This window comes from Tinamus guttatus, unplaced genomic scaffold (genome assembly GCF_059628265.1).
Source record: "Tinamus guttatus ecotype Peru unplaced genomic scaffold, ASM5962826v1 Tinamus_guttatus_pri_ptg000010l, whole genome shotgun sequence".
NCBI classification, from domain to species: domain Eukaryota; kingdom Metazoa; phylum Chordata; class Aves; order Tinamiformes; family Tinamidae; genus Tinamus; species Tinamus guttatus.
The window spans coordinates 4,856,615-4,990,491 of record NW_028288544.1 but is presented as its reverse complement, the minus strand read 5'-3'; the positions used below and the strand labels follow the sequence as shown (position 1 = coordinate 4,990,491).

General features: G+C 41.1%; 3 protein-coding genes across 10 annotated transcripts; 2 read left to right on the top strand and 1 right to left on the bottom strand.

Annotated features, from left to right (window-relative positions):
• The first annotated feature begins 27,837 nt into the window (after positions 1-27,837).
• Positions 27,838-86,074, top strand: FAM184A (family with sequence similarity 184 member A). 8 transcript variants are annotated; one of them, XM_088522590.1, is made up of 19 exons: positions 27,838-28,008; positions 41,239-42,093; positions 43,004-43,139; positions 45,255-45,436; positions 46,146-46,343; positions 49,188-49,310; positions 50,869-51,030; positions 53,396-53,521; positions 53,716-53,862; positions 63,280-63,321; positions 68,344-68,556; positions 69,542-69,695; positions 72,462-72,589; positions 75,561-75,745; positions 76,219-76,365; positions 79,025-79,142; positions 79,866-79,970; positions 83,831-84,030; positions 85,670-86,074. In XM_088522590.1, the coding sequence occupies exons 1-19, from the start codon at positions 27,838-27,840 to the stop codon at positions 85,749-85,751; spliced, it is 3,474 nt and encodes a 1,157-aa protein (XP_088378716.1). In that variant the 3' UTR covers positions 85,752-86,074. The 8 variants fall into 8 exon arrangements, with proteins under 8 accessions (XP_088378716.1, XP_088378725.1, XP_088378730.1 ...); XM_088522611.1 differs by having other exon boundaries at positions 27,911-28,008; positions 53,396-53,517; positions 53,712-53,862; XM_088522599.1 differs by lacking the exon at positions 63,280-63,321.
• Positions 86,075-93,555: 7,481 nt separating this feature from the next.
• On the top strand, positions 93,556-132,369 carry MCM9 (minichromosome maintenance 9 homologous recombination repair factor). The gene is made up of 12 exons (XM_088522579.1): positions 93,556-93,871; positions 96,783-97,099; positions 98,717-98,798; positions 99,829-100,029; positions 101,832-101,957; positions 102,812-102,931; positions 118,828-119,002; positions 121,279-121,481; positions 122,412-122,615; positions 123,749-123,831; positions 128,278-128,423; positions 130,608-132,369. Exons 1-12 carry the CDS (start codon positions 93,556-93,558, stop codon positions 132,154-132,156), a joined length of 3,522 nt encoding a protein of 1,173 aa, XP_088378705.1. The 3' UTR covers positions 132,157-132,369.
• On the bottom strand, positions 109,822-117,105 carry ASF1A (anti-silencing function 1A histone chaperone). Its single transcript, XM_088522567.1, has 4 exons — positions 116,883-117,105; positions 114,010-114,125; positions 110,724-110,900; positions 109,822-110,226 (listed from the first exon to the last, which is right to left on the bottom strand). Exons 1-4 carry the CDS (start codon positions 116,989-116,991, stop codon positions 110,014-110,016), a joined length of 615 nt encoding a protein of 204 aa, XP_088378693.1. The 5' UTR covers positions 116,992-117,105; the 3' UTR covers positions 109,822-110,013.
• Positions 132,370-133,877: the final 1,508 nt, after the last annotated feature.

Genomic DNA, 133,877 nt, shown 5'->3' with positions numbered 1-133,877 from the left:
TTCATGTTAGATCTTTTCAGGTGCAGAGACTACTAGCTCGTAAGTGTGTTACACTGAAGTAGTTAGTTCTACCACCTGTAGAAGCTCTTGGTTTTTTTTTTGCAGATGGTAATTTTTTTCCATAACACCTCAGTAAAGTTGTTTGACTAAATTTATTTGAAAAAATAGTAAATCTTATTAAAATTACTTAGAGAAAACTCTTGTTATTCTGTTCTATGCCAGTCTGATACACTCAGATTTTAATTCCTTCTTGTTGTGTACTAGGATCCACTGCATATGCCAAAACCGAATGCCAAGAACCATTGTGGCAGTATTGGAAGAGTTCATTTACATCTAAGGCTGTTCTTCTCCTCCATCCCTCCTCAGTGATGCAACAAGAAGATGGTCTTGTTCATAAAATGCAGGGCTTAACTCCTGCTCCCAGATGACACAAGCTCTGCATGAAAGTTGGGAGGTTTATGAAAATTTCATGCTCAAAATTTAAGCAAGGTGGTTTGTGTCATGAGTATTTATACACTGGAAATGGAACAAACTGACCTTAAAATTGACTGAACAAAGGAATGATAAGTTTTCCTACCTGGATTAGCCATGAACTTTACAGAAGGAACAATATTATGGAGCACTTTGGGGTCCTCCATTCAGGCAGAATAAGAATTTGTCACTCAGAATAAAATTGTATTAATTAAAGCAAGCCTGATATGTTACTTGTATGAGATTTGAAAGTCCTTGAAGATACTGGGATGAAAGGCTCACGATACAAACTAGGATCAATTTGCAAGCTTCTCTTTCAACTGCAGATGGCAGCAAACCACCAAATATATCTGTGAAGTCACTCAGGCAATATTTGACCCATATACAAACAAGAGCATATATTACCCTTTTAGAAATATACAAATCTGTATTAAAAAAAAAAGACTAAATCTCCTAAATTATAGAGTCATATAGAGTAATATAGAAAGTAATACAAAAACATGCAGGATAGATTTTTTAGAAATATCCAGCTGCCAGTGGATGATGAGAGATGACAGCTCCCCCAGTATAAGTGCCAATCACTTGCAGAAAAAAGCCCAGAATAAATGACAGTGAGCACTGCCTTTAGTTCTGCCTGCCTGTAGCAGTCCCTGCAGTTCTGCAGTTAGTAGCGTGAGAAAGAAAGTCTCAGAAACAGGACACTTCCATGTCCTTGCCTAAGAAAATTCATTCAAAACAATCAGGGGACACCCACTAGGGACATTATTATTGAGACAGCTAACCGTAAAAATGGAGCCAGAAAAGTTTCCAGGCAGAAAAGTTTCCTAAGCACCTACAGCCTGGCACATGCCCAATACAGAGGGTGGTGCAGTGAAAGAGGAGGCATGGAAATGAAAAGAGCAAAAACTAGAAAGGTTGTCCCCACCTGCCTTCACAGGGGAAGCAGATGATGTGACAGAGTGCATGAACCCTGGACTTACCATTAAAATGCTGAATCTGGAGAATACTACAAGAAGCACTGACAGGATGTTGAAAACCATGTGGGAGAATGGTTTTCTGCATGTATCTGAGACCAATAGCTTAGGGGATACATGAGTAAAAGGCAAATTTGACGAAAAGGAAAAGCTCCACTGTAGGATACAGTGTAAATGGTGCTTTTCTAGACTGTCTTTTCAGGAATCCTGCAGTTGTTTACAGGCCTTGGGCTATGGGGACAAGCTGGTCTCCTGGGTTAAACATCTGGCTTTTTATTCCTGTACTTTTCTGAAACAATTTGCAGTAGCAAAAATCTGACATACAGTAAAGCCACAAGATTTTATATGGTGTAGTTGAGCAGATCAAGCCCCATACATACAACTTGTGAATAGAAACAGAAAATACTATTTTTAAAGAGGCAGTCATGATATCCAAATGAAGCTCTTAAATGCAAGTGAAAGCTTTTGCCTGTCCCAGACACAAATAGATTTGGGACAAGGCAACACTTGACCATCCCTGACACGCAGAAGACCTCACAATCTGGGAACTTTCATTCTGTGCAGCCTCACAGCTCCCGTGAGATAGTTGCAAATGTGACAAAGAGGAGCTAATATTATATATGTATTAATAATGACACATCCCTTTGCAGCCTTACAGATGTTTTGTTTTATGTTCATCTAAGTGTCTTACAGAGAAAAAGAGCTGGGATTTACACAGTAGTCACAAGAAGAGCACTAGAAATTAAATCATGTACATAGAATATTTTATTTATCATCTTTTCTCAACCTCTATTTCCAATATGTCTTGTGCCTCCCAGATGAGACTATACTGGAATTAACGTTAGATATTGCTGTGTAGTTACATGCTACTAGAGACTTTGCAAAAAAGAACCAAAAAATTACTGTTATCCATATAAAATTTGGCCTTTGGGGAATTAAGAGTCTGTACATTCTCACTGCCTTTTATCTGCACCTATGACTGTAAGAAGAAAAATAACAACGGAAACAAAAAAACAAAAGATAACTTTTGCATATCCTACGTTATGATTAGCATCTATCCATTCCAATTTCCTCTAACAGTTACATAGTGCCCTGCTAGAAAGCATGATATCTAAAGGCTGGCAACAAGTGGCTGGAATCTCATGGAAGAAAATGAATTTATAACAGTTTGAAAGAATTACACTTTTGATAAAGTGGACTTAATCTCTTACTGTACTTGGTAAGGTCTGCAAAAGCAGCAGTCATGATTAGCAGACATAATTAGCAGGCAACCGACGCAACTAGTTACTGCAAGATGAAAAACTCTTTTCAGATCTTGCAGGAGGCAAGGCTGGCTCATCTCAGTAGCTTCATTTCTGCAAATACACATGCCAAGTGCAACAGGGAAATAGCACAGGCAGATGCAGACATACCTATGAAGGGGCACTATATAACATGCATATTATGGGGATACAAAAACACTTCAGGAATACTAAGCATTGGGCATCAATATTGTCTGCTGAACTTTCCTCCTGTCAGTCCACTTTTTATTTCAAATATGAAGAAAAGAAACAGGAGTGTTTAAATGAAACTCTGCTTTGGCCAGGAAAACAATCTCGCTTCCATTTTTATTTCCCAAAATGAAAGGAAAACACACTGGTAGAAACTCAGTCTCTTTAGGTGTTGCTGCCTCCTGAAGAAGTTCTCTGCTTTGCATCGGTTCCTCATCACTGCGCGAGCAGCGTACGGAGCTTCTGGTGAGGATGGGGCCCAGCAGGATCTGACACTCATCATCCCTCCAGCCTGGCTCGAGCCAGGGCTCTCCCAAGAGCAAACACAACATTTCCTGCTGCTTCTGTAACACAAGAAGGCTGAAGGCCAGAGCAGTCCTGTTGGGCCCGACTGGGCTGTAGGCGGCTGCTCTCCTGCGAGGGCCCCTCCGTCAGAGGCTGTGACTCGTGACTCGTCCCGCGCCCTGGCCCTGCCTCCTTTCGCCCCTGACAAGAGCCCCTGCTCCCGGCTCAGCCCTCATCGTGTCCAGGGCTGTCACGGACCCGTTACCAGCCGCAGCTCTGCCCACACGGCCAGGCCCTGTGCGGTGGCGCCCGCTGCTGAGGGCACAGCTGGCACTGGCAGTCCCCCAGCTCCTGGCTCATCCTCCTTAGGGAGCAGCTGCCTTTTGCTGCTCAGTGACATGAAAAAGAAAGCAGGAAAACTGTTCATATTTGATTATGGAAAACTAATAGTGTTGCTTGCTTATGACCTCTAGGATGAAAGGCAAGCAGAGCTTACCCCTCACCTTCAAGTGGCAAGAGAGAGGCAGGAAAGACTTCTAGGGAAGGGCAGCAAGGAGGTCTGAATTCTCACTGGCATCGTTGTGCATAACCTAGCCTCAGTCGTCACTGCTGGAGATTGGCACTTTTTAGGAATAACCCCATCGGCATCTTGAATAACGTAAAGACTCACTAGGGAAACCTTTATTTTATTTACATATGCACGGGTAGGGATCAACTGCGGAAAAGGGATCAACGCCTGGGCTGTTACACTCACGGCATGGTGCTGGGAGACTCCAGCTTCTTCGGGATCATTAACGCAGTCGTCTGTACACCGACCTTGCCTTTATGTACTGCAAGAAACAGGCTTGAGCTTATCCAGTGACACCCAAGACTTCCGGGATAGAAAAATGCACATTGTATCACAATGAGTGCTGGTAAATCTTCAGACACGCCACACACTTACCATCTACTGTGGCCATAAGTTTTTATCTTCCCTTCTTTCCCATGGTACGTGCTTTAGGAGCAACGACCTTTTCCACGTCTCTAAATACTGCCTTCAAACTGCTGGGGGCCAGTGCATAAAACAATGTGGCTCCTTGGATGTAAGACTCTTCCAGAGGGGATTTATTAGGATGATGCATTTTGCATTTTGAAAAGTAAATCTAAAATTCTGCTTAGAATGCCTTCCCCTAAATGGAATTAGGTAAGCTAATAATAATACAAAGAATAATGTAACCCAAATGCACGACAGAATATTCCCTGGGAAAACGAAACCAAATCTGAATAAAATATGCATTAAAACTGAGCAGAGCTGATGCGAGGTTTTCTGCTGCCCTAGGCAGACAAAAATTGCTGTCCTCTCTCTTTATCAGTACTTGCTCTCTTCCAAATTTTTCCACCCTGCCCAGTGCAGCTGCCACCTCTTGGGCTCTGACAGATGTCCCCTGGCAAATCTGCAGCGAGATTTAAATCTTCAGATGTTTGCGCTGTCCCTGTGCCAGGGTTAGTGCTGCTGGAGGAGCAGCGGAAGAAGGGAAAGGGTGTCCGTCTCCACCGCCCTGACCCACGGTCTCGCGTACCAGGGCAAGCCAAAGCAGCGCGTAACCACGCAGACTGCAGCCAGCACCAAAGAAAACCAGCTTCTGGGTATATAAAATAGCGTTCCAGGTACAAATTTACAGATTCAGAATGATTTTTTTTAAAGTTGATTCAGACTTCGGAAACAAGTCCCTCACAAAACACCTCACTGCTTCCTTCTGGGGCCTTCAGAGCCCTCACAGGCAGCAGCTCCTCGCTGCAGCCCGAACCCACGGGCACCGCGCAGGTAACGGCAACAGCAGCAGGAGGCTGCACGCGCCTTCCCCGGGCGACGCGCAGGCTTTGAAAAAACCCATGCGGACATCTCCACGGCTGGTGATTCCAGTATTACTTTTTATTCTACATACATAGCCAAAAAACCATACAAACCACATGTATGGTTTACATAACCATAACCATACAAAGCCAAATGTAGATTTTATCTTACAGTATTCTCATAATCAACATAATGCTTTTATTATTGCTGCTACATAGAATCATAGAATGCTTAGGGTTGGAAGGGACCTCTAGAGATCATCTAGTCCAACCCCCCTGCATACGCAGGGACACCTAAAGCACGTGGCACAGGACTGCATCCAAGCGGGTTTTGAAGATCTCCAGAGAAGGAGACTCCACAACCTCTCTGGGCAGCCTGTTCCAGTGCTCTGTCACCCTCACTGTTAAGAAATTTTTCCTTAAGTTCCTATGGAATTTTTGATGTTTCAGTTTCCGGCCATTTCCTCTAGTCCTATCAGTGGCCACCACTGAAAAGAGACCATGACCGTCCTCTGCACTCCCTCCCTTGAGGTATTTATATACACTGATTAGATCCCCTCTCAGCCTTCTCTTCTCCAGGCTGAACAGGCCCAGCTCCCTCAGCCTCTCCTCATAGGGCAGATGTTCCAGGCCCCTGATCATCCTTGTAGCCCTGCACTGGACTCTCTCCAGCAGCTCCACATCCCTCTTGTACTGTGGAGCCCAGAACTGGACACAGTACTCCAGATGCGGCCTCACCAGGGCTGAGTAGAGGGGCAGGATCACCTCCCTCGACCTGCTGGAGACGCTCTTCTTAATGCACCCCAGGATCCCATTGGCCTTCTTGGCCACGAGGGCACACTGCTGCCTCATGGTCAACTTGTCGTCCACCATGACACCCAGGTCTTTCTCTGCAGAGCTGCTCTCCACAAGGTCGGTCCCCAGCCTGTACTGGTGTCTGGGGTTATTCCTCCCCAGGTGTAGGACCTTGCACTTGGCCTTGTTGAATTGCATGAGGTTTTTCACCGCCCAGTTGTCCAGTCTGTCCAGGTCCCTCTGGATGGCAGCACAGCCCTCTGGGGTATCAGCTACTCCTCCCAGTTTGGTATCATCAGCAAACTTGCTGAGGGAGCACTCTGTGCCTTCATCCAGGTCATTGATGAATAAATTGAACAGGACTGGACCAAGGACTGACCCCTGGGGGACCCCACTAGCCACAGGCCTCCAACTAGACTCTGCACCGCTGATCACCACTCTCTGAGCCCTGCCATCCAGCCAGTTCCTAATCCATCTCACTGTGCACTCATCTATCCCACACTTCCGGAGCTTGCCCAGGAGGATGTTGTGAGGGACGGTGTCAAAAGCCTTGGTGAAGTCGAGATAGACGACATCCACCGCTCTCCCCTCGTCTATCCAGCCGGTCATTTCATCATAGAAGGCTATCAGGTTAGTCAGGCAAGATTTTCCCTTGGTGAATCCATGCTGACTACTCTTGAGCACCTTCTTGTCCTCCATGTGCCTGGAGACAACAGCCAGTATGAGCCGTTCCATCACTTTTCCGGGGACGGAGGTGAGGCTGACTGGCCTGTAGTTGCCTGGGTCCTCCTTCTTGCCTTTTTTGAAGACTGGCGTGACATTGGCCTTCTTCCAGTCTTCCGGCACCTCCCCCGTTCTCCAGGATCTTTCAAAGATGATGGAGAGCGGCTTAGCTATGGCATCTGCCAGCTCCCGCAGCACTCTGGGGTGCATCCCATCAGGGCCCATGGATTTGTGGGTATCGAGGTTCCTTAGGTGCTCTCTGACCCAATCTTCCTCTACCCAGGGCAAGTCTTCCTCTCCACCCGCTTCTTCTCTTGCCTCTAGGGCCTGGGGCTCTAAAGGGCTGCCCTTGGTAAACACCGAAGCGAAGAAGGCATTGAGCAACTCTGCTTTTTCTGTGTTATTTGTAACCAAGGTGCCCATCCCGTCCTCCAGCGGACCCACGTTCTCCCTGATCTTCCTTTTGCTGTTAATGTATTTGAAGAATTTTTTTTTTGTTATTTTTAACGTCCCTTGCCAGCTTGCCTTCCAGACGTGCCTTAGCTTTCCTTGTCGCATCTCTGCACTCCCTGACTATGTTCCTGTATTTCTCCCAGGGGGCCTGTCCTTTTTTCCACATTCTGTATACCGCTGCCTTCCGCTTGAGCATTGCCACAAGCTCCCGGCTCATCCACGCAGGTCGCCTGCCCCCTCTGCCTCCCTTCCTACACACAGGGATGCACTGTTGCTGGACGTGGAGGAAGTGCCGCTTGAAAACTAACCAGCTCTCTTGGGCCCCCCTGCCTTCTAGAGCACTAGCCCATGGGATTCTACCGAGGAGGTCTCTGAAGAGGCTAAAGTTGGCCCTCCTGAAGTCCATCGTCGCAAGGCTACTTACAGCCCTGCCTCCTCCTCGTTGAATCCTGAACTCCACCAACTCATGGTCACTGCAGCCGAGGCTACCCCCCACCTTAACATCTCCTACTAGGCCCTCCCTATTTGATAGCACGAGGTCCAGTAGCCCACCTCTCCTCGTCGGCTCCTCCACAACCTGCGTCAAAAAGTTATCGTCGACGCTCTGCAGGAACCTCCAGGACTGCTTATGCCTGGCTGTGTTGTCCTCCCAGTTGATGTCGGGGTAGTTGAAGTCCCCCATGAGAACCAGGGCCTGTGACCGTGAGGCAACATCCAGCTGCCTATAGAAGGCCTCATCAACCTCCTCGTCCTGGTCAGGTGGCCGGTAGCAGACACCCACCACAGTGTCTCCCACATTAGCCTGCCCTCTAATCCTTACCCACAAGCTCTCAACTCGCTCATCCTCGACTCCCAGGTTGAGCTCCATGCATTCCAGTTGCTCTCTCACATAAAGAGCAAAGAATTTTTTTTTGTTATTTTTAACGTCCCTTGCCAGCTTGCCTTCCAGACGTGCCTTAGCTTTCCTTGAAATATTCCTTTCCTTTGCAATATTCCACAGTAATTCTATGGAAATTATTTATAAATATGTATTTATAAATGAAGCAGCCTTAAGGAAAGCTGAATTTTAGTATGTTTGAGACTAAGCACAAAAATAGTGTTTTCTCTTAAAATTCAGTGCATCTTCAGTAAAATGTGTAATTCTTAAATAGAAACAGGCACAATCAGATTCACATTCTGGCATTATTTTGTACCAGAAGCGCATATAAAAGGCAAGGATTTTCCTTTTCTTTCCATTTGGTGCTTATTTACTGTTCACTTATTGTATATGTAATTTATTTATGTGTGTTTAGCATAAACACATTTGTGCATATCTGTGGGCCGTTTTTAAAAGGAAGCTTTACAGTCCCAGGAAGTTGCTCACAAGGCAGATTTACAGAAAAACCCATCTCGCTTTCTGGCTTACCGAAAGCCGTCAGCATTTTCCCCTCTCGGCTTTGCCCACAGACAGCGAGTCACAAACACAGCCGGGCCTGCAGCCCACGAGCCAGGTACGCAGGCCACAGAGCACACGGACGCTCCTGCCCCTGTGCTCGGGGGCTGACAAAATCAGTGTCTCACAGGCTGGGGTGCTGGGGCTTGGCGAGGCAGGACCCCTCCGAAGAGCCAGCCCAAGCCCACCGAAACTGGGTGTTCGTGCGCCTCTCTGTGCTGCAGTCAAGTCGTCCTGCAGCGCCAGGACTGGCGGACCAGGCAGGGAGCTGGTTCAGAAGCTGGCACAGTCAAAAACTAACCTTACTTAACAAAAAAAATTAAGCGTTGGCTGATCCTTACACCAGCTTCCTATGCAATTTGCATGGCTATGAGTGCCTGCGCAAAGCAGGGGCAGGACCGTGCAGCCAAGAGAGAGGGCAGGATTGCAGCGGCTCGACCCAGGTGAGCTTTGGCTGCCACAAAGCACTTATAATTACACACTAATTAGCACTTGTGTCAACCAGCTGCTGCCTCTCTGCCCATAACCGTGCGCTCTTCTCTCCCACTGTGCGCCATGGTGCTCATGCTGGTGAGTCCGGCTGGAGAGCTAAAGTAGCAGAAAATTAAACAAGAAGAAACTAAAAAACATCTTTTGGTTGGGTTAGTTTTTAGTTGAATCATCCTCTGTTCAGGCTGGCAAATTCTGAGAAAAAGTGTTTTCAACTACAGAGCAGTAATTTTAAAGACACGCAATGTTTTTCATAACACCGCAAATTCAACACTATGCTGTGGACTTGCTGGGATCTCTCCAACTTTGCAAGAGGTCTACAAGAAGACGGAAGTGGGTACATTGTAAATGGCTTCCGCAGCCAAAAGTCTGCACTTCCGTGACTGAAGCACAAGATACCAACACCAGCTACAAAAGTAGCATATTACCATCAGGGCAAGGAGTATTCTCTAAAGACTGTGCAATATCCATCTCCTGTAATTTAACAGCAAAAAAATAATTTGTGCTCCTACACTGCAATGTGATATTTGCTATATAAATGTAAGCACATTTGTGTCATCTTATACCGATTATCTTATCCTCTATACTTACACTAATTTCACTGTGTTAATACTGCAGTACATTTCTTACTACTCAGCTACTCTTAATTTCATTCCTCGGGAGCGTATTTAAATAACATTAACACTCTCTATGTGCCACGTATTTATTCTATTTTAGCAATACAACCCTCCTTAGGTAAGAAAGCAGGAGGTCAGGCAGTGAACTGTGAAACTAACCTGCACAAATAGGTGACCTACATTTGCCAGCAAATGTTCATTGTTCTTCTTTCTCTACAGTTAATTTTAACATGTTCTGTGCTTTCTGTTTGCATGGCTGTGTGGGCAAAAGTCATACATGATACTATGAAACACTGTCTAGGATATGAGAAAAAACACACACGATGTAACAAATCATAATGTGAATACACCAAAAGGTGCATGACTATTCAAACTGAGAGTAGGATGTGCCTTTCTTGACTCACATATCCTAATATTTACAGATAGAAGAGATTTCCTGAGGATTTTTTTTTCTGCTGCTGAGGGCAGCTCTGAGAAATTGCTCCATAAACTTCAAACTTTTATGCAGGATCACCTGTGGGCTCCAGCACTACACAGACCACTCTTTCTGCAGGATATACAAGAATACAGAATTTCACTTCCATATATGTAGTTTTATAAATACAGAATTTTACTTTGAGGTTGTCTCTCAGACCCTCAGACTTCCAATATACTTTGTTCAAATTACTAGGTGCTTCCTAAAGTCCTCTGACACTTCTCCCGAGGCTCATATGGCCTATGACTTATGGCTATATTTTTGCCCACACTTTCACTAAGCATCTGCATCCAAGCACATGTCCAGCAAATCTTGTTTTAATTCATATGCTCTATTAGGTTTGAATAAAGAGTTAAACTGCCTAAGTAAAACACAATTTCTGCAGTCACTTTATATTATCAAATCCAGATGAACACTCTCTAACAAGAAAAGACATTCATTAGGACTATTCCAGACATATTTTACTTTGTGGTTTGGGCACTTGGACTGCATCTTTTAAACATTCAGTTTTAAAAGATGCAACATTTTTATTCTAGAAGTATGTTTTTCCGTTTTTCATTTTAAAATCATTAATGTTTGTCTTTTCCTAAAATAATCGGCAAATGCCTTCCACACTGGCCTTAGAACAGAGTTTACTAGAAAATTTTAACTCGTTGGTATCAGATGACCTGAATGTACAAAATACATAAACTGAATTCCAGGCTGTCAGATCTCACATGCAGACTAGCTCAGCAAAGCATAAAAAAAAAAGATGTCCCAAGTAAAACACAAGTTCAGAATTCACTGAAAGAATTATTTGAAGTATCAGGCTCTCTGCTCATACAAAATGGAAGTTCAGTAAAAAGACAGAAGACATAGTTAACCCAGATCTTTCCTCCTGAAATTGAAGGATCTTGCTTAAGATTAATATATATAATCTATATAAACTACTCAAATTACCTAACTTTTATTTTAAAGGACTTTTAAAGGATGAATTACATAATTAAACACATACCACATAAATACAATTTCAAAACAAAGGAAGTATATTTAAAGTTGTTTCTAACACGGCAAGATCTTCAAAATTAAGGAAATACATAGCTTGTATATTGATGCCAACCACCTCTTTTTCTAGCTAAACTGTTCACATGATACTTTGGAGTTTCTACTTCAATAATAGCTAGTTAAAAAAAAAAAAAAGTGTGCTACCTTTAATGTTCCCCTCCACATTCAGGTTGTGTTTGCTACAGCACAGTGAAAGCATTCTCTTTAGTTCATATGCTATCTAAAATCAAAATCATTTTTCAACACATTTTTCATGGTCTTTTCAATATCTCATCTTCTCACATAATGGATTAAAGCAAATATAATATTTTACAGCTAGTATTACATATATCGATAGGTCACTTTGGCCAAACAGCTGTAAGCCACGGGGCGAATACTACATGCTGTAAACCCTTCATTCATTCCCAGCTTAACTGCTGTGCCCACATTTGGGATCTCTGTCTCAAAAAATGTGTTGTAGAAGTGAAAGAGGTTCAGAGCAGGTCACCAAAGATATTAAAAGTATTAGAAGTATTAAAGAAGAGCTAAACAATCAGTTAAGCTTGCCCTTCTCAGGAAGAAGAGAAAACACATATACGACAGAAAATTAAAGAATCACGAGACACTTGGAAAGGATAGATAGGAATTGATAAGCTCTACCTTTTCCAATATAAGAACAGGGGATCAGATGAAGTTGGAGACAAGCTCAGAAAAAATGAGACTCATACCACAGCAGGAAGGGGGGTAGGTAGGATGATAATCTAAGCTTTCCCTGCGTATTATAGGTATAACTAAGTTGTGGTAACAGACATACACATCATTGTGTATTAATGCCCACTTAATGTTGTTTTAATCATTCGTGACGCCACGGTATTACTGACGTATTACTAGTAGCATGACTGACGCTTTCCTATTTATTTATTGTTCAGGCAAAATGCACGCACACATAGGCAATGCTTCTTTTTTCTTCCCAATAACATGTCAGAAATCAACTACTGAACCATTACTGTCTTCTCTGTATCAGAGGTACAATCATGCGATGGCACAGACTATGTGCGTCAGTAGAAAAGGAAGTAATTTTCCACGGGAAAAAAATAACTGCAAGTGGGTAGATGGGAGCCACGACGGAACAAATTAATTTGTGGCATCGTACAGCGGTGAGCAATCACGGAGCAAACTTGGGAAGCCTCCAACTGAATGCGCCCAGACTGCGTGGGCTGCCTCAAACTGAGGAAGGAAACAGACTTGAATTCATTAAAAAAAAAAAAAAAGCTCTTTGTATTTCTTCATTTCTTTTCTCTGTTTGCCCACTTCTTTCATATTTATAACGGATACACTAAAAACCAACCGCAAGCTCTAACCAAAAGACATGTCTCCAAAGCAAGCGAATTTGGTCTGTTTTCCATGAAGGACACCCTGTGCCACGTGCTCTGGGTGTCCCTGCTGGAGCAGAGGGAGTTGGACTAGATGATTTCTAGAGGTCCCTTCCAACCCTAACCACTCTGTGATTCTGTGACAACCATAAGACACTAAAAAACCAAGCAGAATACCCATAACAGTATGCAGATCTCCAACTGGACAAGAGTACTTTAATCGCGGCAGGAGAGCTCCACGAGTACTTTTATCAAGCTTTAATAACACCAAGAAGAAGGGGCGCGCCGCCCCGCGCGCCTCCGCTCGACTCCCCGAGGCGACCCCGCCCGCTGACCGTTACCCCCCGCAACGGCTCCGCCCGCGCGCCGCTCTGCGCAGGCGCGGAGCCACAGGGGGCGATGCACCTGCGGCAAGCGCCGACGCGCATGCGCCAGGATGAAGGGTGGTGGGGAGGACAGAGGGAGCCTAGCAACCAGGAGTGACCCTAGCAACCACAGGGTGTCCTTAGCAACCAGGGCGTGACCGTAGCAACCACAGGGTGACGCTAGCAACGGGCCCGGCGGCTGGTGCTGGCAGGGGAGGGCGGGGAAGATGGCGGCGCCGGGGGTATCCTGGGGGATTGGTTGGTCGCGTTGCTGGCTGGAGACAGGCCAGGAGTTGGGCAGTGGGGCCACGCGGGAGCCATTGTGGGGCCTGGCCACTCGCTGCACTCTGGGGAAGCTTCTCTGTCTTTGGGGAGATGAATAATCCTGCTTGAAGCGTGTTTTTCGTTTGCTTTTTAGAAAGGGATGCAGAGGAAGCCAACAGCATGGAAAATGTGTAAGCTGACAAGAAAGGGCTTATTTAAAATGGTTTCAGAGTTAGATTTTGTGCAGTGCGGTTATGACATAAATGAGGCTTAATGATAATGTGAATTTCATGTAATGGAAGCTGATAAGAGTTAGTGTAGCATCTCTAGAACGTGTTTGTAAGGTAACCTCGTTCTACCGAAGTCAGGTGAAATGACCTGAGCCTTGAGTGAAAGCTACCAGTGTTTGCCAGGGGTAGGAGCTGTTGTCAGACTGTAGGAAATGGGCAGGAGGAGGCATTAAGTCTTTGCCGTGGTGTGTAGTTTCACTGGCGGTTTCACTGTATGTAGTTCCAGGTGTTAATCTTCCTCATGGCGAGTATTCATGAGGCATCTTCGTGCTGCATGGTCGAGTGCTGAGTACTTTGTGGGTAGAGATCGAGATCCAAAGCATGGCTTGTGATGGAAGCCACCGTGACAAGCAGAGACAGCCTGGGCTTGCTCGTGGCCACCGCTGCTGCCGGTACCGGCTTCAGGTGAGGCTGGTTCCCAAGCTGAGCACTAGATGTGACACAGAACTGCAGTTCTTGGAGGGTGTAACAACAGTGTTGGTACGTGAAGTCAGCCCCGTGTCGCAGGATGACAGGGTTTCCTCTAAAGAGAGTAGAAAATGCACTTCTTGAGTGTCAAGTGCAAAGAACTCACCACAGCACTCCATTTGCTTTATTTTGCTCAAATTAAAGCATTGCCATGCTGGTCTCCCATATGCGAGTTGACCTTGTGCAGTTACTGTACTTCCATCAGGCACACAGCTTTTATGGTGAAGGTAGGTGAACCCGAGTGTTTTCTGCATCTTTATGGTACTTAGGTCCTGGATCTGTCTGTGTGTTCACCCAAAAATACCACAATGGCAGAGAGAGACCGACCAGGACTAGAGCAGTGACAGAGCTTCCTGGGGCTCTGCCAGGTATTCCCGGTTGTGAAACGCCAGCCCTGTCCTGCTCTTGCCTCTTATCCTGGTAGACTACGTATTAACATTTAACCAGCCTGAAAGGGGCATAAAACTTCCTAAAATAATTCCTTCTATTGTCTGTCAAGGAAAGAAATAATTCATTCATCATGGTCCAACAATGTTCACTGAGACAGAGCAAAGACAGCCCCAGGTTACTGAAGTGACCTAGTTTCATCCTATACATTTGCTACAGAGCAGTATTAAAAATTCTCTGACAAGTCAAAGAAAGACTGGGATTTGAAAGTGGTAAATTGGAGGGTTTACAGTAGAAAAAAACAGTAAAATGACACAGGTTTAAAAAAATAAATTATTGTAGTGTACTACCTTGAATAAAAACTTACATAGTTGTTGTCACAGCTAGCATTTGCAGTGAGTAGTTCTTTGATAAATAACAGTTTCTTGACATCCTAAAATGGATTGCCTCTTGCTTATATGGGAATCAGGAGTATGAGACTGATATGGTGCTTCAACCAATGTTGTCAGAGAGATCCCTGCTACTTAGCGTCAACATTTCCATTGTAAATCTCTATTGCCAAAAACATATATTAAAAAAATTAAAACAAAAATAAAACAGAACAATTTACTTCAAGATGAAACCATTTATACAGTAAATCACCAAGGTGTTTCATACACTTTAAAAAATACAGTCTGTAATATCGTTTGGGGCAACCTGAAAAATATCTTCTGCGCAGGTTCCAGTCTGTAGCAGTAACAGTGCTGTCCGCATGGCTTGGAGCTAGAGATGTTCCGGGCACGACTGCGACCTTAGCTGACTTGCTCCATGGCTGCACAGAGGTGAACTTCCACGAGAAGCCCTTCTAGTTCAGTCCTGTGCAATGCTGTCACTGAGATGGGAGACAGCAAGAGACTTGCCCCTTCCTCTGCTCAAGTTTAAAAGAATGTTTTTCTAATGAGAAAGACTGTATACTAGAAACCTTCATTTAAAGATTTGGTTCAGTCTTATAGATTCGGGGCTTTCTAAAAAATGCCATTGAGGGAGCAAGGGCTAGATGATCTCCGGAGGTCACTTCCAACCTCAACCATTCTGTGATGAGACAAGGCCTCTACAGAAAGAAGTGTATTCTGCCTTCATGTTACAAGTGCAAAATAAAAAGGAGTTATACTTTTTGTTTGTGGAGATCTGGGTTTGGATGCTGATTTACTTGGTGTGTCTTTGGTAATGGATTTAAAGAGCTCCAGCTGTTATCTTAGTAGGACAATGTTAAAATGAGAGAGGAAATGGTTCCTTTTGAATAATAAGGTACAACATGGGCCTTCTCTTTAATGTTTTATTTCTTTAGTTCAGTCTGCACTGATGGCAGGTGATTTCTCTACTGCTTAGGAGATAGAAATTGTTACTAGGGGAAGTTCGGCTTTCTGGCCTCTCTGTTGGTGTTCATTAACTTCATGGCCTGTTTCTTCATTTGAAACACAAGCATTTACATTCTTGTCACCAACCTTCTTGACTCTCATTTAAATTTAATACCTACATCAGCAAGAGATGAGTGAGAAAGAAAATAATGCATAAGGAAAAACAGCTTCTCTATAAAAATTTGCAGGTTAATTCGCAACTATCTCAGGCATGTTTCATGGCTTTGATGGTTTGGCAGACAGTTCATTGGGACTGTTGATGTGCAGGTTGAGCTGGATGGAAAAAAACTTTAACATAAACATTTTCCACTTAGATGATGTTGTTTTCGTTACTTAGAGAAAATGGGGTTTGAAATATTTCTCAAACCTCATTTTGATTTTTCTTTTCTAAGTGACTTTCAAAAGACTTCATTACAGCTAAAAATAATGCAAAAATGAAATGTTAAATGCAAACTTCCTCAGAACATTCATGAAGAAATTCAAGACTGGGACAAAAACAGTAATCAAAGTCTTCCATTGCCTGGAGTTTCCACCTTCAGTGTAGTTAAATATAGAGCTTGGCAATTGTTCTTTTCATGCTTATTTTGGTGGCAGGCTACTAACTCTTGCATTTTCATTTATTTCTCCTGCCTCCCCTGCCCCTCCTCATCAAGTTAATAAATAGTTTTTGCTTGCTGATTTCTCCTTTTTCCCTTTTCCTTAAAAATCTAATGGACTTGCACAGGATTCTATGTGCAAAGGGCATTAATTAACTATTAATCTATCATCTTTTACATCAGTTCCTGTATTTCTCTTTATTTTGACTATATTTCATGCCTCCTAATTCCCTTATAGTCCCTGATTTTGATTCATTATTTGATGAGCATCAGTTTTGGTATCAGTCTTTACTTTGGCATCATCCTACACATCTGGAAGGAAAACTTTTTTTTTTCATAAAAAAATGTTTTATGCTATTCTTAATGTTACAAACCTGTGTTTGAGGAACAACCCTGTCATCTTCCCATCTCTCACACAGAGATGACGTTAGCATGAAGGGGAAAAAAAAACTCCCCCAAAATTTTGATTCATTGAAAAAAAATCCATCTTTTCCCCTATGCTTTCCGCCTCTTCTTGCTCCACAAACCCTCGCAGTAGCACGACCTCGTTTTTTAAACTGAGAAGGAGAAGCACAGAAAAGTATCAATATATTTAGGCTTTAAACAGTTGTGTTTTGTTAAATTATTGTTTTAGTAATATCATCTGCTGTTTCAGACATTGTCTTTTGCTGGGAAAATGGGATGTTTACCGCTTAGTAGGATGAGTCATGTCACACGAGACGTGTTAAAGGTTGCACGATAAATACCATGTATACAGCTGGTTCAGCTAATAGCCACTTGCCACAAGTAGGGTTCAACCAGTTCTGACAAAAGCAAGGAACCAGAGGGAGGGATGCATGTTGGATAACACTTCAAAAAAGAAACAAACCAAAACAGTATCCATAAATAATGCAAGCTGGAGCCTGTTGCTAATGCTTTCTCTTGCAGCTGGTCTGAACGGAGTCACAATAGCAGCCCTCCCATGCCAGAAGCAGGTTATGGAGGAGATGGAGTCAGGCGCCTTGTAGGGGAGCATGGTGGAAGGATGAGAGACAGTCTCATAAACTGGAAAAAAAAAAAATGAGGTTCATACCAGGTAGGAGGAAAAGCCTTTTTGCCCATGAGCAGAGCAAGGCAGTGAAGGAAGCAGCGCAGAGACACTGTGTAGGCCCATCCTTACCGAGCAGGATCTGGAAAAGTCCTTGGCCCCCTGGTCTGGCCTCAGAGCTGACCCTGCCTTGGGCAAGCAGTTGGGTTAGAGACCTCCTGAGGTCCCTTAAATGCAGAAACATGCTTGAAGGAAATTGTCTGTTGGTTTAATACAGGTATTTTTTATTGCCTTGCTGATACGATGTGAAGTATTGATTTAATGTCTGATATTAAGGTTTCACAAAAGCTGTTAGAAGAGCAGAATTCCCTTCAGCCAAAAAAGAGTTTGGTCTAATACCTGATCTTCCAGGTGAAATCTTGACTTCATTTGCTTTACCAGAGGTATGAGGAAATAAAATCCATGAAAGAAATCTTGCATATAATAATATGTGAAACTGCTTTGTTACTTAGACATTTTTTATTGCCATAAAAGAATTACAGAAGAATAACTTTCGTGTGTGTGTGTGCATGCATATATATATATATATTTATGAATGGTACATAATTTTGCTTTTTTAGCACAATTTATTATATGGAATAAGTATAATTTCTTAGTGATTCAGAATACAGATTTGAATGTCTGTATATCTGCTCTATTAATTTTAAGTTTGAACTTGTAGTATTTGTGTGAAATAATTTAGTTCTCAAGTGGAGCGAGTGGCAGTAAAGAAGAAAAGTTGCAGAGAAGAAAAATAGCTTACAAAGCAAATAGCGTTTAGAAAAATATTTTCAAAATAAAATGATGGAAAAAAAAATTTGGTTACCTGTGTGAAAAACATACTTTAAGTACAGGTATATCCTTTACAACAACATATCTGAAGTGCTCAGAAAATACACAAAATAGAAGATCCAAGAAAAGAGAGACATATGGCTTCATTATGTAATAGAGAGGTGATGCTTGATGAATAAATAATGTAAAATTATTATAGAGATTTCTTACTTGTTAAAATGTCAAATCTTGATTAAATTAGTATTATGTAATTAGTCTCCCAGATCTGTTTTTCTCCTAGACACTTGTCTTTGGATCATAATGTGAAACTGATAGCAGAAAGAATTTCTAACGGTGTTGTAAAAATAGTTTTCTCTACATGATAAAGATTGTTGAACTGAAGATCTGAAGCTGGGTTTTAAAGACAAGGACGCTCAGCCCTACCAGGTACTCTGGTTGCCTGCAAAGTAAAAAGAACTTTGCCACCCTAAATTAGTTCTATGTCGTCACAACTAATTATTATCTGTGCTATGGATAAGGTGGAAGGAATTTCCCCGTGCTATTGTACCTTTGCTCCGTGTCTAAAATAATGCTGATTGATAGATTATTTGCTCTTTGTCTAGGTTAATAAATAAATAAATAAATATATTTTCACTAGGTTTGGATCTTCAGATTCTTGGATTGATATCTGGAAACTTCAGCTTCACCAGTGTGTTCACGGAGGAGGAATAAAAAAATGCAGAAGCTGCTGGAATTCAAACACAGAGGATTGTTTTCACTCACATTAAACCCATTCCATTTTTATACTTCATTTTTCTCAAATATGGAAATAAATGGAGCTGCAGAAATAATCATCTCTCCTGAGTAAACATGCATCATTTTTGCATATGGCTTTCTCCTCTCTTTTATCAGAATGCCTTGACATAAGAACATGTTTTCAACAGTACATTACATAAAATATTTAAAGTAATTTTTTATACATGGAATTTTAAAATTACTTAGTGTTTGGTGTAACATTCAATTCTTTAAGCATGGATGTTTTATTTGATACTGAAAATCATAGAATCATCAAGGTTGGAAGGGATCTTTGGAGATCATCTAGTCCAACCCCCCTGCATACGCAGGGTCACCTAGAGCACGTGGCACAGGACTGCATCCAAGCGGGTTTTGAAGATTTCCAGAGAAGGAGACTCCACAACCTCTCTGGGCAGCCTGTTCCAGTGCTCTGTCACCCTCACTGTTAAGAAATTTTTCCTTAAGTTCCTGTGGAACTTTTGGTATTTCAGTTTGTGGCCATTACCCCTAGTTCTGTCAGTGGCCACCAGTGAAAAGAGGCCAGCACCATCCTCCTCACTCCCTCCCTTGAGGTATTTATATACACTGATTAGATCCCCTCTCAGCCTTCTCTTCTCCAGGCTGAACAGGCCCAGCTCCCTCAGCCTCTCCTCATAGGGCAGATGTTCCAGGCCCCTGATCATCCTTGTAGCCCTGCACTGGACTCTCTCCAGCAGCTCCACATCCCTCTTGTACTGTGGAGCCCAGAACTGGACACAATACTCCAGATGTGGCCTCACCAGGGCTGAGTAGAGGGGCAGGATCACCTCCCTCGACCTGCTAGAGATGCTCTTCTTAATGCACCCCAGGATCCCATTGGCCTCCTTGGCCACAAGAGCACACTGCTGCCTCATGGTCAACCTGTCATCCACCATGACGCCCAGGTCCCTCTCTGCAGAGCTGCTCTCCAGAAGGTCAGTCCCCAGCCTGTACTGGTGTCTGGGGTTATTCCTCCCCAGGTGCAGAACCTTGCACTTGGCCTTGTTGAATTGCATGAGGTTTTTCACCGCCCAGTTGTCCAGTCTGTCCAGGTCCCTCTGGATGGCAGCGCAGCCCTCTGGGGTATCGGCTACTCCTCCCAGTTTGGCATCATCAGCAAACTTGCTGAGGGAGCACTCTGTGCCTTCATCCAGGTCATTGATGAATAAATTGAACAGGACTGGACCAAGGACTGATCCCTGGGGGACCCTGCTAGCTACAGGCCTCCAACTAGACTCTGCACCACTGATTGCCACCCTCTGAGCTCTGCCATCCAGCCAGAAAGATGTAAGTGTGCTAGATAGCACATTTCAGGAATTCTGAGGTAAACACAAAATCATTGCTATATATACACATACAAGCACAAATACATGATTATCTGTAAACCTTATAATTAAAAAAAAATAAAAATTAGCTTCTAATTTAAGGTATTGATAGCATAGTAAAAACTTTGCTAACCTTTTTTTCCAGTCATCATATTTCATAGTACAAGCAGCTGGAAACTAATATTGTAATACTGTTTGTTGTAGTATAAGTTCATTGATCCATTTCCTAAATGCGTGATCTGACGTGGCCAAGCAAATTCTCTCAGTTACCATTTGAAATTAGAATTTTCTTTCTTCTAGGAAAGAAAATCAGCATAGGAGAGAGAAATCTTCATTAAAAAAATATTGTGGGAGAAAATTCCATGATGTGGTCCCACTGAAATGGAATTCTGTGTTCCCATTATCGAGGGGGTACACACTGTTTATTTTGTACTTTCTTTGCAGTTGTGTCACTCTGAATTACACCAAAATATTTACAAACAACCAACAAGCAATACCCCATTTACCTACTTATTTATAGACCAGCTCAAGTAATTGAGGATTAGAATGAAAATAGGCAGTGTTAGAGTTTGCTTTATTCATCACTGAAATGGAAAATGAACAGATGGTAATTGACAAAGTGAAGTCAATGAAAAGTGTGATAATCTTGTAAGGCAGCTTGATAATTGTGAAAGAACTGCGATGAAAATTGAGTTTGAATGCCGGATACCATTTCTGAATAATAGATGTGTATACCTTTATCCCTGAGTGATGTTAGATGAAAGTTGAGAAGCTGAATTATATATTATTTGCAAATAAATATTAATTTATTCCATGAAGAATTAAAATACTCTTTTAATTAAGAGAATTAAGAGATCTGTGTACATGTCTCTCAGTACTTTTCATGTGTCTACTGAATGATGATGAACTCTGTGTACTTTTTTTCTCTAAATATGAATTACATCCTTTACTAGACTTAGGTGTTTCAAGAATCTTGCAATTTCTCAAAGACAGAATAAGGATCACACCGAAGTCGTCTTAGTGCAAGAATTTCATTTTAGAATTTAAGTATCTAATCCAAGGGCTTGTCAAGCAGGGTATCATAAAAGCTAGAAATTTGCATTTACACATGCATTTACACTGTGTAGTTACGAGCAATAATACAAACTACTCTTTTTTTATTGAAGTGTGACTATACAAAAAATGTCAGGAGCCTGGGCAACCAAGAGTTAGTGCGGTTTCTCCATAGACTACATGTGGCCCTGAAGGTTTTCTGTAACACTACGATAGAACTGACATTGATCTTTCAGAAACAAAGGGTTTTTTTCATTATAATTCCTGCTCTGGCAAATTTGACATCTCTCCAGAGTACACACTGTATGACAGCTACATGGAGTAGAATCAGCCCCTGACTTTTCAACATCTACTCGGCCTTGTCCTCTGTTTTGGGTGGATGACAAATTGAGAGCTACTCGCTTCCATGATGGACCTAGTTCTGGCACAGCAGAAGACCTGGCTGAGGAAAAAAGAAAGCTCCTAAAAAGCAAATATTTTTGCCCTGGATTAAACCAAATATTGGAAATGTAAGATCCCTTTGTAAGCGTTGGTATGATTTATAATATAAATAAGTGAGCTATCATATGCCTTCTTCTTCCCATGTAATCTTGCTGTACAGCACTAATTCCAATCCCTCCCAAACCTGTAGGCATTGCTATAGGGAGCTGAGCCCACATGAAGTCTCCAGCAGGAGTGTGTCTGCGTCAGGAAAGGACTAGAGAAGTGGGAATCAGCCCCAGACCACCCCGCTGAGGGCAGCAAGGTGTGCGGGAGCGGCTTTGAGGGCAACATAACGGGGCTTTTCAGCCCTTCATTCACTTCGTCCCGCTGGCCACCCTGTAGCCTTAACTATTCAAGTCAAATTTGGTAAGCATGCATCAAAGGCATGACCTCTATCAATAATAACTATATCATAAGACAGTCACGTGGATTTAAAATTATAGCAAGTTACCTGGTTCGAGGCAAATAAAACTTTGGTCCCTGTGTTCTCTTCACTCCCTCTTCTCCCATATTTTAATCACTGTGTCAATTTTCATAGATTACGTTATGTAAAAGGGCAAAAAGTACGAGGGACGCCCATTGATTCTGACAGAATAACCAACGATCACGAATAAACTCATAGTTTCTTCTTTCAGCCCCCTTTTCCACAGTTTTAGTTAAACATTTGTATAAAACTACTTTCAGTCAACACCCTGCATATGCAAATTCATGTCAAATACTGTAGTTTTGGATACATTTAACTTCAGAAGAATCTTAATCTATTTGAAGGTAATCATTTTCAAAACCAAACAAAATCTTCATAAAAGCCATTTTTATTTGAGTAGTGACACTTGCACAAAGTTTCTGTGGCCCTAGCATAATTTCAGCAATCTACCACTGTTAAATTTTCTAAAAGACTCTGGCCTCTTTTTTTTTTTTTCAGTCTTGCAGTATAAACCAACATTCTTTCTAGTCTCCCAGCCTGTGTGTTCAAATCCCTCTAAAATGCAGGTAAGATACCTATTAGGTGAACTAATAGGTGTTAGAGAGGAGACCTTGGATCTTTATGTGGGCTAGAAAAGGCTGAACCAATGTTAAGAGATTAATTATCCACATACAAAATAAAACCCTTCAAGCAACCAATCTCTCATTTCCAATACGATCATAGTGAGGAATGTAGCTTGCAAATGCTGTCTGTGTTGCTTTGTAGAACAGCCCTGAGGGCACGACCACAGCTACACCAGCCATCTGTTTTAACTGCTTTCCTATCGGAGTATTTTTGTCGCTGATTCTAAGTGATCACCCTAGTACTGAGAGGAAAGGAAGCTCTGATGGCTCCTGGCACTCATCATGCCTTTATTATAGGTGAGATGTGCCACTCCGTGCAGCTTTCAGCTCTCCCATCTGACCTTACACTGGTGACCCCAAGGACAAAAGAAAAAACCCCATATTTCATGCATTGTGCCTGCTGCAAGAGTAAATAGGTTTCACAGGCATCCTGAAGTCACAATGAGTACATATGTGGGACAATCAGCATAGAAAACAGTACATTAAATTATCTCCCAGCTTAATTCTATTCCAGTATTCCTATAATGAACTGATCCATGATGTTAGATGCTGGAGCAGCAACAAATAAAGTGGATGCTGCTGTTTGCAGCCACTTTTCTCTTCTGATGATTTTTTTTTTCCTGAAGACTCATAGCAACTCAGACAAAGACCAGCTGGCACTAACTATACCAAAACCAATCATAGAACATCAATCAGCTAGACTTTTCCAGGAAGGTCAGTGCTGGAAGTCTTTTACACAATAACTGGTATTTAGCATTGTTTATCATGCGTTAATGTTCTGAATAATATCTTCCATCATTTACAATTTTTTTTTAGCCTAGAAAGCCAAATTTTTTCACAAAAGAAAATAATTAAGTGCATTACACTTACGTAGACACAACATGAACATTTTTTAGAAATGTCGAGAGACTGCTAAGCAAATTACATCAGATTACATAGTAAACATACAGCATAAAATAATCTTTACTAGATGGTACTAAAGGATATGGCAGATTTCCTTTATTTTGTCTCCTGTATCAGCGTATTTTAATATTTGCATTAGAATCAACTCCCTACCCCACGTATACCCCTGAGCGCTCCCTTGCATATCATTTTGTCCTTAGAAGAATGTTAAGAGAACACATTACAGAAGTTAGCAAGGTGCGTGCCTGGAAAACAGCTAAATAGGCCAAGGCCTCCTCAGTTCCTTTTACTAGGAATGCTTCATCCTAATGAAGATAAATACAAATGTAATAATTAACTGAGCTCTTTTGGATTTAACAGAGTTCTTTTGGCTCTGCATAGTTACTTACTGAGTTATTGTAGGGAGAGGAACCATAAAAATGGCAAAGATCAGAAGTCTTAGAAAAATAATTATATTCAAATGTTACTTAATATATCAGTTTTTGTCCTACCTGCCCTTTTCCCCACAATTATAAATAAAAACACTTTCTAATATCACTGGATTGAAGTGATCTAGACAGCTGATTAAGTTCACATACCAGTGTGGAAAACAAATCTGATCTCCCCTTTGCAGTAGAAAAGTCACCATTATTAGAGTTAATTTAGCGTATATTGATAAAAATGTGTTTCCCCATGCAGAAATGTGTCTATAACTTGAGTGTGAACTGAGAAATAAAATGAGTTCTCTTTGCATCCCTAATTTACCTCTAGCATAAATCTAAAAAGATTGATTTGAAACATTAAGATCAGGATTTAGTCTGCCATTTTTCAGAGTGGAAATCATCCTTTACAATTGGATTTACAACCACAGCACGACTGTTTTGGCTCCTGGTTTGTCCTTTACAGATCTGAAGGCAAGCACACTCATCTTTATATCATTACCTACAGCTAACAGAAGATGCCTATGTTGCTTGTGCACTTTCAGAAATAAATTACTTTGTATGATTCCTTATACAGAAAGAAATCTATAATCTCAGCACCATAGATTAACCTGAGCCTCAGCAATGAGATCTTTATGTTAAACTAGGACATCATGGGCTTATTCAGATATTCTACCAGGTTTGTTTGGACCAGAAAATTAAAGTAGGAATGAAAGGAAGGTTTGAGCTTTTATGTTATTTTGAATATTTTATGTTGTTCTTTTAAGTGGTGAAGTATCATTTTATGACAATAATTACACTTGTATGTAAACATAAGCTATGTATGTAATGAATAGTTAATTTAGCTTTCAGGTAAAATAAATAGAATAAAAGTCTCCATATTTTAGATATTTATTAGAACATGTCTGCGTAATTCAAACATACAGTAATAATGAAAATGAGAACTGTGATACATATGCACCTTTGTTCATACACATCCGTACAGAATTGAAAACTCACTCTTCTGAGTTGTGGCTGCCAGCTAACAAATCAAACAGCAGAAACCTGCAAATACCACTAGGTCAAATTTCTTGTTAACTGTCCTTTCGGTAAAAGCTGCTGACTTTCTGATATCTTCAGAGTTGTCAAAAGACATTATCACAAAGCAAGCTTAGTCTTTGTAACACTTTTTGTCTATAAAGAATCAGAGAGGAAGCTTTCTGCCTACGGCCTGAAAAGAAGGCATGCAGCAATTGCAAACGTTTATCTTACTCAAAGCTGTAATGGGATAAATAAAGGTTTGGGGCACATGAGGAAAAAAAAAGTAATCTACAGTATTCCCAGCAAATTTATTGTAAATGAAATTATTTCCTAGTTTTGCACACCTCAGTAGTAATAGTCTGTCATTTTAGAAACACACATACATATGAACACCGAGTACACAGCTGCAGTTAAACAGATACGAGGGAGAGCACAAAAAGCACAGGTACCTTTCCACAGAGCCAGAGTTGTTGATTTTATCCTAGAAAAAGCAAAACAGAAAGTCGGAGTACACATGCCAGCATGCATGCATAGCATGCACATGAAAATGCAATCTTAAAGCATTCTTCTTGTAAGTATATTCTTCATAACAGTATTTCAGTTGCATAAAAATCTTCTATATACACAAATCTTCTATGGACCTGCTTATGGACATTGGTTAGGTCCAAATCATAGGCCACTTAGATAAGTCAGTGGTAATGGAGACGCCCAGGATTTCATCGTTGAGCTTTTACAGCAGTGATATCCATTACAATGATATACATTGATATACATTAAAAGAGCCATACCTCATTCTGCTGCTCTTTGCACCCTCCAGCAAACCCATCTCTGAATTTGCACACTCTCAGCCCAAACGCTGGGAGGCCTTTGGATCCTCAGCACCTCCTACACAGATGTGCTAATGAAATCCCATCAAGGCAACAAGGACCAAGGCCCTGACTGTTTTGCTGCATGAAGTCTCTCTTCAGCAGTACCCTTAAAAAAAGCAGCCTCTATGCTACAAGTGTGGGCCTGACAGGAGGAGTGGTCAACATCTGAGCCCTGAGGGCATAAAATTCGTTAAGAAATGTTTGAAAACAATGTAAGTATGGAAACTGCTGCTAAAAGACATACAAGTAATATATGAGGAATAGCTAATAATCTTTTTGTTGTTGTTGTTTGAAAAGGGCCTAGACAGAATTTAGTATTCAGCAACTCAAGTGTCAGATAAAAATGAAACGCATTTGGCTATTTTGTCCTAGAAGGATAAATAATTTCAAAATGGGTCAAAACAATGATTTTAGACAATATGAATCATGACAATTGTACATATTTCTCAGCGAAAACTGAAAACTGAATCACAGTAAGGGCTTACTGTTTCAGAAGAGATTTTGATCAATCTAACCCACCCTATTTGAAAAATAAGTTGATGAACAATATTTCAAATGTGCAAATAAAATTAAGGTGATAGTAGTTTCCATAACTTTTGAGACTTAGGAGTTTTAGAAGCTATAATAAATTAAGACAGGCGTTCTGTACTACCATAGGTATTGTTAGGTACACTAAGAAAAAGTGTCCATTTACACAGGAATTAAAGAGTGTGCCTATCTATAGTCACCCAACAGTGTAGGTCAGAGCCACTACCTGAAACAAGCCCAGAGCCACAGTGCAGTCAGTGCTTTAATCAGTACTCGGATCTTCTCAGCTACAACAAACCATAGCCCCCACTGGCACTGACTTATTTTGCAGTTTAACGAGACTAAATTAACAGTATGTGCGTGCGACTCATGGATGTCATCTACGGCACGGGTTTGACAGAGATGCTCCTGCTCCTCGTATTTCTTCCCCTCCAATAACACATTCCGTCTGCGGGAATCACTGCCCGCGCAGATACCATCTGTGCTGTGTTCAGCGGTGCCAGAAAGGGGCACTTCCCAATGAAAAAAAGGGACATCAGTGTCAGAATTTTCTAAACGACACAATACCGAGCCAATGGCAACACAGCTAGTTAACCAGGGAATTAAATCACTTTTTAGACCTCCCCCTCGCCCCCCACTGTTCAAAATAGTTTGAGGTTTAAGTCTTTGGACTTCAATCTTTTCTCCTTTAGACCTTTAGCACCTTTCCAGTGTGTTGACACATGGGAATTAAAAGACAAGTAATTACAAGTTTGCAAACCTGATCAGTTCATGCTGAGCTCATTATTTATCACTATTATTCTCGGAAATGTTTATTTCCAGAGGGCCAACATAGAAACATGGATTTCTACCGGCAAGTGAGACATTGCTTTTAATGTGGACCAGTTCTTACCACTGACTATTCCCATTTCTGTCATCTCCAAATTCCAAGCATTTTTCCCTCCATACCCTTTTTGAGAGCAGATTTACCCACGTATTTTTGCAGCTCACCTCTATGATATTTCTGCCTGCCCGCAAAGAATCCAGACCAAAGAAAACAGGTTTCTACAGCAGGAAAAAATAGAGCCGTAACCAAGATGAACCCCCACCCCTTCCCGCGCGCTCCCGCGCCCCCGCGCGAGGCGAGTCCAGGGCCCCGGCTGCTCCGAGCGCTCCGGGCGGGGCCGGCGCGTGACGTGGCGGCGTCAACAGCGCGGCGGGCAACGGCGCCGCCAACGGCCGCCGCCTGCCGCGGGGCGGGCGCGCAGGGCGCGGAGGGCGCCGCGCTTGGCGGCCGGGGCGGCCCCTGCGCGGCCTCGCGGCGGGGCCACTGCCGCGGAGCGCGAGCGGCGGCGGCGAAGATGGCGACGCCGGGCATGAGCTGGCAGCAGCAGCACGGCTACGGCGGCGGCGGCGGCGCGGCGGCCGGCGCCGGGAAATTCGCCTCGGCCTCTGCGTCCGCGTCGCTGGGCGCCGAGCACAGCGCCGACCTGCACTTCAAAATGAGCAAAAAGATCGCCCAGCTCACCAAGGTACGGAGCGCCCGGCCCGCCGCGGCCCCGCGCAATCCCCCTTGCGCTCTCCTCCTCGGCAAAGGGGGGAGATGCTTCTTTCCGTTGCTCTTCCTCCCCCAGCCCCCGCGAAACGAGGCTTGCTGTCTCTGCGGGTTGGTTTTTCTTTTCGAGTGCCGCTCTCCAGCAGGTGAGCGGCGTGCCCTGAGGGCCGCCTCCGGCAGGGCCCCTCTGCCCAGCAGCGCGGAGCCGCCGCAGCCCCGCGCCGCGCGGCCTCCCCTCCGCTCGGGCACCCTGTAAACGTGGGAGGCCGGGAAGCAGAGAGTGCCAAGGGAGAGGAAAAAGCTTCCCGGAGGTGCTGTAGGGTCGCTCCATGGCTAGCGAAGTTCGCTTCTTCCTAGGCAGGAATCTGGATAGACAGCAGGTTGGTGATAGGCTTATTGAAAGGCTGATGCTTGCTGTTTATTTTATGAAAATATTTTTTTTCTGGCTCTTTAATAAGCCTTTTTTATGTATTTTTTTTTTTTAGAATAGAGGCATTCAAGTGATGCTTCCTTTTGTTGAGGAGAAGTCCTCTTTATTTATTTTTAAGGCTTGGTGATCTCTGAAATGCCTGAATTCCACAGATGGTGGGAGTGATGTGCAAGAATACCTTTGGCCCTGTCATGCTGATTTAACAGTTCTTCGGATGTCATTTCCAGTGTAGAAATTATATTGACCCTTTGTTTAAGGGTGGGATCAAGTTGCAGTGTTGCAGTGTGTTTTAAAAGCATATTGCCAAGGGTAGCAGGTCCCAAGTTTCCAACTTAATGGTAGCTAAACTATCAGTTACTTATCCGAATAAATTTAAAAGGGTGCTTTGGTGCTGCAATATTTATTATACGATGCTCAAGTCGTACAGGGCTAGTTTTGTGTAGGAATGAAGGGCTGGTAATCTTTGTTAGAGATAAAAGAGAAAAAATATTAATAATTTTATAGCTATTTTAAACATAATTTAAAAGCCCTGAGGGAGGAACGTCTGGCCTTTTCCACATGTAGACTAAAATGGATGAAGGTGACATTTCATTGGAAGTAAGAATGAAGAGAAGGAAAGCTGGTGGCAGCCTCGTGTTGGAGACATAGTCCATATTTATGCACATCTGAAGCAGAGCTGATTAATTCAATATCATAAACATAGTGTGTACCTTGTATTGGAAAATTGATCACTTCAGCAAGCAGGCGGGTGTTTTGTCTTTCTTTTTATTATTTTCTTTTATTTTTTATTTCTTCAGAGTTAAACTGAACTGAAATGGTATAAGGGGAAAAAATACAGCAACTGAAGAATCACTTTGGCTTAGCTTGCTATGCATTCAAATTCTAGATTAAAGTTTTAAAGATATTGCTGTAGATTTGTGCCTCCTAAAAGATATAAAAGAGGACAGGGATCTTACATTTACTTCAGGGCCTAGTAGGGTTGCAAGTTAATACCTAAAAAGACTAATTATTATTTGTGTGTCCTTTGCTCTCCTTCCCTTTCTTTCTCCAGAACCTTACCTGACAGTTTAGTAGTGGAACTCAGAACTTTGAAATTTATGTCATGATATTACATGTGTTTACCCATGAGTTACAGGACACATGTCCAATGACGTGTTTTTTTTTTTTTTTTTTTTTGTTCCATTCCCCGTCTCTGCCTTCCCCCTTCCTGCCCTCCCAAACTCTTTTATGCTTCATGATGCTGTTCAAGATTCTGAACGTTGTGTGCATGTTTCTTCTGCGAAGGATTTCAAAACATTTTGCAAATAAAAGCTTGGAGTTATTTTCAGACTGTGCAGTTAAAATAACTGCAAGTTAGTTGTGACTGTACTGAGTTTTTACACGTGAATTAGGCCTTTGCAAGGCTGGATTTTTACATTTGTTTGCCGGTGACTTGCGGATTCTCGTGATATTTTACTTCGTGTGTGTGTGTGTGTGTTATGATTTTTCTTAAGCATCAAGTTTTAGGCAGAAGTTTGAGAATTTAACTGAGTTTTGTGGTGAACTGAAATTGTAGACTGAAAAATTGTGTTTTTAGAATTGAAACAGGATATATATTTAAAAGGAAAAAAAACCCTTCTCTTCCATATTAGTTCAACAATAAAATTATTTTTATCTTCATCTTTAATATCTGATACTATTGTATGCCTTCACTGAGAGAATTAAATCTCAACATTTTTGTGGTTGAAAGACTTGAGCCACACAGTCCTTTTACTTGAAAGTTGTCTAGCTTGAAAGCTGGTGTCTGTGAACATATTGGCCCAAATTTGGCCCAAATCCTATGTAGAACTTCTCCTGAATAATCTAGGAACTTCTTGTGAGTGTAATCTTCAAATTGTCTAGAGTCCCTTATATAAAGCACCTTTCACAAACCCCTTCCAACTTTTTTTTTAAAGCTGTCATATTAAGTTAAAGTTAGATGCTTTATCAGATCAAAACAATCCCCCCAATATAATGTTCTAAAAGGAAAACTAGATATACATGGGGACTTCCAAAGGAATACACATAGGAAAGTTATCTAGGAGACATCTTCTCACAAAAAAAATGTGCCTCAATAGTTTATTTTTTCTTATCCTTGTACAGAGTTTACTACAAATTGTGGCTAGCAGCAGAAGAAAAATGTTTTCCTCACAGGAGGTAATTCATGAAGTAATCCTAATTTTTATCGTGTTTCAAGCCACTTTGAGAGAATGTGATTCTGTTAAAACAATACAGGAGCACAAGGAAAGGGGAGAGATTTCTTTAACAATTTGACTGAATCGGTAATTGGAGTCAGGCAAAATAAGAGAAGTTCATTTTGCTAAGCACAAAACTTCAGAAATGCTTGATTACAGTTTATTTTTCTGTTGCATTAGGAAAAAAAACTTACTTGATTTAACTTTAATATACTTAATTCACAGAAGGCGAAGTATGGCAAATCACTAGTTAGAAATACAGCTTTTAAAACTAAAAGGATGCTCCATGTAATGTTGAAAGATTGCGGTAAATTGTAGCTGGAGAGATTTCAGGTCTTCCTCTTTAGTATAAGCTCCTTATTTTTAGGCATTTTAAAAGATCTGTGTACCAGTTTGGGGATGAAGTAGCATCTGACATGAAGATTAAAGCCAACAAAAAAATAAGCTGTGGTTATGAGATTGCATATATGTCTTTGTATTACTGCATGCTGGAGTGCTAATGCAGTGTTGAATTATGCCGACTGCAGATAAAAATATGCATATATATATTATTAAGGCAGTTGTAATAGCAAACAGAAGCAGGTTGCTACTATGCATATATCCACAAGAGGAGAATGAGATCTGCTTTTAGAGTTGTCAGAAGAATGCAAGTATAAATTGGTTTTTGACATATCCTCTTTATGCTATTGTCTGTGACTTGAGCATTTGTGATTGAGAAATTCATATTCTAAATGTATCTCGAGGTTGTTGTGCAGGTTTTGTGACATAAACACAGATCTGTGACTTCTGTGGAACTGGGAGCCATGCTGGGACTGATCTCTGAGAACTTTTAGCTGCAAGGCAGTATTTGCAGGAATGATACAGTAGTTAGTAGTGAAGTCTTTAAGGCCCATAGGGTAAATATATGCCTTAAAAGTATAGGTTCCATTAGATTGATCCATTACATAAAAAAGGGGGGAAAATACCCTCTATACTCAGGTGATGTTTTCCCTTAGTAGTGTGCTCAGTGTTTTTCTTTCTGTCTTCTTGGCTTTCAGAGAAGTTTTTGGAGAACAGACTCCAATGCAGTAATGCTGAGTTGCCTTTGGGATGCAGAGAGTAAATTTATTTCAAAGAATACGTAGCCAGTTTGGTAATCCTTATGCTTACTCTTTCTAATATGCTGATATTTTTGCTGGTCTTGATTAAAACTACCAGCAAATGCAGTCATGATTCCTAACAAAATATTTCCAGTTCAACTTTATCTGTTTTTATTTGGAAGTATTTTGCTCCAAAATGGCTCAACTACCTTTTCATTGTGTGTAGGTTTATTAGAGAACTTAAAAGAATCACCCTTAAAAAGAGGGATGAAATGAGAATCTCAAGAACCAATAAATGTGTTCAGACATAAGCTATCATCCTGCGGTGTTTGGTGCCATTAACAGTTCCGGATTTATTTATTTTCTTAAGCAACCTTATGTGATTACTCCAATGTGTGTTAACATTGGCAGTCAGCCAGTATTTGCTTATGTTTCTAGGACTGCAGAGAAGGACAGAAATTTCACAGACGGTGTGATTTGAGTACATATTGGAATGTCAGAAACTTTGCATATGTTTGTGAGTGATAAGATGGGAAAAATACTATGTCCTGTTACTACATCAACACTAGCAGTTTTTCAGAGCAGTTTTACAGAGCTAGAAGACCTGAAAAAGTAGTATTACATATAGAACTTAAAAATCTTTACATACATTTAATTGTGGTTTGATATTAGCTATTCCAGAGATAAGTGCAATAAGTCCTTCTAGAAGGAGAGAGACACTGAAGGGAGGATTTGAAGACTTAAGTCTGCTTCAGAAATAACAGTTCTAAAGTTATTTCTTTTTAATCGTGCAAGTATATTCTTTACACCTTCCCTTTCTGACTATCTGCATGTGGTTTTGAACTGTTTGCTGTATGCTCTTGCAGATTTTTTTTTTCTTGCAGTTGCTGAGTTTGATGCCACTGTATTCAGTGGTACTGTATCACCACTGTGTGAAAGAGCTATAGGTAATACAGCTTGAACCTCCCATGTGCGTATGATCTCATTAAGTTTATGCTACATGCGTACAAAAGCAATTTCAAAATACTTTTCTGTGTGTCAGTCTAAGTAGTTGCTGGCAGAAGCACTTAGAACTGCTTGAACGCAGCTGTTCTAATTTAGACCTGAAGGAGGGCTTTCTTACCTCCTGTATTTTGTAGGATGAAAATTACAGGATTCTAAATTCTGGACTGATGGTGCCTGTGCTTTTGTTGCTGCTTCTTAGCATGAAGGATGGAGTTTGTATCATCTGATAGTGAATTGCAAAGGTTTTCTTACTGTTAATAGAATCCATGCAGAGAATAGAGATTTAGTCACCTTCCAAAAAGTTTAAATGCAATCCTTCTCTGAATCAGCAGTTGAAGAATGAGTATATATTTGACAGTCCTGATATAAATTTAATGGTAGTTGGGAAGCTGGGAAGAAATTAGTTGCTCTGATACTTTGAGGATCTCAAGACTGTGTATTCATGGAGGCTTCTTTCAAGGATTATCACTGCATACCTGTTAAGTGAGGTTATAGGTATATAGACCTCAAATGGGTAGATATCAAAGCTCAGACATTCTCAGAGTTTCTAGATAAGCACTGCATTATAAAATAAGACTTTTGCTATTATATTCTGTTTCGAATAAAATGAAGAATGATCCACTTCACAGTTAAGAATATAATGTTGAAAAACTTAGTACCAAATGCAATTGTTTTAAATAGAGATTTTTTTTACGTATATTTTTGACCCCCAAAAATTAATGAGAAAACCCCCTATGTAATTGCATAAGGTATTTGTATGTTCATTTGTTGGAGCACTGGTAAATTTTTATGTAAAGAACTTTTATGTAAAGAATAAATCAGAAGTTATAGTAAGATTAAGTCTTACAAAAATGTAAAAGCAGAAGTTGGTCTCTTCATATGTGTGCATTTGTGTGTATGCACTTGTGTCCCACCATGATATTGGAAGGATTTGTCTTCTAAGTGATGCATTTTTCATTCTTGCTTTATAGCACTTCTTTAGAAAAAGTCAGATTACAATTTAATATTAGTCAAGGTAGTTCTGTACTTTCTTCAAATACCGTAAAGCTATATTGGATAACTGTTGCATTGCTTATTTTCAAGTATTTCTGTATGGTCTTGCAACCTTAGTGGTGTCACATACTGTAATTTTTTGAATGTCATAAAATACAAATTAGATGCACATGTGTTAGATACAGGCCATAGAAACATTATTTGCCATAAACCATTGCACTGGGAGCTTTAGCTTTTAGTCTTCAAGTAACTCCTAATCATTAGAAATTCTTTTAGTATCTCCAAACTCAGTCTTTGGCTTTAATTAGAATAGCAGTTTTATCAGTGATACTCTTCCCCTCCTTCCTTTTGAAGTCTCCTGTGAAGCTACATTGAAAACTTTGGTCTTAACTACGTGGCAGGGAGACTTGATGGGCAAGGCAGGCAGGCATTACCTTAAGTAGTCACTAACCATTTTTTATTGTTTGCAGACTTGCTGCTGAATAAATTCAGCAAATCTCTACATAACAGTATGAAATCAGAAGCAGATGTGTGTATCTCTTGGCTGCTTCAAGTTGGCAGTAGTAAACCAGGTTTCTATATATTTTTCTAATGACTGATGTCATAACAATAACCAAAGGCATTATGTTCCAAAAATAACTAGAAGAAACAAAAAACAGCCTAACACAAAAAGCTGTTCACCATCTTGTCCTACTTAATGCTTGTTACCCTGGTTCTGTTCCCTTGGCCAAGCTTTTTTAACTGAGCATAGAACATCATGAGGAAGAACAGCTTTTACTGAGATTGTCACTTGGTTAGGCCCAAAGTGATAACCTTTAAAACTAGATACGGGTAAAAAGTTCATGCAGTCCTACTTGTTAAAGATGCTCTTAATTGAAAGTTGACAATTTAACTAAAATAAGGAGTATGATGTGACTATGAAAAATACATCTTTTCGTGTTTGATACTATAATTTATTAGGAAAACAGCTGGAAAAATAAATATATTGGTGTTTAATTCTCTAGAAAGTTTAAAAAGCAGGTGTGCTGTTATCAGAGGTTTTAATTGAGGAATGTTTTTGCTCACAGCATGACTGAAATCTATACCTTTTATCAAAGGGTATGTCTCACACTGCCTTCTCAGATTTAGTACATTGCACGATGAGTGCTGATATGTTTAGATAGCTTGTACTAAAAAATATTTCAGTAATCTCTCATGAGTATCTTTGGCATTTTAAAAGTTGGCAAATGAAAACGCTCATAAATTCTCTGTAATGTAGATTAAGGGGAAAAAATCAAATAGTTTTTTCCTATATCTGTTTACTTGTGTATGCAGGTTTCACACTTCTAAAAATGCAATTTGTTTGTGCTAAGGAGTAAGCTTTCTAGATTATGTCTCCAAATTAAAACGAAAAAAAGTGAGGAGTGGGACTGAGTAAGGAATGGGGAGAGGCATGGTGCTCTCCATGGTGCTGAAGGCTGTGCATGTTTTAGATTCTCTGACACTGACCTCGCAGTTGAGTCATTTTTACAAAGCAAGATCAAAAAACAGCTGCTGTTATTTTTCACAAAGTTCTTTCAGCTGGTAAATTAAGCAGTGTTAGCATATATTTTAATAATAGTGGCCTTGGCAGAGCTTTAAAGGAGCTGTTCAAGTTGAATTTCCTAAAGCTGACTTAGTGTATGTAGAGTACTTGCCAGTCTCTTTGAGGATTGATGCTTGGTTTAAGTCTGTCGTGAAAGAGTTGCATTCTTGCCTTGAGTGGATTTTGAAAACGTGGAAGACGAGTTGTCATGTCATCAGATTTATTTAGAGGTATGTATGCTATTCATATGTATGCTGAATATTTAAGTGCCTTAGAATTCAGAAGCCCCAGTAGCTCTCAAAATAAAAGGAAATATTATTTCTACTGCTAAAAAGCAGTTGTTTCGATGGCTAACCAAAACACTGATACAGGCCTGCAAGATGACCCTCTTTTTCCAGCCTTTTTTCTCCAGTTGAAAGTTGCCACTTCTTATTTTGGGAAGCTTTGAACTTTATAATATCACTCTGCTAAGAGTAAATTCCCAAGTTTGTATAGGGAACAATTACTGTGAAGATCTCTGGTGCAGTTTGTGTGTGTGTTCCTTTTTGCTAAGGCAGACTAATGTTATCATTTCAATTCGAAGTCCGTTTTTTAGGTTTGAGAACTTTCTTGGGCGTCCTTGTTTTACAGAGTCTACGAGTTGATGCAGTGCAGGCATGGGAACATAAATCACTCTGCGACTCTTCATATCCAAGATACTCTGTTCAAATATACAGATATTGAAGAAATATGTTAAAAAAAAAAAAAAAAGCACAGCCCTGTGAGCAAAACACAATTTGGATAGTCCTCTGGTCTCTACCTTTTTTCCTTGAAATGATTTTTAAGATTTAATTATCTAACAGATGTGTTAGCCGTAGTCTAGATAGTATGGTTAACTGGATGAGAAACAGATAAATATTTTTGTTGGTGGTGTTTTTTTTTCCCTTCCTCTTACCAGGAGGCAGATTGGGGAATTTGTGCATCTGTCACTAAATCTTCCTTGTTGCAGAATGCTTCCCAAGATTTAACTGTCTTAGCAAATTGCTTAAAGCTTATTGTGCTGCAGATTCGCAAGGGCTATTTCTGACATCCCATTGGTAGGGCTGAATCCCACAACTGAAAAGGGGTTTTGCTCTGGTATTGGGCCAATACTGTCATACCTCATTTGGTAAGAGGGCATGGAATTGCAGGTGCCAGCGTATGTCAGCTCAGTGTATAACAGGAGGATGTAGTTGATTTAAGTTGTATACAGAATGGATATTAAGCTAATTCTGTCCATTAGAGGGTTATGGAAAAGCTATTTCTGCAGATCTATTTATCATAATGGAATTTAAGAGATCTGCCCTTTTTGATAGACTCTTAAATTCTCTGCTGTGAAAATAGACATGTTTGATGAATTAAAAAGTCAAATTAATTAAATGACAAGTTGTTAATTTATTGTATGACAAGTGAGGGAGGTTAACTTGCAGCCAGTCTTTCTTGGACTGTTGTGTTCACCTTTATAAATGGTGCCTTACCTGCTCTCTGAAAGTCCCACCAGGGTGTAGCAGATGCTGAAACAGATGAATTTCCTGACAGCTACACCTTCATCTCAGTTTATACCTTCTTAATGCTTCTTCTCTAAACAAAACTATATTACTGTAAACTGTAACAATGGAGTATGGTTGCATAGCTTAGTTTTGAGTAAGTTTTGCCTCTTGGTAGGTAACTGGGAAAGGGAGGAAAGTGCAGGTGCTATTCAGGTCCACTTCTTGACACTTCAACACTTACGTGATTATGTGGATATGTGATTGATGAGTACAAATATAGGATGTACGTTAAAAGCTTAGCAAAAACCTTATGGCAAACTAACAAGAGCAGCTGTGGGAAAGGACCTGGATGTTTTGGTGATCTTGACTCAGTAATGTCTATAAATACCAGAACGGGGAGCATTTCCGTGTCCTTTAGCACCAGGGCCCCAAAGCATACATCATAACATGGCATTTTAAAGAGGGAGGTCTTCAGATTTATCTTTCCCTGTGAAAGTTCATCTGAGTTATCTCTTGATTACAGTGTTTAAAAAGCTGACCTCAAAAATGCAACTGAATAGAGTATTTAAAAAAAGTTCAGAATGTATCTTTCCAGTAGCAATGCATGTGAAGGAATGAAGTGTTACAGTATAATCAGCAGTCTCCTCTCTGTAGGTTAGAAAAACATTTGTAAGAATGTATTCAGTAATTGTGGACTACTACTCTGAAATACTTTTGTCAAAAACTTTGGAGAATGTTCCTATGCTGTTTTTGCAAGGTACTAAGCAAAAGAAATTTGTCTAGGAAAAACAGACTTTTTCTGGATTTGAAACTGGTTGATACTATATCTTAATAATTGACTTATTATCAGTAAATTATTAGTGGTCAATAAATTTTAAATGCATAAATGTAACTGGCTTCCTGCTGTTTAGTCAAGAGATGGGACACTAAGGGGAAAAATGAATCCAATATCCATTTTAATGAAGAGTGTGACTCTTCATCACTATAGTATATGGTATATTTGTTTTTTTTTTAATATTGTCTAAAATAAACTTTGGCACCAGAAAAAGTTAGGAATTAAACAGGTGTGCAGCAGTAGCTAACAAAATCTGGTGGGCAGAGCACTGGTACTCGCTGACAGTGGGAACTTTGGACTCTGATGTGGATGTTTGTGCATTAACTGAAAACTAAGACTTGCTGGAGACATAAGATGGATGTGTAGGAAATGGAATAGTGGTAGTTGTCATAGGTGTCAGTCCTGATTTCATGCAAATTTAAACAGAATGAGCCACATGCATTTTTTTGAGATTTTCTTTACTGTAAAAATATTTGGCATCTAATATTAGTATTAACCCGAATTACGCATTTTTAATTGGAAAGACATTCTGTCATTACAAAATGCAACTGCGGCCAACCGTGCAAGAGCATAACATCTGGTTTGGAGTCAAAATTTTTTCTCAGCCAAATAGTCAAACAAAAGGCTTTCAGCTAAAAAGCGTCGAATACCAATTGTTGTTTGTATTCCATATGTCACGAGACACCAAAGCTTATGCAGCAACAGACTTTAATTGCCACATACAATACAGCTAAACACTCTTAGTATTAAAAAGTCATTATTTTTATGTTTTTTGATTCTTTTGTAGTATACATAAAATACACACAAAATTCTGATAGATTTATATTAATAATGTTGATTTTTGTTATTACTGTTATTTTTGTGGGATTGTTATCTTACCGTTTTGTGTAATGAACAGTAAGACCCTTAGCTGGCAATCTCTTATTGTTCTTGGCTGTTATTTTATTTGTACCCCTGCACTAATCGGCTAATTGAAAACCTAATAAGGTGCTTTTTTTCCCCTTATTTGAAAGAATTACGATGTGTAGAATGATATTAGGGCTGAGTTGGAGAAAATGAATTACATTAACAGTTTATACTTGTTCATAATGCATATTTCTACTGGAAAAAAAATCTTACTGCTTTAAAAATTAAACTAATATGGTTGGGAAGTGACTTATCCAGCCTTTCAAATAAAGTGAAGGGTGCAAGATATATTTTATTTATGCGTTTCCAACATCTGCAAGCTTACTGCCTTTGAATTTTCAGAAACTTATTTAGCAAGTGTGGAACTTCTAAATATATTAGTTTGCTTTTAAATATATCAATTTCTGCTCTCATTTGAAGGAAATACTGTTATGCTGTGTATACTTCAGTTAGTACTGATTTTTTTTCCTGTGTTCCTGTGCTAATATGTAGCATCAAATTCTCACAGAAAAACTGATGTAGCTATTCCATCACTCAAAATACTGAAATTTGTAGTATCTACCTATTTGATAGGGCTGAAATAAGGCTGCTGAGGAACTTTTTATACTTTATTATACAGTCCTCAATTGCATGCCTTTTAGTTTATTTTTCTTACATTTTTCGAAAAGACACCTCTGTCCTTTCTTCAGAGAATGAATGGTGCTTTTTGAATATTTAGTTGTTCAATGTGTTTTATATGGAGTAACTGGAGGAAGTTAGGACAACATCTTCTGAATCTGTCATGAAATGCAGGCTTAACTTTCTCTTGGGTTTTTCTGTGATGGTCCTATCCCCACATCATAACACCCTTAAAAATACTTTATATGTACGTTGTTCTTAACTTGCTGCAGACTATAATAACCTGATACTGGCACACTCTGAAGGGAGGAAGAACATTATGATGCTTCTATGTGCAGTGACAGGAGGAAAAATTATAGAGAGCCTTGTTTAATTTGCAAGGACCCTCAGGCAGGCATCTCAGCATTTCCTTAGTGATTTGCTTTCTGACCAGAGATCTTACTAGCATTAGCTGCATTCTTACAAGTATTAGCATTAGTGCTGAGAAAATGAGGAATGTAGCAACTAATATGAAAACAGTCCTAGTTCTGTGACAGGACCCAGGGAAAGGCAGCCACCTGTTTCACCTTAAGCCTTCTACTTTTAGGGCCTGAGGGAGAAATCAAACAAGTGTCATAGACTGGCTCAGGACAGAGAGCCCTAATAAGGGTTTTGTTATAAAAACAAAGCTTGTTATAAGAACAAAATTTTTAAATGCAGTTTTTCCTTTCTGAAGACTGTGTTTTGAGTATTGTGTCTGAACTCCTGAACTGTAGATGTCTCCTGCAGTCCAGAAGGTAGAGGCTCTGCTTGCTGCTGTTGAGCCCAATGATTTCTTGACCCTTTGATCAAATCAAGACAATCCTTCTCTGGTGTCTGGTTGAATGCCAGCTGAAGACTGATGCAATTCCTGTCCTCGCAGAAAACACAGACATTTTTTTTCCCTCCCTGAATTTTGATTCTTTCCTGTTTTTTAATGGTTTTAGCTCATTTTTAGGATACAGAAAATATACTGATCTGACCCCCTTTATTTGAGGGGAGAGGAGTGAAAGGAGGGAGAGGCAGTTATTCAAATGTATTTTGTTCCTCTGCTGGCTGTAGTATGTTGAAATGTGTGGATTTGCTGGAATTCTTGGAGTACAAAATTAAACATTTAACCACCTACTGGAGCATGTATAGCTTCCTTACTGAGATAGTTGTGTTCACAAATCTGTAACTATATATCAATAAGAATACTTATTATTTAACACTTAATACCATTACTTAAAACAAAAGTGCAACCTACATATCCCATGCTGGTGCAACTGAAACATCCCATAGGGTATGTCTGATTGCTTGAAAACTTTCACTCAGTTTTGGGCAGTTTATTGGTTTCACAGCCTGCTCGAGCTGCTTAGCCACCTGGGCTCTCCAAATGGTTAGCTGGCCTGCCAGCTACCTTCCTGTTTGGCTGACTTGCCAGCTAGCAAACTGGCAGCCTTCTGCAACCGGGGACGTCAAGTCCTAAGAGATCCATATACACAGGCTGCTACCAGATACACTGTTGAAAAACTAGGTTGTATCCAGGTGAGCAGCAGGCTGTGGACCAGATGAACCAGTACTGATGTTTGTGTTTCTATAAAGAAGCATTTAAGCATAAATAGCCTTTGGAAAGGAGGAATTCAAAATTTGGACTTTGTTCTGATTAGGTTTCATGCCCTCTTGTAGTTTATGCTCTGTGAGTGTTAGTCTTTTTTTGTACCTGTTTTTACCTGTTTTGTTTTGTTTTTCAGAATAGCATGTTTTTCTTTTTCCAGTAGTACTAGCAACACCATTAATTTTTATTTGCAGTAATTTATTGCATATAAATGCAAAACTTTCACTAGAAAAATTATAGATTTAAAGAATATAAAAATCCCATTCCTCAGTGTTTGAAGACTGTTGTAATGATTAATGCAAACTTTGTACATAAAAAAAAAAGCTGTCTCGTGTATATCATAAAAACATGTTATATAGTCAGAATAGCTTTCAGAATGCCTTTTTTTATTTAGCAAAAAAACAAAACCTTTACTCAATGTAAAGTGTTTTACATTTGTAGGTAATATATGCCTTGAATACTAAAAATGATGAGCATGAAGCTGCTATCCAAGCCCTCAAGGATGCACATGAGGAAGAAATCCAACAAATTCTTGCAGAAACAAGAGAGAAGATCTTGCAGTATAAAAGTAAAGTTGCAGAAGAAATGGATCTTAAGAGAAAGATCCAGGTTTTGGAAGAGTCACTGGAAGATCATAAGAAAATGAAACATCAGGCCTTGACAGAATTTGAAGCCTATAAAGATAGAGTTGAAGACATGCAGCTTTGTGCAGAAGCTCAGCATGTCCAACGGGTAGTGACCATGTCAAGGGAAGTAGAAGAGATTAGAAAGAAATTTGAGGAAAGACTACGAAGTTTCATACAGTTGCAGGTGCAGTATGAGAAGGATAAGCGAACAGCTCTTGAAGACTTGAGAGCTGCACATAGACTTGAAATTCAAGAGCTTCTGAAGACGCAGCAGAGTCAGAATGCTACCTTAAGTAAGGGGCAAGAAAAGCTAGAGGAACTTCACAGAATGGAGCTGGAAGACTTAAACAGTAAAGTTGAAGAGCTGAGACTAGAAAGGAAAAAACTCATTGAGGACTACGAAGGCAAACTCAGCAAAGCTCAGTCCTTTTATGAGCATGAACTTGACTCTTTGAAAAGATCTCAACTTTTTACAGCTGAAAGTCTGCATGCTTGCAAAGAAAAAGAAGTGGAGCTAAGAAAAGAATTTCAAAACCAAGAAAGTATTTTACGGAAGAATCTGGGAAAGCTTAAAACTGAATTGCAAATGGTCCAGGATGAAGCTGCCAGTCTACGAGAAAAATGCCAGAAACTTCAGGTAGCTCTTGGTACAGCAGAAAACAATGTACAGGTGAGACTGGTGCTGTGTTATTTCCAATACTTTTTTCTCTACTTTTAAAGACTGGCTTTCTGCAAGGTTGACAGCTTGAAGTGATTTAAACGTGTAAACTTTAATCTATCACTCCTCCTTGCTTATCATCCACCTCTTAATTATCAAGTTGGCCTTTGGAAAGGAGCAATTCAAGATTTGGATTTCATTCCGATCAGATTTCATGCCCCCACCCTCATTTTCTTTTTTTCTCTTTAGTTTCTGGAATGACCACTTGTTATACCTATAACTTCAAAGATGAGAGATCTAGTTTTACTTTTAAAAGATAAACATTCCCTTTTCCTTCCTGGATGGCTGGGAATACATGATATTACCCTTTTGCTACCACAGAGCTTCTCTTGTGAATCGATGCAGGTGACTTCAATCAAAAATTCTTAACTAATTGCCTTGCTCTCACTTAATGTATTTATGTATTTTCATATGAAACTTGATTTGTGCTAATAGTAAACACAGCTGCAATTAAGAACAATGAAAACTGCTGTGAACGTATAATTTGTTTATTTTTTTCCACAATGTAAGCAATTCTGAGAAATCAGATACTATATTTCTCAATTTATTCCTCAAAATTTATGGCATTTGTTACCTTTTTCTGTGTTGTTTTTAATATAGCTTTTTGTTTGTTGTGATATTTCTTCACACTCTTCACGAACACGTCTTTGCCATGCTATATAGCCAGTATGTTGTAGTATTTCAGCAGCATTTTTGGGAACATACAAAATATAAAATGAATATTACAGTAATATTATGAGGTTTTGGGTTGTATATAAATTGTTTGCTCGGAGGTCTCTTCTGTTCATTTTAAGCTAATACTCATTTAAATCTGAACATGATTCTGTATAATGTTAACATGCACTGTATTGTGCTTCCTTAGGTTCTTCAAAAACAACTAGATGACGTGAAGGAGGAGGAGATGTCACTGTTGAGCAAGCACAAGGAAGTGGAAAGTGAGCTAGCGGCTGCTAGGGAACGCTTACAGCAGCAGGCCACTGATCTTGTTCTCAAAGCCAGTATGTATGTCAGTAACTTAATCTGCAAACGAGCCTCACCTATTAAGTCACAAAATTACTAGTCTCTCCTTTTACCATTAACCTTGCACAGATGTAGAGTGCTTAACAAGTGTTTTAATACTGTGCCTAGAAGTTTCGGACAAGTGTTTTAACTGCTTTGGTATTGCATGCATTGTATTTAAGATTCTCTTTTGTGTGTTTATTTTTACAAGAGTTGTACTTTAAATGCTCTGTAGATATCGTATTCTCAGTCCTGGAAATTTTATGCCTTAGCTCTACTTAAGGGGACAGTTCATGCTTTTGCTTTACTTCTGCTTGTTCTGTGTTATCATTATTTAGATGGAAACATATGCATCCTGTTCTTCTGTCCTTTTTCACATGCCTGAGAGGCATCTGAGAAAGGAAGAGCTTTATTTCTCCACTTAGCATGCAGTTTTTTTCCTTTATGCTGACTTTGAAAATACTTTCAGTTTACTAGCTAGGGTGTTGCTAGGGTTTTCTTTATAGCAGTTTTCCTGATTTTGTTATGCTTGTTGGCATGTGGGAAATCATAGGAAATGGTATAAAACTTGCTTGTAGACATGAGGCTCTTACTGACTCAAGATGCCATTTTCTTAGCTCACTGGCACCCTTAAACAGTGGTAGGACATGTGCTATAGTACTAGAACTCAGTAAACTATGCTGAAGGCAGGATTGTAGACTTAAATAGTTCTTTGGCCCTGTTCAACTAGATCTATAGCAGTAATAGCTGATTAGTTTTCAGCTAGCACAAGCCAGGAAGTCGTCCCAAAAGTCAGTTTGTATGAGGTCACCTTTCTTTGAAGCCTGGAATGTTGCCAAGCTGTTCCAGCTGGCCTTAGGGCCAGAAAATACTCCCTGGCATTAACTTGCTAATATTAATGTAGTTTATATCATAAATGGCAGCCCTCAAACTGTGTGTGAGGGTGGCCTGTCTCTAGGCTTTGTTTGTGTCCCTGAAATGATGAAGCAGGCCTTGCCCATGAACTGAGCTGCCTGGAAGTACCTCTTGCTTAGCTCATATATTCTTCTCTTTCTAACTAAGGTAAGGATTAGGAATAGTCTGTGCTGAGTGTTTGGATAGTTGCTTAAGCTAGGATCCAATCCTGTAAGTCCTACTGGATGCCAGTAAGTAAAAGGAATGTACTTCCCGTGAAGAGCACTCATCAGGGATTTTGGGGATTAATCTGATCTTTCTACAAGTTACCAGGTGAGACCTTCTGAATAAGCTTTTCTTCCCCTTCTTTCACTCTGCTGTTTCTGTTCCTAGGAATGACTTAGCACCCAATGCCATATTTAGGGGAAAAAGCTTAAGTATCCAGTCCATTTTTTCAGTATTACTAATACACCAAATCAACCCAGACTATCAGTCCAACACTGATCTCCTCTGGCACTGAAATTCAGTGTGTCCACACTGCTGCTGAGCACGGTGACACTGTCAATGGTCCATCTTTGCTTTACAGCACCTCACAGTGTAGCAAGAGGCCAGAGACCTGCTTTTAGAAGTGCCACCAAGCCATTAGCATGCGAGGTAGTCAGTTAGCTGCGTGTTCAGAACCTGCTTCTGGCGTCAGCTCATACCTGGGAGTCAAAAGAGTTGTCTCAAAGAAATTTGATTCTCATAGTTAATAGCTGCAGGAACAAAAGAATCCTTAAGGTTTTAAACATTGCATGCCATGCAGCGTAGTAAAGAAAACTCTACTATGCCTTGGAAAGCTTTGTATTCATCTTGTATTCAACCCGAGATTCAGAACTTGAGAGAGAATTGCTGTGTTTCCTGCCCTCTATGCAGAGAGGGAGATGAATCAGGAGCCACAGTGGTTGTCTTATTGTCTTATGAGAAACACTGAAACAAAGCTTACTTCCTTAGCTACTTCTCTCTAACATAAACTTAAAAATCCTTTAAATAAAACTTGTTTTTTTAAATTTTATTAAAATTGACAGGTAACACAAGTTTTAATAAGAAAGTAATTCCCTGGAGCTGAGGCTGTAGCAATAAACTCGTTCTGAAAAAATAATACTGCTTCAGATAGATCTTAGGTTTTTATCTGACTGCTTTCTTTATGTGAAGATTTTAAAGAGTTGTTTTGTTTTCAGGTCACATTGGGATGCTTCAAGCTACTCAAATGACTCAAGAAGTTACAATCAGAGATTTGGAATCTGAAAAATCTAGACTGAAAGAAAAATTATCACAGCTAGAAGAAGAAAGAAACTTATTACAAAGCAAAACACAGAGCCTGGATGAACGACAAAGGCAGCAGATTTTGGCACTGGAGAAGGTAAAGCAGCTTACTCGCTTTAAATGAGTAAAAACAAAAGACAGAATTTTGAGTAAAAATCTGAATACGTTTTAGTTATTTTTAAGTCTGAAGTGATTGGAGTAGTTTGTTCCAAGTGAACCTCATGTAGTATCACAGAAGGTCTAACATAGAGCGTGTGTGGCAGGTTTGGTGTTATCTGTTTCAACTAAAGTGAAGGCAGAGGGAAGACATGTTGGATATTGCCCAAACTATTTGGGGCACCTTTCAACAGTTTAATTTAAACTGTGATGTGCTTAGTGGTATAGTCTGTGAAGTAGCTCAGTAGGAAGAAAGGTGAAATGGCCAAATAAAAATGAAAAGCAATATTCTGAAAATGCACTAAACATGTTTGAAAATGAACTGAATTTTTCTGTGAGTTTGGTACCTGTTGTCTCTTTCTGCAAAGTAAATAAATCTAAAAGATAGACTTTAATAATAAATCTAAAATCTAATGTGGAGATAGTCTGAAGCTACTTTTCTGTTTGTTGAATGATTAGCCGGATAAATTGGGCAAACACCAAGTATTATATTTTGTATGTGTTTTAATATCTGTCCACATGTATTATCAGTACACTTCCTGTATTTTTTTTCCTGTCGTTGGAGTGGGATTGGGGTCTTTTACTCTTTATTAGAGGTAACTAGGATCTGAGATAGAAATTTAAGAAATGATTTTGCCTGTTTCTTACAGAAAGTAAATGAAGCAAGGGAAACACAACGGGAATATTATGAGAAGGAGCTGGTAAAATTGCAGGCGAGGTTGGAAGGAGAGGCTGCACAGTTGAAGGAGGCTCATTCTAAGACCTTGGAAGAATTGACATGGAAACATCATACAGCAATTGAGGCTGCTCACACTAGTGCTAACAAGGATAAGAAAAAACTGCAGATGGTAGGTGTTGTTTTTTTTTCTCCCCTGAATAATAAAATATACAGAAAGAAAGAAGATATAATTTCTACCAGATCAAAATTGTTGTACAGCAAAGTTTCATTTGGACCTATATGCAAGGTCAGTTTTACTGAAGGAGATGAAAAGTTAACAATATTTAAATATTAATAAATATTTAAATAATATTTATTTAAATTTTTCATAAACAGCTCATTGGTTCAGAGAAGAGGTATCTCAGGACTTGGCTTCATGCGTGCTCAGGAAGAGTATGTGCATACCTTGTAATGTGAAACTGTGCAACTGTGTGCCAGCTATGAATTTACCTCTAAGCAGAATCCTGAAACTGATAGGCTTTCTGGTTTCACAAGGTTGGTTTTTTGTTGTTGTGATGAAGGAAAGGACTAATTTCCTATTCTGATTGTATATGCATTATAACAAATTCTGCTGCACACAGTGGATGCAGGACAAGTGCTGCTGTGTTTAACTTAGTTTTTGTTCCATTCCTCTGATCTGCTTGAAATCTATCAAGAGTGTAGAAATGGACAGTCGTCTTAGACTTTAACTAGAGTGTTGCTTTTTAAGTTTTATTTGGAATAAATCCCAAAATTTTTAATGCCTTTCAGGAATTAAGAGTAGCTCTTAAAGGAAAAATAATGGAAAAATCATACACATGTATGGAGGCAGGGGTGGACGGGGCACTTTTAATATACTTGCTGCAATTATTGGTGTCTCTGTAAGATTTTCTGAGAATATTTTTTTCTTTCAACTCTTAGCCAACACATTCTTAGGCTGAAATACTGCATTACTTTTGAAAGAAAATGCCTATTCCCTCACTCTCTCTTTTTCTAAAATTAAGTTAATTTGCCAGCTGTAGTATCTTTTCTTTCTTAAAGAGCACATGCTCCCCCGTGCTACCAATTGAGTTTGCTATTAGTCATTTCAGAAGTTTTTTTTCCATGACTCTGTTACAGTAAGTTGTGAAGATCCCTGAATTTGCTCAGGTGTTGCAAGAAGTCTAGTTTCTGGAACTCAGCATGTACAATTTTATCCCACCTTTTCCAAGAAATCTTACATATTTGGGTTGAGATGAAGCATGTGTGATACATCAACTATCTACCTGGAAGTTCGAGACCATTTCAGAACAATAATATATTTTATTTGCAAAACACACACCATGCAGTATCAAAGTTCCCAGGTTATTTCTCTTCCTCCTTTGGAAAAAAATCAAAAAACCCTACAAATCTCAATGATATCTATACAAGATTCCAAAACATTTAAACTTCCTGTGGAATCAGTTTTCTTACAGATATGATTTGAGGTTCAGGTCTTCCTATAAAATCCCTTATGGTACCCAGCAGTTGAAAAATACTGCTCTGTGCATACTCTTTAATGACAGTGGTCTGATTCATTTATGCTTCTTGATCTCATTTTTTTCTTTCAACTGAATGCATGTGCAACGTTATTTCTTGAGCTTTTGTAAAAATAATATCAAGTTAATTTAGTAACTTGATTAGTGTTTTTAAAATTAAATATGTGAGCGGAAAAGGAAAGCAGAGGAATTGTACATAACTGCTTTGTCTTCTTTGGACCAATGCCTACCTGTGCTCATTCTTAGTCTTGTTTACCAAAGAAAACTCATGTCTGTAGGAACATTAGTTGTATGTTCAGTAAACAAATGTTTATCTGTAGAAGAATTAGTTTTTAGTTGTAATAATTTAAGTGATTTTTCCATCTTAAGGAAATGGATTGTTCACAGTAATATCTGTAAACAATTTTCTGTGCTACTGCAAGCAGTACTGATGTGTAAAAATTGGTCCTGATACATGGATACATCAAATGAATAGATGAAAATTCCTATTTATGCCATATTGAGCACTAGCTTTAACTTTTTAAATCTTATTAGTGAATCTTACATTGCACATTGAGAAAATATCTAGAGTCAGAGAGCGAGCAAGTAACCTCCTTAACTGCTGAAACTACTATCACTCTGAGGATTTTTGTATTTGAAGAAAAAGTCAAATGCAGAAGCAGCACAATGTTGCTGATACTTAAAGAAATGCTTCAGTGGTGAACATTTTGCTATTCCATCAAGTTCTGAAGTACAAACATACTCCTTCTTTTAGTTCAAGAAAGATCTGTTATTTATTTGTAATGTCTTTGTACAGCCTGTCTCCAAGTTGAGGTAGTTCATACTTCAAATTGATTGAATACAGTGGTTATAAATACTTGTTTAATTTGGTCTTGTATAGCACCTGGAAGAAATCTATTTCTGAAAATTATTGACATAAAATGTAATTTATAAGGCATTAACCTTAAGTGGATACAAAGGAGTAAAAAAAGTCGCAAAGGCGTTTTGAAGGTAGTATCAAAAATGATGGTTCAGATTAAAATTTTGTTCATTGTTCTACTGTGGAGTAATTATCTGTCAGAACCATGCAATATACTTTTAATTTAATGTTTGGATGTTATGGGAATAACAACCATAGCAACTGAAATGCCAACAGTCACATTAAAGTTTGAGGTTTACAAGGCCAGGGAATTTTGCTTTTTACAAATGTTGTTTTAGTTAAAGGCAGTTCTTGTTAGAGTCATGATTAGTACAGGATACTGTAGAATATCATGAACTATTTCCCTTTGTTGCATGTCTGGAGGAGACTTCTGTGTTACATTTGTGTTTGAGATATGCAGCAGAGGAAACTGCAGTTCTGTTGACTTCTGTTCTCTAGACCTGTGCAGCTTGCAGTTTGTAGGCATTCTGATAGCTGTGTTATGTGATGACCATATGGCAAGTGTTTGATGTGTCTTCCTTTTTTATTATTATTATTATTTTTTTTTTTATTTCTGAAGGAGTTGGAGCAGCAGTTTGAGAAGGAAAAACTACATCTGGAGGAGGATAAGAGTCAGCTCCGACAGCAGTTGGAAAACCTTCGGGAAGAACTGACAACCAAACTGACTTCAGCCAACCAGGAGGCAAGAATTAACTTAATGAGATCAGCTAGCAGCCAAGTGCATTAGACCACGTCTAATCAATAGTGTTCTTATGCTCGATTCATGTTTAGAGTCCACACTAGGCTAGGCTTATGCTCTTCAGACTGTTTAGCCTGTTATGTCTATTTTAAAGTGAAATGATAAAATCAACACTCAGAAGCAGGCCAGTAACCTTTCTTACGGAACATAACAAAGCAAAAGATATTAGGTAAAAAAGAATCTGTGTAAACAATCTTTCTTATTTTAACTCTTCTCGTCTTCATATTAAGTACTCAATTTTCTACACACAAAATATTTTGAGAATCAGAAAAATTAGGCCAGAGTTTAAACATATATTTGTTCATTTTTAGCATATTGTAAATCCTGCTCAGTTTACTAATGTGCAGATGGTCTTCAAATGTTTCCAAAAAAGGATGACTTGTGATTCTTATTTGAAGAGCAGAATTATTCGCCCTGTATGAATGTATTAATATTGCAGTCTATTTTAATTATACCCTCAATACAGCTTTATTTCTGAATAAAAATTTTACGAATCCACAATTTCAGTCTTTTGCTTGGTTGTCATGCACTCGTTCTTAAGCTAGTCTCATCCAAATGATTCATGAGTGAATACCTGAGAAATGTACTGCTGATAGCAAAACCACCAGCTAGAATGATGCAACTTGAGGATATCACTCAGTTTTCAAGGCCATTTTTTGTGTTTTTTGTTTTGAGGTAGAAATTCTCTTTCAGGTAATAGTATATCATAGGAAATTACTGGCTGTAGTTGCATATAATGCAAGGGAGCATAGGCATGTGCTCAAGATTTAATCTTTTTCTGAGATATGCTTAACCTTAACATACAAAGGTAATAACCTAGTCTTCTGCAGAAATGTCATTTCCTACTGTCTGCTATTTTTGTTTCCCCTGCCCTTGTTGTTCTGTTTTTCTGGCTTATTTAGATAGTTGTTTACTTTCCTATGGCTATTAAACAATGTTCTATCTAATATTCTTATTAGTTGTGAGTTGAGGAGCTAAAGCACAGAGACAGAGATAAATGTACTGTTACACAGCAGTTACAGAAATGATCACGTTATTCTCTACACAAATTTGAGATTTAAATGAGCTAATTCACAGGCAGGTAGTGATATGAAGACAGAGGAATGTATCCTAGCAGAAGATACATATTAAGAGTTCATGCATTTCAAAATGGTTCTTAATTATTTTTATTTGTGTACAGTATATTTTCTTCTAATAAAACTGCAGGTAACTTCACATTTTTTACATAACCTAGTACTTTGAAAAATACTTCAAATGTAGTTTCTTTTTTTTTTTTTTTGTGAAATCCTTGACTATGAATCTTTATATTTGAATTTATAACATTATGGAATTTCATTTTATAATTCATGATCATCAAGTGATTGAAAAGAGAAGGACCTGTGCAGCGAGTAGTAGTAGTTCATGATGGAATTAGAAATTCCTAGAAGAAAATGAAAACACAATTTTTTTTTGGCTGCCTTAAGTAGTAATTATGTAAATGATACTTTTTTGTGTGTTGTAGGTGTGTCGTCTACAAGACCTTGTAAGAAAAAGTGAACAAGGCCTTGGAACTGCAGAAGGACATATTTCTAGTCTTCAAGAAGCTCAGGAAATACTCCAAAAAGAACTAGAATTAACTAGAGCAAGACTACGAGAAACCACAGATTCATTGTATAATGTTGAGGTAACCATCATGTTGGAGAATAAATTATGCAAACTACTGCCATAGTGATTTTGGTTTTGTTGCCAAAATGGCAAAAAATGTTACGGAGTACCTCTTATAAAGGGAGTTTCATGTGACTTCCCTGAAATGGATGTTTTCCTTTTCAAGTAGAAGTCAAAAGCCTAATTTTTTTTTCCTCCAAAGGACACACCTGTTATTAAATGGTTATAGTTAAAAGCACATCTCTGGTTAATAAAAACTTTAGCTGCCAACGTACAGTATGTCCCTACAAAATAGATCCAGAATCAGATTTTTCAGTGGCTTGAGTTAGCAGAATTTCATGAGAATGTAGAAAGGATGTGTGTTTGTTACACCAGTGCTATTCCAGGCAGTTTTATGTCTTTGCGCAGATAATCCTATAGCTTATGAACACTAGAATCTGCTGAAACCTTTACTTATTTATTTTAATAGAGGCCTAACATACTGTCTTATTTTTCTCAAATAATGACCATGGTCATTTTGGGCCCAAATTTAGATTTTTAAATAGTTCTTCAAAATTATTTTAAGGTGTGAGATACGATACTTTGAAATATGGCAAACTTTCATCTGGAGAGTTAGAACACCATACACAATTGAAACAGTTCATTTGTCTAAGTGTTAGTACGTGTTGCCATTTTAGATGCCATAGCTATATTGAGTGGTTTCAAGCTATTGGTCCAGACAGGCCCAGATCTCCTGGGACACAAGTTTGTCAGCCTTGTGCTGTGTCTTGGATATCTGATATGTGTTTAGGCATTATTTTTTTTTCTTATGCTTAATGCAAAAAAAAAAAAAAAAAAAAAGCTGCTTAATAATAAATTAGTTGTTCTATCACTTAGAGAAAGAGAGAGAGAATAGGTAAAATGTAGAAATGTAGTAAAAGTAAAAAACAAACAAAAAAAACTTTTTTTTTCCTTTATCCAGTAAAATTTAAACTGTAGTATGTTGTATATTTTTCTCGTGTTTTATACACAGTATGGAAGTTGTAAAGTTCCATATACCCAAGACAAATCTCGGAATGGATCATTTAAAATACATATACTTCTAAAGAGAGTTTTCTGGGGAGTGGGGTAATTTTGGCATTCTGAACTCTAGAACTCTCTGGGCCACCTTCACCTGCAGTATGCCTCACTAAAATTACATGAGAATGGAATATAATACTTCATTTTATGTTTTCTTTTTTACTAACTTTAAAAAAAAACGAAAAGCTATGATGGCAATGTAAAGTTCTGGAACTGCCAGTTAATATTCCAGTAACTCATTGACTTTAATACTAAGTATATCCTTTTCCTCAGTAAACAATACACACTTAGAAGATCACATCAAATATTTGAAGTAGAGCAGCAAACATTCAAGAAAAAAGATCTTTAAATCTCTTATCGTGCCAGTGGTGTTTTCTTAGTAAAAATAACTTAAAATTGGGTCTTTGGGGGGATGTGTGTGTGTGTGTATATATATTTTCAACATTGGTGGTCAGGTATGCTCCCTGTTATAGTTTATAACTTCTGCTGTGTATTTTATCACTTCTCCTGACTTCCATGTGGACTGCTAGATCTTTTTCAACTATTATAACATCTAAATACTCATATAGAGAAGATTACTGGGAATGGTGGTTATCTTAGCAGATCTTAAAATATAAATGAAAAAAAGCCTACAAAGACTCTTGTGCTTGAAAGTGCTAATTAAATTTAGATGCTGGTCAGGTTTGCTTTTCATGAATAAAGCAAGCTCCACTGGCATATTCATGTAAGCATGAATTTTAGGTAGTACCTTGTACTATTTAAATACTGTAAATTTTAAACAGAAATGGTTATATGAATTCTACATTTTTTTCTCTGTTCAGACTAAAACTGTCCTCCAAGCTTGTACAGTCAAGAATTTGATAGAAGATACAAGGACTTTGTAGCTCAGCAAATAGTTCAAGCTTTGAATATCAAGTACTGAATATTCACTGATTAAAGGAAGGAGAAAAAAAAAAAAAGTCTTGACTGTACAGTCACAGACACAGAACAACCTGTTCTAAATCCAGGCTTAGCCCTGTGTTCCACAAATTTGCAAGATCTCAAGGGGTTGTTTCAAACCTGAATTGTCGTTCAATATAACCGCATTTGCAATGATTACTTCCAAAGTGACTTGCTGTAAACTTGCTTGTTATAGGAGAGGATTAGGTTCCATAAGAAATACTCAGCAGAAATAAAGTCATTAGCAGGTTTAATTTTGATAGACACTGTAAAAGTTCAGTGCCTTTAAGTCAGCTGTAACTGACACTTTTATAAGCACATTCATTTGAGCTTTGAAAAACTTTTTTGCTGCTGATCAGTCTCTATTGTGAAGTTTGTGTTTGCAGGGAGAACTAGATCAGGAGAGACAACAGCATGAGCTGATGATTGCTGCCATGAGAGAAGAGGAGAAGTTCAAAGTTGACAGAATGGCCCGTGACTTGGAAATAAAATGGACAGAAAATCTTCGGCAAGTGTTAATTTTTGTCCCTTATCCTTTCGATAAGAAAGCAAATATATACAAGTGTTATAGCAAGTGAAACATACTACTCAAATTGCCTTTATTTTTCACTTCTTATACAAGGTCGAGGTATTGTATATACAAGCTTATATTATATATTCTCATATAGGCAAGATATTTTAATTTTTGACCTTTGCTTTTAGACAGGAATGTAATAAGCTTCGTGAAGAACTCAGGCTTCAGCATGAAGAGGACAAGAAGGCAGCCATGACTCAGCTATTACAACTGAAAGAACGTGAAAAAAATGCAGCCAGGGATGGATGGCAAAAAAAAGTTGAAGATCTTTTAGACCAGGTAACTATGATGCCTCTTTGAGGATTGGAAGGCTGTTATAGTTTAGATGATGGCGTTTTATTACCTATTAGCTACATTAAATTCATTGTGACACTTGTTTTTAGAATGAAATGTGTTAACATCATGCTTTTTAAGCCTAGTCACTACTGAAAATTTTAAGTAATATGGTGTGGATTCTCTTCTTTCTTTCTTTTTTGGAGGGGGGCGGAGGGATGGGAAGGGGCAGTGGTTGAAGTTGGGAGTTGGGGGTGGTGGGAGAAGCTGATTTCTCTCTTCGCTGTAAAATTTTTTTGGTTCCCTGTTTGCTTACATACCATGCATACAGATTGCAAATGTTTACAAGTTCTAGTTGTTTGATGATGACCTTTACCTTTACAAAAATGATACTGTACAAAGCACTGGAAAGTGAGAACATTCCGTGGCTTCCACAACACATTTAATACACCTATATGCTCTCTTGAGTAGCTTCAAACATTTTTTTGGTATAGCTTTTGGTGAATACTGAATTACTGGATAAGTACCAGATTACTGATATTTATAATAATAGCAGTTCGATAACTCTCAGAAATTATTAGATTTGTACTTTTTTTTTTCCCCAAACCATAAGTGCTGTAGCACTGATTTTGTTGATTTCAGCTTGAAAGCGCAGCTGAATATGAACAAGTGCATTTTAAAAATAAGAGAAGCAGATTGTGGAAATCATTAAGTGGCACTGATTGAAATCACGGTAATTTAATGGGTTGGCTTGTGGGATAACTTAAAATTTGCTGTCTGCTTTGGGGGTTTAAATAAGGTTCCTATAGGAACCTTTAATTTCCTGTATTTTGCCACCAAGGAGATTTAAGCTTATAAAATTCTGTAACATGGGCTCAAAGTCTGGAGACTTTCGAAGTTCTTGGTCTGTTATTTTTTATGATGTGAATTTAATAAAGGACTCATTTAATTCTTTTAAGTGTCATTTACTGCCTTTAGCCAAGCTTCATTTACTCTCTTTACTTCAGTCTATCGATAGCATTTTTCTCTAGTAAAGTACAATTTGAAAATGATACAGCAACAAAAATCTTCATCTTTATGTAGTTTTAATGTACTTCTAAAATACTTATCTCTTCCTTTCAGTACTTCCACAGTAAAACCAATCTGTGGTTTCAGAAGGGAAAATGTATGATTAGTGTGGTGCAAGTGAACAAGGTTTTTTTTTATGCATACAAATGAAATCTTGGAATCAAAGATCTCAGATAGTCAAAGGGAGAGTTTTACTGGAGAATTTGTGCGTAGAAGGTAATTTGCATTTGCAAAATGGCTGTTGTTGCTCCTGCTGTCCCAGAGAGTTGTCTCATTTCATAACAGCATACAGATTCAGAGCACAAAAACTCAAGTAGAAGACTTTTATTTCCACTTTTATCTACTTACTGCTTTTCCATTACTCGTGTTCGTGTTGAACAGTTGGCTTATAATGACGGAAAAGTTCTTCTCTGTAGCCTGAATGAGGCTGGTTCCCTCAGGCTCTCCTGCAGGCCACATGCCCTAGCACGTGGCCATCTCGGTAATGGTACTACACCACCCTTGATCAAGTTTGTCAACACATGGCCTGTGCTAGGGCCACCAAAGCTGGATGCAGTGTTCCAGACATGCAGTTTGGCAAGTGCCAGATCAAGGGGACTAGTTGCTTCCCTCTGTCTCCTGGTTAGGTGTGCCTGTGTTGATGCTGCCCCGCGCACTGATGGCATTCATGGCTGCTGGGGCCAACTGACTCGTGTTTAGCCCTGTTGTCAACCGGGAGCTCCTGGCTCTTCTCTGCACATTCAGCGAGATGCCCTGTCGGTGCTAGTGCTGGAGATGAGTCCATTTCAGGAGCAAGATTTTGCATTTGTTGTGGTTGAATTTCTTGGGTCCCTGCTCACCCATTCTTCTAACAGGGCACGGGTGATCTGTCAGCTACTACCCTTTCAGCCTGAAAATCCAGGACTCGCCCACCAGAGAGTCCTCCCATCTAAATCATAATGTCACAACTTGGATACAACAATGCTAAAATTTGCTCAAATCAAGGTGAACAACTTCTGCTTCACCTCCTCTTCTCCCCAAGTCATGTTTATGTACCATGTCCAGTGCAAAATAGTGCAATTTGACATGCCTGACCTCACTGTCACAATCTAGTGTCTTTTTAATAGGGAAGACAGTGTGTTCATAGAATCATAGAATGCTTAAGGTTGGAAGGGACCTCTAGAGGTCATCTAGTCCAACCCCCCTGCACACGCAGGGTCACCTAGAGCACGTGGTGCAGGACTGCGTCCAAGCGGGTTTTGAAGATCTCCAGAGAAGGAGACTCCACAACCTCTCTGGGCAGCCTGTTCCAGGGCTCTGTCACCCTCACTGTCAAGAAATTTTTCCTTAAGTTCCTGTGGAACTTTTGGTATTTCAGTTTGTGGCTATTACCTCTAGTTCTGTTGGTGGCCACCACTGAAAAGAGGCCGGCCCCATCCTCTTCAGTCCCTCCCTTGAGGTACTTATAGACACTGATCAGGTTCCCTCTCAGCCTTCTCTTCTTCGGGCTGAACAGGCCCAGCTCTCTTGTTCTCTGTTGCTTTATAAGTTAATGATATACTCCTACTGATATGTCATATTCCAGTATATATTAGTGCATCTCATACTTCTTGAAAAAGAGAGAGAAACGGCTGCTGATTCTAGGTAATTTATGGCCTTAAAATATTTTAAGGTTTTGTGTGTGTTATGCTAGTTTGCCTCCTATAGGCTGCTGCACTTTTGGTAAATGACATGTAAGTTTGATGTAAAGCAATATAGTATTTTTCTTTTATGCCATTAATATTAAGTGGTCCCTCATAGAGTTGCTCCCTAATAGAATGTTTGCAGGATTATTGAAACAGTGTGAGTAAAATGAGTAAAATAATTTCTATGAGGAAAAAATGCTATTTAGCTGATCAAGGGCTTAGACGCTTTTTTACCATTTGTAAAGCATCATTTAAACTACTAACCACATTGACTGTAGATGGTAAGTGGGCCAGTGTCTAGAGACCAAGTCTTAAAAAGAAAGTGCTTTTCCTTCTTTTTTTTTCTTGTAAAATTTACCAAGTATCAATCCATGTGAGAGTTTCTTCATGAAATATGCAGAGAATTCAGATGTGTTTGCTTCTTGCTCTTTTTCTTTTAGCTATGGAATACACTTTTAACGTTTTTATTAAAAACATTTTACTGCTGAGAAAGCTTCAGCCATGAACAATATTTAAAAAAAAAAAAAAAAGAAAAAGAAAATATTTTTGTGTGTTCTGTTTTCCTTATTTGTTTAGTGCAAACTTAAACTTTCAGGAGAACTTAATAAGATGTGTGTCTTACTGCATGCATTTATCTATTACCTATTCTTATAAATGTTTCTTTTTTGTAAAATCTCAGGTACCATCCTGTATTAATGGAAGTACTACAGATTTTCCAGTGAGAATGAACAAAAGTGTGCCATGTATGCTTTGGGAGCCCTTTGCTTATTTTTTCTCTTACAGAGTTTCTTTCTCATTTCAAAACTGGTGGTAGGAGATTTCTATTCCAAGAGTTTGGTTCTGTGATGGAGTCTTTTCCTTTTTTAAATCTCATATCCACTTTCAAGATAAACTTTATAATAAAAAATAAAATAAAAATAAAAACAACATATCCTTCTCATGTAGATTGTTCTAATTTGTAGTTCTCTGAAGATTCAAAACTCGTTTAAAAGTAAATGAGAAATAATTACTAGGTCTTCTTTTTCGGGGAACCAGAAAATCAATTAATGCAGTTCAGATCTAAGAAGTTAAACATTAGAGACTGGATTTAGAGGGAGGAGTTGTGGATGGCAAAGATCAACAAAAGAAACTTTAAAGTCGGTGGTCTCCTTTGGATCTCACAGAACTTCAGTTGGTTCAAACGTGTTAAGTTTGGTAAAACCAGTAAAGGATGCTAATCTTAAGGAAATGCTGAGAAGGAATTTTGAATTCTCTATCATCTACCAAGTATCGTCTTTCTCTTTATTGTGAAATGAAACATCTCTCTCCCAGTGCTAGCAAACAAGGTCTGGTTTGCGTGTTCGTAGAACATGAGGTTCCAAGTTTAGCTGCTTGGAGACGCTGTGTGCGTGTTGAGAAGACTGCCTTTCCTTCCTGCGCCTTGCCTTACACAGCCGGACTCAAGGCTTCTGATCTTCGCTGTTGCTGCAACCCAGGTCACCAGTGAACTTTTTCTTCCTAGCACATGCAGCTCCCCTTGTCCTTCTCTCATATTCTGATATGCAATTGCAAGTCCTGGCCACTGACCCAGCTCCTGCGAGTGAGGTGGAGTATTGTGGAAAAGTGCGAACTCTTCTGCATGGCTGAAAACAACTGCTCATTAGTCCTCTGCCTGAGGTAACTCTGGCAGTTAGTGCTAGGTCATCGTTGGCCTGCATGGAGGTGGTTACCACAGAGCTGATCTGTGTCCACACGAGCAGAATCAGGATGTACCAATTTCTGAGCCCAAGGATTAGTGGCATGTTCAATGATCTGGGTAACCCTTGGTTTAAAAGATTTGCTGTCAAATGAATGCAGTAAATTTCTACAAGAGAAAGATCTGCATGTGACTCTATATCTCTTTTCCAATCAACTTCTAGCATATCATCATTTTACTCTTGTTTCCTTTCCCATGATGTTGCCAAGAACACAGCAAATGCTTGTCTAATGGGTATCAGGTAGAACGTAAACTTCAAGTAAGCTGCTTCTCAATGCTAGTTCCCTGTTTAGGCATTCTTCTACCTGAATAATGTTGGCAAGTCTAACATTGTCAGGTGGATGATAGGTTTTACCTCAAAACCTCTTGCCTCAAGGATTTGGGGGAAGATTTAAAGACACTTAGAAATCTAAAATACTAAATACACAAGGATTTTATATATCTATCTATATATATATATAAATAAAAGCGTGTGTGTATGTGTGTATATATATGCTAAACAAACAGAGGCCATCTGGAAAAGGTATTAAAGACAAGGTTGTATGAGTCTTTTCCCATCTTTAGACATATTTTCAGATACCGCTTTCTGTAGCTCTTGGGAACTTGTCAGAAGTGACGGCAGCTCTTAATGGTGTGGCTTTAATGGAGCGATGCTGTAGCTCCTTAGGGACTTGCTGAGGACAAGGGGAGCTTTGGGAGTTTCTCCTTAGGACTTGTGATCCAGTGCCTTAAGCATTCCAGCACTCACTAATGACTTAGAGGAAATCTTGTCAGTGTTCCCATATTCCCATATTCTGAGTTGGGAACCTGTATATTCAGATGTGACTGTAAGAATAATCATGTAATCCAGACTGCCATATTCAGAATTACTACTTTTTTTTTTTTTCTCTCAGAGTGGATTTCTGTATGTTTGAAAAAAGGAAAAAAAAAGAAAGAAACAGAAGCAGGACTTATAGGGCCAGAGAAAGGGAAAAAAAAGCAAAAATCTAAAGGCAAAGATTCTGAGCGGAGGGTCTTCTAGTTAAGTGTTTTGCCTAAAATCGACTTTAGCACTAAGTATGTAAACTATTGCCACAATAAGCAAAAATTGTGGTAATTTCCATTCATGGAAAAGTTGCTTGAATCCTTAATACTTAGGGATTGCCATATATCGTGAGGTAATTATTTTTTACATTGTTTCCAAAATCTGCTTTTTGCTTATCATCAGCAATGATGCAGCAGTCCTATCTAAGTAGTACTAAGTGTTCTAAGTGTTTGGTTTCACTAAGTTATAAAACTGATTGTAGGTTTTGTAGGTTTTCTGATTTTAATTTGACTCTGTAGTACCACCAGTAATCTGTTTTTTATGATACAGGAGTAAAAGTCTTCAAACTGCTTTCTTTTAAGATATCTGTTATTTTTTTACTTTCCTCATGCTGTTAACTGTTACATAAAATTATTTTGGTTTTATTTCTTGTCAGTTAATGTATTTTTCTACTTCTGTTATCTTTCTATAAATCTCCTTGGGCCATCAGTAATTTTGTAAAGAAACAGCAAGAATTTACACAATACTCATTATGAAAAAAAAATCATCTATGTTGTTATCCTCCATTCTGTTCAGTATGTTTCTTAACATTTTCCTTGCTTTTTTTCATATTCAAATTATACTTTCATGTTCCTCAGTGAAAGGCTGAGGAAGAAGCCTTCTCTTTCAGAGAAGAGAGGGAAATGGAAGAAGGGACTGTGAATGCTGCTTTTTCTTATTAGTCGGTGAGGGCAACCTTTGGTGCAGCTCTCCATTCCTACTATGTCACAAGCCTCAAGCAAATACAAAACACTGGAGTAGGAAACAGCTGCTTTCCAAATCTCTGCAGAGTCAGCAGCTACGTAAGCACCAGACAGAGACGGTGAATCTGCTGACAAATCAGTCTTTCTCTTGAAACAAAGAGAAAGAATTTACTTTGTTTGCTTTTTTTATTATTATTTTCAGCGGGATAAAGTGGACTTATGCCAAAGGTCCCTTCAGTTTCTTCAATAAGCATTTTAAAGCAGCTTTTTTTAACAGCTGATGGATACACACAGCTTTTCCCCTTCAGAAATATTTGAAGCATCGGTTGAATTTCACTCTTAGAATAACACAAGGACTGTGTAGTAATCTAGTACTGCTCTTGATACAACAGGTTGCTCTTCCCCATCTAGGGTCTCAGGGCTTAGCACAAGAATCTATTGTTGACAGTGTTTTGAAAACTCAGTAAGCACTGTGACCTTCCATCCTTTCTTAAGGAAAATACCATCATATGATCATAAGCAAGCATGATCCCTGGGACACTCATTGCGATGGGTCTGTCGGCAACTTCAGAGAAGTCAGTGACCCCAAAGCATGAATGAGGTTCAAATCTCTGAATCTGCTTTATTATGATGCAAACTGGCCCAATAAAATTTAATTAAGGAAAAACTCAGCTGTTTTAATAGAGACTTTAAGTTATGAATATATGAGTCTTCCTCCATATCTTAATAATAATTTCAAGTAGGCTAGCTTATTTTGGAGTTCTCCATTCTGAATGTGTCCCACATATTGTTAAATAAGGAGCTACATCTCATTATGTTGCTACATATTTTGTTGAAGTCAGTCCTCCATGCCAATTGACTGCACTACATAATTATAGTTTACTGATTTATCATGCATATATTCTATACAAGTCTTTACTTCCTAGTAATGGATTAAAATCCCAATTGTTGGCAAGTTTAGTACTGATCCTAAAGAATGCCTGTGATTACCACCAGTGATTTTTGAGATTTGCATATAGGTTGGCTTTAACCTTTTAAAGGATGCTTTATTAAAATTGTAATAGTACACACATTTAAATAAAAATCTAATAATGAACTGTATAAAAAGTCTTAAGTGTTATTTTTATACAGCAGCATTTATTGCTCAAGATTGTAGCCATGTCGAGGCAAGAAATCAAGCTTTCTTTAGCTTGGCTCTTTGCCATGCTGACTGACAGTGATCTCAGTTTTGCACTGGAAGTATTCTTGATTGAATCCTGTAGTATCTTTTCCATTCTTTTTCAAGCACTAGTGTTTGGCTAACTATCTTGTAATTAAATGTGTTTGAATGGGGGTGCGGTACTGGGACTTCTAGATTTATAAACTACATGTGTTTTTGAAATGTTAAAAATCAATGAACTACATTAACTGTATGCTCAGTTTTTGTGCCTGAGCACCTAAGAGTGTTGACTCTATAAGCCCAACTCTATTAAAAAAAAAAAAAAATGACTTTGAGGGTGTATGTTAGTCGTATTTTCATCACTGAAATATATGAGCATCTCAGAGTTAATTTTTTTTTTTTCCAGAAGGTAATTACAATTCTCACTTCGCAGTCAGAAAGTGTGCGCTGCAGAAAATTTGCTTTGAGTCAAGTAGCATAAGCAATCTGTGACAAGTCTAAAAATTGAACTTTATTGCATAGTTTTAGTCCAGAGCCTTAATCAAAACATCGTATACGTTCCATCTGTTTTTGGTATCTGTGGAAAGCCTTTAAACTTAGTGGAATCACATATATTAAGGGTTAGCCCATCTTTGTTTTATCAGTCAGAATACTGTTAACTAGATGTTACTAACATCTCTAGATATTGTCAATTTATATACAGCTGATAAATATTTGTTTCTCATACTGCAGTAGTGCCTAAATATATCAGTCAATATTAAATCCCAGCCATTCTAGAAGCTTATTTATTGAGAGCGTTCAAGCTCTCTTCCAACATCCATAAAACAAGACAGATGGGGAAGGAATCACAGGACTTAACTCAGGTTGGCATTGGCAAAATGGGATATAGAAATTAGAGCTGTTAATGTGCTAGCCTGTTCTTTGCTGCAGTATGGTACCTCCTGGTGTTTGTTACTCTCATGAGTACAAACATGTTGCTTGTTGACTCTTTTACAAAGTTAATTTGAATTCCAAATTTAATAAGATAATTTGTGATTTTCCACTATTTTTTATGTTAATCACTCCATAAATTCAAAAGGAGGAATACTGTTTTCTTCTTGTAAGATTTTAACAAACTATCATCTTAAATATTCCTGGGTGAAGTCTTCCAAGCTAGTATAAAAATATCTGCTGTCTCCCTGAGAAAGCCATCTTCTTGACTAATGTGTCCCAAAAGTGGGAATTGGTCATGCATTTCAAGAGCAGAAATTGGTCATGCTGGATTTTAAATTGCTCTGACTTCATTTCTGATGACTCTGTGCACCTTTATCTGTCTAGCCGTATGAATTTTACATATGGTCAGTAGTACTTCATATAAGGTATCTACTTGGCAATTTGTTTTTATTTTTGATTTTCATTAACAATCAACAGCAGTACAAGGTGGTACAATACCCGTTTTTTGGTCGATAATTGCAGAAAGACTTATGTTCACTTCTCATTCTGAAATCTTAGAAAAATAAAGTATTTTAATATAAATTTTACTTCATTTGCATCTAAACTTGATCTCTTTTTTTTTTTTTTAGCAGTGATATCTGATCTTTAATATGTTGTGTTTAATATGCTTGGGCTATTTCAGAAACACAGCTGATCATTAACTTTTTTAATGTATGGCTTTTGTAATAGTAATGCAGATTGGTGTACTCGATGACTTTTCCACAAAATTTTTTACCATGATGGCGAGGAGAAACCAGGTGGATAATTTTACAAATGTTTGATTGTAATATAATGTTGCTTTGGAATGATACTGCTATCCTGTACTTTCAAAATATAACACAAGGAAATGCCTCATTCTGTTCTGTGTTTGGAAGTTTATATGCTAAGTCAAAGCAAAGTATTCATTTAACATGTTATCCAGATAGTCTTCAACTTTTTTTACCCTGATCAAATTATAATTAATATTCTATGTTTTACTCTCCCTTCCTTATCCCTTTTTCTCTTACTTAGTCGATTTCTGAATGTTTCCCTTTATTCCTGTGATCTTTTCTTCATAGCGGCACTGTCTCGGTGAAGCTTTGCATAAATCTATCAGCAATGTAAGTGATTTGCACTTACAGCTTGTAAAGGGCATGTTTGCACTACTAAATTTGCGTACCCTCTAATACCGCTTTAAAGCTTTAGCCTATAAAATCAAATATGTGATAATATTCAAGAGAACATGTTTGCTGCTATTTCTTCAAAGCTTTTGTACTGCATCCATTCATCTGTGTAGCTGTATGTATCACTGGACATCAAGCACTAACATACATGTCATAACATAAACAGCATTTTTGTCATCCTTTAAGCAAGCTTTTGGGCATTGCAAATGTGTATTGTAGAGCTTTCTACAAAGCATGAGACTGATGCTGTATTATAATTTGCAGTTTTGCAGTGCAAGTCATAATTGTAGATGAAATATTCCAATATTAGTATTTTTAAAAATTATTAATCTGCTGAAAACCTTAGATAGGAGTAATGGAGTTTCAGAGGTTAGTGTTCAGAGATAGGTGTTTTCTCTTAAGTCCTCAATATAGGAGTATTGAGAAGCTCTAAAGACATGCCAAGGGAGGCACTAATATTTTCAAAAATATCCTCTTAAGAGTATGAATATAAATGTGGAATCATCAAATTAATTCTAAAATTTTGTTATCCCTTTAATAATAACTTCGTCATTTTCTTATACATGATTTACTTTCAGCAAAAAAAAAATCCATGTTAGAATGGGAGATTAGATGTCTGACTTCATTGTTGAAGTCTCTGAAACCTCATCATGCCGTGCCTGCAATGTAGCTGGATCTTTCCAGAGATTGCCTTATTACAGGCTGTGGGGTTTTTTGTTTGTTTGTTTTTCTCCAGTCACTTTAATCTGGTGGCAGTGTGAGCTGCTCTTGAGAAGGGTATTCCTGAGCTTTTGTCATCTTCTAAGATGCCTGGCTAGATGTCAGACTTATAAAAAGATCCTTAGATAAAATGTTTCCTATGTTTCAGGAGTTATATTAAAAGATAATTGTTTTTTCCATACTAAAAAAAATGTTTACAAATGATACAAGGAGAATAATTAGGATTTGGAACAAGAACTTAAATGAGGATGAGATTTAACCTCAAGCAAAAAAATACACTCTTTTGTCATCTTCATAAATCCATGTGAATTTGGCCAAGATACCAAACTGTATTCAATTCTGTTTGAATATTATCATGAAAGAGGCTCTGCAGGAACTGAGCAGGGTTTTCTCTGGAGCTGTTACCACTCATGGAGGTGGGAGAGACAGAACAAGGGCGGGAAGCGTAAGGGGCCAGAGAGAGTGGAGAGAACATTTATCCAGTCTTGGTGTCTTTGTCACAGGTCCTCCCTCAGCGGAGAGGAAGAATTGGATGTTGGTGGAAGTTGTGCAGTTTCCTTCACTGGAGTTTTTAAGCCATAATTTGTAATTGGTCTGACCTAACGCAAAGAACTGGACTAATCTCGTAAGGTTGTGTTAGCTATACTTTCATGTGATACCACAAATAGTGTTAGGAAGAAAAGGGAACTCCAAGCAGAGTCTGATGGGTCTTTTTTGGTGGCTGTTGTAATTGTTTCTGGTAGTTTGGTTAGTTTTTTGTTGTTTTTCTCTGCAGTGAGACAGAGAAAAAGGAAGTGAAGAGTAAGGCAAGGCTTACAGATGAAATGGACTTACCAAGGTACAAGGTTACAAAAATCTGGAGAAAGAGCCAAGGGCCCAACTGTGAATGCAAGGTGCATAACAGTAGATGGGAATGAGAGGGGATCATAGGTGAGTTTATAGAAGGACAATGAATAAACACAGTGTAATACCAAATTACAAACTATACATGGAAGTACAGGGTTGGTCATGCTGGCAGTGGTGTGCTGCAAACTGACCTCATCAATGGCTTGAAATTCCAGGACTGAGGAGGAAGAGTACAGTATATGGATATGTTATTGGCCTGTCTGAATACTTTGAGACTGATGGTCTGTCTGAATACCCCAAAAAGGAGCATTTACCACACTGGAACCCTTTATTGTATCCATTGTGTTCCCGTGAAATTTAGAGAGAATGTAAATGATGATATGGAACAAGCTGAAAAAGTGAGCCACAAAAAGTAGTCGGTACTTGTTTATTCACTCACGAAATTCATTTAGAAGATCCTTTTGAACACAAACACCAGTTAGTAGTTACTCACTTTTATCTGCACTGTTTCATAAGGATTGATGAGTGGGCAAATAGGATGACAGTCTCTATAAGGGCTCCAAAGAAGATCTGAGGAATGACAAGCCTGTAAGCCAAATGTCTTTTCAAGAAACTCTAATAAAGACAGAATTTGTGGGCACCGTGATCTGTTTAGGAAGACTTAACATAGATTTTGAGAAGGGAACCCCTGTCTTGGAATTAACTGTAATTCTATTGAACAGGTCAGTAAAAGTCTGGGTAAGGCTGATGCAGTTGATATGATCTGTTTGTTTTCTAAAAGACTTTTGCCAAAGTCATCCTTCGGAAACTTTGGAGGAAACAACTCCATGATATAGGAGAAGGATTTCTTCATAGATAAGCAACTGGTTGAAGGATAGGAGTTATGTACAGTCTTGTCGCAGTGAACATGGTAGATCAACAGTGGAGGTCTACTGGTGTGCAACAAATGTTTTTGGAGGTTGTTTGCGAATAAGTAAAATGGAAAAGAGTGAAATTTATATGAAGATAGTCAGGGTAGGAAGGACAAAGGTTGGCTGAGGAACTGTGGAGAGGTGCTTAAAACCTTGGCAATAAAATGTCAGATGAAATTCAGTGTAGATAAATATAAAGTGATCCACAGGGAAAACAAATCTACAAATCTAACTATGTATATAAATGACAGGCCTTAACTTGAATATTACAATTAAAGAGATTAGTTTTGGGGACTGTAATTATAATTCCATGGAAACATGACTCAGTGCTCAGTAATGGTCACAAAAGCAAAAAACACGTTAGGAATAAATAACAGGAATGGAGAACATAATACCTGAAACCATGGCTCTATGTAAAGCCACAATTTACTGTCATCTTGAATACTGTACACAATTCGGATCTTCCAATCTTTAAAAGAAAATAGGAGAAAAGAGGAAAAAGGTAGGAAAGGCGGAAGATAGATATGAAATTACTTCCATACGAAGAGTGATGCAGTAGGCCGACAATGGACAATTTGGAAGAATAAGATGAGATATGGTGGAAATCTCCAAATATGTGAGTAGAATGGGGTGAATGAAAAGGAAACTCCTGATTAGTCCATTAGAAGCTGTGGGAATCAACATAGGACATTGCACGTGATAAAAGTTCAGTGATACCCGACAGTGATAGTATATAGTGGATTTTTGTTCCATGATTTTCTTCCAAAATTATCTCTTCCGGTATAGTTGCAGGGTGTTGGTAGGCTTTAGAGTTGCCATCCGTGTTGGGTAGTGTTGGCCATTTCTGGAGGCAGAGTGCTACATTAAACATACTTTGGTCTGACATTGTACAATTTGTATGTGACATCAATATTAAATGTACTCAGTAAAAGGTTTTCCATGTATTGTTCAGATCGTAGAATATAGCACAAGTCTTCACTATAATCCTTCAGTTATAGTTTAATCTCCTTCAAAGGTCCTTGAAGTAAGGTGCTGCTGTTGTACTGTGTTTAGAAGGTAGTGTATAGGTATGCAATAATATATATATGCACACCATATATTCATAATATATATATGCACACCTATATATGCAATATATGTATGCACACCTAAACCAGGGACTTGGAAGTGCAGTGGGCCATGGTCATTTCATTTAACTTAATTTGCTTTTATTTTGGTTTTCTTTTAATGCTAATTTTACTTTAAATGTAGCTTTTTTCCTTTCAAAACTGCTTAAGCTGTGGCCTTCTGAAAAAATATGTTCAACAGTAATGTTCGTGCTGCAAGTTGTCCTTGATATGCTGCTGCTGTTTTTTTTTTTTTTGTTAAGTGGTGGGATGTAATGTTTTATAATTCAATATACTGATGCAAAATGTCTTTACTAATTTGTCATAATTAATTGTAAGATACACTAAATCAAATGACACTATCAAACTTTCTTTTGATTCAATTGTATATAATATTCTGAGACTTAAAAAAATACTCTTTCTGATTCAAATACTTTGTTCCATGACAATGTTATTTTTCCTTTTTGTGAGTCACTGTAGCAGAAAACTTTTGTTGTTGTTGTTAAAATCTTATTTCCAGAGTTGGAAGGTATCTCTTTTTTATTTGGCTCTACAGGGAATGCATGCTTAGTATCTTCTGTCTGAAAAGATGCTATCTGATGTGGGGAAAAAGAATATAACATTAGTTGTACTAAAAAGAAAATGGAACTCTTTCAAGGAGTACAGTGTACTCTATTATATTAAAATATTTGTTAAACTGTAAGCGTCACTGCTAATATCAAGCAGTCCTAAGAAAATGAGACATGTGACTGGAAAGTCTTTGGTGTTAAATGAAAGTACATAAAACACTGCCATGAGCTAACAAAAAAGGTTTCATAAAGTGTAATATTTGATTTATGATATAAAATGTTTTGATATTCTTTTTTTTAAAGCAGACAGCTACCAGTAGGAAAGGTCTCTAACATATCAAGAGCTAGCCTGCAACATTTAGTCTGGAGAATTTTTCTACCTCCCTTAATAAGTGCAGGTTTCTCTGTACAAAACTGACACAATCTTCCCCTGATTAATAGTTTATTTAGTTTTAGTTTAGCAAATCAAATGTTTGAACTTAGCCCTTGATAGTGTCATTTTTATTTTGGATAAAAATATCTAAAAAGTAGAAGTAAATTTTGATAATTTAGTTTGGCCATGAAATATCAACTATGTTAGTGGTAGTAATAGGAACTTACAGATACAAGAACACTTGCAAAATTATTCCCATGTAATGACTGTATCCCTAAGATTAAAATATTAAAAACCAATTCGGTAGATGGACAACATTGGTTGGCCCTTTATTAATTAATATGCTGAATTTAAAATTTCAAATGTTTTCTTCTGAGTATTTTTTTCAGAGTTGGTGTTAATGACTAATTGATATTTACTGTTCTGTGGGCTAGATCTCACTGTTGAAGCAGAATCTAGAGATGCAGCTTTCCCAGTCTCAGAGCTCTCTGCAACAGCTACAAGCCCAGTTCAGTCAGGAACGACAGAGGCTGACTCAGGAGATTCAGGAATTAGAAGAAGAGCATCAGCAAAGACACAAATCTCTCCAAGAAGCCCACATCCTTGCGTTTCAGAATATGGAGGAAACAAAAGAACAAGAGCAAAAGGTATGTTCACAGGCATAATCCCAATTCTGTAGAGAATGTCACAAGTGTAGGCATTATGTACACAGTGAAAGCTAGTGAAGAAAAGTATTTACACAACTGTTACATTTCCTTTTCAAATAATGTATTTTTAATGATGTTGTTATTCAGTTAAATAGATTTAAGTTATATTGAAAGTCATCTCTAATACTGGCATTAACTAGCATCTTGCTTCCTACTCTTATTTTGTGTTTATTTGTATAATGATTGTCAACACACATATCTTTACACTAGCTTGAGATTGTTACCTATACCATCAGTTCCAAGATTGTTGTGGAATAGGTTTCTTTGTATTTTTATTATATTTATCTAATTTCTTGTATTTCCCAATATTTGAATTACTTTGAAATAGGAATTCTGAGAGTGCGTGATACTTCATAGGGTTTGTGTCATTAGACTTTTAGCTCACATTGAGAGTTGACTTTTGAAATGAGTGTCCCAGCTGTACCCACTTACTGTGCCTTGGTTGTACTTTAGGTCACATCACAAGGTGGTCTTGGGGCACACAAGGTGGATTTGTTCTGTGTGAAATGGAATCATATGATGTTCTCCAGTAGCATTAAGCTTAGTGTACTTGAATAGACAGTAACCCCCTCCTAATGTTTGTAGTAAACACTAGGCCCCTCTGTGGATCTGCTCTTGTTTAGTTACTATGGCTAAACGTAGCCATAGATGTTTTTGTTCATCTTTTCCCTGTTTCCAGTTGGGAGCAGAACACAGTCCTACTTTTTTTGTACTCAGGTTATTATGATAACCACCAGCCATGGAGAAGAAAAAATACAGTAGTGTGATAACATAGTGAGTGAAGCAAATGTGAGCAACATAAATGCATTTTTAATGATTTCTAGAGTATGCTAGTGCCTAATTTTTGTTGCCAGCTGAATTATTGTTCAATATTTTATAAATTCCTTTAACTGGTATATAATTAATCTCCATTTGGATTTTATAGGAGTTAGAAGAGCGTTTACAACAAAAGCATTCAGAAGAACTTCAGGCACTAAAAGAAACACATAAACAAGCCATGGAAGGTTTCAAATTAGAAATGGAACAGGAACTTCAGACTCTTCGATTTGAGCTGGAGGATGAAGGAAAAGCTATGTTAGGTATGCCGTTTCCAAATCTACTAATAGATTTGAAAGCATTATTTCTTAGTCATAGAAATATTGCGTGCACACACACCCACACAAGCATGAATATATCTGTACATTGCATGCACACACAAAAACTTACTGCATTTTCCCCAAACAGCACAGAACTGTAAATGAAAAATAAATGGAAAATAAATAGGGTAATATAAATGCAGACAGTAACTGAAACGGCTAAAACACTGCATCTCAAAAGCATCCAAATTGGACCTAATTGTTCCTGTTATAATCAGTAGAAGCTCTACCAGAGAAGTCAAAATGGATTGCTTTTGAAAATCTAACCTTAAGTTTTTGCAGGATGAATAAGTGACGAAATTTTAATGATGGAGAATATTTCAGAAAGGGACAGAAATAGAACAACTGAGTAGTTGTTCAGCTGTATACATACAGTGCTTTTTTAGAAGTGTGAGCCCTAATAGTCTCTCCTCCACAGCAGAGAGTCAGGAAGCACAATTACTAATTGCGTAACTTTTAACCACTGCTTTCTTCATGTATGCTGTATATCAAGTGGTTAGCACTGCAAATGCTGTGGCTTTCTTTGTGGTTAGGGAACATTCCTCCTCTTGAGGAATGCATGCACATCCTGTAAAGTGCACATCAGAATAAAAATTTCAGTCCTGTCAGGAGACGTTGTCTCTCTTCCCTTAATTCTCTCGATTCACTCAGCATCTTTTCCACTTTGATTAGCTCAGTCTTTCCACCATAAAAAGATGAAAGATCCTATAGTTACACAAGTTTAATCTAGACAAGCTTGTGGGAAAAAAAAATAAAATGCTTGGAAGCTAAGATAAACTCCTGATTTGGGAATTTCTTGGGTTGAAAATTGTTGGTGACCTAAGATGTCTGGTGTATCAGGCCCATGCAGGATTTTTAGTGCAGTTTGAGTGCCTCCTGCATGTCTTTGAATTATTCGTGTGCTTCTGACTTGGCAATTTGTTTAGGTGCATAGAAAAATTACAGTTTAAAAATTCAAATTTGAATTGCAAGCTACATAAAAGCAGCTTCAGTCCAAATTCTTCTTAACTCCAGCTTTGATACTCTGCTGGTAACTGTATTCCTTTGGGGATTTTTTTTTCGGAGCCAACTAAAACCAATGCCTTTTAGAGAAAGTCTAGCAAACCCTGACAGAGTGTGGTTAATATGGAATGAGCTGACACCAGCAAAGATATCTTTATAGAAAATAAATGGGGGAAAGAACCGAAATAAAGCACTAGAGTTGGATCATCTTTTAAGTAAGCAGAGACTCTCAAAATGTTTTAAAAATGCATCTGACATGCAGCTTAGCAACAAAATCAGTATGTCCATTGATTGAGAAGCTTGAGTTGAGGATTATGTCCAGATTACATATAGTACAGAGGAAGATAACACAAACTGTTTTCCTCAAAAGCAGAACAACTCATAATTAGAGAGGCAAGTGCTGCAGCTGGAAAGTAATATTTCATCCTTGCTTGTGATCATCAGTAAAAGTTTAGCATGCATCTAGGCAAGGATATCGTTATAGTAAAGGATCCAGAAAAAAAATCTAAATATCTTTCACCTGCTTAACCTATGACAGTGAATATTTAAATAACAAGACTTACTGAACAAGACCACTAAAGGTATAAAAAGAAGTGGAGAGCAGTTTATTTAATAGAAGTGTAAGAAAATATTCCAGAATCATGAATTATATGAAAAATATAAATTAATAACAATTAATATGTAGTGTGAGAGTAATCGACAGAAGATTTAGGAAAATTTTAATGCAGTAGTATTTAATAATTTGGTATATTGAATGTCAGTGTCAGAGCTAATAAAATCAAAAATGGAGAAAAGGTCTTTATAATGATGAACTTATTATAAAACTCAGCCAACATATTGTTACTTATTTGTTATTTTTTACCTAAAACTGAAATGCTAAATATGAGGAGAAAGTGTCCTATAGTTCAAAGGAAGAAGAATAATCTGTTGAGTAAGGTCTTCATGTAAGCTCAAGAGATCAGCTGGAACCCCCTTACTGCAACAGGCTTCTAAGGGAGGTTCACTTCACCTGTGGTTTCCTTCTTTCCCCTTTTGTAAAATGGGAATACAGATAAGGCATTCCCTACCTTAACTATTTTCAAGAGAACAGATGTACTAAAGACTGAGGTTACCTATGTAGTGTAGTTGTGAAATTTTTATTAGAATAATGGAGAAACAAACTGACACAAGTAAGAATTCAGTATAGATTGCAATTAGAGACTTGTTCTTTAAAGGGTCCTCACTGGTATGCTTTTGCAGATGCTTTTTCAAGTTCTAATGTCAGATGTATAGATGGTTGAATATGCACATAAATAACACATTCGCAGAAATGAAATTGCATGCTTGTTCTGTTGCCTATGCCTAAGTAACTGAGCTTGAATAATGCAGTCAAGTATAGGTACTCGGAAAACTAAGTTCTATTTTCAAATCTAGCCATAAATATTTTCACAAAATAGAGCATGTTTTTGGAGCAGGAATGCAGAAGCCATTATTCTGAGTTTTATTCTAATTTCTATTTCAACGTGGAACACATCTGACTTTCTCAATAGTGTGGCTACAGACGTGCAGTAAATACAACCTATTGAACCGAAATTTAACACATGGCTGTCATAAACAGTGTGTTGGTGTGTTGGTGTCAGGTGAGCAGCCGTACATGAAGGAGCTGGTCTGTTACAGTCGACTAAAACATTTGCAAAATAAACTTCTTATTTTATCCTCGGTAACTAGCTTCCCTGCGCTCGGAGCTGAACCACCAGCATGCGGCAGCAATCGACCAGCTGAGGCACAATCACCAGCAAGAGCTGGTAGCTGCCAAGCTGGAACTGGAGAGAAGCATAGAACTTGGCAGACGACAGGTATGAGGCTTTACTGGTAACTTACTGCAAAAATGCATTATCGGCATTGGGATTCTGTTAGCTCGGAGGCAAAAACTTATGAATATGCAGGGAGGAATTTAATCCTTCAGAGTCAGGCAGCACCAGTAGGTTCTGCACGCTTACCCGTTAGGTAAACTTGCTGCCTTAGCTTTTTCTTCCTTCAGCAAACTTCTCTAGGAGACTTACAAAATATTCCTGGTTAGGGCAGTTGCCTCTCAGGATTGCCCAGGCATCTTGGAGCATGCTGGTTTCCTTGGGAGGGAAGTGCCATTTCTCGCAGGATTCTGCCACTTCTCAGCTGCTAATAAGACTTAAAAGAATAAAAAAGGTTTCAGTCCAAAGACAGTTGGTTTGGTTAAGAAGTGGTTTCTTAAAAGCAAATGGCTGCTTATAACCCAGGGCAACCTGGACTACCTTTGCTCAGAAGCAAACTGATTCTTTCCTCTTACCTTTCACTTTATGCAGAATCAGTTTTTCAAGTACTATCTAAACATTTAAAGCTTCAGTTCTATTGAATGAAAGCCACACTCGTGAAAATAAGAGAACCAGAAAATTATTTCTCTGTTGGATATAGAAGAGGCTTTTCAGAATTGCTTTACAAATAGTCTGGTACCAGAGAGGTGTAATGCCTTTAGAAATATATTGCTAGATGAATATATAGCCTTCAAGTACACAAAAAGTTACACGATAAAAGGTGATCCCTTCCTTTTTCCCTTCCATGCCAATTTACAGGCATGAGCACTAGAGGCAAAGAGCAGCAGTGAAAGAAAACATGCAGGACTTCATAAAATGTAGCCATATTTTGTTAAGCCTAGAGCAAGCCATCCAGATACGTTAGAAACAAAGATTAAAGTGCACAACCAAGGGTTGGATCCTGCAAAATGCCAGCTTAGCACAGTGGGCTGCCCAGCTTCTGTTTTAGTTATATGCTGTATACTTTAGTTATGCAGCAAATCAACAATTAACTGTTTTCCTGTATTAGAATACTTCATCACCAAAGTTGAAGTAGAGAGAAATATCATAAAAGGATGATTATATTTGCTAATTTTTAAAATTCTTAAATATGTGAATATAACTTTTCCATATGAATATGACTGCATTTTCTTAGAACCTTGATGTAGTTTTTGTGTAGAGAAGCAGAGCTAAAGTACTATTTATAGGATTGTGCTGTAAGGATATACCTTAGGATATATTTGTATTTCCTGGATGCACGAAGGGTGAAAACCACACAATTTTACATAAAACTACTTTGAAAGGTCTATCACTTGTCTATCTGTGCAAACGACATGGTGATTTATTGTGGAACTGTAAAGGTTGAATGGATGGGAATGGAGAACCCTGAAAAAATGAAAGTAGTTAATTTTATCACAGACTTTTTCTAAAACAAGCAGAATCATCAAAATCATTAGGATGAGATCCAGATGGTTTCCAGAATAGCTTCCCATGGGTGCATAAATGAATCGGGATGAATAATCTCCCAGATGTTAAGCACATTAGAAATTCTAATGTAGAACAAATGATTGATTTATTGGATACATTATAAATACAATATAAATTAAAAGCATACATAAAACAAAGGACATTTTAAATGCTATTTTGTACCAACAGATTAAAAAAAAGAAAAAAAAAAAGAAACTACACATAAGTATCTTGCTTAGATGGACACGTATCAGCATATGTAGATATACATATATATATGTACTTATAGATGTATGAGATAAGACCTTTGAATCACTGTGTGTGTTGGAGCAGTGCACAGATCTTATGCTTTTTCATCTAACTATGACTGTCCTTTTGTTTCCTCATATCATAAGGTGTTTTTCACTTTGTTGTTGTTGTTGATGTTCTTTCACTTGTTTTTTTCACTTTTTTATGGTCAGTCACCAAGCTATGATATAACAAGGCCATTTCTAGACTGAAAACTTTTGCAGACTCCCCTGTGTAGGCCCCCATCTCCATTCTCCCATATGCAGCTTTTCACTATGGCCAAATCAAAAACTCTGGTGAACAAACTACCAGTCAACATTCCAAATTGGTCTTCAGTTGATCTTGTTTGTCTGATGCTTAGTTGCCAATAAATCTTTTTCTAGAAATGCTAGTTTGCTAAAATCCTTGCATGTTTCCTCAAGGACTTAAGATATGTACTTAAATGTTCATTTCCTGGAGTAACCCATGAAGATGACTCTTGACACAAGAGGAACCAGGAAAATGGAAGACTGGCTATAAATATAGCTGCTGGGGCTCCAGAGCGAAATCCACTAGTACTAGATTAGACATGTATTTTGCAGTAAAAACACTACAGAGTTAGCACCACTGTGCAATATGAACTTAACATGAACAGTTAGGTTGCTGATTCTAGCATTTCAACACCCATTCCCAAGTCAATACTTTTTTTTCTTCAATCTGATTAAAACCTGTCTAGTAGTTGTCAACATCAGCTCCATGAGGACAGAAGTGGGGCTGGGTGTTGCCTCTCCTTCAATTAAACTGTCAGAATTACTGCAAAAACTACCAAAATACTATCTATGTGGAAAAGGGAGAGCACTCAAATTGTTGTAGTACTGTACAGATAATTTCCCTTTGTAAGACGTGTCCAGTTTACTGTACAGAATGAAGTATATCCAGTGAATGAAGGATTGTTGTTTCCTATAAAAGTCTATGTAGTTCCTTAAACACTCCTTTTTGCCTTGCACACAGTGATACCTTTTATCTTCTCTCACCAATTAAATTTGTTACATTGCTTTGATTTCTTCGTTATTTGTTTTTCTACACAGTAAAAAAACAAAGTCTCTCAGTTTTAATTATAATTCATATCTGCATCCAAAAGCTGAAAAAAAAGTGTCCAATGAATAGACAACTCTACTCAGTTACCATCTTCCCGAAGCGAGTGCTGTGCTTCCGAGAGAGAACTTTATTAAAGTATTTTTTGCTGCTGCTACTTATATCATAGGAGAAAGAATTTTTATGTCGAATATCAGATCTGCAAGATGAACTCAGACACCGAGACCATCATATAGCTGAACTGGATAAAGAGATTCTGCATCTTCATGAGAATATAAGTGCCCTCACCAAGGAACTAGAGTTTAAAGGGAAAGAAGTTCTTAGAATACGCAGTGAATCCAACCAACAGATCAGGTATGATTTTATTTACTTGAAGCTTAAATATTCTGTCAGGTATTGCTTTTCTTAAGATGTTTTACCATTTGTGGCTTTCAATTTAAGCTTTTAGTCAAATGGTGTCATATACTGCATAATCTTCTTTAGAAAAAGCAATGTCCATTACTAGTAAACTTAGCGAATGTTACAATACAGTTAAGCTGCATTTCAGTAACATATTTTGGCTCATTTTAGTTACAGTCCTCTCAAGTGTTTTTTAAAAATTCATGATGTTTCTTTATTTTAAAAAGCATTAAAGGAGATGTGTGTTTCCCGTGAAATAAGCTAGAAGAACAGAGAGGACAGTAAGTAGTAGGTTTCGATGATTTGGAAATCCCTTTCTGTGTTGTCTGGTATTGTGTAAAAGTCATTAAAAGCCTAGCAAAAAATCATGATGAACAAACAGTCTGATTTTAGAATAACTCTTTTCTCAACAAAAATGAATTAAACAGGATGCATGAGCAAGATTTAAGCAAGAAACATGAGAAAGAGCTGGATGTCTTGACAGCAGATCACATCAGAGAGAAACAAAGCATGCTGGCAGATTTTAATAAGACCCAAGAGCTGCTCAAGGAAATTAATTCAGCTTTGCAAATTTCGTAAGTTTTATTGCATAAAAAAAGTTCATATGTAGCTGCGTTTCAGTGAACAATAGCTTACTCCGGTGTCCACAAGTTATCAAAGCTATTGCAGAGATATAGATATGCAGAAAATATGCCCTCAAATATGGGGCCGAATCTTGCATTCTTTGGACAACATACCTCCTGAAAGCTTCAGGATAGATTATTATGGATTTCATTTTTTTCTCAAACAACTTATACTTTTTGAGAACAATAAAAAAAGTTTCTTTTATAAGTTTATAGATAGTATAGTGTCTATTATAAAAGTGGCTGATTATAACAAGTGGGTTGAGTGGTACAGACATTTTCTGATTCGTTACTTATTGAAAGTCTTAAACTTTTCTTATGTATCAGAAATGAATTTTACAAGCATACAAATAGCTGAATATTCACGCTGCCCAAGTCAAAATGTCACCTGGGGTTAGACCACTCCTCAGCAGAAAGAAGTGCAGTAGTGGTAATGTTCAGCCACTGATTTCTGTCTTCCAGATACTTCTTTCTTTCCTCTGTTTATGTTGTAGCTCACTCAGTGTTTCCTGACAGAAGGGATTTTTATTGTCAGCATAAAACATTTGTGACAGAGAAAAGAATTGGATCCAGGAGTATAATATATAACCTTTCTCAGTAAATGTCAGTTCTTAATGGACAATAAACCACAAATGTCCTCTTAGAACTTAAAACACTGGACAGCATCTTATTTTGTCTTAAAAATACGAGCACCCAAAAGTATAAACCAGGAGCTCTTACTCCTTTGTACTCATCCACATGCATGCACTTGTGCCATAGTAACTTGGTGGTAACTTGCCATCCAGTGAGTTCTATCTCCTGTTCTCTGCGTTCTGCTTGTATGACTAACAGGCCTGTGGCAGCCACCACAAGCAGGTGCTGCAACTGTGCACCCTAACTTTTACCCCAGGCTGGTTTTGGGTGTCCTGAAGTGCTCTGGGTTTCCTTCCCATGCTCGGTCCTTGCGCAGCCTGGAGCTGCAGGAAAGCAGCTCTCCTGCTAGTGGCGCAGGGGCAGCAAACAGATAGTGCCCTGTGCTGTGGCCTCGCTCCCAGTGCATTCTCTGCGCTTGCTTTATAGCAGTTGGAAAAATAGTGTGTTCTAGACAAAGATTTCTATATTAATGATTTCTGCATTACCTAAAACACGACCTGGTGAACTTTTATGAAATGGAGAATTACATCATAATAATTTACAGGAGGTCTCATTAATTAGGTTCTGCAACTACATTCTTTAAATTACATGTTGTCTTTTTGAAATGTCTGAAAATAAAATGACAGCTGTGCATGACTGTGTATTACACTCTGAGGATTTGTACACAATAGCTTAACCCAGCATAAAGTGTATGCACAGAATTAAGCCAGCTGAGCATATTTATGTTCTGCTGAGTCAAATGTTTTTTTCTGCAAATAAAAACAGTCACGTTACTCGCAATCATAGTGTTTTAAATAAATACATTATATAATCTCAAGTCATGCACATGTTATTTGAAGGTTATAAATAATTTAACATGCACTGTTTTCTGTAATGCAACACAAAGTCAAAATTACACAGCTGCTTCTGAGGGGAAAATACTTCTTTAAAATCAGATATTATGTCTGCTTCAGAGTGTCTTATGGAATTAAGTTTGATCTGATTAGGCACCTTAGATTTAGCGTGTGGTTTTTTTGGTTTTTGTTTTGTTTTCTTTTTTTTAACTAGGCTTTTTAAATTTCCTATTCCGAAACTTAGTATGCTAATCTACCCAAAGGCTGCATATGGTAGACAAGTATTCAACAAGGAGGTGTGTGCTGTTGCTTCTGCATTTGCTCTCTTAATTGGCTTATTTCAGTTCTCTCCTTTAATGCTTTTCACCAAGCATTTCAAATATTCTCATATTATTTCAAGTGTTTCTCAACTGTTACTTTCCTCCCAATCCCAATATTCTAATATCTGGGTGTTTATTGCTCTTCTTTTACAGCTTATTCCTTTATTTCCATCCCTAATGGTACTAAGTTGATTTGCGGAGCGGAATTAGCTACATGTTAGCCTTCACTATTCTTGGATGTCTGTGGCTCACTATGCTCCTCATGAGCTGAGGAAGATGGTGCCAACCTTGTCTGTCTGTCCTATTTCTCCAGTATCATAAACATGCATCTTCATTCAGCGTAGATATCCGTTAAAATAAAATGATACAGCTTTGCTTACCCAGCAATTCAGCTGCCAGCTTTCCAAAATTTACATTAATATTAAATACAATACAATGTAGACCCTGCATTATACATAAGAATCCGTGTTCTCTACATAATCTGTAACTCTACTGTCCATATTTTTTAACTTTGAGTGCCTCACTTTTAGTCAGACTTCCAAGAGGCACTTTTTTTCCTAACCCCTGGAACTGCTTATACAGAACGGATGTTAAAGTTTAAGAAATTTGCCCCGGTTACTGCTTTCTGTAGTAAAGTTGCAGTCTTTATTGAAATTTTAAGTAAAAGTGTGTAATAACATAGAAATGTTACTTTGAGATGAAATGCAAGTTGTTTCTATTTTTACTCCTTGAAATATCTTTTGTACTAATCAAAGATGTGACTTTACTCTGTCATTACTTAATGCTGGGTCAGGCTAAAAGGACTATTTTTTCTTTCCTATAAAGTTTAGAAGAAATGGAAGAAAAATATAAAAGCAGAGAATCAAGACCAGAAGATTTGCAGCTTATCTCAGAGCTGAAAGACCTAATTGCAGAGAGGGACCAGCTCATAAAGAAATTGATTGTAAGGCTTTTTATGCTCTCTTGGTTTAGTGTCTTGGCAGATATAAATGTTAATCTAATTCAGTGTGTTTAAAATGTATTTAAAGTACCAATTCTGCTAGCATATCTTCATATGCTCTCACATTTTAGCCTGGTGATTTTCAGTGACTCATAATAGTAAAATTAATTAGATGCAGAGGTTTTCTTGCAAAATCAAGCATAATACATTACTACAAACATAGGTTAAAATATTAGTTAAAATAACTGCAGTATGACCTTCATCAGACGTATCCTGTCTGCAATCCTGGAGTAAGACTCAAGGTGTGAACACCATATAAGAAGTGGCCTCTTGTGGGAGGTTTCAAATTTCCTGATGCCCTGAGCTTCCCAACTCAGCCCCCAAGCAGCCTGACAGATTAGTGTGATCAGAAACTTATTCAAAACCAAGTAGGAATTAGGAAACTCAAGTTGATTAAGGATTATAAATTAACTACACTGAATCTTCGCCAATAATCCAGAAGTCTATGCTCATTCAAAAGGGTAGAACATACAATGGAACTGCATAAATAGATATGATCTAGTGTTTCCATATAATAGCATATAAAATAAATATGAAACATGGTTGATAGAAATGTAGACGACTTTAACATTTAAATAGTCAAATTTATTTCAAATAATTTTATAGACAGGTTTGGCCACTAATTGAAAATGCATAAAAAGAAGTTTCTATTTGCTCTTCTTTTAGGAGGACAAAAAGTTCTATCAACTGGAACTAGTTAACAGGGAGACTAACTACAACAAAGTGTTTAATGCAAGCCCTAATGTTGGTGTTATTAATCCATTGGTGAAGGTATGTTCCATGGACTTCAATGCTAAAGTGAAGAAAAAGAAATCTAACTTAGAATATAATAAAAAGAAGTATATATATGTGTGTTTGTGTGTACATATATCACTTTTATTTAAAGAAATGTTCAAAAGAAGGAACATAGTTTATTATTTGTCTCTTTTTTGTGTAGGTGTGTTTGTCTCTATTGTCATCAGGGATCCACTGATGTTGTTGCCCTAATTTGCTAGGCATGGATGACACAAAACTCTAAAATCTAGGTAGAAAAATGAAAGAAAGCCTACAGAAGGCAGGGCAGTGGCATATAAAAAGAGAATGGTAAAGACTAAGCACTATTTTGTTCTCCTCATTTTACTTGGTTATTTTGGAAAGTGGGAGGGCAATTTTATTTTTTTAAGTGGTGCTTAGGAGGGAAGACCATTGGAGAAAAAAAGAGAGGGAACACTAAACAAAAAAAAGGGGGGAAAAGAGGAAAGAAAAGAATGTGAGAAGGGCATGGAATGAGCTGGAGACAGATGGAGTGATAATGGAGGCCTGGAGTGACAAACGAGCTGGGGCCCACGCGGGTGGCAGGAGGGGAGCGCAGGCCGCGGCCCTCGCTGCACGGCGGGTCCCGTGGGAGCGCAGACGCGGAGTGGGAGCCTCGTGCACGTGGCCGGAGAGCAGCCGTGCGGCTCCTGCACAGGAGGGCAGCCCAGGAGCCTTGGTACGCGAGGAAGGCAGAGTCATGTGGAGGGACCCCTTATCCCATTCCCTTTTCCCCCTCAGCAGGAAGAGCGAGTCCCCTGCCGTGTGGTGCAGAGTCTGTTACACCTGCGTGGAGAGGGAGGAGATTTTCCCACAGCAGAGACAGAGGAGTGTGGGAAGGTGCTGAGAAGGGAAACCCAAAGGGCACAATGTAAGCAGCTGAGATGACCTAGAGCTTCAGGTATCAAGATTAACATCAATTAGGGGCCCCCCAATGACTTGGAATTAAACAGATCTTGGAGGACTCCAAACATCCTTTATGCACTTGAGAAGCTGGCACTGCGGATGCCCATTTGAGATGCAGTGTCCATGCCTGGGTGTGGGACAGTTCCCACCTGTGCACTGGGTACGTGAGCACTGGGTGCAGTAAAGGGCAGTCTAATGAGCAGTCAGTGAAGCTCAGAGCAGGTTGACCTGAGCGGCCGCCAGGTGCCCAGTTTTGGGTGAGCTGAATTGCTGCCCCGCTCTCTTGGGTTTATTGATCATATCTCCATCAATTTTAGAGATTATCTGTAAATACTCAAACTGCCACAGATAGAGAGACAAGTTGGGGGTAAATTTAAAAGAATCCAGGCATATGAAAGAAAGCAATATAACCTTGCATAGTTCAGGGTTCTTTGGCATTGCAGTAATTCTGTCTGGGATCCAGTTGCTTGGTTAGCAAGTAGGCATTTACATCTGAACAAGTAACAGGTCTCTGTATAAAAGAAGATCTGGCTAAGTTATTTAACAGGTCATGCCATGTTACTTATTTATCTAGGCCTTGTTACGGTTTCATGTCAGTCAGATGTGAATACACAAATTCTGCTGTAAGTAGTCAGTATTCTATATTTTTCCAGGAGCTCAATCGCTGGTGCCGCATGGATAACTGCATAAAAAGCTTAGCTTGGGCCCAGCAGAGACAATATCAGGACTGCTGCATACAATTTGATTGCTCTGTCTTTATGCGATATAGATAGTTTTGAAATTTTGGAAGTTTGTTTAGACCTGTCATTTTTAAAACTATGAAATTTAGCTGCCAAGTGCATCAGCTTGTGTTCTGTGTGAAACCTGAGGCATTTGTGAGAATTACTTTAGCCTCAGATTTCCAAAGTGATAATTCTTTCATTTTAATCATATGCTTCTATCACTTAGAATTGTTAAGATTTTGATACTGTCTTGTATGCCAAAATGTTTGATCTCTCATTTCATGAACTGTGGACTCTGTTACTTTAGTTTGTCAAAGTGCGTACTGGAGAATGTTATCTATGTTACTGGAAAATGAATCACAAAGAAAGTGAAAACCTTGTTCTTTTTGCTTTTTTTGTAATAAGAAAAAAAAACCACTTCTGTTGAGTTACTACGGGCTTTGCATATTAGCACATAATTAGAACCATTGCGGTATGTGTATATGTGTGTGTATATATATATGTATATATAAAAGAGCTTCTCAAACTTGTGCAATGGATCCGTTCAGTATTATATTGTTAGATCTCACGTTTCATAATACTTGGCATGAATTTCATGGAAACTACACACAAAATCTTACCTCTCCAGATTTAACTTCTTCAGAAGCAGGTAGTTTTATATAGAATAAGATATAAACTATAATGTTTTTCTGAGCATTTATATGGATAATATATTCAGGAAAATTTAGAATGCCTGAAAATAACTTTCCAGAAATAAGCCACCTGTGAAGTACCCCGTTTTGATTACAGTGTGTATTGCCTGATGTGCTCCACACATCTGGTTACTCCTACTGAACTGTTGTTCCACTGCAGCGCTACTTCAGCTTCTCCAGCTTGAAGTAGAGCATGCGGGATGGTCCTAGCTTAGCTCTCTGCAGCTGATGGCTCTTCCTGTTGTAGCTCTGTGCTGCCCTTGCCCAAAGCCCAGGCAGGTGCAGAGGCAGCGCTGGCGGAGCCGCCCTGAGCAGCCGGCGGCAGCGAGCGCCAAACGGAGGGCCCTGGGTCTGTGCGGAACTGCTGAGCCGCTGCCCACAGCTCTTCTTGCACGTGCAGCTCTGCTTGGAAATGATGCAGAAACAACATGAGATTCCACTTGCCTTTCATCTTCAGATTTAAACAATTTACGTATTTTAGGCTTTTTTTTCTAGTTGCTTTTTTAGGGTATTTTATGCGTAATTGAAGGATATTATTTATTATATACTCAATGTATAATATATATTATATACTCCGTATATGATTCATGGGAATAAATTAGGACGATAATAGAGATTTTTAAAAATAATAATTGTACATGGTATATTCAATAGAAGTCACAAAATACATGTGGCAGTTCATAATAAAGCCACTAAAGAACTCAAGAATTGTTGGATCCACACTAAAATATCTGTGACAGTGGAGAGGATAAATACCCATTCCTTTGTGTGATGTATTATGGATAGTAAAACAGTAATATCAGAATAATTCTTCAGTGTTTTTGAGTCACTCAGTAGGAGAGTAGTAAAAAAGCAGTTCAGTTGTGCCATCTGGTGTCTAGAAGTGTTAGCTATATAGCTAGAAGTCTGGACTTTTTTATTGTAGGCAGGAAACTGAACTATGGTATAAGGTGCTTTTTTTCTTTTTTTTTTTCCTTTTTTTTTTTCTTTTTTAAGAGTACTGCCATAACGTTTGCTAACTAGGAGGGCATCCGTGCTTTAATGCACTTGACTTTCTAGGTTCCGTGTTTCACTTATCAAAATGTACTTAAGTAATGAGATGAAACATATTGGACAGCAGAGTTGTGTCATTAATCGTTAATGCTAAGGAAGGATCTAAGTAAAAATGAAAGGTTTAACAGACTGAATGATAATTTGTAGAAGATTTGCCATCTCCAATGTCTCAGAGTAGAGCAAGGTTTTATACTGGAAAATCTTTAAAGATTATACACTCATTGATTATTAAAATAGTTCCTAACTTAATCACCTTCTTGGCTGTTTGATTGGTCTGTGAAAGTTTATGCTGTTCAGTGCAGATCAAAGCAAACACTTAAAATACAAGTAGAGAAATATCCCACTCTGTCTCAGTTGCTCCCCATCCAAAAGATGAAAACAACCAGCAGCAGAACTTTAAATCTGCAGATGCCCTCCTCTGTCGTGGTGCAAGGAGCCTTCCTTACGTATGTTGTTTTCAATGCAGCAAAAGAAGAAGAACGATAAATCGACAAACAGGTTTGTGAGTGTCCCCAATCTAAGTGCTCTGGAGTCTAGCGGAGTGGGCAATGGACATCCTAACCGCCTGGACCCCATTCCCAACTCACCCATCCACGATATTGAGTTCAACAGCAGCAAACCACTTCCACAGCCAATACCACCCAAAGAGCCCAAGACGTTTTGGAGGTGAGCACTGCCTCACCAGTCTTTTTTTTTTTCTTTTTCTTAATTCAGAAAAAAATTGCATTCTTTTTTAGCTGAATCCCACTTGTTTACGAACCTTTCTGAAATACAATTACGAAATTTTAAAATTTACACTCTACCTGTAACCTCTTTACAGTATTCCTTTCTATTGTAGACCTTGTTGAAACGTGAAGTATTCTCTCAATTGTCTTGAATACTCAATTTTGAAAACCTCTCCAGATGCCTTAATTCATGTGCTTCCAATTGTTTACTTATATGAACAATTGTTTTAAATGTTTGTGCTATTTACTGATTGTCGTTTAAGAACTTATACTAGCACAGGAACTTATTTTATTGAGCACCGTGTGATAATGTTTTTTTATGCAAGAAAACTATTTTCTGTGCTACCTGAATGTTCTGTGTTTCCCCTTTCCTCACCCGTATCAAATTGTTTCCTAAGCACAACTTCACCACAGAAGCAAGAAATGTGCATGCTTGGAGGTTTAATGCTGAGCTTCCAGTCATTGAAGTCAACATTAAACTTTCAGTTAATTCTCTCAGGGATTGGTATAGTGGATTGAATTATTCATTTTTTTTTAAAAAAAAAAGGTATTTTTGAGAGAGTATTTTAACTATTTTGGCTTTATATGCCTACATATTAAATTCCCCGAAGAAATGCTATGCTCTGTGTTTTGTAGGTATTGTAGGTTAGATGTGAAGGGGACATAGCAACTGCTAATTTTAAAGGGAAACAAGTAGTAGAATATCGAATAGATACATAAGAATAATATACTTCAACCAAACAATCTTTTTAAAAATATATAGTATTGCTCATTTTTCCTTTGCATGTGACATGCATGAGTGTATTTAGATACCTGTAACGTGCATGTGCATGAGCTTGGGCGCTGTGGTGCTAGAGTTTCCATTGCAAATTGTTTTATGCCCTGCATTACCCAGTAATACAGTAGGGATTATTTTATTACTGATTTTTATTGACAAGGGGGCTTAATTGTGTCTTGAGATTGAAATTTCATCTATTTCTTGAGAATTGGGGAGTGCTGCAGGAGGAATGAATCTTGTTTGCAGTGCACCAGTTTCTTTTTTCCTGATACATTAACATATTTTAAATGTGTGCATGAAACAATGCAGGTGATATTTCTGTGTGGTTACTGTAAAGTATTAAAATAGTGTGTACTTTTGTTCAGTTGCCAACCAGTCCTTGTGAGCACATGCCTAAGAATATGATGCTTGCATCATATTTCTGAAAATGAACTTTGCCACAGGAAAAGGATGCTAAAAGAGGACCTTCTACAGTCACACTTTTCCAAGAAAACTCTTTTTATTCTCCTCCAAAACTTATAGTTGTTGATGAGATTTTAAAATAATGTTTCCCCAAAATTTTATTTGCCCACCTGGTTGGTAATGTGGCTTCCCAAGTGGCCTGTCTGTGCTGCTGGTGCTCTCCAATGGAGTGGATGCTTACAGGTTGTGCAGGGGGACGTTAAACCATAGCTTAAGGCACGTGGATCATGAATCTGTGGAGAATAGACCGTGTGATTTCTTTTGTGACTTCCTCTCCTTAACTTTCGTGCTCTTTATGTGGCTGTGGGTTAAATTTCTCTCTCTCTCTCTGTGAATTTAGCCCTCCTCAGAGTGAGGCTTCCCCGGAGGCTTCCCCGGACGCGCAGCGCCAGGAGTGGCTGGCCCGATACTTCACGTTCTGAGAGACCGTGTGTTTTTGTGGCACAGCGTGGCGTGGACTTTCTATAAGAGCATGACCTTAAGTAAACCCTTCCGTGAACAAGCTTTCCTGTAATTTGTCCAACACTGTGAATGAGAAAGTATTTGTCTTTCTGATTTGAAAATGCACTGTATTTCACGTGATATTTGTTGGAATCACTTGACATGGTACTATATAACGTGCGTAATTATAACTATTATTTTTATTTAAAATGGAAGAATCTTTAAACTTTGTAATTACTACATAATAAATTTTGGTAGAACAAACATAATGCTTTCCCCCTTTTTCCTATGAATATGTGTTTTCTTTGTTTTCAGGTAAGGCTTCCCCTTCTCTCCCCGCCCCCCCCCCCCCCTAAAAAAAAGAATACCGTAATTGCATGGTTATTATAAATATGATTTAAACTATAAAAGGAAAAAAAAAAGCATATAATATTTCTCTCTGTCTCTCAATTAAGACAGGATAAGTTTAATCCTTCCCAATTCTACTCTGTTACTTTGTAGCACTTTAAACAATCGACCTCTTTCCAATAATGAAAAGGAAGAATGTGCAGTAAATCAGGGCTAGTGTCGCTGCTGGCCCTTCGAGCTGAGCGGTTTTGACAAGAGCGAACAACAAGGCAAACGTTCATTGAGAGGTTTTGGTTCCTTACCTACTGCTCGTCAATCTTTGCCCTCTAGCTAGAACTTAACGTTTTAACATTGAGTTTAACCAGAAGCTGTTCTCATAAATTATGTGTTTATTTAATGAATACCAACAAAGGCAAATGCTTGGGAAATCTGGATACCGTGCTAAGATTCTCTGCGTAAATCAAGACTCCTGCTTTTGATCTTCCTGTCCTGCTTTGGATAAAATTCATGCCTGAAATGCAAAAACAAAAATGTATCTATTTATACACACTCCAAGATATAGATCTTTCATTAAATCTTACAGTCTGTTGCCTATATTAAAGATGTTTTTTCTTCTTCTGCAACTAATCTATGAATCACCTGCTTTTTTCGGCCAGCAAGCATGATTCTCCAGTCTACACCTTTTATGATGCCAGTGTTACTCCAGAAATTTGAGGCAGCATATAGAAAAACAAAGCTTACTGTCTTTAATATTTATATTTTTTCATTCAAAGATTACCACAAAGTAACTCACACTGGTAGTCTCAGGGAGAAAATTGTCTCTTTGTTTTATGAATGTATTTTTAAGCTGAATCTCTTATCTTTTAAAAGCAGCAAAAATTGTTTGAGCTATTATTTAAATAATGTTTAAGTTGGCATATTCAAAGGTATTGGACTTTATTGTTTCTTCTGAAGCCCTGACTATATCCTTTTTTCCCATATGCACAGAGGTAAATACCCAAATTAAGATACTTGCTAATTGCAATGAATTTTCTATGTAGTATATGTATAAATGAAAAATTTGTATGTTTTCATATAAACAATATAAAATATTCTAAATGAACATTTTAAAACTTGTATCTTGTAATTCAGCTTGAAAACTCCATTGAAAGCTGTATTCTGGTGATGCTGACCTGAGTTAAGGATGTATACAGCAGCTTTTCGGTACTCGGACTCAAATGTAGGTATATGCAACTTTTTAATTTTAGAAGAAAGCCATATTAGGCAAAATTACAGATTTCTTGGCTGTTACCCAAATAAAATACACTAGATCATTTTGTTACAATGTTCTGAAATGTGTCGTGTATTTTTTTCCTGCATGCTCTGCAAGTTGTTTAAAAGGCTCAGCTTTCCTCCTTCCTCTACTTCCTTTATTTGTACATCTTTACATACAGAATTATTTGCTGTAAAGGGCTGTTAGGAGTCAGAAACGCTCGCATTCCGTTTCCCTGTTCGCATAGGTGTTTTTGGCAGGCTTTCACAGCAGAGGTTCACACACAAGTTGCTGCCCGTGGGAGGCGGCGGTCGGGAACCGCTGCGCTCCATGTTGGGCAGTCAGCAGGCACGGTAGTGTCCAAGCAGTCCTGTATGGAAAATACACTAGCAAAAACTGAGGTTCTGTTAGGAGCACGGAGAACTCTGTAAAATATATTCCTAAAAAATGTGACTGATGTAATCATTTCAGATTAGTATAGGACTTTGTATTATCCCATGATACTGCTCTGCGCCTAGTGTGGCAGTGTCCAGTGCCTTAGGAAAAGCTCACAACTGATGTCTTGTTATGTATGATTTCTGGTAGTTTTAATAGACAGCTCTGAATAGGGAAGTACTGTATTAATGTGAAATTGCCTGTGTTGTTTACAGGAGTAGGAAAACATTCGATCCTCAGAAGTCCCAAGATTTGTTGTATGTAACATTAAAGTCTGTTAACTCCTGACTATCAGCACTTAACAAATGTATTTTCCTCCCACTCTTTACCGTTTTATTCACCAAAAAAAAGGCAAAGACTAAACTTGAAAGAATTTGGTGTTTTAATCATTATTATACTTCCATATACTTCTGTATGGAAGAAGGAAGTAACAAGATGTAATTGATACAGTACAAAGCAGTGAGGAATCCTGTGCTTAGAGTGTCACTAATAATCAGTCTTAAGGAATGGGCCTGTGTTTCAGTATGTACTGCTCAGTTTACCTGTGTGTATGACCTTTTCACCAATGGCCATCCCCTTTTGTCCAGTTTAACTTACTCTGAAGATCCCTTTACACACTGTAGGATATGAGCAATTCCTTTAGAAGTTGAGGAAAATGTATCTACAGTATTAGATGGAAGCCAGACCTTCACTTGCTGGAAGGCTTATTTTAAAATATACCTGCATCTTGTTACATGAGCCTAGTGCTGTTCCAAGGTAAATTTAATTGATGCTGCACTGAGATAATAGATCTCAGTTCTGTACTGTTAAGATTTTTCCTGGTCAAATGTAAAAACTTTTTTTTTTTTTTACTATAATGAAGATAAATCTTTAATTTCTGGTGTTTTTCTTACATGCTCTTGGAATTTGGGCATGGCACCCATTCTGTTTATCCGTATACACCCAGCAAAATCTTGAAATGGGAATATGACTTCATTTCCTCGTGTGTAACTACACAGAGGAATCAGTTTGCAGTTCTAAAGCTGATTCATTTTGCAGTATATTTTGGTCATGCAAATACACCTTCATTTCTTTGGATACTTTACAGTGATTAGAAGTAATAATTACATAAATGCATGGAGTTATGCATAAAACTGCATTACTTCAAAAATCAGGTGTGTGGTACCACCTCTGCTAAGAACATGCCCGTCCTCCCTTAATGCTGTATCCCCGAGTCACCAGGTACCGACTCGTCCAACCTCCCGAGGAGGCCCTGGTTTTGTCAGTGTATTTGTTTCTTTCGCTGGGTGTTCCTGGAAGTCTCTCCATATGAATTAGAGGGCTTTATTCATTATTCCGAGTGCCCCCGTGCTTTGGAGCAGAGAACGAGCGCGGCCTTTGCCAAGTCCCACGCGCAATGCCCTGAGGGGGCATGAGGCACCTGCGCTGACGGGCAGAGCGATTCCTACCTTGCATCGACCTCGCGGCTCCTCCGTTACAAACCAGCAGCGCGCCGGCGCACGGTTTGACTCGCTGATGTTTGCGAGAGGTCTTGGGCTTTAGTAATCCCATGCGTCAGGGTCTCCCTCAACTAGCTTGAACACCCACGTGGGATTTTCCTCCACCACCGCTTCTGCTGCCCATTGCTGCATCTCCTCAAGCTTTGGGAGGAGACATGTCACGAGAGTGGGAGACAAAGAACCACCCTGCTGGCCCAGACTACTACGGGCCACTTAAGCATTTTCTTTTCCTGACAGTATGATCTTCTAGCACTTTTGCCCCATGGCTTCTCAGGTGCTGCAAGGACTGGGATGTTAATTTCTTTTATTCCCTTGGGCTCTTCCTATGGTGCATCCTGCTCCACGAGGAACTGAAGAGCATTTTGCAGCCTGTGACAAAGGGGACCCCTGCTCCCCTGCTGGGATTTTGTCTGCTGGGCTAGACCGGCAGTAGGTTTTGTTTCCTGTAGGTTTCTTAACAATCCTGGGTTCTCATGAGACACCAAAGTTCTGCTCATGTCGGTTTTAGGCATGAAATTTCCCTGCTGCGGCCAACCGATGCACTGACCCTTTCACAGCCCCAAAACAGAATGAAGAGGATATATTAAAAATACAGATGAAAGCCACGGGGAACCATTAGCCGCAAGGCATTAGTTGAGCTTTATAAATTCCTATAAATAAATTATAAATAAATTTATAAATAAATCTATAAATTCCTGATAAAGATGTATAATGATCGACTGATTTCAGCTGTTTCAGCACATTCAGTGTTTAGAGTAAACCTGTACCTTTCTATATATATATATATTTTTTTTTTTTGGTCGAAGGCAGCGGGAGAGCAGTCCTAAGAGATTACAACCAAAGAACACGCTTAACATAATAGCCACAGTCTGTAGTAAAAATAGATGTTGATGCCTGAAAAAACCTGGAGCGTAGACATGGGAGAAAGGATGAACGAACCGAAGAGGCAGAAGGGAGCTCTGCTGCAGCTGCGCGCAGGAAGGGAGCGGGCGCGAGGGGAGAGGAGCGTCTGCCGTGCGGTAAGAGGCGGCGCTGAGGAGAAGGAGGAGGAGGAGGAACCAGGCAGGCCGGCGGGGCTGGGAGCGGCGGTACCTGCCGTCCCGGGCAGGCGGGCGGAGGTGACGGGCGCTCTGGGTGTCCTGCATGGCTGGCTGGGAAGCAGGGAGCTGCGGGGGCCTCTGCTGCCCGCCCTGAGGGAGCCGTGCGGGGCCACGGCTCCCCTCCTGGACCTGTGGGTTTCTCTTCACAGCAGAACCCACCCGCGCGGCTCAGCCTGGCACTCGGCATGAGCAGCAACGTTTTAAAACACACACCATCAGTCGCCTCAGACTTCAGGGACTGTACAAATTGCCCTGTAAGCTCCTAGGTTAACAGTAAGATCTGTAGGCAAATGGCTGATCCTTCTGGAGGCCGGTGCAGTCCTGAAGATGAGTTTATACCGTGCCTGCCACTAAGGCAGCTCTGTTATTTTCGGTGCTAAGCGCGGTGTAGAAACCTATTCAGAACGAAGAGCAGGTTCAACACAGTTAGAAGCAGCTGCTGCCAGAAATATTGATAGCAGAGTTGCTAGGGAGCAAGCAAAAGTGAAGCCTAGGAAAATAAGAGCGTAATTCCATCACGACTGCCAACATCTGGCCTCTTGGAAATGATCACGCCTCCCAAGTTCCACCCGGGAGACGAACAGAAAAGCTTGGGGAGTCCTTAGCTACCTCCCCAGCCTCCAGCTGTCACGGCTGAGCACAGTGAAGGAGGAGGCATCACCCTTCACAACACAACTGTTATACAAAGATGAAACAAGGCCAGAGACTGAAACCAGAGAGTCCCGCCGCAAAGGCGCCCGGCCGCGCTGCTCCTGCGCCCTCACCCGACGTGGGGAACACGAGGCCTCCTCACGTGTCCCCGCCGCTCTGTGCCGCGCCGGAGGGGCCTCGCTCGGCTGCCGCCGCCTCAGCGGGCAGCGCTCACCCCTCAGGGGGCCTCTCCTCAGGCTCAGGAGAGAACCACGTTCTGCAGAGCTGAAGGACGGAGGAGTTTTAAAGCGGGATGTTCTTCTCCACAAACATGAGAGGCCAGAACCGATCTGAAAGCTAAAAGTGACGACGTTGGCTGAGGCGAGGGAGCCGCTAGCCCTGCGCGAGCCCCCTCCTCAGCGGGATCGCTCTGCCTTGCCCCCCTCCGCACTGAGACTTCCAAAGGGCCGGCGACTCACGGAGTTTTCAAATAGACAAGATGCATTTTCCTGGTGCAGCTGAAATGGGACTTCTCAGTAACTGAGTAGTACTTAAGGATAAGATTATTTATTTATAAATAATTTGTTATAGCTTATTTAGAAATTGATTTGGGTGGGTTATGATTATGGTTATTTCGAGGAACTGCACATTGCTCTTTCATTACTCAGCTAAGCATGTAACTGTTACTACTTTGTTATTATTGCATAATAATAAAATTATAAACAGTTTTTTTATTATTGTTTTTATTGCAGGAACCACTACTTAATTGCAGCCTTTACACACCACCAGTTGCAATTAGCTCCTGTAGGTGCAGGCTGGTGCCTCCTGCTTCCTCCTGTTGCTTGAAGGTCTAGGCTACAAAAAGCGGAAATTGAGTACAGAGAGAATCTCCTCTTCAAGAAATCACAGAGATTTGCCTTTTCTGACGGCATATCAAGTAGCAATTCAGATAAAGCCACAAAGACAAATTCTAGGAAAATGAGTGATTAAAATTATCTGTAATCCCACCACACAGTTTTTCAATTTTGTCCATATATTCCTAGAGTTCCTTTATTTTTCATCTAGGAAACCTTCCTGGTAGAGCCTCACGAGTAAATAGATATTCAATACAGGTAACAGTGGTGAATCTCTTACAATAATCTTAGTAAATATGAAAGATATTAATGAGATGTGTGTGGGAAAAAACATTGTTGACCTTCAAATTAATATCTAGGTAGGTAATTATACCTACCTAGTATAATTAAGGTAGGTTAAGGCAATTATTTTATGTGTTCAAGTTACATGATAACCAGAAAATAAATGATCTAAAGGACCTTGTTTTGCATGGAGCGCGTTGATTTCCCTCTCCACAAATAAAAGTGACACCGAAGTATGAATTTTATACACGTCTTCTGGCAGTTTTTATTACAGAATCAGTACACCTTTTGGTGAAGACCTTACAGCAGCAATCACTGCTGTTGCAGTCACACATCACCATTAGTAAGAGGCACGGACGGGAGGCCCTGTGCGCTCTATAAGGAGCTTTAAGCTGCTCCGGACGCTTTGCAGGGGCAGTAGCGCGCTCGCTGCGGCCCCCGCGCCTGCGAGCGGCGCGGCCACGCGACGGCCCTGCTGCCCGCGCCGGGGGACACGCGGCGCCCGGGGGGACACGCGGCGCCCGGGGCCTTTCGCCGCCGCCAGCGGCCGCTGCAGGCGGGAGCAGGGCCCGCGGCGGAGGCAGGAACGGGCCCCAGGCCCCGCCGGGAGCGGGAGCAGCGACGGGAAAGGCGGCGCGTTCCAGCAGCGGGAGCCGCCGCGGGGACGCAGCGCGCGCGGGGAACAACAGGTAACTCCACGGGAACGCGCCGAGTGCGGGACATGGCGGCAGCTGCGGGGACCCTCCCGCTCCTCCGAAGCCAACTTTAACCCCTCGGGTTTGATGCCCACGGCCCCGACGCGGCGACCGCAGAGGGCAGCGCGGAGCCGCGTACGCCTCGGGCAGGAGGCGCTGCCGCCAACGCAGCCGGGAGCGCCGGTGCGAGCGCGACGGGAGCGCGGCGGGAGGGCGGCGGGAGGGCGGCGGGAGGGCGGCGGGAGGGCGGTGGGAGGGCGCCGCGCCGCCCCCAGGCCGGGCCGGACCGGGCCGGGCCGCCCTCCCGGCCCCGCCGCAGGGGCGAGCCCCGCCCCCCTGCCCCGCCCGCGCTGTTGCCGTTAACTCGGGGCCGCCCCCGGAAACGGCGGCGCCGCGCGGGCCGCGTCAGGAGGGCTGGCGGCGCGGCGCGCTGAGTGGCTGCGCGCGGGGTCGGGGGCGGGGCGAGGTGCGCGGACGGCGCGCTGAGTGGCTGCGCGCGGGGCCGGGGGCGGGGCGAGGCGCGCGGGCGGCGCGCTGAGTGGCTGCGCGCGGGGTCGGGGGCGGAGCGGCGTTTGGCGGGAGCGGGCGCGAGGCGGCGCGCGGGGCGGGAGGAAGCGGCGCGTCGCGCGTCGCGGAGCGGCCCCGGCGGCGGCGCCCGCCCTGCGCGGGGACCCGCGCGCGGGAGCGGCCATGGCGCCGCTGGGCGCCGCGCAGGCGGCGCTGCTCGCGCAGGCGTTCGAGGCGTACGTGCTGCAGCACCACCGCGACGAGCTGCTGCGCATCCTGGGCGCGCGCGACGACGCCGCGCACTACGGCCTCGTGGTGGACGCCGTGAGCCTCTTCGAGGCCAGCATGGAGCTGGGCGAGTGGCTGAGCGCCGCGCCGCGCCTCGTGCTGCCCGTGCTGGACGGCGCCCTGCGGCGCGCCGCCCTGGCCGCCATGCAGGAAGAGGCTGCGGCGGGCGCGCGGCTCAGCCTCAAGGGCAACCTGCACGCCCGGATCGCCGGTGAGTGGCTCCCGGGCCTCCCGGCGAGGCCTCCACCCGCTGGGAAGGGAACGGGCTTCGGAAAAGCGCCCTGGAAAAGAGGGCTCCCGGCCGCTGGCTGTTGAGGCGCAGGTTGCCTGTGGCCGAGCGCGTTGTTGCCCTCGCGAGGCCCAGGGTGAGAGCTGGTCCTTGGAAGCCTGAGACTGTTCCAGCCGGAGCCGGGCCTGGTCCCACGAGCTCCCCGCTGCCGCATTGTCCCAGCCTGAGCTGGCCCTGCCCGAGCGGCGGCACCGGCTGGTGTCGAGAGGCGCCCCTGGCCCCTCGGTGATGCTGTCACCCGTGACGGTGCCGGCTCCAGCCCTTCCCAGAACAGCCCGCGTTTGGAGGCATCATCCCGTAGGACTTCCCGCCAAGAAAGGCTGAAAGTTCAGCCTCGCTAGGCCGCTTGTCACAACTGGAATGAACTGTCAGAAGGAGGGATCCCTAGCAGGGCGCCCTGTGCTCTTTCCGCTGGCTTCTGCCATGCTGCTCCCCTCAGCACAGGGGCACGGGCAGGCGCAGAGGTCCCGGGGACCCTCTGGCGAAGACGCCAGTTCTGCCATCGCGGGGACCGCGCTCCTGGACCTGCCCGTGCCCGGGACCGCCTGAGCGTGCCTGCTTCGCGAGGCCACGAATTGGCAGCCCCGATCCCCCCGGGGAGGCCCGCGTTGCCCCTCGGCAGCCCCAATCCCACTTTGGAGGCCCGCGTTGCCCCTCGGCAGCCCGTGTCGCCCCTGCCCGCCTCAGCTCGAGCGGTTTGTGCTCCGCGGAGCCCCGTGGCAGCTTGGGCTTGGATGAACCGCGGATGTTAAATATGCCTGTGCTTCACCCCGGTAAATTCCATTAGGAATAGCGTCGATAAAATAGGCACGCCGGAAATATAACCACCGTGTGCCGCTTTTAGTGACATTTTGTCCATTTTTTTAGGGAAGAAGGGTGCAAAAAAAAGATTTTGCTACCGATCTAAGTGGTACATGCACTTATAGACTGTGGTATAAAAGGACATCCACAAACAACTTTTTATATCAGTTCTCCAAGATGTCCCTGTAAAAATAGGAGCGAATTAAAACTTCTTCCACAGCATTCTGAAATTCACGCTTCAGCGTGAGAATAGGGCTGTATTTACTGAAAAGCTGCGGTTATTTCACAAGCTGCGGGGAAGCGTTAGAGGAGGGAAGCGGCGGGCAGGATTGTGCCGTGTCTGCTCAGGCCGTTCCCGCTGCCGTTATCAGCCCGGTCCGGCGCCGGCCGCTCCTCCCGCGGCCGTGTTTTGTCTGCATATTCCTTAGGCGACTCCAGGCAAAACGGGTGGGATGAGACAGTTTTACCGAGTGCTGGGAGCAGATCTGGCTCGTGACCGACAGCAGACGTCGGTCAAGCCCTGTCACAAATGGCGCCCGTGGCCGAGCCTTGCCCCACGGTACAGCTCCGCGCTGGAGCCCCGCCGCGAGCCCCGTCCTCGGGGCGGTCCGGCTGTTGTCACAGGGTTGGCTGTTGTCAGGCTGACGGGACGAGGCGGGGGCCCCGCGCGCCCCCTCGGTGCGCGGAGGCACCTGCAGCCGCCCGGGCGCTGCCGCGACGGGTTCGGGAACGTCGCCGAGCCGCGTCCGACGCGGGCCTGGGCAGAAAGGAGCCGCAGAACAGCCGGAAAAGAAGGGGTTGGGTTGGGGTTTGGCCTAACCTGAAGAAAACCAGAAACCTGTGGGAGAATAACAAGTTCCAACAGATTTGATGAAATGTGTAAATAGTTAGAACACAAATAAAAGGCAAAATACTTTTCTAAAAGAATCGAGAAGGAAGGTTTTAGGTTTTAGGTTTAACGAAGCGAAAAAAAAAAAAAAAAAGAAAGAATTTTCTGGTATCTTTTCTTTTTTTTACCAGCCGATGATACTAAGCGGATTTGACCTGAATGCCCGAGTATTTTTGGTTCCCTTAGAAACATCATTTTCCAGCCCATTTATTATTTTTCTCTCCATTCCCTAGCTCTATTTCAAAAGGAAAACTGTAAGAAAATATTTTAAGAGAAGGCAATTTCTCTTCAAGTTGATAATTATTAACTTTACACTTCCCCTGCAGTTTGTTTAGTAACTCCTGAAGAGGCAGTTGTTTTGATGTTATGCTCAGCTGTGTGTATTGCAGAGTCCCTTTATTTTTACAAAGGATTTTGTAGGCTGTTGGGTTAGATTGATCTCCCTAAAGGTTTCATCCATGATGGAGCTAAGTTTGTCCACATGGACAAACACAGGAGCAGGATCCGGGTAGCACAGAACTGGCTGCTGGGCTGGAATTGGAGCGGAGGGAGCACCACGAAAATGTTCTGTCCGTGTTAATTTGCACTTACAAGTGAATTTGCTTTGGTTGTGCACTTGATCCCTTTATATTCCCTTTCTGTCGCCCTCCTTGTGTTCAAGGTTCTCCGCTATGGGCTGTGCTGTTAAGGTCAAGCGCTCGCAGCTTTGCTTAGACTTCAGTATCCACCCGAGGTTATGGATTATGCCCGTGTAACCAAGGAAATAACACAGAACCGCAACAAGGCAGCTCGAGTAAAATTTTGTAATTCACATAAACCAGTTATGGAATCAATGACATTTGCCAAAAGTTCGAGGTAACAGTATCAGGATCTCTTTCCGTGAGTGTGAGGTGCTGTTCATGACTATTCATCCCCAGGCAAGAGCAGGGGGAGTAAAATGTCTGTGTGTTCTGTTGTCGGCCGCCCGAGGGTGTTGTCAGTATTGGAGGCCAGTGAGTCACAGTTACGATGCCCCAGACAAGCTGTTGAGATGACATTGCTCGTGAAAGGAGTAACGACCCGCACGTCTGGCTTGTGCTCCCCTTGCACTGCGGGTGTGTTGTCCGTGCGTGGTCTCGCGCTGAACATATCTGCCCTTACCAGGTTTGCCCGTCTGCCCGGAGCTGACCCGAGAGCACATCCCAAAAACCCGGGACGTGGGACACTTCCTGTCCGTCACCGGGACCGTGATCCGGACGAGCCTGGTGAAGGTGCTGGAGTTTGAGCGGAGCTACATCTGCAACAAGTGCAAGCACGTGTTCGCGGTGCGCGCCGACTTCGAGCAGTACTACGCCGTGTGCCGCCCCACGGCCTGCCGCAACGAGCAGGGCTGCGGCTCCACCGCCTTCACCTGCCTCTCGGGCACCGCCTCGGCGCCCGCCAGCTGCAGAGACTACCAGGAAATCAAAATTCAGGAGCAGGTGAAAAGGACGTGCGGGGGAAGCGCGGGGCGTGAGGGCATCAATGTCTGGAGCACAACGAGAAAAAAATATCTAAAGGAGGCATTTGGGGGCTTACGCTGTTTTAACTCAACTAATTTTAATGAGATTGCTCATACTTAGGTCAGGATTAAGATTATTGCCTTTTTGTTTGATTTTACATACTAAGATAAGCTGTAAAGTCCTATAGATTCTGCTGTTATTAAAAAAAAAAAAAAAACCTGAGCAGACCCAAAGATGCCAGAGAATTGACTACCCCAGCAGCTGGAGAATTAAAGAGTTAGGAATGCGTTGACCAGAGTCAGTGCACAGATTAAATTCTCATGTTCAGCCCTTATAATACCAAGTGTGTTGCTTGTCCGAGCGCTTATGGTACTTGATGCTGGTGCTCAACACGGCTTCCTGTGGTGCCAGGGGCAGCTGGAGTAAGAAACAGTTGATTACTTGCATGTTCAGTGTCTTAAATGTCTTCAGTTGATTGAAGGATTTGATTTTATAAATTAGGAGGTCCCAGTCTGCATCTTAACACTATGAAACCAGAAATATATAAAATTAGAGAGGAAGCATTTGAAAATTCAGAATAGCAAAAATATGAAGGAATAAAGATACTTCTAGGAGTTAGGTTCTGTGTTGCACATTCAGTTTATGATCATTTCTGACATATGGTTTATGCGAGGATATTTTTTTCCCCACTGTGTGACACAAAAATCTTTATGGTGGGACGGATTTTCAGCAGCGTGGGCCTGCTGCACACGTGAGCAAAGTGAACTTCACCTGTATTTCCCACTTAGTGCTGCCAGTAACTGCGTATGTGACACTAGTAGTGACAGCGATGCAGACCGCCTGCGGCCGCGCAGAGGATGCACAAGGGTAAAGGAACCTCTCTGGAAAGCAGGGAGTGAATGAACCTAGAGTTCTAGAGTTCTAGTTCTGGTTGTTCTTTGTGCTGCGTATGTTTTAGCACTTGCAAGCTCTTTTGTACAACAAAAAGATTTCTAGTGGAAACAGACCATGACAAACTTGCATAGGTTTTGCCCTGGTGAAAAGAAAAAGAATTGCAACAGGAACGGGCCCACTTGTCATTATGCCTAATATACACTCCTCCTGTTGGGTGTCATGTGTTTTCTTCCGCTGTTGATTTAACCCTTGACACTTAGGTGCAAGCTTGTTTCCCAACCTGTCAAATTGTGGTTAAATACCAGAATAACATATAGAATAATTCAGTGGAGAGTTATCTAACCCCTGGGTACGCTTCAGTACCCAGAGTCAGCTTTGCTTACTGAAGAAGTGTCTGAAGACTGTCTCAAATCATAGCAAAAAAAGGTCAACTTTTTCAGATGACCTCTTTCAGGGAGCTGTCTCCTGCAGGATACTGAAATCACACAGCACCCCCAGCTAATTCACTGCCCGGTTCTGCTTCCATAAGTTCCCTTACGAAGTTCGTGGTGGCAGTGACATGTTTATTGGTATGTGACACACAAAAGTTCTGTGAGGAAGAAGCAAGGATTGATCCTAGTTCCAGGCAAGGAGCACGGGTCCTTCAGAAAGAGCAGTTTTGAGAAGGTGCTGTTCTCACGTGTGTTTCCTTCCCTCCGCTAGGTGCAGAGGCTCTCTGTGGGAAGCATCCCCCGCTGCATGGTGGTGGTTCTAGAAGATGACCTCGTGGACAGCTGCAAGTCTGGTGAGCACGCACCATATCACATGTGTTGGTACCACAGACGCTTTTGGTTTTCCACCCGAGGTGACTCTTTGCCCAGCAGGGTGTCAGCGCTGCGGCCTGACGAGGCGCGTTCATCCGCCACGCTGGTGTCCCGGCTGGAAGTTAACGTGGCAGTTGAGGAGTGTGGTAGAAAATACCAAAGGCTCCCAAGGGTGTCACACCTTGGGTGTTGGCTGGGTCCGTTTCAGGACGTGCCGTGCTGCGGCGCGCGGAGCACGCGCCAAGGCTCGCTAGCCTCAGAGTGCCAAGTCTGCTGAGGAAACCGGCCCGCCTGGAAGGGGCTGAGGCGGAGAGCGTGATGCCCCCCTGTAGTCTCAGAAAGCCATGCAGCCCAACCTCCTGCTTAAGGAACGCTGCAGGGGGGTGAAGATACCTGGCTTTCGAGAAGGAAGCCAATTGGTGGGAGGATGTGTGAAGAATGAGCTGAAAATTTGCAGAATGTAGTCGTTAAAATCTAAGCTTCTGGTACCATCCCCACAGGGAGCTTGGTGTTGGTGGCTGACTGTGCTCTCAGAGCAGTGCTGTGGCCTGCGTGTTCACCACTAGTACTGGAATTGGTCACTGGAGTTTTCAGCAGCCCTACTGTCTCAGTTTTGGCTAGATTTGAGGGTGGTAGATTTAGTAGAAAGAAGAGTTTCTACAGTTTAGTGAGATTTTTCCCTTTCCTCTATGCTTGTTTCTTCACTAAACTCATAAAGCTCTTCTCTCTGTTAGATTTACTAACCCTGTGCCAAGTTAGTCAAAACCAAGAATTCACCTACCGTGATCAGAATGGAAAGACAGAGTAACCTTCTACCCCAGGCATAAGGGCATGAGCAATCCCCATCATGCCTGGGTTAGACTTCCAGTGACTGGAGGAAGCTGCTGCTTGGGGGTTTTGGTTTCTCACCTCAGTAACTATAGCACAGGATCTGAGCTGCCCTGCAGCTGCCTGACACAGGGCATGCCCTCGGGGAGCTAGGATTTGATGAGTTTTTGCTGCTGCCCCCAGGAGATGACATCACGGTGTACGGAATAGTGATGCAGAGGTGGAAGCCCTTCCACCAGGACGCGCGCTGCGACGTGGAGCTCGTGCTGAAAGCCAACTACGTGCAAGTGAACAACGAGCAGCTCGCGGGGGTCACCATCGATGACCAAGTCCGCAAGGAATTCACAGACTTCTGGGAAAAGCACAGGGATGATCCCTTAGCAGGTGAGTAAGTGAAAATTTTAAGGTAGGACTCGTGTTCAGACGTATATGAAGTCAGGAGTGAAAATACTGAAGCTGACCACATTTTTTTTCCCCCATTATCCTATTAATATATTTTTCCCAGTACAGAAGCATGAAATTCTTACTTAAAAGTTACTGAAGGCACAGTACCAAATGTGCTGTCTTGGTCTTTCTTCTTTTAGCTTTCCATTCAAATGTTCTGTGGAACATTTATTAATAAGAAATGAGAAATAAGGCAGGTATCAGGGAAAAAATAGAAGGGTGTTTTATAATCAAGAAATAAAAATAAAAAACCCTACTTTTATTGACTATGAAATTAAGCATTAGACTCTCTGCATTTTCATGCAAAATCAAGCTCAGAATCTTTGTCATTGAGCTTAGCACATCCCATCTTTTAGCTAATGCTTGGATGCTTTAGGGGAGCTCATAGCACATTTAGGAAGAGGCTACCAATTTGCAGGAGCTTCCAGAGTGTTTAGCAGAGCAGGATGGCTCCTCAACTGCTCCTGCTCTGCAGCAAAGCAGCTCAGAGCTGCCCGGGGCAGGATTGGGACCTCTGGTCCTCTGCACATGTGATGCCTCTCCCTGAAGTGCAGGAAAGCTCGGTGGGCTGGTTAGGACCTACATAAGGAACTGTTTCATCCCAATACTCTTTGTCTTTTCAAAACTCTGAAACAAGTTTAATCTTCTTAAAATACCAACAGGGAGGAAAAGCAGGGAGCAAAACTGCCCACACTAGCACAAAAGTTAAGAGCACTGATATAATAAGTTGGCAGTCTTCAAAAGCAAAGGAATTCTTCAGAACTGCATGTTCCAGAAAGCAGTTTAAGGGCTAGCCTGCTGCTCTTTGGATAGAGGATATTTCCCACCTGCTAGAACAGTTCAGAAAGAAATTCGGGATCCATTGTGAAGGTCCCAATTAATCCTTTGTTCTCCGGACGACTTTGGAAAGCCTGGCGTGAGCAGTGTGGCTTGGTGCAGTGTTTCTCATTCAGAACAAACAAGCAGATGTGAGGGAGCTGCAGGAGAACTGGGGCTGGAGCTGGAATGATCCTGGCTACCCAGCCTGTCCCTTCCACACCGTTTCTCTGAATTACAACCCCTCTGCTGAGGGCAAAGATAAAACTTGATTGATGAGCCTAAGGTGTCCCTGTGTCACACCAAGATCTCCCAAAGACAGAGCTTAGTCACTGCACAAGAGACACCTGCCTCAAGGCATCTGCTAGGTCTCTACGTATTTTACCACGTCTATCTTATGGTTTTCAGGGACTTGCATTTATATTTAAAACGTTATGCTAAGAACTCAAAATAGGCTCCTCTGGTCTATGGCCTAGCAGTGAAGGCAGTTTATGGTATTAAAACTGTGGTCCCTTATGTGCTGTTAGTATCAGAATTTCAAAGGACAGATGTAATTGTTACACACCTCCCAAGCCAGCAAAATTGTCGCAGCAGACTGAAACATTTTGTTGCTGGGAAGAGAATATGGGAGGGAGGAGGAGATGGAGGGTACAGATGGGTCAAAGGAGAAGGAGATTCAGGACAGTAAAGAGGAAATGAGCCACACCATGTCTGCACGGAAATGTGGCGCACAGATTTAGGCCAGAATACTTCGCTTTAGATGTGACTTAGTTTTCTTAACTGTGCAGCACGCCACTTGTCGAGGGGATGTTTCAAAGGAATACGTGTGAGCGCACAGCTCGGCCAATCCAGCACGGCTGCTGCCTGGCACCAAGTTCTGCTTTCCGGGCAACGCTGAGCGTCGTTTCCTTCTGTTCCCGTTCCAGGGCGGAATGAGATTCTGGGCAGCCTGTGCCCGCAGGTGTTCGGCCTGTACCTGGTGAAGCTGGCGGTGGCGCTGGTGCTGGCGGGCGGCGTGCAGAGGGTCGACGCCGCCGGCACGCGCGTCCGAGGTGCGTAGGGCCCTGCGCGGCCCCCTTCCCCGGCCCCGCTCCGGCAGGTGCCGTGGCACAGGGATAACCATCCCGCTCGCCCCAGGAGAGCGGTTTTTCATCAAAGCTGACTCTTCCTCCAGATCTCAGGCAAATAAAGTACATGTCTGACTTCCTCTCTTTTATTAATTTTTCCCAAATAAAATCCGTTGAGAGCATGTTTTCAGGATTCAGTTATGTAGAGTATGAAAGGCAATTGCTTGAGATAAAACATAAGCTCACTTTTTTGTGGTAGAAGGGACGTCTTGAAATGACATCTAGTAGAATATTCCCAGCAGTATTTAGCATCAAAGGATGGAATATTAATGTTTCTTTAATATGGATCACTGTAGTACACTGAAGGAAGAATGAAAGGATTCATTTTACTTCCTAGTGCCAGATTTTTCCATTTTCCATCTGTGATTGTCAGCACATCTCACTTCAATCTGTTTCTGCAAGGTTTCTGCCTGCTGATTCTCCTCCTGTTGCTATTAGATGGCAGATATGCTGTGTGCCAGGTGGGACGCAGGTCACAGTCTATGTAGGTCATAATAATTCTAAAATACTATTTGTGTATATATACATAAAATAGTTTCTTGATGCTCCAGCAGCTGAAGAAAGTTAGAGACGTTGTATTTAAATTTTTAGATTTATCGCCTTTATGGCACCCAGTAAGTAATACAGTCTTGAAGAAAATTATTTTTCGTATCCTATATGTAGAGCTGAGGTAGTGCTTAGATAAAGAATGAAAAATATTACTTAAACCAAAGCATTTTGTGTGCATCTTTCTCTGTGTGTGTGTGCCACATCCTCCTACATGAACCTTTTTCCCCCAGGGGAATCTCACCTTTTGCTGGTTGGAGACCCGGGCACGGGGAAATCCCAGTTCCTCAAGTACGCGGTGAAGATCACCCCCCGCTCCGTGCTCACCGCAGGAATCGGATCTACCAGTGCAGGTACGTGCTGCCCGAGGGGAACACTCTGCTTTTCGCACCAGCGTGCGGAGCACGAGCGCGGACCAGGAACGTGGGGCCTGTGGGGGCTGCGTGGGGAAGGGCCGCGGCGCCGCGGCATGAGCCGGCGTCCAGGGGCGCCTCTCGCCGCTCTCAGGGCTGAGTGTCATCTCCACCTGTATTTTTAGTGTTTGGAAGCCAGTTTGGTTTCTGCTCACTCTCTGAAAACACTGGGTGCCGAGGATTCGTAGGGATGGCTCTGGAGAGCAGAGGCGATTTGATTCTGTTTCTTTGTTTTTGTTTTGTTTTGTTATTTTCATTTTTAACTTTAGATATGTCCCAGGTGGCTGAAAATACCAGGAATCTTCATAAATTCTTTCTGGGGACAGTATGTAGAGGCTTAGATCACCTCCATAAATTATTCCATTTGAGCATATGACTGTTACATTAAACATCTTGAAATAATTAGGGGGGAAAAAAAAAGGTCTCAGCACATCTAGCTTGAGTGAGTTTTTTTTCTGGGAAGCAGCACTGTTTATGCCTAGGAAAAGCAGAAAATAAATCTTCCCCTCTTCTAGGTATGCGTACGTGTGTGGACTCAGTTTTCATAGCTGTGCAAGTGCAACGACTTATTTAAGTGATGTTGAAACATGATGTTGAACTTACTTACATGCTTGCATGCAGGAAATTTGTTACGAAAGACAAGTGCCTCTAGTTTTCCAGTCAAGTTGTTGACAAATATTTCTGGAAAGAAGCCAGAGAGAACGTTTTAGCTCAGTATAACCTTTTCTCTACCCTTTGTTCTGTGTTAAACCGAGGACAGGCTGGATAATGCGAGTTTTTGCCAGGGGACTGGCAGTGCCCTGCAGTGATGTTTTGCCGTGTGTTTCAGTGTGACCTTGCCCCCTTTTGTCGGTCGTTACCACCCTGCACCCGCTGCTCCTGGTGATGTTGGTGGTGTTGCCTTCCTCACCACATGTCCCACTCTGCTTTATTTGCCCCGTGCTCTGCGTTCCAGCTCCGCCGTGGCAGCTGCGTTCAAAGACATTCCTGTGCCAGTCGGTACCGCAGGGCACGAGGCTGCTGCGGGGTGTGCGCCATAGACACAGTTCTCCTGGTGCCTGGAGATGGAGTCTGCTTTGTGAAAGGCTCCTCTGGAGTCTTTAGATCCACTTAAATAATCTTCCCCCCTCTCTTTTCTCAGAATTTACAGTATGTGCCCCAAGCTTCCACCTTGAAATTCTCAAGGACCTTCATCTTAAATGAAACTTGGATCCTAGCTGGAAATCTAATTAACGCTAGTTTAACTTCAGGGACCCTTTCCATGGTTAGAATTGCTGGACTGGGGCTTTCATCTCTAGCCCTGGCGTTTGGATCCTTCTCCTTGTCATCCTGTAAGAGAAGTATCCTGCCTCTCAGTATGTTTGTACCTAACACACTGATTTTATGAACTTGCTCTTCGTGCAGAAGCTCCAAATGGTGAGTTCAGAGAACTACTGGGTTGTTCTGCTTTCCTTGCTAGAATGGCATACTTGGAATTAACAGTTTCTCCCCTCCTATGAGAGGAAACTTCTTTAAACGAGCATTTTTTTTTCTATCAAAGCATCAGTGGGGTGAGGGCTGTGGGCAAAGGAGCAAGCCCGGAGGCTCCAAGGCTCCTTTCTCCTTGGGCTCCTTGGCGCTCTCACTGGCCCCTCCGGCAGAACAAAAGCACTTGGGCCGGTCGAGCTCCTCCCAAGCGCCCCTTTCCTTGCAGGGAACTTGAGTTTCCCTCTCAACGTCCGGTGGCTTTTGGCCAGCACTCGCTCACACAGTGACTGTCTTTGTGCCTCCCTTCAAATCCTTACCCTTGTAGGGGCAGGTGGCACTGAACAGAGAATGTGCCCTGCTCTGCTGCTGACCTAAGATGCTTCATTTGTCCTGCAAGTTCTTTTCTGAAAGCCTAGCTGTAGTAGGTCTAGTGTTTTAAAGTGTCAAAAACATTTTAACCTTCTGTCCAAATTATGTTTTCCTTCTGGACTTTTTTTCTGCAAGTTGGATAATGGGGCAGTAATCTTAGAAAATGAAAGAATGAGATGTAAAATCATTTGACAATCCAAGGAGGATTTGTAATTCTTTTAGGGGCTGTCTATTGGTAGCTCCTTATCAGATCTTACTTTGGAAATCTCCTGATTCCGTTTTTCTATTGCCCTGTGAGTATATTATGAGTGTGGTTTCCAAAAGGATAGTGAGACCTAGATTTGTGATCAGAAATGCTTGAAAGTGGCATGATTATTTCTTCCTATTTAACACCTTGTCTGAGAATGTCAAGGAGTCACTTGGATGCCTTTATTCCCTAGCAAGAATACAGAGCTTTCAGGAAGGAAAGACTTACTGGGGTTTTCCTTGGGTTCCAGCCTTACTGTTGAGTTTAAACAGCTGTTTTGCAGTGAATTCGGGTCCCTATAGCCATAACGCTGCTCCAGCACATTGCCCCAGATCATCCCTAGTAGGAAAATCCCACATTTTTCTTGGAGCCCAATCAGCGTGGTGTGTCACCATGGCGGGATGGGGCCCAGCACAGGCTGCTCTTGGCGAGTCCGGGGCTCTCAGGAGGTCTGGCCAGTCACTCTGCCACCTCCCGATGGTATTTGCCCATTAGGAGCTCTGCAGTTTTGTTCCTTGTTGTGTCCTTCTGCACACGGGCTGCATAAAGAACCTTGTGGAAACGCTGCAGGTCCAGTACACCTTGTCATGCTGGCTGGAGTAAACGCTGTGGGTCCCGTGCTGTGGGTTCAGGTGTAAGGCCCTGAGGCCGGCCTTGCAGAGACTCTCCTTCTGCTAGGGAAACGGCTGCCATTCCAAGCAGCAGATCTTGAGAGTGATCCTAAAGGTCTTCAAGATTTCCCTTGCCTCACTGTGAAGTCTTCTGCTTCCTTCCCGTTTGCACCAGCGCAGGTTTGCCACATCCTTCTAGGAGGCGAGAACAAAACAGAGGACCCTGCTGTGTTAAGAGCTAGCTCTCCTTACAATCTCATGATCCAAAGGATCTCTGGAGGGAGGAGAGTCAAGAACTACTCAAGTTCATAGCGCAGCATTTCAGTGAGTTCTTCACGTTGCTGTGCACACAACAGTGCTGGTGCCTCTTCCATCAGCTCTGGCCTGCAGCTTGAGGATCTACTTGCTCAGGTTTTCTGTCTGCAGGAGGGCCAGTTTCATCACCCACACCATGGTCTTGGGTGCCCCATCCTGCCTCTGACTGCTGCAGACACCGATGTGTATCCTCCCTCCCTTCCAGGGCCTTTGCTTTCCGAGTTACAAACCTGTTCTTTGCCTGTAGCACAGGCTCCCTACTGACTCTGGCTGGTTCCTCCTCCTTAGATGTTCTTCTTTGCTGAGAAAACAAAATTCTCCTCATCTGTCTTCTGTAGCCTACTTCATGCTGCACATTAGAGGACCAGCTCTCAAGAAACAGAACTTCAGCAGGAGACATAATCACAATTTGAAAGGCCTAATCCAAGCAGTCCTCCATGGCTGCCAATGGAACTAACTTCTGTGGCTCTCAGCAAAACGACAGGACGTGGCCCGACAAGCGCGGGGCGCCTGCATTACACCCGAGTGGCAGGAGGGTTCGGGAACTACGGGGAAGGTCTCCTGTAGCTGCTCAGATAGATAGAAGCCCCAGGTAGCTTCTGCTTTTTCCTTCTCTGGCAGATGGAGATTTGCTTGCAGTGCACGTGCATGAGGGTTCTTCCCTTTCCTTCCTGCTCCCGCCTTCAGGTGACAGCGGGCAATCCTCTGCAGAGAGGGAGTTAGCGGACCAGACCATCAGGTCCCTCCTGCACTTTGAATCTCAAGGATACAAACTAGCAATGGGCTCAGAACTGGGTCACTGTGGCTTTTGTAGCCAAGATCTGAGCTGCTGCAGCCTTGAAACCAGGACTAAGGTTTGGCCTTTTCAGCAGAGCTCTAAGAGCCACTGGAGAAGTTAAACTTTATGTCTCCGTTATGATAAAGCTGGTATCTGTCTTTCTGACCCCTTCAAATTGGAACAGTGTCAGACTGATTTAGATGGAAGATGATACATCAATGCATCACAGTGACTCCGAGAGGAAGAGGTGCCCCCCACTAACCTAAACATAAAAAACATGTTTTTCATCCGTGATGTTGGTGTGTCTGATCCATCTACTTCTTACTTGTCTGATGAGTATCATGACAGTCATCTAATTGAACTGAGTCTAGCTAGAGTAAAAATAGTGTAGTTCATCACTGCCTTGTTGGCAATGGAAGCCATAGCATTTCCTTTCCCTGGTGGCCTCTGCAACTAAAGGTTTGTGGGAGGATGAGCTCATCTTTGACCCGGAAACTGTAACATTACACTGTCTATACTAGTTGTCCATGTGTCACATTAAAAAAATCTGTTTTGAAGCTTTAGATACCAAAACGAACACATCTGTACAGGCATCACTTAAATCCACTATCTTTTCATGCCACTGAGTTTGTGCTGTGATATTGCCTGATGATCAAGACTGCAGAGCAGAAATTCGGTTTCTTAAATTTGAAATCTGTCAAGTTTGATTTTGCCTGGAAATGTGACATTTGCAAAACCTGTATGGAGTGCCAAGAAGGGGCAAACTGTGGAAAACCTGAAAGGCATGCTCAGTGTGTTTCAGAAGGCCTAGCCAGAGAGTTTCTCTTACAAAGACTGCGAGGCACATTTGCTCTTTTTTAGTTTTCATCAAGCACAGGGACATGACTTTCTTAGCTCCTGTAAGGGATAGCTCAGCTATACCTAGTATGTGTGCCAGGTCAGTTCCATTGCAGTGTAATGGTCCACCTGGTCCAGTTCAAAGTTTAGGGTCCCCCACGTTCACCTGTGCAAAGCTGGATTTTCTCTTTCTCTCTCAATCAGAACAATAGGTCTCTGATTTCTCTAAAGACTTCTCTCCTGTTGGCTTGCTGGGTGAAGCAGCGCTGCTGAATATTTTGCATAGGGATGCAGTTGGTTTCCATCAAGGTGTAGCATGTGCATGGAACAAGCCTGCTTGCTGCTGGAGGATGGGTGCTGGTTATGCTCACACGTGGTTAGGCTTTCATTTAAAACATTAGTATCAACAAGGACAAGGGTTTGAAATACTATTATGATTTTAAATACTATTTGGAGTTTAAATCAGGTTTGTCCTCATTAGCTGGTCAGCCATTCAGCAGGTAACTTATTTACAATGCATACATTTAAGAGATATCTTAAATAGAACAACAGAGGGTATTAAAAAAATGAAATGTCACTGTATATCTTGAAGTGTTAATATAAATGAAAATCAAAAGATATCTTCTTAGAGAGTTGACATAATTTGCAATTGCAAGTGAAGTAATAGGTGGGTTTGGGTACCAGTTAAATGATACAGCTACTTAAGTGTTAATATTTTTAAATTGCTAGTTCTCCTTTTAACACTTTCAGGGACATTTTCAAGAGCATACATGACACTTGGGCTTCCACATAGCCTCAGTTCCACATTCCACGATGATACACATTCCTGGCTTTCCATATTAAAAAAAGCAGGTTCATGTACATTTAGATCAAGTTGTTCCTTTCAGCCTCTCAGTGAAAATTTGATTTTAAGATATATATGTATACATATGTGTTATAAAAGAAGACAATTTCACTGATGATGTGAAAGACACAAATGCTAACTGCCTAGGACATCTTCATCCCCGTTAGGTTCCTACTTTTACTCAGAGCAATACTGTCTGCCAGGCATCAAGACCTTCAGCTTTACCTAAAGGGCCTAGAACCCACAAAGGCTCACAGCCTTTCTGGTTACCTGTAACTAGTGAACCACATGATTATAATCCCACAGGACATGTTACATTTCTAAGTGCCTAGGTAGTCACATATAATATACATTTATAGTAAGGCTGATGAGGAGTGGAAGGAGTAACTAACTTGTTAAGTGTCATAATAGTCATAAGTCTTTACAATTTACTCCCTAGTTCTCTTATCTTCAAGGATGCCTCAGGTAAGAGAGCTGCTTCACTGCAAGACCTTCAGGGCAGGCATTGGATTCTTGAGGCTGCAGTGCCTGCCACAACACTGTCTGCAGCTTGATTTGTACCAGTGCCATAGGGAGTACACAGAACTGACATGTCTTAAATTGCAGGTGTTTAGAAAACTGAAAAAGAGCAAGGCATTTACACTCCTTATTGCTACTTAAAAAGACTGTAAGAATAAAGCATACTTTAAGAAAATTACCAAGCAGCAATTGTACATAATCATCTTGCAGAAGAACATTAGGTATTTACACCATTTCTATTGATGTTTAACTTTCTAGTAATTGCTTGAAGCCTTCCAACCAACTAGGAGTACTATTACAGGGGCTGAAAGAGGGTTCTTTAGTGGGTACCTCAGCAAACCTAAATGAAACATTGTCCATAAACCACAAATTGATTGTGGAACAGCAAGCAGCAAGAGATTTTTTTAAAAAATGAAAAGTCCAAAAATCTGAGGTAGCAGATGGCAAATCTCAAAGTGCATGCTTTAAGTAACAAGTATGTGCCTTGAGAAGAAAAGAAGCTTGCACCTAAAATTATACAATGCAGTCTGCTTTCATACTAATAGGACATTTTCAGAGATACATATATACACACATGTATTCTTGAGCACTTTTTTCTTTGAGCTTCATCTAATAACAGCTTTGTTCTTAAGCTGCTATTAAAGGGCACTTTATATTTGCCATTCCAAGTATCAGAGATGAGGACAAGCCATTATTGCTTAATTCTGCCTGAATGTTTGAACTTAGTCTTTAGCTTTTAATAGTGCTTACAAGGTAAAGGGGAGAGAGGGAAAAAAGACTATGTATACTTTAATCAGGTTTGGTTTAGACCAAATAGAGTAACACATTAGAGAAAAAAAGCAATTACTTAAAAATAATTGTATTTATATTCCACAATTTGCTCAAATACTGTTTTTTATAAACTTTCTACAAGATGTTTTTAAAACAAGTTCTTCACATTGCTTGTCAACTATGTACTTATGGAATTTGAGGGAAAATAGTTCTGGTAGTTTTTGCAGTTTAACACATGTACAGTACCAAAATGATGGTGGTTAGTCACATGCAGTCCATATGAGATTCTAACATAACATTTAGTGAGTTTTCTGATGTTGACCACCCCTTTGATGCTGACGGTAATGCATCTGTGGAAAGCAGTGACTGTAGGTTGGGATTACTGCTCTCTGCATCTTCCAGTTTCTCGGTGTTGTCCTCCCAGTTAATATGGAATCTTGTGACTCTGGGATTAGACGCCAAAATATTCCTTTGAAGCTGAGAGGGAAGAAAATACAGGGATTATACTTGTGCCCAGCTCAAAATGGATAACCATCATTCTCTCCTTTGAGGTGGTATCACATGTATTTTTTTTTCCCAATCCAGTCGAGCTATTTCCCATCCATTACAAAGAAAGGGGTTTAATAAATATTCAAGCAGAGATACAGTTAAGTTCCATCTCAAATAGAAATTAAGAATCTTCTACACAAATGCATGACAGTTTTGCTGTTCTTTTTCATAGAAGCTAGCTAACTGTTCATAAGAACAAAAGAGAACTGGACAATCAGTTGTAGGAAAAAATGAGTTGTTTTCAAGTTCAATTATAAGAAGCCAATGTTCCAGCATTCAAACCAAAATAAGGGTATAATTTCTATGAGAAAATGAACAGATGAGTCCAAGAATCCCCCGCCTTAGTAGAAATAAAGTTGGTAAGAAACCCTATTACACAACTTCTGGACGTAAGTATGTTTATGGAATTTATCAGTATGTCTTACCTTAGAAAAGTCTGGTTTTACAGGTGGATTCTCCCTCAGTTCTGTTTCAGTATATTCATTGTTTACATAGTAGCCAACTCTGATAAATTCTTGACCTCGATAGGTGCATGTAATTAACACAACTGTTACACCTACTGCATCTGCATCTGGAATAAGCCCTGGGTTTGGTGCATCAGCCTAAATGGGAAAGGGAAAGGTTGATTACAATAAAAATTTGATACAATATGTCTGTCTAGCAGGGAGTTCTTGAACAGACTATCTTAGCACTAAGACAATATGCAAGCTTTAGGGTCTTCTTTGTATTAAGGAAATGTACCTGCTTTCTGAACAACCACCACCCTGAATTTAGGGCACTATCCCTTAGAGAAGGAATTACTTAGAAAGCAGTAATCTTGTGTGCCACGACTCCGCACCTCCTTCCACACACCAGGTTCGTTAAAACATATGCAGTTAAATGCGTCTTCGCCCTGAGATATCTGATATTTCCAACCCGTAGGCAATTCTGATTCCAAGGCAACTCATCTTCCTCCTTGTCTTGACTGACTGTGGCACTGCAGTTCATTGATAATTACTAAAAATGGCCTCACAAAACATGGCTTAGATCCATCTTTTAAGATGCTTTCTAGCAAAACATCAATAAAACATGATGGTTCGTTCAATTTAAAGGTAACAGCAGTCTAAGCACTAATGAAAGCACCTCATATTTACAATATTGCAGGAAATCTGAAGCCAGCAATGAACAACACCTGTGTTGCATAAGTTAATATTAACCACCCATGCTGGAATGGCTCAAGTGTAATGAAGCCTGCCTGAAGACAGAGGATGAATGGGATTAATTCTTGTTCTCTCCCTTACTGCCATTTTTCGCTTGCACTCGGGAAATTTGGCTGTGCATCTTTGACTTCTGCTCTTTGTTACTTCAGTTCTGAGCTTTCAAGCCAGTCTAGATTTTAAATAGAAGCTGCAGGTATTTTGCAGAAAAATTAGATGAACCAGGGGTGGAAGAAGCAGCAAAGGAACCAAGTGGAAAACACCTTCCTCCAGTCCTGAAGGGAACAGGAAGTGCCAAATGGCTTCGTAACTTGTGTAAGTGAATGAAAAAGATGACCAAGGAGTAGGCAAATTGGAGAGGCTCTAAGAAAACACAAGGACAGCCAGTACAGATGAAACCACTATCCACTATTAATAGTAATTAATCAATCTGCTATTACCACTATTCATAGTAACTACCACATTACCACTATTAATTCAGTAGTCTTGTGCTATCAGCGCCCAGAACCACATGATGACTTAGAACTCCACAGTGGGCAACTGCAGAACAATATATTGAAAACAGATACTGCCTCATTAAACCCCCATGAAACTTGACTCACACCCTGGGATTTTTAGCTCTACCAGGCTCCCATTGTCATCATATATCCTGTAATATCCTAGGATAGGGCTGTGAGCCCACAGCAATGTTCTTTCCCAATCCTGCTCAGCTCCCAAACTTTGTTTTGCTGCACGTCACAAATTGAGCACTGTTTACAAAATAGTTTTCACAGATTTTGAACTTCATGCCTTTGGTATCAAAGCTCCTCATGGGCCTTCATAGCTTCTAAATGAAAAATCATTGACTGAATATGCCATTCTTATGTTAGAAATTATTTAAGGAATTTATGTAATCACTTGCAGTACATGTGGAACAGCAAGATAGTTGAAGGCCACATGTATACACATAGCATTAAGTTAGCTCCTCTGCAGTAATGGCTAAGCTAGAGCAAAGTCACAGTCCTCCTTAAAGAGGACCCTAAAATCCCCAAGAATTTATTATAATTGCCAAGTGTGTTTGATTAGAGAGGAGGAATCAGGTTTCCCTACTTGCTAAGAAGAGCTGATTGTGTAGGTCTGAGAAACACGGTGCACTATCTTCTGCATAGGAGACTGACTTGCAAGTGACACCAACAGCTTTCATTTCACAAAGGCAGTTTTATCACTCACGGTATTTTTGCTGGATGGTATTCCATTTTATTAGCTGCTTCTGCAATTTTTCTAAGAAACTACAACAGAAGATACCTGCAAATTGTTAGGTCTCTGCAGAGGTTCCTTTCTCTGTGCTATCTCTCTTTAGATCATGCACTTCCCAGCATTCTCTCACTAGTTTTTTCATCTCCCAAGCAGCTTCAGTTTGGTGAATAAAGGAGCTTCTGTCATCAACAAACGCTTTTTATGGCAATTTTTTTTTTTTGGTAGCCTCCCATGTACACATTAGAGTCCTAGCCTCACCTACGCTCTAGTGCTCTTGAAGGCTCATGTATTTGGATCACAGTTACTTCCATAAGAAATAAAAGGGATAATTTATCCTAACATGAGGTGTACCAAATCTCTTAAGAGTACCTCTTCCCATCTAAGCAAGATGTTTATACACCTACTCCAAGTAGGAGTGTCATTTATAGCCATGGTTGATGAGACCATCCTACAGAAACTGCAAACCACATATATTTCACTTTCAAGGTTTACTGTGATGCAACTAAAATATGCCTTTACAAACACCTTCCCATCACCACTGAATCTTTGGAACTTAATGGGATTAGTGCATCTTTTAAATTAGAACCGTAAATGCCAAGTAATTTCTCTGGATAAAGTGCTACAAGGGAGTCCCTCTCAAGACTAATAGAGCATCATCTGCTTCTGATCAACTAACACCATAAACGAAGGCAGCCTGAAAATAGAGGAATTGTTTAACCAACTCATCCTTTATTAGCATTTGTTTTGTTTATTGTAAGGAAAGATTAGGCTCGGCTCCAAAACCAAACAGGAATTTTCCTTTGCACTATGTAGGTGATAAGTATAACTTCCAGCCTCATCCAGCAGTTCCTTTAGCCTACCCTCTAAGGAACTTCCATTTTTACGTTTCACATGTGCCCTGAAAATTTCAGGTAATTGGGCCTTACATGTTTAATAAAGATGCCTTACACCTTGGAGTCCCAATATTTAATGGGACCCCCAGTCATTAAAACTGTTTTAAAAATATCTTTGAGCCTGGTGAGACAAATGTGTATTTGCAACAGCTGCATGAAATTCTAGTACATAGGAAGCTAGCATGGTTCTTATACAGTAAACTTCTCTTTATGTCTGATTTTCCAGCTGATAGTATTTTGTCTTGTAAACTGGCAGTAAAATCTAAATCTAAAAAGTCTAAAAATCTAAAATTTTCTACCTAACCATTATTTTTCAGGTGCCACTTTTTATACAGTCATCTTTAAACATTAGATAAACACAACTATTTTAGAAACAACAAGCTTACCTGAAATACAAACATGTGTCTGCCTGCAGGAACAGGTCCTACTAAAACAGAGTCAAGCACTTGATCATACTCTTCACTTTCTGCTGAACCCACGTAAATTATTTTCCATTCCAAATCTACAGTTAAAAAGGAAAAAAGAGAGAATTAATTATTATAGCTAAGAGTCTTCTACTCTCGCACCTCTGCTGTTCTGCTTCACCTAAAATTTATTGTAAAGCAACTGGCCTAAAAAAACAATGACCTGTCTTCATGGGAAAGTTTATCTATGTCCCCATGAGCCAGCTCAGCCCATCATCCTTCTCCATTTAGAGAGTACTGGAGGAACCCCTCTATTTCCAGAGCCAGCTTAATTCTCAAATTTTAGAGAGGATGGAGCCTACTTATTTGCTGGCACTTTCCACATACACACACATACTTAGCATAGTGTGCCTATATAGCATAGATTATGCCATATGCATCCAGTTAGGTAGTTAATTAAATATGAGTCTCCACTGTGCAAGCACCAGTACAATTAGCAAACTGTACGTCCCCATTTTTTGCCACAAACTTATGAGCTGGTGTGCAAAACTGATTAGATCATGTTTTCATTGAAGATACTGCTGCTAAGATTTTGTCCACATCCTGAAATAGAATTACAGGCAGAAACATTAAGTGTAGTGTTTTGCTTCTTAACATGATGCAACAAAACTGAGCATTTCTTACGATTCACAGGTTTTTCTAACTTACCTCTCCACCATAGCAATTGCTATTTGAAATAGCAAATAGCTCATTAGCTTTTTCCAAGTCAGAAATTGGCTTTTACTTTTTTTAAGTAAGAACACATAGATAGATATGTTTTTAAAACTAATCCTAAAAGAGTTTATCTTTTTCTACATAAGAAGTTCACCTTTATTGAGGAAAGCAACTGAAAAGTCAGTACGTTTGTAATGAAATTGTTCCTTCAAAACAGTACCTAAAAGTGGATGTGGTATATACTATTTTTTTAAACCACATGAGTAATGCTTTCATTATGTATGCAAAAGCACTAGCCTGTGTCCCATTCCATTTACTTTATTTGCATTCTCCACAAAATCCAAAGGTCTACGTTATGATTTCTAGATGCAAGACTAGAACTAGCACTTCAGCAGAATTTGACCTCTTTAGGTTTGCAGTCAATTATTTTTCTTCATTAATGCAGTCCTTTCATTTATCACACTTAAGATTAATACACATTAATGCATTTAAATGACATACTTATCAAAAATTAGGAACTTAAAAACCCTGGATCAGCTGCATGTACAAAATACCAACAAAGGAAGTTATTTTATTATTTACCTTGTAAGCATCTACTATTAGCTGTTGCTGCTAATGTTGCAAGCAGGCTACTAATCCAGGTAAATTAGTGATCTGTTTTGTCAAGGTCAGTGCACATTACCATATACATGTGCTTTTAGGCCAAGTTAGGTAAGATTATCATGCCATCATGTGCTATTACTCCAGGAGGACAGTATCAAGCTCCTTATGGACAAGTAATATTTAATACTGAAAGAGACAGACTTAAGAAATTTAGCAGATTTTAAGTTAGATGCTTATTTAACAGGTTGATCCAAGAACTTTGGGGATTCCTAGTACAGGAAGGTAACTTTTAAAGGCAGGCAGAAGGAGGAGTAGGGGTCGGAACTCTATTAATTTACTTTTGTACCATTACTGTGCAGGACTAGGGGAAGAGACAGTAGATAGACAGATAGATATTTGGATGTGAAAGCTAAGATAATACCAGCAATTTTCCCACCAACTACGGGAGGGTTTCGCGCAGTTTTGGTTGTGCCAGTGGCAGGCAGCAGCGCTGCTCCCGGATGTGCGCTGCAGCCTCATTTAAACGGCGGGAAGGCGCGGGGGTCGCGGCAGGTGACGCGCGCCGCTGGGGAGGCCGGCGCCGGTGCCCGCGCCCGGGGAGGCGGCGAGGCCTGCGGGAGGGCCCGCGCACAGGCCGCCTGCCCGCGCGCGGGGCTGGGGCCGAGCATCGGGGGCCGTGAAGCCCGGAGAGAGGGACCCGCCGCGCGCTCCGGGGCGCCCCCGCCGGGCGGCGCTGCGGCGGCGGCGCGGGCCCGCCCGGCGGAGGCGAAGGCGGGAGCTCGCCCGCCCGCCCCCCTCCCGGCCTCCCTCCGCGGCGCGCGCCGACCGGCCGGGGATCTCGGCGAGGCCGCGGGGCCCCCGCGGGCCGGTGGTGACGGCGCCGAGGCCGCGTCGCGGCCGGCGGCATCCGGCAACTTTCGAGCGACTTCCAAAAATAGTGGCCGCCCGCCGGCCCCCTCCCCCACCGGGCCGTTAACGAAGCGGCACCGGCGGGCGCCAGCCCGGCCCGGCCTCCCCAGGCCGCCTGCCCTTCGTTTCTTATATCTTCTTACTATTTTTAGTGTTGAACATTGAGCACGAGCCCCAGGAAACGATACCACTGAAATTAATTTTTTGTTGTTGTTTTGCTTTGCGGCGGTTATTTTTGCCCGCGCCCGGTAACGGTAACGCCCGCTCCGCAACAGTTCGCTTCCCCCCGCGCCCGGCCGGGGCCGCCCGCGAGCGGGGCCCCGCTCAGCCTGCCCGCAGCCGCCGCCGCGCACACAAAGCTGGCAACATGGCTACCGCCGCTCGCACAAGTTCCTCGCAACTTGCAGCCGGCCTCGCCGAGCGCGCGGCCCTCCCGCCGCCGCCACCGGAGCGGCGGCTCCGCCCGGCGGCTCCCGCGAGCGGGCCGGGGCCACCCGCGAGGCGAGGGCGGCGCCGCGTCCCCGCGGGGCCGGGAAGGGGCGCGGAGGAGCCGCCGGGGCGGCGAGCAGGCCGCCAAGTTTGCGCCGCCGCCGGCCCCGCGCTGCAGCGCGGCGCGCGGAACTACTCACCCTCCGACAGGTCCTCTATGCACTCGAACGTGATCTCGAACTGGAAGGGGTTGTAGAAAGGAGAAGGGTTGTCCAGCACCACTACATTGTTCACCTGAACCTTGGCCATATTTCGGAGAAAACACAAACAATGGCAAGAGCGCCTCGGCGCCGCGCAGCCGGGTCCAGGGTGCTGGGGCTCCTGCAGGGCACCACCCCCCGTGCCGGAGCCCGCGGAGCGCCGACTTGAAGAAACTTTTTCTCTCTTCTCTTTCCCCTTTCCCCGCTTCCCTCCCCCCGCCTTTTATTTACACCAGGAGCGCTCGGCGCCGCTCGCCGCTTTCCGATTTCGCCGAACTACGGCCCATCGTGCGCCGCTCGCCGCCAGCGCCCGCCCCGATTGGCCGCGCGCGGCCCCGGGGCCCTCCCTCCCGCCCGCCGAGGAGGCGAGACGGGCCCCGCCGAGCAGGCGAGATGGGCCCCGCCGCCGCCGCCCGCCCGCCCGCCCGCCGCGGCGCCCCCGCCCGGCGCCGCGCGGAAACGGGCCCCAGCGGCGCCCAACGGCGCCCAACGGCCGCGGCGCGGCGCGGGGCGGGGCGCGGGGGCGGTGCCGCGCAGGCCCCGCCCCGGCAGCGGCATGTGCTGCCGCCTCCCGTCCTTCCCCGCCCCTCGCTGCTGTTAATCATTTTATTTATTTTATTTTTTGGTACTGACAAAGAAATGGCGTCGTCGGCGTGCTTGCCCCACCCATTGCTCGCCATATGTTTTTTGCTTTTTTGATTTTTCTCCGTGCGTCTGCCAGAAAACTAGGGATCTGTTCGGTTTCCGTCATTCTGCTGTGGAATCGACTGTCCAAGTGGCGGTGTCATTGGTTAATCCCCGGCTACGAACTCCGGGAAAGCAGGAAAAGTGGGGCACAATAAAAGAGGTTCTTCTTAACCAGCTAAAATATGTAATACCTTAAATATATGTGATATATTTCCAATAACTTTTCACTATCCATTTGGGAGTGAACAGCCACTGTGGCCTTCAACACAGTGGTGAGAAGGCAGCAGCCTCCCCTCTCCAGATCCCCTGAAGTTCCCATGGGAGGATCCTGTGGTTGGCTTTGTCCTCGCAGCCCAGGAGACTTCAGGCTGGTTGCAGCTTGTCAGAGACAAGGATATTTTGAGCTGAACGCTGCGGAGTGACAAAGAAGGGCTAAAGATAGAGAAAAGACTGGGAAATAGGGAATTCAGACTTTGAAAGGAGCTGCACGTGTGTCATAATGAGCGGCCATTCCCACAGGTCTAGTTACAACCCCAATTTTAAGTGCCTAGTAAGAGAATTGGCCTGGCTCTTAACCTGCGTTCAGAATTGTGTCAGTATTGCATCACAGAAATATCGCTTTATTGCTAGGCTACTTCTTTACTATTGTTTATTACTTTATTACCGTTTTTACTAGGGAAGTGTAGAATGTGTAGATCTGCAACCTGGCCTGTGCTCTGTCACAACACAGAGGTTTACGGGTACCTGCTGGAAGCATTTTTTTCCCCTTTCATTTCATCTTTGAGCATGTTTGGCTTTTTGTTTTAGCTTAATGCTCAGAGGAACCAAATCTCAAAAGGAGACCTTATTGTCTTAGTTAAGAGTGAGAGGTTCCTGAAATAGTTTATTTTCCCAGGCTTCATTGTACAACTCTGGAATCTTTGTCTGCTTTAACAGGTGATGGGGAGGAGGCGCTATGTGCATCCATTTTGTAATTTTGCTACCTTCGCATTTCAGTTTGACCTAGGAGATTTAGTCTTTTAACCATAATCACTTTTGTATTTTTATCAATGTCCTAAAACGAGTGACTGCCAAACACGGGAAGCTCCACCAGCAGAGCGTGTTGAGCAGAGCCGCTCCAGGCTGCCCTGCTGAGGAGGAAGCGGGGTGCCTCACCGGTGCGGGTACCGATCTCTCACTGCAGTGTTTGCTCCCTCAGGCCTCACCGTGACCGCTGTGAAGGACTTCGGGGAGTGGAACTTGGAGGCGGGAGCGCTGGTGCTTGCGGACGGAGGCCTGTGCTGCATCGATGAGTTCAATAGCATCAAAGAGCACGACAGGACCAGTATCCATGAAGCGATGGAGCAACAAACCATCAGTGTAGCTAAGGCAGGGTAAGAGGCACTTTACTCTATGATGTGGCAAAATAGCATAGGAGGTTTCTCCTGTCGGAGACATATTCGCCACACAGATTTAATGCAAAAGCTTTGTGTGCTGTACTATATGGTTTTGTTTTTGAAGGTGCTTGATCTTAAACTAGGTGAGCCAGCGTTTCAAAGAGCTCTGCAATGGGGCAGTGACTGCTCATGACCAGAATAAATACGTGCCCTCTGCGCTATTTTATTTTCGATCTACCACAGCAGGGAAAGGCATCTTCCTACAAAGACTTTGTGGTTTTTTTGCTTGTCTTTTAGTGGGAGTTGTCATAATAGCCATAAGTGAAATTTGTATGGGAACTCAGACGGAAGGGCTTCTGTTTACCCAGAACTGAGAAATGCTGAATGGTAGTGAAGGAAGACCAAGAGACTTCCAGGCTGCGCAGTTTTATCTGCTGGGTGTGTCATGGATATAAACTCCAATTTTCAGCTTCTCGCTTTCCTTTTCAAACCAATGTGTGTATTCAGATCTGCGAGTTTTTTTGTTTATTTCTGTTTCTTTTTGTTTGTTTGATTGGTTTTGTTTTTTCCTTTCTGCCAGTTTGATTTTTTAGCTCTAACTTTCTCATGTTTTTTTTTCTGTTCAAATACACCAAATCATTTGGTGGCTAGTATTAGTGGATACCAGCTGCTCCAAAGTATCACCTTTTTCATGATCTGCCTTCTTGCCTTCCTTCGTGCTCTTACCCAAATCATGAGTTTTGGCTCTTCTTCCTGATCATGTTGTTTCTCTATTTTGACAACCTCCATTGAATCTCTGTCTTCATCCTCTGAGCTTGTATGCCATTTGGGGGGTTATTTTGTTTTTTTGGCTCTATTCCTCCTTCCTTCTTACCTGCCTCTTTCTCTTGGAGAACATTCATGAGTTATTGAACATTCTGCTGGTACCTGTAAAACAGATCTGCTGCATCTTCCTTTCCCTAAGCTCTAACAAGAATTTTAGCCACATTCTGCTGTATGTTAAAAATGGTCTTGAATTTTGTCTGAGCTCACCTAAACATCACATACCCTCTGTGCAGCCTCTTAAGATTTTTCTTCTATTCTGGCAACTTCTGAAAAGTGACTGTGTGCTGTCAATGCAAAAATCTGTAGCCTCAAGAACGTGAAATGAAAGGGGAAAATAACAGAAGAAGAGTAAAAGAGTAAAATACAAGTAACTGACAGTTTTATTACATAAAATATTTCTACATATATACCACATAATATATTTCCATGCTCTGTGTAAGCAATTCCGTCCAGGCATCATGGAATTTCTCCAGTTGTCTCCTTTGGGACAGGCCTGCAGTTGACTTTGTGCAAGTCTTTTTGGACTTCCTTCCAGTTTGGGCTCACTTTTAAGGACTATGTATAGTAAGTTAAGTCGTAACTTAGCACAGAAGGATTAATTGCTTTGTTAACTTGAGCCCTTATTTTACTCTATGGGAGCTGGGTTCCTTTCCCATCGAGTATATGCTAGCAGAAAAGCTGTGGTCCTTCTTCGCCGTTACAGAAGAGCTCTGGACATGAGGCAACAGTTACCGTGGAGGTGACCAGAAATAGCTCAGTGTCCATCCAAAGTTCGCATCCACTCTGCCCGCTGCCATAACCAGAAGGCAACCATTTGGACTCCTAAAACAAAAGTATCTTTCTGCATCTTAAAAAAAAAACCCAAAAAACTCCCTACATCTAACAACACAGCTCAAGATAGCATAATTTAGAGAGGAAAATAACTGTTTCCCTTAAAAACAGGTGATATGTCTGCCGTCATTGTTTAGTTCTGCTCATGTCCCTAACATGCTTAGACATAGGAGTAAAACATACATATATACTACATTTTATTTTGTTTTCTTGAAATGCAAATTAAGTTAAACCGTTACCTTCCATCATAAAAATGTGTATTTTATATGATATAAATCAGCCAAATAATATTTATTTCTGAAATGCTACATTGGTTTTGCACCAGCTGAGGACCTAGCTGTATACAGAGAGACAGACTACTCATGGATAAATTACCTATTTTGTTAATTTTGGTGTCCTGATGATAGTCTTTCTATCTCGTTGCTATTCCCCAACTGAGAAATATTTCACATGTGTGTATATATATAATAATTGCATGTGTCGTTCAGCTCTATATTGTCTTTCAAGATCAGATGTGCTCTCTAAAGCACAAAAAAGTGGTTATTGTCGTTATGCTTCAAGAGAGTTACCTCTACCCAGTCTAATTCAGCTGTAATGTTTGTAATGCTTTTCTCTAGCTTGGTGTGCAAGCTTAATACAAGGACAACTATATTGGCTGCAACAAATCCAAAAGGCCACTATGACCCTAATGAATCTGTCTCAGTCAACATAGCTCTTGGCAGCCCTCTGCTGAGCAGATTTGACCTGGTCTTAGTACTGTTAGATACAAAGAATGAAGAATGGGACCGCATCATTTCATCTTTCATCTTGGAAAATAAAGGTAAGAGTGATCCTTTTAAATTGTATATATATATAATTTTAAATTTTGTCCACTTAGAGTTTAGTTCATTGCAGTCTTTCACATTAATCAGTATTTACCTGTTTATTGTGTGCCTGTTTACATGAGACTCATGATAGGCTTGTCCTCCCAGTAGGAATGAGATAGAGATTGCTAATAAATTCGTAGAGGTGAGTTGTGAGCATGCAGAGTAAACCCCTGTATTCTCTGATCACGTGCCGGGGGTCTCAGCCAGAGATCCTGCACAACACGGCTTCACACACCAGTAATGGAGCTTAGGTAGTTTAGACAGATCAAAACGTACGAGCCTCTTACGATGCAGGGCTTGAGAAGTATGTGTTGGATCAGTGTTCCACGTGTGGAGGTCTATGCTCTGGAAACAGGGAAAGCAGCTCAGTTTTATTTTAGCCAGCCCCTTCTCTGAGCCTTTTAACAATGGTGCTCTGTTCCCCATTACAGAAAAAGCAGTTAGGGAAAACTTCAGCTAGCCTCCTCCCTTTCCAAAATGTTTTCCCGCAAAAGGAAAAAAAGATAAAGCTCAGAATATGGCAGGTAGCTGTTGGCTCCTACAGTGTAGATAAAACAGTTAGAGGAGGTCTATATATATGATGTGGTATTTTACATCTCAAAGAATAGTGGAGCACTTCACTGCAGTGAATCTGACAGCAGCAATACTGCAGTTACTGGGGGCTTTACCCCAGGCTTTGCTACGGGGCTTTGGATGGCAGCTAAGATTTCACGCTGGGATTTGACCCAAGTCCCTGAGGACGGAGGTGCAAGCCACCCAGTACAGCCCCAAAATAGAGTAAAGCATCTTTTTATATTTACCTGTCTGTTTAACAGGAAATATCAGCGAAAAGCTTCATGTCTGTGATGGTAATAAAATTACTGACTAGGCAAGTGCCTCTGCAGGTTTTCCAAGCAAATCAGAAAAGCTGTGGAGCATGGAGAAGATGAAGACCTACTTCTGCCTCATAAAGAGCCTGCAGCCGAGGCTGTCGGAGGAGAGCCACGCTGTGCTTGTGCGCTACTACCAGCGGCAGCGGCAGAGCGGCGCCCGCAGCGCCGCGCGCACCACCATCCGCCTGCTGGAGAGCCTCATCCGCCTCGCCGAAGGTGGGCCGCCGCGCTGCCCTCGGCCTGGCCGCAGCCCTGCAAAGGGAAGGGGGCCGGGGCGTAACGGGGGCTTTTCTGGAGAGATGGGGCAGGTGACGCTTGGATTGTCTTGTCTTTCTCAAGAGGCGCCGGGTGGGAGATGCTGAATGGGGGAAGGGAGGCGATCTTTGCGTGGTCAACATCAGTTTTAGTGTTGAAGTTCTTAGACCCATGATACAAACTAAAGCCACTGGAAGAAATTAGATTAGGAGGAAAAAGCCTCTTAAGTTACAAGTCTTTATTAAAATAAACTCGCGTTTTGTTTTACTTCATCTGATTCCAGGGTTGCCATCCTACTCTGCCTGAGTAAAGGTGTTAAGTACTTGATTCCATCCTAAAATTAACATAGGAAGTTCCACCTCCATATGAGGAAGAATTTTCCTGTGAGGGTGACAGAGCCCTGGAAGAGGCTGCCCAGAGAGGTTGTGGAGTCTCCTTCTCTGGAGATCTTCCAAACCCGCCTGGACGCAGTCCTGTGCCCCGCACTCTGGGTGTCCCTGCTGGAGCAGGGTGTTGGACTAGATGATCTCTGGAGGTCCCTTCCAACCTTAACCATTCTGTGATTCTGTGACTTAGGAGATCAAATTTAGAAAGACAAAAAATATCTAGAAAAAAAATGTGTTTAAATAGTACTGAATTTGCGATACAAAGCAATTAATGGAAATCAAATCTTTTCTGACCAATGATGAAAAATAGACTTATTTTTTGACTTACTGTGATTACATCTACCTATATAGGTAGGTGTTTTTTATGTAGTGCTCTGTAGTGCCCTATCCAACACTTCACACTTTCAACTCTTGCATTTTGAGTATCTTTATTCAAGCCCCGTCAAGCTGTCATTGTAACTATAATCCAACTCACATTACATACTTTATTAGTAAAACTAGGCCTTCTAGTTCCTGTGGAAAATTGACACTAAAATCAAGGGAATTATATTAGTGTTTAAATTAGTCCCATGCAAAAGTGTCCGACAAGCTGAAGAAATCTGAAGAAACATTCTCTCCTTTCTAATACAAAAAGAAAAAAAAAAAGAGAGATTTTTTGACTGTGGTAATGCATGTCTTCAATGCCCATTTATTTTTTAATTCTGCCAGCTCATGCCCGGCTGATGTTCAGAGATACGGTGACTTTGGAGGATGCTGTGACCGTGGTGTCAGTGATGGAATCTTCCATGCAGGTAGGACTTCTTGCAGCAACTGCTGCAGAGCCAAGCTAAGGCATTCAGGTCATCATGCAGCTCCGTGCCAGCTCCCTTCACCTCTTGGAAGGAACTTGCACAAAATTAACCTATCATAGACCTCAAGAAGCTGTTTTTAGTCCGTCCTGATTATTAAAATCCTTAAATACAGATTATACTGAGAAATCTAGATAGGTGGTAGATAAAGGATGGGCACCTCTATTTTTACAGACCTTTTTATTCTAGCTGAAGTTTTGGCGTATTGTCAGCTTTTTGCTGCATTTTAAAGACCTTTTGACCCAAAATTGTGTCTATGTGGCTATTGGGTCTAGTAGCCTCTAATAGATTTTTCTCCCATGATGTTATCTTGCCCCTTATTGATCAAGTATGAGAGAACCAAATAATCGTGGTTTTTGAGGAAGTTTCAGAATAGTGCAGTTTCCGTGCGAAGTGCTACACTTTATTTTGCCAAACTTTTAGAAGGCAAATTTTACTTTTGAACATTAGAAGTTCAAAACACTGGTTGCCATATACTGAAAGTCATGCATAGCAGTTGTGTCACAAATTTGTGGAATGTTTCCACGCAAAAAGACATTGAAACAATGGAGGAGGCCAGGTTAGTTTTCTATAAAGTCATTTGGATGCTGATAATAACAAAAGAGCAACACGCTTAGAATGAGTGCATAGAAATGAATTTGGTAGTTTGTTTTTTTTAATAGAAATGTTGAACATCATACAGAGACTGTACTTCAGGTAGAATACTTTTAAGGGAAATCTTCGTGCTTCAGAGTAGAAAATAAATCATCATAAGCAGATTATCCAAAGTTTTCTGCAGGGGGTTTTTAGCACTTCTGAAGTATTTGGCTGTGGCTCTGTCAGAGACTGTGTACTCCACTGAATGATCCAAAATGTTATTTCCTGTGTTTCTGTGGAGATTGATATGAATGCATTCATATTAAAGCAATTTCATTTAGTGCCTGTTACTTGAAGGACCTCAAGGACTTTGTAGGAGCAGAGGCTGCTCTCTCCTCTGAGACAAAGCTCCTCAGGATAGACATGCAAAGCTGCAGCTCACACACAGGCCACAGGATCTGCCTTTTTCTTTCAATAAAGGTTGAGACTAATTGCAAAATGTGCCACTGATAATCTGCTTCACAGGGTTGCAAAAGGAATTTGTCTCAGAAATATTACAGATTATTTCACTGTCTGCTTCAGTTCATCTTGCGCTGTTTGAAAGAGCTAAGCTTTTCAATGACAGTACCGCATCTGAGTTGAAATGAGAAGCTACAACCCATAATATATCCCCCTGAAACAGCAGAACGCATTACAGAAATGTTAATTAACTATAATTAAGCGTGGATTGGAATTTGATGGGACACTGGTTTCAAGGCAGTATGGTTTTGGATATATGTGAAATACGTGATTTTTTTTTTCATAACAGATCAGTGGAGGCTAATGAATGTATATTCTCTGTGTCCCTGCCTCATAAACATTAATAAATGTAAAACAGTTGTTTTAACTGTAGGCCATTTTTTCATACTTGTACAGAACTACCACCCAAAACAGTAATTTGTATGATGAGTATCTCTCTCATAAAAATCAGTGGGAAATCTGCATGAATTATGACTGCAGAAGTGCCGTGTTTACTCCACTGTCCACTTTTTATGAGCAAGGAGGCAAATGTGTTTCACCTTTGCTAAGAACATGCAAATTTGAACTTTGATTAACTTGAGACATATTTAACAGCTGTAAAGCATAAATTAATCCTGGAAAGAGTTTCTTTTTGAAGGAAGTAATTTGTTTTATTATAAAATAGAAGTAACAAAGAAAAATTAATTTTCAGCAAATGAATCCTTCTCTAGAAAAAAATCCTTTTATATCTAGATTAATCTCCTGTGTGTGTCTGTCTATCTATCTATCTATCTGTATGTATGTATTTATGTATGCGTGCAGGTATGTACCGAGAGCACGAGCCCTAGATAGATCCATTTTTCATCCTGGACCTGATATGGTTTGGTTGTTTTTAAACCAGCTCCTGGTTACAGTGTCCTAGAATTAACATTGCCTATTGCACTAGAAGCTGAAATATCCACCACCCTCATACTTTATACTCTGCCTCCGAATTTTTTTTTTCTTAAGCCTCCTTTTGACTAGAATTTCCTTTCTTTTTTTCCATGTATGGTTCAGTTTCTCTGTTGCCTTTAAGAGTGAGGGTGGAAACGAGGAAGCACCAGTGACACTCTGGAAGGGCTGCTTGCCTCCCTTCATGGAGCAAGCTCTGTCCTAATCCCAGACTTTTTAACCTCTACAAAACAGCATCCTCTGGCCAATGCAAAATCACAGCTTGTGGTTCTCTGATGGAGATTCCTCGATCAATCCTTGCGAGTCCTCTTTGGAAGTTGGCAACCTGTCCTGTTCTGGTCACTGACTTAGTTAACTGATTTTTGTTTGGTTTTGCCCTCTAATCCACCTTGTATTCTCTTTCCTATTTATTGAGCATCACCTAATCCCCCTCACTTGATCTCTTCTTTGTCCCATACCCTCTTTGTTAATTGTTGTCTTCTTTCTTTTCCTGGTCGTATTTTCATCCTTGTTTTATTTCCCTTCTATTCTTTCTCCTTTTATTCTTTTTTTTTCCACTCCATGCTTACTCTCTTACGTACTTTTACCCACTTCCTTTCTGCCAACTTTAATATATAAATGAAACTAATTGTGATGGTAAGGTAAAGCGCCAAAACATCAAGGAGAGAGAAAACATCAATCCATCCACATAGTGGATTTCCTTTAGGATTCTCAAGACGCCTCAAGGTCAGCACATGATCCTTGTTTTTTGCCCTGGCTCCTTGTGAGGCCTCCCAGGCTCACAGTGTTCAGTCCAGAAGCAGCTCTTCGCGTCAGTGTTTTGCCGAATGTGTCACTTGCTACGTGTCGGTCAGATGCTGCTCCAAGGACAAAATTGTCAGGCTTTGCTGTGGCTTTCTGTGGAGTCTCCTTTGGATGTGGGTGTCTCAGAAGTGTTAATTCAGTCATCTGCACATAGTCTGGATGAAGCGATGGCTGATATTAAATCGGGAAGAAATTGTCCCTGGAGGCGGGCAGCGGTACCTCTGTCATGGTGCCTCACGAGACGCGGTGGGACCTCGGTCTCAGAGCAGAGACACTTGGACCCCTGCAGCACCCAGACACCTACAGGTGTGTCACCTGGGACAAGCTTTGCTCAGCTGGCTTGCTCTGGAGCACACGCACCACAACATGGAGTCACAGATAAAATGTCACTCTCCTTGGCAGCGTGCAACTCTCCTAACCAGGAGACCACGTTTTCTACAGTCTAACTCACTAACTGTGCGCACCCTTTTTCCTGGAATAAATAAGGCAGAGGGGTCCTACAACAACCCCCTCCACTACTACAGATTAATGCAGCTAGAATGTGGAACAGTTCTGTCGTATCCTTGAATGACATGATCACGTGGAGAAAAACCCAAGTGATAATTTAAATGGGCTGCATAAAGGACTACACAGGCAGCCTTCAGATTAGCACTCAGTAGTTTTAGAGGGCTAAGCTTAGCCACCTGAATGATATTCTTTCAATGTGAGATTTTTTTAATACGAAATTTTAAACCTGAAAAACAGCTAAATAAATTTCCATACGGCATCACAGACCTAGCGATTCACTGCACCCTTGTTTTCCTCATGGTCCTTGATACGCATCTTGTTCATTATTTGTAGTGAGCTTTATAGATTAGACGGGAATGGTAATTGATATAAAATCTGTGACAGAATAAGGTTTTTGTTTTCTCAAGAGAACAATTAGCTACAGAGCTTTTCTAGAATATTTGTTGTAGAACAAATCATGCGCAGGTGCTCGGTTCCAAATAAAAAAAAAATCTGTTCCAAAATTTCTCACAGGAGGCAGAAAAACTGTTCCAGATTAAAATCACTTGCACTCTGGAAGTATTCCTGGATAGCTAGGGTTATTCCTAAAGAGCTTTTCAGAAATGTTTTTGCAAGCCAATTTCTCTGGTGTTGACAGCCCCAATACTCAGATTGGTCCATTTAAATAATTAGAAGAAGCTAATGAAAAACTATAGCAGTCAAACCTGCTTTTGTTATAGAAGTTACGCAGATGGCAGAAATTTTACTCCTAATACCCAGTTTCTAAATGATGTGCTCAGGCCTTAGGTGGACATCCTATTTTTTGTACAAGCCTACAAAAAGTAACAATAAACTGCAGGTTTGATCATTCAGTTGCTTTACACTTATGGCCAGTTTTGCCCATGTGAGCAGACCCAATGGGCTTATCTAGGTAGTACAGTTAGTTACTCATGAAATATTTTAAACCTTTAGTTTTAAAATGTCTTTGGATAAACTTTGTGTATTTTTTCTCTGCTGTTTAATCTGATTCTGACTGACCAAGTTTCCTGTTCCCTCTCCGTTCCGGTGGCACAGGGGGGAGCCCTGCTGGGAGGCATCAATGCCCTGCACACCTCCTTTCCTGACAACCCCACGGCTCAGTACCGGACCCAGTGCCAACTCATCCTGGAGCAACTGGAGCTGCAGAATCTTCTGCACGAAGAGCTGCAAAGACTCGACAGGTTATAAAACGCACAGGAGCAAAACAATTTAATGGAGAAAGAGAATTATTTGACAATAATACCTGGAGAGAGTCTAAAAATAGAATCTGATATCGGGAAAGGGCTTATCCTTTAGAGGACATGAATAAGCAGGGAGATTGATATGAAGTAGTACTCTGAGATCATAACAAGATCGTTTTTCACGCTGGGTTTACAAACAACTGAAGAACATTTTATTGAGTTCCCAACTCAGGTCTCATTTCTGTGGCCCGATAAGTTTCACCTGAGCTTATTAGGGCCAAAATGGCAGATTGAGTAGCCGAGAACATCATTTTATATCACCTTTCTTTACTTGCATGGTAAAACAGAGCAGATCTGCTTTATATTTTTAAGCTTTCCTTTGCACTGGGCTTATCACTATCCTTGCCTTTCCGTTAGTGGAAAATATAAGCTTGAATCAAAGTTCTTTTCTTCTGGGTGATTTTTCATTTTAGCATGCTGGAATTTTCACTGACTCTTTTGTAGTTTCAGGTCACTCCCATAATCTTTGGAAAGTCTATTTCTGTTAATAGAAAAGTTCTTTTAACTTGCTGAGGCTGCAAGAAGAACAGTAGGATTGGAAGGAAATAAGATACAAAAATAACACTGTTTCCTGAAATGAGATTAATCTCTAAAGAAACTCATACTTTCTTATTGTTAAAGGAGGATAAAAGATTGATTCTATTAAAGCTAAAGGAATGAGAACCACTGGGAAAATACATTTTTTTTTCCTTGAAATACTTTTAGATCTGTTTTGTAATTCATAGTAAGGACATCTTAAATAAGCAGAGAGGCAAAAAAGGCATGTGAAAGTCAGATATCTCCAACAGACAGACCAAAGCTAGTTTTAAAGCAGAGGTGTGTTCCTAAAGGATCATAGACACGTAGGGTGGGGAGGAAGATCAAATAAAAAGACAAGATCAAGTCTGTCTTTGACCTGCCTGGCAGGGACCTGCTTATCTGCTCCTGAGGCCCTCTAATGAAGGAGGTTTCCCATGGCCACTGGATAGCCCTTCCATTACTGCTCCGTCCTAACGCTCCAAAAGGTTTTCCCCATATGCCCCTGTGCTGCAAATGAAGCTCATTTCTTCTTCTGCCTTCCAAAGCAGCTTGGAGAATACTCAATGTCCTCTTTAAAGCAACCTATTCTATGTTGGGCTTGTCACATGCCTTCCTCTTAAACCTTAGTTTTCAGTGTTTTCATAAAACCAGCATGGATCTTTCAGTCCTTCCTAGTGAGTCCGATCATTCCTATCCATCATAATTTTAAATGTTTTCTATTTGAACAAACTCAGAAATAAATGCTGCTAATGATTCCAAGAGCTGCGTGTGCATACAGGGTGTTCCCTCTCACATAACAAGGCAGAATCGCTGCACGCGCGCCCAAGCGCGCTTGCTCCTCAGTGCCACGTGGCTGCTTCTCACTCATGGTCAGAATCACTCCTCAGCAAACTAGAAGAATGCAACATCCCTTGGAAATGGGTATCTTTAGGGACAGTGAGCAGAATATAATCCATACCCAGATTGGAGGGAACCTTTTGTTGTAACATGTTTATTGTTTTGGAGAGCCCCCAGAATATTGATGGGAAGAGACAGTGGTGACTAGGTTTTGTGGGTGACCTGGGATGCTTTCTCTCTGTTACATGGGGGATTGATATGCTGGCACTATAGTGATTCTGAAAGAAGACCACCAGCAATCACTCTTCCAGGTAATACCTGGCTTTCCATCGTGGCAGGTTGTCTGAGACTTGGCCCTGCTCATGGTAAACCTGGGAGGTTCTCTATTCCAGAAGATACGCTGACAGAATATATAGTAACTATGGGACTCTAGCAGTGGATGTCACTCATACAATGCTGTTTTTAGCTTGGTTTCTCACAGAAATGAAGTTTATGTAATTGCTGTCTTTGTCCATACGCCTGTCTCCTACTGGGGACAGTGAATTCTGCCTCTTGATATAGAAGGTGCTGAAAGATCGAAATGAGGTCAGCATTTGCTACACCAGCTTTCATAGAAAGTCTCATGTGAGACTTAATAATTCAATTATGTATCCTAAATAATTTGTAGCTTTTCTCCATTCATGCACATTAAGTATTGCTATGACAACAGAATAAGGAAAAAAAAAAGAAAAATGAAATACTATTAGTTGTTTTTTTTTCATTCTGTAGATTACAGAAAGACTCATGCCAGCGACAGCCTGACGAGACGAGTTTCCATACTACTCCAAGACCCTTGAACAAGGAGGCATGTGGGGAGCCAAAGCAAGTATGTGAGTCAGAACCTTCAGATCAGCAAGAGAAGCTACAGTCTTCCTTGGACAAAGGCAAATGTGGAGGGGAAACACATCTAGAACCCTTATGCAACCCGGCATCTGGTAATGGCAGAAACACAAAACACCTGATGAAGCCTAGTAAGGAAGGTGGTGATGGCAGCCTGGCCTGGTTTGACAGCTTGGAAGAGAACAGCAATGACGCTGAAGGAACTTTGCAGAAAAGGTCTCCATTGCTCAAGACAGCTCCAGGTGACTTGGCTTCCAAACCCCTGAGTGAAAAATCCTACTCAGGAGAAAGAAATGCCTCAATGCCAAGCAATGGGGGTGGAATGAGAGAATCACCAACAACTGTGAGTCTTCATGCTCATTTGGAACAGGACAAAGTTCCCAAGATAAGCAGGAAAAGGACTGAAGAACGTGAATGTTTTTCTTCAGAAGCAAGTATTGAAGACCCAGCATCTCCCAGGGTGAGTGTGCAGGACTCGGTTATTACACAGCATGTTTCTAAGAGGTGGCAGAGGCTGCACACAGAGAGATCACGTGGGTTCTTTACAAGCACACAGGACCCCAAGGCCCCGGTGCTTCCTTCAGTGCTGTCTGCATCTGGCCTGCTAGATCTGTCAGGTGATGTGGATCCTGTGTTAGAGGAGGAAGAGAACAGCAAATCTGCAACAGCAAAAAAGGCAATAATTTCCCTGAGAAAACGAAATAAAGATGAAGCAGTGAAGGAAGCAAAGGTAGTAAGTTCCTGTGAGCTAGAAATCATGGACAGAGAAGGACCTCCAGCAGCTAAACTAGCTAAATTTTCTTTCAGACCAAGGACAAGACTTGGTCATTCCTCTGAGAAGGAGTGCAGGCTTTTACAGAGTGAAGCTATTAAGCCTGGAGAGCAGCTCCAGGGAGAGCATCTGGGGGAAGAACATTGCTCCTCTGAGAAATGCAAACCAAAGTCAACTTGCTTAGGAAAAAATAATTTGGAAAAGGAACCTACTGATAATACTGGGAAAGGGGAGCAGCAGTGTAAGGCCCTAAGAAAAGAGATGAGAGGAAGTGCAGTAATGCACTCAGATGTCAGTTTTGATGCTGCATCACTTCCACCTGCTGAAAAGAAGAGGGAGGGAGAGGAGCAAGCTGGTGGCTCGAGCACAGAGAAAGTGTGTTCCAGCACATTAGCAAAACTGTCCAGGTTCTCCTTTGCATCACGCCCTGAATCAAAATCTGAGAACCCTCCTGCAGGGGAGACTGACAGGAACAACACGGGAAGCCATAGCCCATTGCGGAAGGTGCCCGTGAGCAATCCCAGCAAAAGGAGGAGTTTTGCCTTGGGAAATGCCAGCGACACCAGCATGGTCACACGAAAATCTCTCTTCTCAATAGCAGAGCTAGATGATGCCACATTAGATTTTGATTGGGATGAAGAGATTAGGAAAAACCCAAGATCATAACATGTATTTTATCTGAATTACATAACACGTTGTTTTTCTTTATCCTTCTGTCAATTGTATCAGCAGTATCAAAAGTATACGGAGGATTTAAAAAAATAATTTATCTGGGACCTCTGTTTATATAAACGAACATATACTTTACATCAACTAAGGACTGTGTACACTGCAAGCCTAATATGACTTTTAGTTTTCTGAATTACTCCTCAAACTGCTTATGGCAGTTGACTGTTTGGATTGACCTGATGTAACCCGAAGGCTCATCCGTTTATGCTGCATATCCCACGTACGGTGAAGCTTGCAGAGGAGCAGAGTGTAACTGACTGCTACCCTTGATTTCCTATAGCAGTTAGAACTGTACCTGATCCGAGTGGCCTTCTGAGGGATCGTGTCACTCCAGAAAAACAGTGTAGCTAAAGCTCTGTCATTCTGTTTTGTTTCTCTGTACATGCCTTTTCTGCTAGTGCAGTAAGCAAACCTGTGATTTTTCATCATGTTCTGGTAAATATTCCCTATTATCAATATCATGAGAATTCCTCATTGCACTGTTGATGTTGAAGACATGGATCTAGGGCTTTTTGCTTCTGTTTTTTGCTTCTGTTTATGATTTTAAATACACTGGTTCAGGTATCTGTGCCTGTATTTTGACCACTTTCAAAACCCAACTCTATAATAAATACACAGTTCTTCACTGCAGAAAGAGAGAACAAATTGCAGGTGATTGAACAGGAATCCTCAGTAGCCAAGGTAACTTAAATGCAGGCATTAATCCCTGACATTAAAGTTACCCTGAAAACCTAACAGCACAGTGAAAAGCTCCCATAGTGTAGCCTGTTTCTGACTCAGACAATATCTACTTAAATATTTTAATTATGATTAGTCTTTCAGTTTTTTTTGTTTTTGTTTTGTTTTTTCTTTTTTTTTGGGGGGGGGGCATGCTGCATCATTTTTCCAACAGGAAGTTAATCCACTAATGCATTACATGTTTGCATATAATGGTAAGCCTTAAATTTCCACCAGTAACCTGGCAGGTACGCTCCTTGTGGTGGAGCATAGCTGGTTACTGCCTGCCAGGTAAACTGAGAATGAAGCAGTGGCTTCGGGCACAGTAAACCCTTTGAGAGGCTTGGAGCACAGAGAAGGGCTGAGTCTCTCCTGACTTGTTTAAATTTAGAAGCCTCACCCTTGAAAGCAGGTGAGGTGAAATAGGGTAGAATTTGGGCGAGTGATGGAATGACCTGATTCACATAGCTTCAGTGTGAGATAATGAAATCATGAGAAACAGCTGTGCTTAGATGGCTTATCAGAAGAGCTTGGGGAAAATGTCAGTGGAAGTTACCGTCTCCACGGCCTGTGCGCTCGTGGCGGGGACGGCTGCCCCCGGGACGGTGACTTCAGCCAGGGGGAGCTTTTCCGCCTCCCTTCCCGTCCGTCCCGCGCGGAGCCCTGAGCAGGGCGCGGGCAGCTCGAGCTCCTGCGGCCCTGAGGCCGGACATTTCCCATAGGATGCGGTCTCCACACTGAGCTGGGCAGGGATCAAGGCAAGGATCTGCCATTCCAGAGCCATTTGGAACGGTCGCCTTAGCTGGCTTTTCCAAGGACAATGATCTCGAAGGGAAGGGCTCTGGGGCGGACGCTCGTGCCGGAGCTCCTTGTCTAGAGGCCAACAACTGCGGCCAAAGCCGCCGCGCGCGAAAGCGCCGACAGCGAGAGGCAGCCCCAGC

Excerpts from the sequence above, each read along its gene's own strand:
- FAM184A (XM_088522590.1), top strand. The coding sequence starts at position 27,838 with ATGGCGACGCCGGGCATGAGCTGGCAGCAGCAGCACGGCTACGGCGGC. Across the intron at positions 53,863-63,279 it reads TTGAAGATCTTTTAGACCAG|CGGCACTGTCTCGGTGAAGC; the intron begins GTAACTATGATG and ends TTTTCTTCATAG. Across the intron at positions 79,143-79,865 it reads AGCTCATAAAGAAATTGATT|GAGGACAAAAAGTTCTATCA; the intron begins GTAAGGCTTTTT and ends CTCTTCTTTTAG.
- MCM9 (XM_088522579.1), top strand. The coding sequence starts at position 93,556 with ATGGCGCCGCTGGGCGCCGCGCAGGCGGCGCTGCTCGCGCAGGCGTTC. Across the intron at positions 119,003-121,278 it reads ATCAGTGTAGCTAAGGCAGG|CTTGGTGTGCAAGCTTAATA; the intron begins GTAAGAGGCACT and ends GCTTTTCTCTAG. Across the intron at positions 123,832-128,277 it reads TGATGGAATCTTCCATGCAG|GGGGGAGCCCTGCTGGGAGG; the intron begins GTAGGACTTCTT and ends CCGGTGGCACAG.
- ASF1A (XM_088522567.1), bottom strand. The coding sequence starts at position 116,991 with ATGGCCAAGGTTCAGGTGAACAATGTAGTGGTGCTGGACAACCCTTCT. Across the intron at positions 110,901-114,009 it reads GACACATGTTTGTATTTCAG|GCTGATGCACCAAACCCAGG; the intron begins GTAAGCTTGTTG and ends TTTCCCATTTAG. Across the intron at positions 110,227-110,723 it reads TAAAACCAGACTTTTCTAAG|CTTCAAAGGAATATTTTGGC; the intron begins GTAAGACATACT and ends CTTCCCTCTCAG.